At 41.6% G+C, this 102,842-nt stretch overlaps 1 protein-coding gene across 8 annotated transcripts; it reads right to left on the minus strand.

Annotated features, from left to right (window-relative positions):
• Positions 1-598: 598 nt before the first annotated feature.
• Positions 599-77,976, minus strand: trv (trivet). 8 transcript variants are annotated; one of them, XM_089463017.1, is made up of 10 exons: positions 77,832-77,976; positions 71,169-72,189; positions 54,436-54,589; positions 18,129-18,216; positions 15,639-15,714; positions 15,423-15,519; positions 9,618-9,807; positions 9,112-9,513; positions 8,482-8,635; positions 599-5,206 (listed from the first exon to the last, which is right to left on the minus strand). In XM_089463017.1, exons 2-10 carry the CDS (start codon positions 72,102-72,104, stop codon positions 5,165-5,167), a joined length of 2,139 nt encoding a protein of 712 aa, XP_089319143.1. In that variant the 5' UTR covers positions 72,105-72,189; positions 77,832-77,976; the 3' UTR covers positions 599-5,164. The 8 variants fall into 8 exon arrangements, with proteins under 8 accessions (XP_089319143.1, XP_089319146.1, XP_089319145.1 ...); XM_089463020.1 differs by having other exon boundaries at positions 599-6,969; XM_089463019.1 differs by having other exon boundaries at positions 599-6,990.
• Between the last annotated feature and the right edge of the window lie 24,866 nt (positions 77,977-102,842).

A 102,842-nucleotide genomic window follows, 5' to 3' on the forward strand; every position in this document is an offset into this window, starting at 1 on the left:
ATATTGCAAATTGTTCACGCTGTTGCATAAAGTAATGAATGATGAAATGAATAATGAAATGCAGACTGAATTACGCGATGACCTTTAAAAAGAAAATGCAATGGGCGTTGTTATTTTTACAAAATTTTTTTGCTTGTTTTTATTTGTTTTCCTTCAATATATTTATGTATACATAATATAAGTTTTTTGTTTTTAGCCGTTTATTTTTAATATTATATTTAAGTGTTATCTCTATTCATCATTTCTATGTTGCAATAGTTGTTCTTTTCATTTTTCATTTTTAATTTTTGCTTTTTTGTTCCTTCTTCGTGTTGTTCTTGTTTGTTGTTTTCTGTTTAAGCTTTGTATATTTTCTTAATGCTTCCTCGCTAACAACTCATTGGCTAGCCCCTAACCGTCCTGCTGGCTCTTTATAATTACAATCGATCCCCGTTTTGAGCAGCCTAGCATTTAAGGTTTCAATTTTATATTTGTTGTTATTTTTACTTTAACTTTTACTTGTTTTTGTCTTGTATATAATTTGTATAATATTTCGCTTGCTTTTAATTTGGTTTACGTTTGGCGCGTTGGTTTACAAAAATCGCGACCAAATTTTGTGTTTGTTTTTTTTTTTTCATTTCATTTTTTTTTTTTTTTTTTACTTTTAACCATAAATATTTGCTTTCTTTCATTTTCTTGGGGCTGCTATGCTTAATTGGATTAACCTTTTAATATTCGTTACATTTTTTCACATGTGATTTCTGATGAAAACGCCATTTTGTATACACGTGAGTGTGTATGTGTGTGTGTGTGTATGACGATAGTTGCGGCCATGTTTGATGCCATATATTTTATTTTATATATATATTATTATATATATCTCATTTCTTTTATTAGAACATAGCTTATGTAATTTATTTCTAATTTTCGCTTTGTTTTTCGCTCTGTTGAATTTTTATTTGTTTTCTTTGTCTTCATAATAATTTGCTTTCATATTTTTCCTGTTTGCTTTTGGGGCTTGTGTTTTCTAGTCCTTGTTCTAAAACACACTCAAACATTCTTAAATTTCTACAAAATATTTGCAATACTGCAGTCGATATCTATATTTTGTTTATATATTATTCGCTATTCACTTAACGTATTTTATGTGTTAATACATACATATACATATATAGATTTTACTTCTCTTATCGCAAAGTGTGTGAGTGTGTGTCTGTGTGTTGGTGTAATTTGTGAAGTTGTGTGCACAGTTAATCTGCGTCTTAGTATGATGCTATTCAATACCTACATATGCATGTTTTTATTTTTATATTTTGTATTTTTATGTATTTTCATTTTTGTATTTGATTTTGTTTAATTTAGCAGCTTTTGGTTATTTGCTCATCGTTTGATTTCTTCTACATTTGCTGTGTATTTTGTTCACAATCTTACTATGATTTTAAATGCATAAAATGCATGCTTATGCCCTCTGGAATATTGCACGAAAATATTATGGATTGCTTCGTTCGATCTTATATAGAGAGTCCGCCTCGCTCCGCTTACATGGCTAATTGATTTAGTTTGCTAGTTTAACGCTTAACTCTTGGTTTGCTCTATTCATTGATATATATGTTTGTATATATATATATATATACTATATAGAATACATCTCATATAGATAGGCAAAAGCTAACATTCGCCTAAACGAGATGAATTCCCTATATTCTATTCGCGGGCTATCTCTCGGCTCTTGTCTTTGCTATCGAATGGAAAACCATAAACATAAGTTGCTCAGATTTGATGCCTTGGCTATTTTTGCAACCCGTCATCTCTCGTCATCTTTGTGTTGGTTTGAGTACGGCTCTATGTAAATATCGTTTATGTAACTATTTTTATATTATTTGATTTTTGTTTTGCTTTGTTTTTTTACTGGTATTGTATTGTTGCTTAAATAATACTTGTCTTTGATTGATTTTCGGTTTTTGCTTTGTTCTTGTTGTTGTTGTTACTGTAATTTGATTTGATTTCGTTCGTTTAATTTATTTATATTTTTGTTTTAACTTAATTTATGCTACGTTACTTAACTACAGCGTGACCCCGGGCCCTACATTCATTCCATGTTTTGTGTATGCATGTATGTGTGTCGCTGTGTGTGTGTGTCTGTGTATATATCGTAAAATTTTGCTAATGTTCCAGTTACAGCTTTCGAATGATTACACACCAAATTGACTAAATTGTAATTGAAGTTTCTAATTTGAAACAACAATTGGTTTCATGCATTTTATATCTGTTTTAGTTGTGTTTCCGTTTCACAGTGTAAAAAACAAGAATTGCCTCAATATTAATTGCAATTTCAATAATAAATGTCTATAAAATCCGTTAGAGCTAAATCCAAACTAAATAATTCAGCTAGAGTCGTCCTCAACTGAAAACTGACCGAACAAAGAAAACAAAGGACCTCATCAACTGAGCGGAGTAGATACTTTCGACTGGAGTAGTGTTAGCTTGTCCAACTTGGCTTACTCAATGCTTATGTAATGCTCCTCTTCTTAGACGCCTATCAATATTTGTTTTTGTTATTTGTGGCTGTTTTACTGTTACTGTTACTGTTACTGTTACTGTTACTGTATATATATAAATATTTTGTTTGTATATGTATATGTTTGTAGACGTATATAAATGTCTTAGCACATTCAATAGTTGCACAACATTAATACTTTTTTTTTGTATTTTTTTATATATATATATAATATACTTTCTTTGAATTGTTATTTAGTTTTTATATATCTTCTTAATGCTTAAGTTTTTTTTTATTTTTTTATTTCTATTTATTTATTTTATTTATTTATTTATTTTTTTTTTTTGTGTGTTTTTTATATTATTTATAGTTTTCAACTCTGGGTAAGCTTCTATGTGGAAACTACTCATTTAACTCTTCACTGATATGTTGCGCAAACATTAACAAACAAACCAATAATATTTGTATATAATTTCTCTTTTGGTTTTTTATCTTTTCCCATATTTTATTTTGTGTTAAATATAAAGTTTGCTTTCGTAAATGTGCTGCTTTTCTTATAGCCAAATGTCTTTTCTTTTTTTTTTTTTAACTTTTTTTTTTATTGGTTTGGTCAACAATGCTTTAAATTTTCATCTGCCTAAGATATCGTTTATTTAACAAAAAGTTTTTTTTTTCCTTTCGTCCTCTTCTCCTCATTTTTCCTCATTCTTGGTTTAAAGAAAATAACAACATAAAAATGCATTCATCGCATCAGCTTCAATCTCTCTTTTTGCTCTGGCTTAAAATCACATCTACATCTAAGTCGCCTCCAGTCATGCTGGAGCATGCACTGTCCCTCGCAAAGTCCGTTAATTCTAGTGCTAAAAACATCTTAATAGACATTACAACTCGCTAGTTTCTTAAGCTATGTCGGCTTCGTAGTTTCTTTCGATTAGGGTACGGTTACGGTTACTGTTACGGTTAAGGTTACGGTTAAGGTTACGGTTACGGTTGCGGTTACGGTTAAGGTTATGGTGAATGCTATACTTAGCGATCCTGCGTAAGAGAGCTCGTTCAGCTATAGACATGCATACACAACACTCAATTATGTATTTGAACTATAGTACTACTAATTGCCATCCATCTCTGTTTGCCTCTATGCGAAAAGCAACATAACATATGCTTATGTCTGTCTGTGTATGTGTGTGTGTGTGTGTGTGTGTGATTTTGTGGCTTGTATACAAAACTATTAATACCCATACACATAAAATAATATAGGCAAGCGCCACGTGCGAATTGACATCCAGCACCTCCTCCTGCTCCTCCTCCTGCTGACCCCCTCTTCAGCTGACCAGTTCAACTAAAACTTTAATTTAATTGCTCGATTCGTTCTCAATGATGATCTATTACATTTATATCGGTTTCTTATCGCTTGAATTGTTTTTTGTTTCGCTTTGAACATATATTTGTAATTAATCATCCAGAAAATGTTCACATATACATAAATGAATGAATAACCGATTGGCACATATATATATATATATATATATGTGCATATTTGTGTGTATGTATATTTATATTAAGTTGCATATGCCACTAAGCTATGTATGTATATATATGCATATTTAAATATGTGTATGTAACCATATACATGTTAAATAAGCATATTTTTTCCACTTATTACATAAGCCGTTGCAAGTGTATGTATGTATGTGTATCTGTCTGTCCGTGTGTGTGTTACGACTAACTATTTTTGACCTTTACTGAACTACGCTTTCTATATATGTATGTATATATTCCTCTCAGGGGCGGCCAGTCGGAGGCGTGGCTGTTTGAACTATAATCATCGAGCAGCACCTAGAGCCCTATGTGTGATGGCTCAGCTAGTCTTATACTATATGGTATATATGTATGTATATGTACTTAATGGGCATACTCATGCTCATGCGAGTATGATTCAGTTATTCAATTATGCCCGAGTTTGTGTCTGAGTGTGTGTGTGCGTGTGTGTGTGTACTGAATGCACCCTTCCTGTCTCGCTGGCTTGAATTAATTGCTTTTGCTGCTGTGCTTGGCGCATGTTCGGACATGCGTAAATGAAACAGGATCTTCGGAATATGCATTATAATATTTTCATTTCAGTTTGGGGTTTGGTTTGGGGTTTGGGGTTTGAGTTTGGGCTTGTTTTCGGTGTAGCGAATTGTTAATGCGCTCATTTAATTGCTATATATACGTATTTATATTGCGAATTTGCATTTATTATGGCTAATATCAATTAATATCATTCGATGGCATATTTTGATTGTATTCATTGAACGTACGTCTATATAAGTATGAGTATATGCATGTGTTTGTGTTTATCGGGCGTCTGCCACAGTGTCAGCTAATCTAACTCCTCCTCCCCCCGTCCGCCCACACATTTCACAAGCCTCTTCCAACTAGCATTCCCCGATTTGGCAAGGCCCCCAAATATTGCAGTACTTGAATCGAACCACAACCAATTGGCGCCTACAGTCGCTGCCTTTGGCATGAGAATCGACTCGAGCTGAGCCTCGGCAAAGGGGGGAAGCGGGCGTGCAGGTAATCTCGTCTAATTGATGTATGGCAAATGTGAAATTGTAAAGACCTGTGGAACACATGGGTGTCATCTGTAATTAGCTTTACATAATTCGTAATTCGGATTTCTGGGCTTTCTTTGTTTCTTTGTTTCTAACACAATAAATTTGCAGCTAACCATTCATCTTCTGGCAACTGAAATAAAAACATATACGTTTTATACGTTTGAGTACCATAAACAAGTTGATATTAAAGTAAGGTAAAACAGATACGTATGATGTTGAATTTTGATATTATGTGGCTTTGTACATGTCGTTTGAGGGATTTTTCAAGATCGAGTGACGTTCATATTGATCAAAGAAATCAAAATCGAAATTATCGCAAACTAGGTGAAATAAAGGAAATTAGTGTTTGTGTTGCTGCTATTAATTACAAAGCCTGTGAGACAGATAAAACGTATGCTTGTGTTTGTGATGGCCATTTCCGATTTTCGGCCAGATATCATCATCGAATATCGAGCGTCGAATTACGAGTTTCAGTTTGAGTTAAGCTTGTGGCTGGATTGCATTGGACTTGCGTTGCGTTTGTCAACGTTTGATAGATAGTAACGATTATTAGTTATTTCAGATACTATTAACTGCGAGTGCTTGGTAAATGTGTGTGTGTGTGTGTGTGTGACTGTGGGTGTGTAGGAACATGTCTTTCAATTACTGAGCAATCACAAAATAAAGGACTACTTAGATAGTTGTATGAGCTTTGTGCTAACAATTCTTTGTAACATTCTGTTGCAGACTATAGGAAAATGATAGCAGGAAAAGTCGAGTTCATCAATTGTTTGGCTTGGCTTGGCTTGGCTTGGCTTGGCTTGGCTTGGCTTGGCTTGGCTTGGCTTGGCAGTTGGCAATGTGGCGATGTTCTCGTCTAGATCTACGATAGTAATAGGCACTAGTGCTGTCTGTGTCTCATCATTGACACATTAAATAGTGAGTGTATGTGTGTGTGTGTGTGTGTGAGGTCATGTATGCGATAAACGCTTTCTGCGCACAAAAGTAGGCAATGCTAAACGCGTTCAGATATCTGTATGTGTGTGTGTGTGTGTCGACCTCAGAATTTTTATAAATAAATAGAGTATGTACGTGTGTGTGTGTGTTTGTTTGTGTATCTGCGCGTAATTAATTACAACGCATTTTTAATTATGTTTATTTTCATCATATAACGCATGTGCGTGTGTGTGTTTCTGTCTGTGTGTATGTATTAATGTGCATCCTAGGCTGCTTTGTGCACAACGCTCAGAAAATAGTATACTTAATTTATGGTCTTCTCTTTTTTCATTACCAAATTTTTTGTTTTACTTATTTACGCAATATATTTGTTTTTAATTGTCTTAATTTCTTCTACATTTACTTAAAATTGGTTTTCTTTTTTTTTTTAATTTTAATTTTATTTTACGCGGCATGCATAACACATTTATATGAAGCATTAATTTATATATATGTATGTGTATGTGTGAGGTTGTGGGATTGTGGAGAACCGTGTGTGTGTGTGTGTGTGTGTGTATGCTATTTTAGAGCAACTTATTTTTTAATTTTTGTATTTTTCGCATTTAAGGCTTATTTAAGGGTCACCTGCAACTGTTTATGAAGCTAATATATCATGAGCAGCTGCAGATGCATGTGTGTGTGTGTGTATATGTGTGTGTGCTGTAGCATATTTTGTTGTGGTTCTACTTTGGTTTTTGGTTTTTGGTTTTCGGTTTTGGCTTTGGCTTTTGGGTGCTGCACTCAACATTCGACGTCAATTAAGCAATTGCTCGGCGCTTCGCATTTATTTACAGCTGATTTTGTTTTTTTTTTCGTTTTGTTCAGAGCTTCTGCTGTACTTAAAAAAAAATTGGATTTTTTTCTTTTTTTTTCTGCTTTAATTTGATATTCTTTTTTTGCTTTTGTTGCTTACTGTGCCTGCAAAAGTAAAGGATAAACCTTAAAAAATAATATGGGTGTTAGTAAAAATTGGAAAAAAATAGTAGTCGGAATAAAATGTACAATGCAGTCAAAATTGTATGCAGCTCTCTTGAAAAATGAATGGCTATTAAAAACTTTGTATGAAGCAGTAAAAAAGTAAATTCATGTCGCATTGAATCAATATGAGAAGCAGTCGAATGCAGTACGTTCAAATGAAAATCATTAAATATTACTCACAAACACATCAAATATGTAAATACTCAAAGCGTATGCTTCGCAACAGGGATTAAGTGTACAAAAGTTCAGCTTTTGCTTTTTTTTTTTTTTTTTATTTGATTTCTATGTGCAGGCATTTAGAAGAGGAATTTCGTTTTATATTAATTGGAATTAGAAGCAAAATTCCTTTGTCGGTCGCAGTCGAAAGGAATTTCAATTGATTATTGACTAATTTAAGAAGTTTTTTTTTTTTTGATTCGTTTGCCGACTGAACTATTGTTATCATAAATGAAGATTTAAATTTATTTTGTGTATATTTAATTTGATGTCAAACCAGGTTTTAATGTCAGGTTGAAGAGAAACGTGAACAGCAGCTGCGCTTACTTAGCTATTCTCAATAGAAAGTGAGATGAAAAGAATATATATTCCATTTATATATATACATAAATAGATCTGAATATCTACAAAAGTATATATGCATGAAGAGCCTGACTATGGTATGATTATATAAGTCTTTCTATGAATTTAGTGCTCTTCCAAGAACTCATTTCAATATACTCTACAAATGAAATATATCTAGTTTATTTAAGCTCATTTGCATATTATATTTCTGCACAATGCATGAAAAACTAATACTTTTGACTATGTGAAAAAGGTTTCAATCAATTATAATTAAATTTTCAATTCTGTTTATTTTAGTCAAATGAACTCGAACAATTCTAATGACATATCAATTCTTGCAACTGGATATTTGCTTGTCGAGCAATAATATTGATGTTTTCGGTCAGATTTATTTCATTTTATAAATTGAATATTCGCTCACACATTTTTCACACTCATATTACATATTTGCTCTCTATTGTTCTGTGCTTGCTTTCTGATGCAAATACCTAAAAACAAAATGCATTAAACAACAACTACAACATGCTTAACTCAAAGCTCACAGTGCAGACAATAAGAGGCAGCCAAAAATTGAAAATATTAAAAAAAAATATATATATATAAAAAAATAAAATCAAATATATATATTTTCCTATATATATATATATATATATATATATATATATATATATATATATATATTTATAAATAAATAATGCATATGGCAGAGCTAACTAATCAATAAACAAATAAGTGAAATTGCAAACAGGCGACTCGAATGGAGAACAAATTCAAAACATCCAGAATATACGACTTTGAATGTATGTACAAATGCGAATATGCTTTATCTCTGTATATATGTGGGTGTGTGTGTGTTTATGTCATTTGGTATTGGTGTTGATTGGCACATACCTGGGGGCTCACTTGGAACTGCTGTATGGGATAGGCCACCACGCCGGCGGCCTGTGGTATTGCAGTGCCCGCAACGCCCGTTGCCAGCTGCTGGGCCGGCGAGATCTGGGCCTGGGTGACGCCTTGCCAAGTGGCTGGTATCTGTACGCCCATTCTGAAAGGGGAGAGGAAGAAGAAGAGTTCGTACATGAGCCAAGAGCCAAGAGTTGTTGACGGCAACAATAATGCACACACACACACACTCAGGCACACACTCAGGCACTCCCAGGAGCCAGCTCTACTACGACAATTACCACCGGCGAGACAGATGAGCTCTGCTCCCTCACATATCCAGCAACTGGCCAGAGTGCAGCATATGGATAAACGTGAGAGCCGTGCACCGTGCACGTGCAGGTAAATATACGCCGCACTCACAAATGAAAACTTTAGCAATTAGCAAATGAATTCACTCATCCGTCATGCTGTCGCTGCCCATCCCCGGTGGCGATTCAATCATGTTGTGTAGAGCGGCACTGGGAATGGGCGAGGGGCGATGGGCGATGGGCAATGGAAAGGTAGCCACAACGCAAGCGCTTCAGCTAATGAAATAATTATCCATAAATCGATGGCAACGGCACCAAGGTTACCTACCCCATGTAGCCCTGCTGATAGCCTCCGTACTGGCTGAAATGGTAGCCCTGGATGCCCTGCAGGAACTGGTTCTGAACGGCCGCAGCGTTGGCCGCCGCTGCAGCTGGTGTTGCAGCGGCTGCGGTCACCGACGAGGCCGGATAGGTAGGCGTCGGCGAGTACCAGCATCCAGTGGCGGCCAGCTGCTGCCCATAGGCGGCGGCGGCGGCAGCAGCGGCGCTCACGCCGTATGGGAAGCCGGCGGCAGCGGCAGCGGCGCTGTTCAATGCCTGGCTGGCCATGGTCTGCGAGTTATTGGGGTCGCCGCTCTCCTTGCCCCAGGAGCACTTCACGGGCTGGGCATTGATCTCGGTGTTGTGCACGCCGACGATGGCATGGGTGGCTGCCTCCTTGGTGGAGAAGCTGCAAGTAGAATTGCAATGGCGTATGACAAATGAGCAGCTAGCCCTGGATATGGGCTCGGGGAGGAGCTAGGGGGAGGGGAGCCAGTGTGAGCCTCAACTTACCGCACAAATGCGTAGCCCTTGTCCTTGAAGACGCGTATTTCCTGTATCGCGCCGTAGGGCGCGAATGTCTTCTGCAGCACCTCCTCGCTGAGTGCGGTAAGGGCGCTATTGACGCCGCCCACATAAACGGTGCAATTGGAGGGACTGCTCTGGTTGTAGACCTCGTCGAAAGTTAACGGCTTGATGTTCTCTGTTGGCGTCGGGTTGAAATATGCAAGCAGAAATTGGCAACGATTGCCATTAGTGGCAATTCATTTCGATATTTCGCAAATGTTGGCCCCAAGCCACAATTAATGACTGCAGTTTTTATGCCTCCCTCTTGCTTTTTTTTATGTAGTGTATAATATTTTATGTCTCTTACAGCTATTGTTGTTGTTGCTGCTGTTGCTGCTGTTGCTGTTGTTGTTTTCAGGGAACTGCATGATTAATATGCAAATTAATTAAGGGTTTTGCCCGCAGCTGAAACGACTACAGCGCCGCTTGCCTACGGTTTTGGTAATTAAAATAACCGCATACACTTAGTCAAAATATTTCCCCACATACGGATATACGGATGTGTGTGTGTGTCGGTGTGTGTGGGTGTATGTATATCTATATATGTATATATGCATATAGATATTCCTGTACGACAGCATTTAACGCTGATGTTGCTGTTGCTTTTGCATTTTTATTGTATTTTTACTTTTTTTTATCCCCATCGTACGTATTTGGTGTGCTTGCAGTTAACGTGTTTCCCATTTTCTCGGTTTTTCGTTTCATATTCAGATGGGAGCCCACATTGTACGCCATATTGTGGCCGACTGTTGGGCACGTAGTATTTCTATGCAAAAGTTACACTAATTACTTCCTTTGAGCTTAAAACAAAATTTGCACTTTTAAAAATAATGTCAAGCTTGCGTGTTTATGTCTTTGTTTAGTTCGGAACAATTTACAGGAGCTCTGCACCAGTCACTGCCAGAATATACGCTTGTTCTCCATTCTCTTTATTTATTGTTGTTGTTGCTGTTGTTTTTGTGGGCCATATGAAAGTTTATGGGATTTAAAAACGATTTTACTACATTTTTTATACTGATTGCTGTGAAGTAAATTCCATTGAATTTACGTTTTTTAATGGACGCAACGCGCAATTTGATTAAAATCATGACAAAAACAGTCATTTATTTATGTGAAAAAAAAAAAAAAACAAAAACAAAAATGAATAAGTACAGCAATTGGTTTAAACGTCAATGAAATTTTTGCAATATAATAAATGTTACAAAAAATATTAAATAAAATATTAATATATTTAAAAATATATATAATAAGATTTTAAATATTTTAATAATTAAAAAAAAAAAATAAGTACAGCAATTGCTTTAAATGTCAACAAAATCCTTGCAATATAATAAATGCTAAACAAAATATTAAATAAAAATTTAATAAATCTTTAAATATATGTATTAAAATTTTAAATATTTTAATAAGTTAAAAAATAAGAAAAAAAAATACAGAAATTGCTTTAAGCGTCAACGAAATTCTTGCATTATAATAAATATTGAAAAAATACAAAATATTAAGTTATTAATCTATGAAAAATATGTATTAAGAAAAATTTTAAATAAATTTTTATTTTTTAAAAATAATATAAATTAAAAAAGGGTTTTAATTCAAAACTAAAGATTGATAGGAACTAATTTGGAAATTAACTAATTGAATAAATAATTATATTAAATAATTTTATTCAATTGTAAACGTACCGCGTCTGCTTGGTTCGTATTAGCCTAACCTTTGCTGGTTTCGTGTAATGCTTTGAGCTCAGCCCTCCATTATAATTCCTTTACATATCGTTAGCTTGCGCTACTCCCTCTCTCTCCCTCTCTCTCCCTCCCCCTCACCATCTTTCTCTCTCTCTCGCTCGCCGGCGTTTCATATATCTGTCTGTCCCGCTCCCGCTGCTTTACAGCAAACCAAACAACACACAAAAATATGGCTCAATAACATGCAACAGGACAATTCTTACACACACACACTCACACACACATACACACATACAGCCGAGGGTGCAACGTATAAGCTAACAAGCTTGCAAATATATTTGAAAGCTTTTGCCACAAATGAATACGCCTTGTCACACACACACACACACACACACACACACACACACACACACGTGAAGACATGCCCTCACGTGCTCTCTCTCAGCGTATGAGAGGGGCTTAGCCCTAGCTGCATTGCATACTTTTGAGCGCAATGTTTCACTAATTTGCACTTTGCTTTGTGCTTGTGCCTTCGTTTCATTTCTTTGCCTTCAGTTCTCCTTACGCTTTTAAATCCGTGTAATTAAATTTGGCTAGGTATGAAGGTAGCACACACACACAAACACACACATACACAGACACGTATACGTGCTTAGCCTTGGGGCGATTTGCAGTCTGCTGCTGTTGTTGCCGTTGCACCCTTTGGCTGAGCTGCGACAGTCCCTTGCCACAATTCATTTCATGACTACACCAAATTAAAGTGCTCAGCTCGGCCTGTACCTTTGACTGCAAGTGTGGACATAATTATCACGTTAAAACTAAAGGCCCTGGCCGGCGGGCAGGCCACACACACATAAAAAAAGATATATATGTATATAATAATAATAATATATATAATAACCAAGCCAAATGCCTGACTGTCTGACCGTCTCCCTCTCACACTCTCACTCCCTCTCTCTCTCTCTCTCTGACTGTCTTTCTGTGCTCTTGGCACTGCAATTTGAATGAGCAATTACTGGCATGTACAACTTAATGATGAATTAATCACCCAGTCATTAGCGTACATAATTCAAGACTTTATACATATGTAAAGGAAAAACCATCCCCAGCAAACAAAAAAGCAATGCGAAGTTGCTGCTCGAGCACATTTTCAACTAATTAATATGCATGAGCTGGGCGTAAGCATATTATTTTAAAGACGCATTAGCCCAGCCAAAAAGCGAATTAATGTATTTGAGCTAGCGACAGAAAAGTTTGAAGCGGACGAGCGAAGGAGAGTGAGCAAGAGACAACCAGATGGGCAGTAAGTGAAAGAGTGAGGGAGAGAGAGAGTCAAGTTCGGTTTACTTCATTGAGTTATAGCAAATCCAACATGGAATCGTTAAATAAATCCTGCAACTTCAAGTATTTTGAGGCCATGCCCATGCATTAGCATAAAATGCGGCTTCACCTGCAAGTTTTCATGCAGACGGCTACGAATACAGTTAGCAGCGCTTGGGCAGCGCTGCGAGGCATTTCAACTTTTACTTAATTGTGCGCAACTCTGCATAAAATGTTGATTTATTGCGGCAACTACAACTGCCAGGTAAGTAGGCGACTCACGCACACAGTCACACTGCCGCCCACACCACGCCCACTCGCCAGTCGACAGTCGGCAGTCGACAGTTTGCTTTTGCAGCACAGTCAAAAGTCAAATAGTTTTGGCACAGAAATTTGTCATACAACATTGTCGACGTCGGCGTCGACGTCGCTGTCGTCAGCGTCGGCGTCGTGGGCTTTGTTTTACCGGCATATTGTTTCAGGTTAATTAAGTTATTACTATAATGAGCTTGTAAGTATTTTGGCCTTTATTTATGGCATGCATTGAATTGGCGCTGGAGCGGGAGCAGGAGCTGGAGCAGGAGCCGGGGGAGGCCTTAACCGGTTAACAAAAGCGAAACTTTGCCAAAACTTTTGCCACGAGCTGCTGTCGACAATAAAAAATGGCAAATGCGTTTATTATAAGCCCAGAGCTTGGCACACAAAGAAAGCAGAGAGTAAAAAAAAAAAAAAAAAATGGAAACCCCAACACGGAAAATAAAACAGAAAGAAGCAGAATATTGCAAAGCGACGCCAAAATTGTCACAACTGTAAAATGCGCAATTGCGTCGGCTCGTAAATCTTAGCTACAAAAGGACACACACACATGCACAATGCTGGCACAAACACACACTCACATATGCTGGTGATTGGCTTACTAAACGTCGCAACTACGGACTGATTGCCACGGCTATAAAATGTGCAGCCTGCTTAAAACATAAAAATGCCAGACCAAGCCTGGCCAAAAGCACTCGCAGCACCAGCAGCAGCAGCAGCAGCAGCAGGAGCAAGAGTAACAGCAGGAGCAGCAGCAGCAGCAGCAGCAGCAAAGTGGCTGCGTAAAATATCAAGTAATGCCAAATCCCAAATGCGAAATGCGAAATGAGTTGAGTGCTACAAATCGTAAATGCTGGCAACCCAAACAACTAGACATGGCCATAAAGTCCACAACCTACTCCAACACACACACACACATGGGAACTATATAGACGCATAGTATAAACCCTTTATGTAGCTACGACTAAACGACAACTCGTAATTGTGTAAAATCTTTGGCGGCGTCTTCGATTTTGGGTCCTGGCCTGCTGAATCAGCAAAGTCTCTCTCCGTCCTCCATTGAAATATCCAAATTATTTCGCTGGCAAATTGCTAATAATAACTTGTATTACAACTACAGCCACCGCCGCTGCTGCACGACGCGGCCCCGCCCGGCCCCTCGACCCCTCGGCGCGGCCCGGCACAGACAAGCCCGTGACAAAGGCAAATAAACAATGAGACCAATAAAAATCCGCTTAGGCTTTCATAGGCGTTTTTTATGACAACAATATAAATGCAAAAGCAAAAATTCATGCACATAGTTGTTGTTGTAGTTGTTGTTGGCCCCCAAAAATGGGAACCCTTCAACATGTCAGACCTTCCTTCGCACGATAAATTCCACCTTGACTCTGTGTCTGTGTGTGCGAGTGTGTGTGTGTGTGTGTGTGTCGAGCAAAGAATGCCAAATGTTTGTTCTATAACCATGAAATTTTTGCTATCCTGTTACCCGCTCACTACAACTGTGTGTGCGTGTGTGTGTGTGTGTGTGTGTGTGTGAGCCTTTTATGATAATAGTTTCGTGTTGGCAAAATTTATTTATCTGATTTGCGTCCTTCTATAGTCGCTCTCAAAGTAAGAACTTCTGTCTGCGTGTGTGTGTGTGTGCTTGTGTGTGTTTGCTTTTGTGTGTGTGTGCATCAAACAAATAAAAATTATGTTAAAACATGCAAATACGCGTTAACTTTTGATTTATGACAGACCAAGACGAATCGAAAGGAGCTGCTCCTCCAGCGCTAACTGTTAATAATGATTGCGCTAGTTAGAGTTAGTTTTGCGGTTACAGTCGCTTAGGGCCTTCGAAGGGGGGGAGTGGAGGCGTGCGCAAATGAAAATAGATTCGCCCTGCCGTGCAATGGAATATGTCGCATTACTTTCCCTCGTTTTACCCTCCCGCTGAACCTTTTGCCATCGACTAATTGAAAAAGTTGAAGCCGAAATTTTGGAGCCTGGCCCATTACGGAAATTAAGCGCGTGCGGTTTTTTTAGACAGCCAAAAAAAAGGGAATGGTAAAAAAACACACCAAAATTAAGAAAACATAATCTGGCAGAAAATTTTGCTGCGACACGTTTATAAATAGCAGACGGGTAAGTGGGTCGGTGGGCTGGTGGGGCGAGCCGCGGCTGGATGCCTTTTTGCGCAACCTTTGGTCCGTGTCATGCTACTGATACCTTTGGCATTCATTGCCATAATTTCCTGTAATAAGACCGATGCGTCGACTCCTGCCAACAACAACAACAACAACAGTTACAGCAGCAACAACATTAGGAAGAGTGAGCCGAGCAAGGGGCTCGCTGACCCAGCTGCTTGGCGGGGTCGCCCTCTATACGCACAGTCGCACGCACAGGCGGGAAGGAAGCCCGGGGCCAGGCCAGGTGACAGTCATGATTTCCTTACCTTTACTTGCCGGCGGTTTCCGTGTGGCCCAATTCGTGCGAATCGAGCGCGAGCCCAGCCACTGCCCATTCATGGCCGTAATGGCGCTCTCAGCTTCCTGCAAGTAAAAACCAAAAAAGCGAAAGTTGAGAAACGCGTGCCGGACTCACATTGAGCTCATAGATATGGGCGACGGCATGAGACTGCATTACAATAGCCGAATCGCGCCTTGCTTACCGATTTCTTGATGAAGGACACAAATCCATAGCCCTTCGACTTCAAGGTTTGTGGATCGCGCACCACGCGGCAGTCGCTGCAAAGAGGGAAAAGCGAAAAATGAACAGTGAATGGGAAAGCAAAATAATAAATAAATTATTTATTAATTTTTAAACATTTTTTTAATAAATATATTTATTTTATTTTCATATTTTGTGGCAATTTATTCCTTTTTAGTATAACAATTTATTAATAAATATTCACTTTATCTTTTATACATATATTTTTCCTTTTCATATATTTTCTCACTTTATTTCTATTTAATGAAATAAATTATTCAATTATTTGTTTTCTCTTCTTTTCATATATTTTCTCACTCTATTTCCATTTAATGTAATAATTTATTCAATTATTCCTTCTAGTCTATTAAATATATTTCTCTTCTTTTCATATTTTTTTTTTCTCACTCTATTTCCATTTAATATTAATTAATTATTCAATTATTCCTTCTAGTCTAGCTCAGCATATCATATCCCGGCAAAAATGGACTACAGCAAGTGTAGGTCTCCTGCCTGGCAGCCCTAGTCAAGCTCTCTTAAGTCTCTCTTCGAGTCGAAGGCAAAGCCATAAATTTATTGAAATAGTTTTACAGCAATTTGAAATTAGTTTCGCCAGCAGCAGAAGAAAGGCGAGGAACATATTTATTTATCTTCTTTGTAGTACAAATTGTTTCATCTCAACACTTCAAGAGCGATTTAGTTGATTGCCCAGCGACCGCGCCTCAAATTGATTTCCCACAGCCATAGCCAGAGTCCGAAAATTCTTGGGGCCGTGGGGCTGTCGGGGCAACGGCTAAGCTAAGCTAAGTTGCCAGCAAAGTTTGGCAATTACCCCCGATCCGGCAGTTTAGTTAACATAGTGCCGGGAATGTTGGCAATGGTGGCCGGCAACTTTTTTTTATGATTATTATAAGTAAACTGGGGGCAGAGGTGGGCCAAGTCGGGCGAGCTGGCAGACGGCTTATTAAATATTCACACGCGCCGCGCATTTAACAAAGCTGAATCAGAAACACGCCAAGGCCCCCAACATAATGCCAAAACCAGGCAACAAACAAAGAAAAAACAAAATACGCCGTAAAGGCTCAGGCAGACACACACACACACACACACACACACACACAGAGGCATAGACATAGACAAAAGCAAAAACAAAAACAAGAACAGGACAAGGAACACCGCACGCATAAAAGTTTTGACAAAGAAGTCGTTGGCCCCGGCCTAAGAATGCGACGGCGGCTGATCCCAGTGCGCCGCACGAACGAGTCCGTATCCGATACGGAATATCTGTATCAAAGTTCGTCCCGGTTGTTTGCATTAAGCGTTTTGACATGGTCGCTGCCATGGCAAGCAGATGACAGCCGCATATGAAAAGAAAGTTATTTAAGTTCGCGCAGCCAGCAGAGCGACGCAGTCTGTTCGAACCTATAATCCGGAGGTGGTGACATGGGCGGTTTCCGGTTGCCTGCGCCCATCCATCCACCTGTGCGACTCATGTGCGTGGCGCAAACATATCAGCGATGATGATATCGAAGATATGCAACGCCCAGATGCCAATCGAGTGCTCAATAAGCCGTCAAGCAGCCGCTGAGGCGCGTAGTTGATTTTACCATTTGAGCCGCTGGGAGCCTGGCAACCGTTGGCAGGAGGCAATCAAAGGACATGCGCCGCTCATTAGCACGACAAAGTCAGCGACTAGCTAAAAGCCTTGCGGCCAAATCAAAGCCCAAATCATTTTAATGAGTTTAAAATTATTAACATTCGCAATTGCTTCCGATAAGGGTGGACTGTTGATGGGTTTCGGGGGTTGCGGGCGATGCGGGGGTGCGCGCATTGATGGAACAAACAAGCGCATAATCCAAAAATCAAATACTTTAGCCAACATTTTGTACAAGTCGCCGGCGGGCAGGACATGCCACAGAGCCTCTGTCAGCCATTTGGGCCGAAACTTTGCGCCTCCAACAGCAGTTAATTAAGTCAAGTTTCTGCTGTTGTTGCTGCTGTTGTTGTTGCTGTTGCTGTTGACCATTAGCTTCAGCCGCTCGAGTCCTTTCATGCCGAAAAACAGCAAGTTAAATATTTAACAATCTTTTGTTATTGTTGTTGCTGCTGTGATTGCTGCAACAATTTAACTCGAGCGACACTTTCTGTTTACTTTCAGCAGCGACTGTCGGGCCGCGTCGCACAGTGGCTGCCAGCAGAGTTCGCTTAAGTGAAATTAACATAATATACTTTTCCGCGGCGTTATGAAATTTTTATGTGTGCCAACGCAAGCGGCTTACTGTGTTGATGCAAGCAACCGCCTCACATGCGTCGGCCCCCGCCCGCTCACCCCGCTCACCACCTGCCAAAATAGGAAATGGCCGCACACCTGCCGAAAAAGATGCGCCCAGGTAGGCAGCCACGAGAGCGGAAAGTAAATCGTGAGAGTGGAAATTTGCATTTTAATACTTACGAGATTTCGCCGAATGGTGTGAATGCTTCGCGCAATTGCTGAGTTTCAATTTCTGAGCTCAAGTCCCCCACAAAGATGTGGAATTGTTCTGCAAAAGATAATGAAAGCAGAGAGAAATAAGTTCAAGTTTATGCACAACTAAAGAGAAGAGACTCTTAATGATGATGCTTCAGTTCATCTTCAGCCATCTTGACTCTGCTCAATTTTTAGTTAATTTTTCCTAAATATCTCTCAGAAATTTCAAGCGCGAGCAGCAGCAGTAATTATTTATTAACATAAAGTCAAGTGCTGCCTCTTAAGCTGAATCGAGTCACTTAACCTTAACAAAATTGAGAGCTTGGCAAACTCTTTGACTTATAAGCTAATTATGTTCAGGCTGTATATATATATATTATATGTGAAAGGGATTTTTGGGAGCATTTATGCAGTCTGAGATGTTGGAAACTCAGGATAAATTGTGAGTACTTGAGAGTGTTACCAGAATGATGTATGGTAATAAAGCAAGAACTGTCTTTGATCAGTCCACTGAGTAAAGCATAATCTAGATTATGACAGTCTAGATTAGCTTTGTCATGTGATATATTTATAATTTATATATTTCTAAAGAGATTATGGTTATTCGTGCCGCTTTCACTCTATACCTAATATGCCTATTCGTACTCATTCATACCCATCAACTTGATCATATCAAGGCGGTGCTCGTAGCTCGAGCGTATGACTGAATTACCATACTGAGCAAATTCTTTTAATTGACTAAATTTTATATACATAGTCAAAATCGGAAGCAATGCAACCACAGTTGATTGCTCGGGTTTAGAAAAAATTGTAAGAAATTTCCAGAGGAGCAAGAAAATAGAATTTAAGTGATTTACATTATCGCGACTATCGCAACATTTTTTTAGTAAATGTCACTAAATAAATTATTCCTGAATAAATTATTTCGCCTAGCCACAAAAAAAGTTCGAATTCAGTTCGTGCTGCCAACAGCAGCCAGAATCAAACATAACTCAATTTTGGATGATTTATTTTAGTAATGTATTTAATTAAATTTTTATGTTTTTTATTAATTTCTACAATCTAATTTTGAGGTTAACTATGTACTGTAACTCATCGAGCGCATTGCAATTAACAATTTTACTAATTAAAGACACCGAATCAGAAGTGAAATACTTGATGCAGTCGTCCACATTTCAAAAGATGTTGCGAGAGACTCAATGTGAGTAAGGCATTACAGACACAGATGGAGGGCGTATTCCCACACACACAAACACAAACACACACACAGTCACACATATTTAGACATAAACGAGCTGTGTATACGAAAATCAGCGAGTGCACAAATTCAAAGGCTTGCGCTGTCATGCGAACTGCACACACACAAACGCAAAGAGCAAGATGCACAATGCACGCACACACACACACACATAAGCACATGGGAATACACACACACACATACAGCGAGTCAAAACGCAATAATTTATTATTATTTTTGTGTGCTTTGTCTCTTTGGCACAGAAAAAGTCGCAACGTTTCAGTTGCTGTCGCGGTTGCTGCTGCCGTCGCTGCCTGCGTCGACGTTGCCGTCGCCGTCGCCGTTGTGCCGTTGTCCTTCGCATGCTTTTGTGTCAGCTAAGCTAAGGCTGAGTAAAACTGAGGGTTGGCAATAGGCTAAGGGCCAGCGTAGTGGGATTTTGGGGGTCGTCACACACACACACACACACACACACACACACACACACACACACACACACACACACACACACACACACACACACACACACACTCACACAGAATGAGAAACACACACACACATACACTTACAGAGCCAGAAGTCTTACCCTAAATAATTAGCACTATTCAACTGGGGCATGACGACGGCGACGGCAACGGCAGCGGCGACGCCGACTGCGACGTTGGCGACGTTGACGGGCGCGGCTGTGACTGCCGGCTCGACTGCGGCATGTCCTACGTCCTGTGTCCTTGTCATCATAGTCGTCGCTGTCGTCGTCGTCGCCGTCATCGTCGTCGTCTGCTGCACGTGCAGAAATTAACATTTCCGGTAATTTTGCGAAAATGAAAAGCAAAGCGAAAAATTAACGGCAGCAGAAACGTAATGCGGAAAGCTTTTGTGTTAAATAAATATTAAAAGCAATTCGCCAGGCCAAGCCACAGTCACATGACGATGATGAGTAGTGACTGGGACAGTGAGTGAGTGGGAGAGGGAGAGAGGGGGGTAAAGAGAGACTGGCAGCTGGCAGCTGTGCGAGTGAGCCGTTAAAGCTGGGATGTTGGCTTTTAAAACACAAACCGAAACGAGTAAATCGCTGCTGCTCCTGCTCTATGTGTGTGTGTGCGTGCACAATTTTTATTTAATTGTAAATTGCGTATACGCCACCATTAATGAGCCCATTGTAAAATCAGACGGCGGCAAGGCTTAGCTGACACTGACTCAAATTGCGATACACGCAGCTCCACCAATTGTCATTATTGTGAGCCAATTGTGCTTTGTTGTTGTCGCTCCACCTTGATGTGGTTGCTGCTGCTGTTGCTGCTGCTGCTCCTGCTGCTCCTGCTGCTGTTGTCAGCTCAAAGGCAATGCGACGTTTGAGGCATGCATGCAACCTGCAAATGGCTGCCCGGTTGACTGGCTGGCTGGCTGGCAGACATACTTTTGGCTTATTGGAGCTGGAGAAGGCGAATGTAATATTCATGAGCCGAAACGAAAAGCAAAGTTCTTATTGCTGACATCGAGAGGGCGACAGAGAGAGAGAGAGAGAGATAGAGAGAGAGATAGAAGGAGAGAGAAACGTGTACGCTAATTGCAGTCAAAGGCTGCTTTAAATTTGCCTGAAATGGGCAGCGGGTACGGCCTGGTTCTGTATCGGCAGCCACTTTGTTGCCTTGGGGCTGTCGGAGGGGGTGGGTGGGTGTGGTATCTGTGGTGTCAAGGGGCTGCCAGCATTTCTTTCGGCTGGCTCGTCAACTCGTTGCCTGATTAAAGCTGTGCGTATGTAATGAGTTAATTAAGTTTTTGGCATCGCTGAAGTAATCTCGCCACTCTCTCTCTCTCCCTCTCTATATCCCTTGGAATCGTCATGTAGACCAGCACACGTGCACATAAATTAATTATAAATCCTCGGCAGGCACACGGCTTTTACAAGTGTTTTGTATATTTGCAGAGGACGCGTCTGCCCCGACTCGAAAGCGCTAACGACCTGTGCGCCGGGCAGGACATCGGATACGGCATGGAAGTAGTTGTAGTGGTGGCAGCATGGCCAAGTGTGTCAGTAGTGTGCCACGCCTACTTCTCTACCTTTTCATCACTGCGAGCGGAAGCCCGGCCTGAGTGTCTTAGTGTGTGTGCGTGTGTGTGTGTGTTTTACAGCTTTACTTAGCTTGAGCTGCCAGAGTTGTTGTAAATTTTATGTTATCCGTTTCCATTGTTTGTGTTGCCTTTATTTATGTGTCGAGTCGTTGCCTGACAGAGTGCGAGAGAGGGGGGAGAGTGTGTGTGCGTGTGTGTGTGTGTGTGCGCTGATTTGCCATTGTTATTTATGCGCTTGTGCTACACCTTATTTCCTGTTTGTCTTACATAAGCTGCAACGCTTAATTACACGCAATCGCATAAAGTCGACTCGAGAGTCCTCAAGGGCCCACTGCGAATGTGGCCAATTTATCGATTGGCAACGCTGTCTATCGATAGCAAATGTGTGTCACCGCCTGGGCCATTTGCTGGAATGAAATAGATTACGCTTTTGGCATATACATATTTGCGCATTTCTGCATAGAAATCATTTTCAAATTCCATCCGGTCGCTGACCACACGGCGTATGCGTAATCGCAATGGCAATTATGTACTCAATGGCCAAACGGGCACTGCATCAAAGCTAAAAGCGTTTAGCGGCTGGTCACTAAAACCAACAGCTGACCGACTGCTGCGACTGCGGCGACTGCCCGCTGTCATACGAAAGCCCAAAATAAGCAAACAATTTGACGCTAACAACCGCAAAACGTGCACGACCCACAATTTGGGCGCTGCTCTGTGGGCGTGGGCCCGCCCACAGTTTAACCCAAAAAATTGATGAATATGTAAGCAAATACGAAGGACTAACACGCAGCGGGTGCTGCCACACATACTAATACATTGGATAAGTATATGCACACACACATACACACACATACGGACAGACACATGTATGTAAAAAAAAGGATCAAAGTCCTGAGGCGCGTTAATTTTGCCAGACGTCAGCAGAAAAGTAAATCGGTGCCCAGTTGGGTGCGATGCTGCCCTGGACATTGGCTTCAAATATGAGCAGGAGCAGGAGCAGGAGCAGGAGCAGGAGCTGGGAGCAGCCCGCATGACCACAAATTATATTGAAATGTTAATAATCCAGTTGCTTAGACGTGCTGCGTGCAGCGTTCGGGGCTCGCCCCAGAAAAGGACAACTCAACTGCAAAAGGATATTTACATGGACATGGCCAGTGTCCAGGCCGCCCGCCTGGGCTGACTTATGACTTTGATCAATGCCGGGCGGGGCACCCAATCAATTTGGTCCATTCCACATTTGCCGCATTTAGGTGCCTTCGAGAGTCACTTATGCCCGCAATTTGGCACTGCGGTCATCCTGGCAATAGGATACTTGGGCAGGGAGACAGCAACAGGACTGCTGCGCCTGCTTGCTGCTGCTCAAGTTGTTATCCCAGCCTGCCGTTCGCCTGTGATATATGAGAGACAATTTGTAAGTATTTGGGGCGTGCGTGGCTCAGCAAATCTTTAAATTAAATTTGCCCGACTCGAATCAGTGTGCATTATAAAGTATAATGTGCTTTTAATTTCATTAATTTGCTGGCAGCAGGGGCAGCAGGAGGCGGGAGGCGGGCTTGGAATACTGAATGAAACTAAAAGATCTAATTAGCGTTTAGCAAACGAGTACAGCAGCAGCAGAGACAGCAGCAGAGGCAGAAGCAGAGGCAGAGGCAGAGGGCAGAGCGACTTTTGCCAACTTAAAGCAAACTTTGCGCTTTAATTTCAACTTAATTACGCGCACAGCTAAGCAAATGCCCCGGCCTGCCGTGCAGCCGTTGCAAATGCAGGCACACTGCAGTTGGCTAAACTAAAAGCCAATCAACTTATTTAGCCACCCCACTGCTCCTGCAGCTCCAGCTCCTGCTCCTGCTCCTGCTCCAGCTATCTGTTTAATGAAACTGCCGACACTTTAAGGGCGCGAAGCAGTCAACAGTCGTGGACATTAGCGGGGCATTAGATGCAGCTAATGCCATTGGCTTCTAGGCAGCTGAAATAACTGAATAAATAGAGGTGAGCTCCTTTAAAACTAGACTTGTTCACTTCAGCTTATTGTTCATTATCTGTATTGCTTCCCTGCACTGCTTAGAGCATAGCTCGCAAATAACTGTTGACCGTTGCCAGATGTCTGCATATAAGTGGACTTTGCTCACAATTGAGAGATAGTTCTTTAACAGAAACTCTGAGCAGAAATTCCGAGAGCAATCGACTGCATCGGTTCTTTAACGAGCTCATTCCCGATGGAAGTCGTATATGTTAAATTAGCTTATGTATGTGTGTGAGAATTTATATTAACTTCATGGGTGATTCGCACTCTTACTGCATTGACCGATTGTCAATCGTATCGCTCCCTAAACGATGTTCGTGTAAAGGAAAAAAGGAAAAGAATCCCAGTCTCTTATGATATGATATATGTATAAGAGTAAAGACCGCGTAAATATTGAAACAATTAACTCTTGTTTTCAAGCTATGCTTAAAAGCCGCTTGAAGTTATGCAAAATGTAGTTTCATGTAATGTTAACTAACATTGCTAATGTGACTTTGATCTCTGTTATGACACCAAAAGCTGAGCGGCATTTAAACCGATGTCCTGCAAGTGCTTCAAAGCAATCAAAATAAATTGTATAATTATTATTTAAGGATTGTTGGTAAATGATAAATACTGCTTAGAAATGCAAAGCCTTGAAAGTTTAGTTAAACACTTATGTTGTCCAATATACGAATATGCTATATAAGCGGGTACCTAGCCGCACTTTACGTATTTGTTTAATCTATTGATGTCCCACTATTGACTCAACAGACTTTCCTCTTCTTGATTCTCTCGTCTCTACGCTTTCACCATTAGCCATGATAATGTGCTTAGTTCTTACTCAACATGGCTCACCATCGAGTGTGCTCAAGTAACTATCGTAACTATCGCTGGTTCTTCAGCTCTAAGTGCGATAGGGCTGCTAAAGATTAGATTTTCATTTATCATACAATTGCTAAGCTATATAAATGGGAAATTCGAGCATTGTTGTTCGTTCAAAGCTGTTGTTGCTGTCGCTGTTGGCAACAACTTCCTTGACATTGTCTATGTGTGAGTGTGAAAATCATTGCGTTCTGGTTGGGCTCCCAATTTCGCAACCGGGAAAACGACTGGAGCATTCTCATCAAATTGTCGCGCAGATCAAATGAAATTTTCATTTTCATTTTCATTGTGGTGCGCATCGCGTCGCTATGCGTTCAGTGTCTTATATATATATACATATTTATGTAATATACTGTGTGTGTGTGTGTGTTGACTGTGCTCTGCCATGCTGGGGGTTGCTGACACCGAGGTTGAGCTACCTTTTCGTGCCGTTGCCGCAGAAACTTTTTGGGTTATTCAGTTGCACTATTCTTAGCTACTCGTGTGTGTGTGTGTGTGTGTGTGTGTGTGTGCTGTCGTTGTCCTTGTTGTTGTTGTTATGGTTGCTGCTGTTGTTGCTGCCATCGCCGTCGTCATCATCCCATTCCTCGTCCGCACCGCGACCGTCTAACGTGTAAAACAATGACTCATTAAGACTCATCTAAATTCTAATGAGATTCAGTAACTATTAAAAACAAAACATGCCAGAGCCAACAACAACAACAGCAACAACAACAACAACAACAACAAGAGCAACAGCAACTGTAGCAAAGGGTTGCTGCCCCAGAGGCAACGACTGCTCTACACCAGCACCCCCACTCACACACACACACACACACACACACACGCGCAAACACCCAAGTCTCTTATCAGAGCACCCTTATGCCGCCGGCTTGCGTCCATTTTGTGCTGATTTCGGCTGCTGTCTTAAAGTGCTCGCACCCCAAGAAAGAAATTTAACTCATTTGTATGCGAGTCACTTGCTCTGCCTTTAAACAAATGTCAATAATTTGATTTAAATTTGGCACACAAATAAGAAAGAGACAGCGAGAGGAAGAGAGAGAGAGAGAGACAGGGCGAGGGATATGTACTCGTTGGGGAAACGCAACAACAACAACAACAACAAAAACATGAGGTGTATTGTATCGGCTGTGCTTATAAAGCAATCAGACCGATGCCAGCCAAATTGAGAGAAAGATGTCTGGGAGTCAGTTCTATTCTGGTTTTCCGCTCGCGTGCAAATTTCGCATTTAAATGCCAGTCATAGGCGCTTGTTTGCCTTTACACTTGGCGGCATTTGCATTTTGTGTGTGTGTGTGTGTGTGTGTGTGTGTGTGTGTTGACAATTGTGTAGAAAGCGTCGCAGGACTGCAGTGCACAACTAGAGGAGACGATGATGGAAGGCAAAAGAAATGGCAAATTTTTGCGTATGAGAAATCGAAAAAGGGGCAGGCAAAGAGGGCAAAGAGGGCAAAGAGCGCAAAGAGGCCAACGTGGCCAACGTGGTCAATGTGGCTTTAGCGAATGCATTTAACTGTTCCCAAGCGGGAAAACAAACATTTTACCTTATAAATTTGAGAGCACAGTCGCTCACTCACACACACACACACGCACTTGACTGTTGGCTGCATATAAAGCGAAATAGAAATTGCGTCTGTCTGCTTTTTGGGAGCGACAACAATGCAAACACCTAACTGGGAGCCGCAGCAGCGACAGCAACAACAACAACTACAACTGCAGCAAATGCTGGGAAGCTGAATAAGCAAAAGCATTTGGCTTGGCAAAAAAGGGTACAATGATTCTATATATACGGCTTGGCCATGGCCCTGTGTTTGGATTGGGTTTTGGGTAGTTTAACGCAGTCAGACAAGAACAGAGCCCACACAGACACACACACACACACTCAGCCAATACCCCATCCGCTAGCAACAACGAACATTAAGCGGCGTTTGTTGTAGCATTTGGCTAGGTGAGGTCGGGCGGGGGCAGGCGACTGTGGTGGGCAGCTAATGCTGTTGTTGTTGTTGCTGCTGCTGCCGCCGGTCGCAGCACATGTTAAAGGTAAACGCGACGCAGGTGAACTCCACTCCCACTCCCACTTCCACTCCCAGTCCCAGCCCCAGCGATTCATGCAATCTGCATATTTGTCGGGCGCCACGAAAGCTAAAGCAAGTAAAACCTGGGTCAAATTGCGGTTACCGCTTTACTTTCCTCTACTCTTTTTTTTTCCAGCCATTTCCCTTTCTCTTTGCTCCATTTCTTTTATTTCTATTTTTTGTTGCTGTCATGTCACTAGTTTTTAGTGTGTGTAAGCGTAGGTGTTGATGTAGCCGCACTCAGCTCGACACACGCACAGACACGGGGCCCTTATTGGCCCAGTCCCAGTCACAGGGCAGACCTTAGCCTGGAAGACGGCTACGATCGGGCTCCTGCCTGACATGACTGCCACATATGCGTCGCTCCACACACACTTACACACACACATACACAGAGCCTCGGGCTGGAAAGTAGTACGACGCCTCGCGCCGGCTTAATTGTAAAGAGTTTGGCATTTGTGTGTGTGTGTGTGTGTATGGGTGCGGTTAGAGCCAACTCTAACTGAAAGTGGCTTCATTTAGTTTCGCACATTCGCAGTTAATTAATTTTGTTGCCGAGCCAAAAGAACAAAACAACAACAGCCCAACGCAGTGCTGGTGCGTTTCATCTAAATCCCCAAAGAAAAATGTTAGCAGTGACTGAGCCAGGACTGAGCCAGGCCTGAGCAGGGGGTGAACTACAACTGAGGTGTGCGCAGCTGGCGCATAAAAAATTGAGGCAAATTAGCCAAGCCCTTTGCATGTAATTAAAGAAGTATTATGCGACAGCAACAGCAGCAGCTGGCCCTTCCCATCAGAGATCAAGCGAGCCATGAAAATGAGGCAACATATCACATCACATCAATTTGTGAGGTCGAGAAAAAGAGTTTGGCTTAACGGGGATATCTTTGTTGTAGAGATGGTAAAATTCAGTTCCCAGCAGAGCGAGAGGGACGGAGAGAGAGAGAGAGAGAGAGAGAGAGAGAGAGAGAGAGAGAGGAAACTGCGACAACCGTGATAATATTGCTTTTCTCTTTTTCTCAGACTTAAAAGATCAATTTTTGATGGAGTGACTGTTCAAATGGGCTAAGTAATATCCTAGAGCATGCCTAAATAAAAAAAATGAAATCTTTTAATTTTAAAAGGTTTATACAAGCTAAATTTCTCTATTGCACTGCAAGAAAAATTATTTAAAAATAGTTTATGTTTTAGTGTCTTTAGAAAAATATGCATATTTAGAAAAAAAATCCAGATTTTCCATATAATATTTTGTAGTAAAATTCAATATTTAAACGGTTTTTCCCATGCTAGTTGACTATAATTTGCTTGGATTAAATTGGATTACTCGGAGATTATATAAGAATGTGTTTTCTGCCAGGTATATGCGACCATTTGTTTTGTTTCCCTTTTTCATTAAATCGGACATAACGGACTGTGAAGCATCCTGTTACGGAATAAACTGCATCCATTCCCCACTTTTGTAGTAGACCTAAGGCTAAAGAGATAAGTTATTATTGAGAAAAGGAATGTTTATTAAGAACAATCGAATATATTATTAAGAATTAAGAAATCATTGTTAACTGTCGATAATTAACCCACTATTAGATAGGAATTGCAAATTGATTGCATCACTTCGCGATAATCAGTTCGATAGAGATTGCTTGGACTCAATCGTCCATCTGCTGCCTACATCACTGCAGCTCCATCAGAGATTTTCCCCATAGCTATAGCTAGCTAGAGTCCTACAAGCTACTAATTACAGTTAGCAATCCAGTTAACTCAACTCAGCTCATTTACTCTCCTAAACAACAGCCAATGGCAATAGCCGTGAGCAGCTCGTGGCAGTGATCCGAGCTCGTTTGCTGCGCAGGAGGTCACACTTTTTGCACATGCTTAAATGGCCAATGCTCCTTGCTCTGGCGCACCCATTCTTGTTAGCGAACAATACGGACAATGCAAGTGCCAACAATCACCCAGAGGGAGGATTGGCAACAAAAAATAGAAACAGAGCACAGTCTGAAAAAAATCAAAAATCAAATTCAAAACTCGCTTCGCGGCTGCCGAATGAATTGTTGATATTACTGCATCTGCAGCTCCATCTCCATCTCCATCTCCATCCGAATCTCCATCTGCATCTGCATCCATAGCCGCATTTGTCAGAGCTGGGCGCAGCTGCTACACTTTATTTCAGTCAGTTTCTGCTTTTTTCTCCCCCTTTTTTGTAAGTGGCTTGTTTTTGCCATGTTCCATGCCTGTGTGTGTGTGCCAGTGTATGTGTGTGTAAATTACGCTCTTGTGTGCAAGTGCGGTCATTTAATTTCGATTTGTGTTTTAGATTGTTTTGCGTTGCATTTGTTGATTTTTGCCATTTAAATAGAAATTTTTATTTTCTACACGTTGCTGGACACGGTCTGGCCGGTCTCTCCGGTCGCTCCGGTCTGGCCTGGACCACGGTGGGTGTCCGTGGCTTGGCCGCACAGCCGTCGCCAGTTTTTTTTTTTTTTTTTTTTTTTTTTGCTGCTGCTGCTGGTTTTTTTCTAGCCAGTTTTTATACTCATTCACGAAAGTGAATCAGTATATTGGTTTTGTGCAATGTCCGTCTTGCTGTCCGTCCGTCTGTCCGTCTGTCCGTCTGTCCGTCCGTCCGTCTGTCCGTCTGTCCGTCTGTCCGTATGAACGCAATCTATTTCGGCGCTATTGAAGCTAGAGACTTGAAATTTGGAACACATACTCGTGTATATCTCCGATTTATAAAGTGTTAAAATTTTCCCGATCCGCCCACTAGGGGCGTGGCAAATCGGAAAATGCATTTTCCGATATACCAGAAATCATGTTTGTTGAAGAGCTAGAAAGCTGAAACTTGGTATGTAGGTCCGCGTTGACCACCCAAGATCACGAGCTATGGCGGATATATCTACGCCCATTGGGGGCGTGGCAAATCGGATAAAACTGTATCTCCTAAAGTTGTAAACCTAGAATGCTGAAATTTTGCACGTCAGCTAATGGTATGATTCTATAAAGTCTGAAGATAAATTATAAGTCTACGCCCGTTGGGGGCGTGGCAAATCGGACCTGAAGATATAGTGATTTTTTAAATTCTCCTATATTTTGGACACTATTGATGGCAGAGACCTCAAATTTTGTATATATACTCGGACTGATCACCCAAGACCAAAAAGTTTTGTCGGATATATGTCCGCCCACAGGGGGCGTGGCAAACCGCAAAAGTTTATATCTCCTAAAGTATAATAGCTAGAAGCTTCAAATTTGGATAGTTGAGTTACTGGTAGCCTCCTCTATCGATTCCCCAAAAATAATTTTTACGCCTCTTTAGGGGCGTGGCATATCGAAAAATACCCTGTAATTTTCACATTTTTTTAGGGTAAGCATTCAAACTTTGCAGTTAGGGTAACGTTATCTCTTTCTAAAAACTGACCAAAAATGAGGTGTCTACGCCCAGTTGGGGCGTGGCAAATCGGAAAAACCTGTATATTCTACAGTATTAGAATGAAACTTAACTACTAAATTGTTGATGGGATGTGAATGAGTATTCCGCAGTCGGTAACGCCCGACTGCAACGTTCTTACTTGTTTTTTTATGAACGCATGTCCTCGGGGCGTTGCCAACGCGCGCGCCTGGCAAATTGGATTTCTTTTTTCGGACATTTGAAACTGACGAACGCCGGTCTGGGATCAACCGACAATGGCAAGCTGCGACCAGACCTAACACCAGCACAAACACACACACACACACACCTAGACACGCGCATGCAAACACATGGATACATATACATATATGCGTATGTATGTGTGCACTCACAGTCGACGCTTCTATTAGCCGCACGCATTCATAAGAGCGGAAATTTAATCTGCGCCACAGCCGCGCTCCGTTTTAGTCAATTTAAAGCTGACGGCAAATGTTATCAGCTCAAAAATACTCGTTAAATATTTAAATTGACGCAAAGCTAATGAAATAAAACCAATCCGCATGCGACTTCGGCTGCGACTGCGACGCAGGCCGCAATCCATAGAGATTTGTGCGGCGCGTTCATTTCGGCTGACTGCCTTTTGTGGGCCGGAAGACGGCCCTAAGAACTGCTGCTTATACCTTTTACCACTTTCCCCTCTGCTCTCATTCATATTTGACTGCTGGCAGTCGCATCAGTCAAAGTCAATTCAACTGGAACAGTGGCAGCGGCTCTGATTCAATCCACACAGCGCTAAGCAGTGCGTCAGTAAGGCACTGCGCGTTTTGGTGACATGCTCAACGCATTCGGCCCACTGTGCAGGATGCGTCTTAGCATGCGGCACACGTAGCATCTTGCTTTAAATGTTTAAATAGAAGCGAATACGCTAAAAATCAGCAGTGACAACAGCACAACCGGATAAGAGGCAGCACATACGCAAGCGAGAGGGAGAGTGTGCGAGAGAGAGAGAGAGAGAGAGAGAGAGAGAGAGAGGGTGATTGGCATAAATAAGTAAGAGCAACGATGGCCTCAGTCTCTCTTCGCCATATTGTCAGCGTAGCGTTTGTATCTGCACAAGTGCTTGTGCTTGTGCGTGAGCGTTCGTCAACACACACACACACACGCACACATTTATATATGTATGTAATGCATATATATATATTTACTCAAATGCTGTGCCCAAAGCGCACTTGAGTGTGTATCATCATCAACATCAGCTGCTCTTCAGCCAGGACAAGTCAGAGTCCCAGAGTTCCCTATGCCAACAAAATGTTGGCCCCGTCCCGGATCCCTCAACCCACAGCAGTTGGCTGAGCGCCGCTCCTGGCCATAGATATATAGATACAAAGCTACAGATATAAGCAGCAAAGCTGTAGAGCTGTGGAGCCGTGGAGCTGTGGAGCTGAGTGAGTGTGCACCCACTACAGTGACAGTATCTTTGCCCGCTTAACAGTATTACAAGCAGACTAATGAAACGAGCCGGGGTCGGGCTACGGCTCCGACTTCAACTCCGTGTCCGTCTCTGTCTCCATCTCCGTCTCCGTCTCCGTCTCAGTCGAACTGGGTACTCATCCATTCCATGCCCCCATCTTTCCGTCTCCGGCTGCAATTTGACTTGACTTTTACGTATCGTCAAGTACTTTTCTGGTTTTGCCCACTCGGGGGACATTTGTCAGTCAAGAGACAAATTTAATTTTTGCAACCAGACAGAGACAGAGACAGAGACAGAGAGAGAGAGAGAGAGATAGATGAAATGGACTGCGATTAGATATGAATGGCAATGAAAGTCATAGCAGCCGTATATGACGATCATGGGCTTAACTATTCCGGCTATTCAACTGTTTGTTATTGTATTAGGGGCCACTCGTTAGTCCGGCTCTGCACTCGCTCCGCATTTGGCCGGCCCCATTCGTATTTCATATGCAGCCCGGCAAGTGGGTGCCCACTTTGCGTATACGTAATTTTATTACAGCTGCCCAAGCAGAACAAACTGCCCTTTTGTCCAATGGCCGATGCTGTTGCAGTGCGAGTGGCGTTGCCGTTGCCGTTGCCATTGCCGGTGCTGCTGGCCAAAATGAATGGGCCGCAACTATTTTTTGGGGGGAATAACGTAGCCGTTGTGCTCCACTTTGTGTGCGGCAGCCGGGCCAGGCGATGCACAGAATTCATTTCGCATTGAAATGGCTGTTCAGAGAGCAATTAGCTGAAATTATTGTTGCTACGTGTGCGTCGTCACTTGCAGGGGTAACTGGTCGGCAGGGGCCGGTGCAGCAGGCGGGGCGTATGCTTAATGCGTGCGAGTATGGTCATTATTCAGAGCTTGTTCTGGGCCAAGCTGAACAAAAAAAAAAAAAACAACAACAAAAAATGCTGATTTGCGGCTTGGCAATGCCAGCCACAAGGCCATACACACACACACACACACACACACTTACACATGCGCGGGCTATATAGAATTTACCATAATTTAGTGAAGCATCCCCCACAGAATGTGACGAGACGAGGCAAAGTCAAGTCGAGGCGAAATTATGCCAAAACAAATCAAGCAAATGAAAATATCACAGCCTCAAAATCAAGGCAAAACACACGCAAAGCCAGGCCTCAAAAAGGGACCGTTCGACTTGAGAAGGGGCGCGGCTGGCGGTGGGGCTGTGGGTGCCACAAATGCTGTGCTTAATAGGCATCAGCTGGGTATTAAGTTGTTGTTTTTTGCCATCGACTTTGGCATCGTCTTCCTCAGTTCTGTTGCCTCGTCTTGGCAGCGTGACAACCTTTTCCTATATTTTTTTCTTCTTTTGCCTTTGGCTTGCCAGTTAGCAATACAGAACGTAGCCAACGTAGAACCAGAGCTCGGGGCCAGAACTTGACTTGGGCATTAGAACAAGCTCTCGCCCAGCTGTGGACCTTCTTCTGGTGCTGGTGCTGCTGCTGCTGCTTCTCCTTCCTCATCATCGTCGTCTTCGCCTGCCAATCCAACCTCACTTTCATCCAACAAACAATTTGCGGAATGCCATTAGGTGACGCCTACTGAGAAAATTATCTGTGCCACCCACATTTTTTTATTTTTATATTCGGCATCTGCTTCGCCGAGGACGCGAGCCGGGGAAGTGGACGGTGCAAATTCAATCACATCATCTTTTGTTGAACTCACGACGGCTCTTAACAGCAGCAACAGCCACCAATAAAGACGATTCAAAAAACTGCTGGCAAAATAAGTGTTGAGGTCTGTTGAATGCTGTCTGTCGTATACATGTATATATGTATGTCTATGGGAAGTCTATACAATTATCTAATCAATTTTTAAGACATATTTACTTTTTCTTATAATTTAAGACTGAGAACTGTGGCTAATAATTGTCGGCGATGTCTTCTTATTCTTTTAAACGTATAGATTGAATATTGACTTCAGTTAAAATAGTGTGTAGTAGATGATTTTATTTTGAATTCAAGTCTATAAATGAATATTTTATGTGGACTCTAACATCATTGAAATCTAATCTTAGATTCCGTTGCACAATATTTGCTATGATATTCTGTTAATAATCTAATCAATATAAGCTTTGAGCTTTTAGCCTTAATTTTCTCGTCCTTCACTCTTCGTACCAATATTGGATGGATGGATTTGGATTTTGGCTTAAAATTCGGAGAAGAATGGCCCACACTCTGTAGGCCAGCTTTTCGATCGTATTATCCGAAGAATGAGCATTTAACAAAACTTTTTTTTTTTCTTACACTCTCTAAACAAATCTTTTGGAAAATAATATTAATCATATTAAATATGACTGAATTATTTTACATCTACCATATACTATCAATGTTTATGTAGATCTATTTAGTTTCTTTAATACTCATGGGAAAAGATTGTTTTCCAGCTTTTAAAGCATTTAATATTATATAAATAATGGAAAATAAAATCTATATATAAATTCCCATATACTTTTAAATTTTAGATTTAGCTTAAAGAGTTCTTAGCTAAAAATAAATAGATCAATAAATTCATGTCACAATATTAGAGTTCAGCTATAAAATTTCATTTCGCAGATAATGTGATGGTGAGCTATGAAAGGCGAAGACTCAATAGACTTTATCCTCTGAATCGTCGAGGATCGAACGTATCTTTAAATAGGATTAGGTTTAAATAAATAAGAGCGACATTCATGCCGACTAATTGATTAAGGCTTAGAGCAAAATAAGCTATAGAGGATTAGGCAATAAGCTGCAAAAAAGTTAATAAATAAAATGATAACAATATTAATAATGACTACTAAAATACAGAGTAGCTATATAAAACAAATTTCATTTTCATATACGAATTTCAAGCATATGTTCATAGGATATGAGACCTATGCCTTGAATACATTCTCTAATATCTAGAATAAACATATCTAATATTAACTTCTAGTATAGTAGGGCTTGTGTTTACTCACAGAGATTTGATCTGATAAATGAGACGATATATCGAAATCCAACCGGATCAATTGATTCATCGAATGACTTATTAACTAATTTTATCGATGGCGCTTTATGAGCTCTTCTGCTGGAATTTAGCTATTTGTATAATATAATAATTAATAGTTCATCAGTTAGCTGACTCTGACATATGTATGTTTCTATATGTGGACTTCATCTTTGATCGTGGGGCGGCGTGGGGGCATGGAGTGGTTGGCATCCAGTGTATGCTGCTTATACAGCAATCAACGCTAGTTAGTTTCCCGTATCCGTTTACTAACTTTGTCACTTTGCGAACCTGTGCATCTACGTTTACACTTCTCAACCACATCAAGAGCAAAGCCTTTAACGACCTGTCAAATTTCATTACAAACTTTAAAGTGCTCTTAACTTGAACAACAACCGCAAAATGCATCACACGACGGCAACTAAAACAAAATGCAACTACAACAAAAATTATAGACGAAGCTTCAAAAAAACAAAAAAGAAGAAGAAAATAGAGGAGGAAGCAGAGTTCTGGCTGGAGGTGGAGTAAAGCGGGAAAAAAATTAATAGTAGCAACTAGTGAGTGTCAATGGAAACCACAACAACAACAACAACAAAAACAACAACAACTGCTGCTAGTGCTGCTGATGCTGCAAACATAAAACTAACCAACTAACAAAGTATAAAACAAAAACTAAAAAACAACTATTGAGTGCTGCTCATTGCCCCAACTCCCACCCTCCATACGCAGCCGAACCACCGACTGTCAGGCTCCACGAACAAAAATTTCTAATTTAAAAGTTTTGCGACCAACCGACGATAAGTGAGGCAGCCGAAACGGCAAATAGAACACAACAAAAGCAACAAAAACAAGCGGCAAATAAAAACGCAACAGCGTCACACAAAGAAACACACACACAGACACACACAAACACACACGCACACATACAATTGCAGATAATGCAACCCCCACCCACTGGCGAATAAAAAAATAGCAGCTAGGTGGCTGAAGCAAGTTTGGCCAAGTGCAGCTGCAATTTTGTTGCTGCGGCAGCGATGTCGGCGTCGGCGTCGGCATCGTAGGCGTTGCGTTGCTTTGCGTTGCGTTGCGTTGTTTTTGCCCACATCGTTAGCAAGGCACATCGGCAACATTTCGTCAGCTTCCGCCTCCGCCTCCGCCTCTGCCTCCGCCTGGCCCGGCCCGGCCTGCTTGTCTCCAGCTGCTGTCGGGCCCCAGTGGGGCAGCCCAATGTGCCAGCCAGTGGCAGAGGCAGTGGCGGTGGCAGTGGCGGCCAGTTGTGTCGGTTGGAGCAGCCGCGTCATGCGCGTTGCTGCTGCCCTGTTTGCTTTTGCTTTTGCGATTGCAGCCGTAGTTGCAGGTCGCCAGCCCACCCCCACCCCCCAATCCCAACCCCTGGCACAGTCCAGCCTGCAGCTGTGAAACGTTCGTCTTTAGTCGCTGCTCCTCGGCAATCGTTGGCAGCAACTATTTTTATACACCGCTCACACTGAGTCCATGTATGAGAAACTGTGTGTGTGTGTGTGCGTGTGTGCCCTTAGGGGTTGGGGCGCGTTTGTCATTGTGCATTACATTTAGCATGCATCGTGGTTGCCATTCAGTGTGGCAACAATGTTGCCGTATTGTTGTAATTTGCTTGTTGTTTCGCTTGCCTGGCTCGTTGCCTTTCATTGGTCTTGAGGCGCATTTTCCAGCATTTCATGCAATGATATTCATATTCGAATCGTGTGCATGTGGCCTGCTGGCAAATCGAATTATATTTGCTGCATGCCACAAAGCAGACAGTGTACATGGCCGCAGTGCAAATACAGCTGCTGCTGTTGCAGCTGTTGCTGCCCCAATCGAGTGGCCCCACTATGCACTCTCGCCCTCTGACCTGACCAACAGATTCTAGAAAATTCGATTAGCTCGTTGTTGAGCTAGACAATTATGACTGCCTTCAACGGGTTTTTCTCTTTGTGTGTGTGTGTGTGTGTGTGTCTAAGCTCATTTTATGCCACACTTCATAATTTATTTTGCCTCTTTCTTTTCTAGATTTTCTTTTAATATGTATTTTGTCATGCATAATGGTGACATTTTGACGCGCTAATAAACATAATTTGCTCGTAAAATATTTTTATTGCCGTCGTCTTTATCGGGCTCATATCTGGCTCACTTCTGCCAGGTATGCTTAAGTAGCTATATATGTATGTGTGTGTGTGTGTGTGTGTACTCACACCTATACACACATTATAAATTTTTGCTTGTGCAGCCAGAGATGAACAGAGTTCATTTGCAGATAGGCAAGTGAAACATAAAACTTAAAATTAAACAGATAACAAAGGCAAATGATATATTAACAGCGAACAGTGTCTGCATTAGTCGAAGAATGAGGCTAACAAACAGAATTTAAAAAGGTGGTACAGACTCTAAAGTCGTAAATTGTTAAGTGTCTATCCTCAGCTATAATAATCAGGGCTCATATTTCGAAGGTTTCACACCTAATTATAATACATATATATATATGATTTTTTAGATTTAAATCTTTACTAATATTTAAATTAATAATCTTTTATGATATATTCATAACTAGATTAGAATATAGATGCAGATATTTAAGTCTAATGAATATATTATTTATTTATAAGATTAAATAACACTCAAGCACTATCTACTGGGCCTTCGGCTTGTCCTGCATATATTATTTCCTATTATTAGAAATGACTGAAAGCTCAAATTGAATATGTAAATGATCTGTCTTTAGAAATGTTTCTTCTTTCTGCTTATATTATTTTATACTATCTTATTTTAATTTAAAAGATTTCAGTTCATTTCATGTATATATTTATGATTTAATGTTCATAAAATAATAATACATTAGGTTCGAGCCAGTAATAATATATTTAAAATATTTAAATCTGTGATAAAAAAATTTAATATTTAATAAACCTACATTTTTTAATATTTTAAATGTGCAATAATTTATTTGTTTATATATTTTATATGTAATAATTAATAATTTATTAAATTTGAGGTATAATATTTAATATTGATGATTAAAAATTTTATAATTATTATTTTATAAATTATTAAATATTTTCTAACTTATAAGCAATTTTTCTTTTTATTAAATATGGGAAAAATATTATTTAATAATATTTATGAAGCAATTGCTTTAAAATTTATAGAAAAAAAAGGAAAAAAATAAACATCAACATATATTTATGCATCAAATTATTGTTTAACAATAGAAAATAAAGACTAAAATAAAAATTCAAATTCAAATTTCACAGCAGCTTAAGCATCATTTGGACTAGCTGCGAAATTAGTTATTAGCTAAATCGTGATCAATTTTTAACAAGTTTCTTTATCCAATTTAAAATCATTTGAAATTTATCTATGCTTGATTGATAGCAGCCAGATAATAAATAATATCAGATCATATATTATCGGTGACGACAGTCAGTTCTCGTTTTACTTTCGTTTTCTATTTATTCTCTTATTACTTAATTAATCGCTTGCTTTGCACCACAGTTGCTCATTATCTGCGACGTCGTGTTGATGCGCTCAGGTCTCTGATTTCCGCTCCACAGTGCAAAGGCAATCAAGGAGCTGGCGAACGGCAACAAATCACATTTTCCCATTCTCCACACACACATACACACACACACACATACATACTCAGCTAGAAAGACAGCGTGTTACCACTTGTTTTGTTTCTCTGCACATGGAATGAGCAGAACGAAAAACATTTTTAAATATTTATTAGCAACAGCTTACAAGCATCATCTTATTTTGTTGTTGTTGTTGTTGCTGTTGCTGCCTTTTGGTCTCGCCTCGTGCGATAAGTAATTTCGTTATTTGCCAAACTCTGCGACCAACGCCTCCCAAAACAAGGCAGCGCCTACGCCCACGCCCACGCCCCCAACGTGGCCCCCACTAACAGCAGAGGGTCTACGCCTTTTTGGGCGTTCGCGCCATTTGTCTGCTCATCCTGCCAGCTTGCTTGTTGATGCCATTATCTTATTCAGCATCCTTGTCATCTCATAAAGGATGCCTATTATAAATTAATTTTTACCATCCACGACTGCCGCCTGCTGCTGCTGGCTGACTCCTGCTGCTGCTGCTGTTGCTGTTGCTGCTGGTTGCCACTTTTTGGGGGCGCTCTCTTTGCTTTTATCACTAGCCGCTCACGTTGCCCGAGCCCTGCCAACTCGCATGCCAAACATGTTGCTCCTCTTTGTGTGCGTGTGTGTATATGTGTTTGTTTGTCTGCCTATATGACAATATCATTTTTTGATTTAAGGCTGCTGCTGCTGCTGTCGCAATTTTTCAAATACAACAACAACAACAACACATCCCTCATATTTTTCAGGTTGCCACAAGCAAAAAGTTGCTGGCATCCACACATACACACCCCACACCCCACCCACACACACACACATGCATAGCCTACTCTTGACATTGATGCCGTATGCTGTGCTCTCTATTTTATTGTTATCATTAAACTGTAACACCTCCCACCCCAAGCACGTCGCATCCTGCTCCTGCGTGATGTCTGTCTGACATGTTGGCTTGTTTGCCTGTCTCGCTCCGGGGCGGCTTTGATGCGGGCTCTCGAGCCGCCCTCAACAAGTTTTTGGGCTGCCATTGATCCCAATATGATTAAAAACTGTACGCTTGGCTTATCAATGCGGCCGGATAATATAGTGGCTGGCCGTCTTTGGATGGATTTCTTGGGCTCTTGTTCAATCATGTTCGGATGGGCCACCGTTGCCGTTGCCGTTGCCATTGCGACTCCTGCTGGCCATGATTAATTGGCAACCACAACTGGCGGCGCGGCGTGGCAGGGATGGGTAGCAAAATCAAAAGCAAAGCCCAGCGCGGCGACGCTTTTTGAGTGTTAAATGCACTTCATTCATCAACGCTTCGTAACCGCAACGAGCTGCTGGTCTGAGGCCAAAGAACAATAACAACACAGCAGCAACGGCCGCAGCTGGGGGGCAGGGCTGGGTGGCAGTGTGGCAGCTGCATTGGAAATTCAAATAAAATTTACCACAGTTTCGTAACTTTGTCAACGATGCGCAACGTGCGCTGTGCGAAAGGGGCCAGAATGAGTGAGAGAGTGAGTGAGAGAGAGAGAGAGAGCTGGGGCAGGAGGCGAGCAGCATCTTGCTGCTGCTGGGGGCAGGGAAGGGCGATGCCACAGCAGTGTCAGCCAACGAGTCATGGCGACGAATTGCAATTTGCAATTTTATGGCAGAGCAGCTAGAAGCAGAGACAGCTAAACGAACAGAAACTGAAGCAGCAGGAGCAGCAGCAGGAGCAGCAGTAGCAGCAGGAGCCACAGAAGCAGCCGCAATACAAAACAAACCAATTTAAATTTTTAGCGCTGCCAGCGAGCAGGAAAGAGTCCAGAGCTGGCAAGGCTGAGCTGGGCGGTCGGTGGGCATGGCACTTGCAGAAATATAGTTAACAGCAAGCAAAAGCTGGCGAAAAGCGCAGCAAAGCGTAGCTGACAAAATCAAACCAAATGCAGAGCAGAGAGGAAACAAGAAAAAGGGCTGTCGGAGAAGGAGAAAGCCCAGAGAGAGAGAGAGAGAGAGAGAGAGAGAGAGAGGGAGACAGAGCGAGTGACAATGGAAAATTGGGGTTGAGCGCGATTCGGGTTGGGGATCGTTGGTTGTTGGGAGGGGCGAGGAGAAGAGCGACGCTTGACTGGCCAAACACTCAATCAATAAATTATGCTGCCACCAAATATACAAATCGGCGACCGGCGAGCGAGCCACAGCGGTTGAGTGTGGTTGTGCCTGGGTCGTCTGTGGTAGTCTGCGGTGGGCTGTGGAGCTCAGTGGCGCTCTGCGGAGCTGTGTGCTGTCCGTTTGGCTTGTTTGGCTGGTCACGCGGCAGCCAAACGAGCTGTGAGCGCCAGCTGCAAAACAAAGGGCATGCCCCAAGCTGCAAGCGGCAAGCGGCAAGCGGCAAGCGGCAAGCTGCGCCGCACAGACGAATGTGGCTTTGTGGACTTTCGTGTGCTGCGACCACTGCCAGGCTACCAGGCAACCCGGCTGCCCCGCTGCCCCGCTGCCCCGCGGTCACGCTGCCACCAATGCCGTTAGTCATTTTAAAAAGTGCTGCGCTGACGTCGGCCGCGGCCAGGCGTCAGACAGCAATGACAATGTCATGTGCGCGGCGCATTGTGCAAATGTGGCCAGCAGCAGCAGGAGTAGCAGGAGGCATAACCACTGGACCGGTCGCTGTTGCTATGTCAACGCCAAAGACAAAGGCGCACTGCGACCAAATGTCAAAATGGCTGCAAGGCGTCTCGGCAACGGCTGCGGCGGTTGTGGCTACGGCTACGGCTACGGCTAGGGATACGGCCATGGCTACGACTCTTGCGGCCGCTTTCAGCTGCCGCCTGCTGCTCAGCGTGACCCCAAGTTGACCTCGAGCACACGAGCCGCTCTGAAGCGCGGCAAGCTGAATCGATTATTTTCATTCGGCCCACGCAGACAAGCAAACAAACGTCGCCGAATGATTTGCATGCAGGTGCCGCTTCGCCCGCTGCTCCTGCACCATGCCTCCTGCTCCTGCTGCTTGTCCACGCCATCAACATTAAAAATTTGTATATCAAATATTGATCAGTATTGACGATTGCAAAAGTGGCGGGTCCGCGAGCCGGCAGGAAAGCCAGACACAATGTCAACTGCCTGGCACACATGCGTGTGTGTGTGTGTGTGTGTGTTAATTGTGCAGCAGCAAACAAAAGTTTTTATTTTATCGCTAACCGCAACGCTTAAAAGTATGAAATGCTTTTATTATTGGCATTTACAATGTGCAGCGAAAGGAGTCCAGGATTGCAGGAGCTCTCCAGCTGGAGCTGTGGAGCATCATTAATAACCGGAACATGAAACTTTCGCCCAGCCGCTTGATCGATATTCGTAATCTCACTTAACATTTGCGCACAAGTACGCACATGAACGCACCTGCCACCCACACACTCACGCACACACCCATGCACACCCACGCACACCCACACACACTCTTAAAAGTCTTGTCGAGCTTCATTGTCTCTGCTGTGCGACGTCCGTGTCCATGCGGTCCAACTAAGCGGAAGCTGTTGGAATTTACCAACGCTTAAACTTTAATGCTGTGTACAAGAGTACTTTTTATTGTTGTCCTGCTTTGCTGTGTGTGTGTGTCTGCTCTTGTCTCTTCTTCTTTTTTCTCTTTCACTTTTTTGTTGTCATTCGCTTTACCTAGCCACCTACGTCCCTCGGCCGTTGGGCTTTCAATTTTTTTCTTTTTTGTACTGCATGTCCTTTGCCTGGCTGCCCGCTCCAATTGAACCTAATCCGGCTGCTAAAGTATTAGCTACGTAGTTGTATGCTCATCCCGGCTGTCCAAACTGCCTTATGCTGCTTTTGTTGTTTGCTGGCATTTAAAAAACAAAAAGCATCGACTCACTCCAGCCCCAGCCGGAGGTGGCCAACGGTGCACCAACTATGGCCAGCTGGAGGTCTGTAAAAACTTTTGCCTCTGTCTGAGCATCTGCAGTCATAGCTATAGCTGGAGCTGGAGCTGGAGCTGGAGCTCTAGCTGTCCCCTCACTTAATAACAAGGCGACAGTCGCTCTATGTGTATGTGTGTGTGTGTGTGTGTGTATGTCACCCTGTCGGTTGCAGAAAATGAACGACAGTTACTTGGCCCTTGCAAACGACGAGCATACTAATCTGTCTCCTCCTTTATCTCCGCCTTCGCCTCCGCCTCCTCCTTCTGCTGCTTCTGCTCTACCCTCCCGTCGTCATGTTTTCCGTACAGCACGTAAATGAAGTAAATGAGCGAGAACTCCGATCATTGTGTTTGGCAATGAGGCGCTTATAGGAGCTCTCGGATTTTGCTTTGTTTCACCAGTACATAGCGAAATCTATATATCATCCATCTATATTTTATATATGTATGTGTGGAGCCATCAGCTCATCTGTAAAGCAGGTAGCGCACTGGCAGCTCCACAAAGACACGCCTGACAGTCGATATCAATGAATGCCACTCAGTTGCTGCTAAAAAATTAAAACACTATGCGACAGATCCGATCTGACACGATGTGATGGCAAGTGTCAGGTGAGCGCGCTTAGGTTTACACAGCCGTCAACATGCCGTATGATTGATTTTCTAGTCATAAACCAAGCAGGTCAGCAGCGGCAGGAGCAGCAGCAACAGTAGGAGCAGCGGCAGCTCCACATGAAACTGTAAACTGAACGTGACCAGATAAATGCGGCAAATATTAAACGGAGAGCGTAAGCTTCAATAATAATAAAAGTTATAAATCTTAGCATTGGCTGTCGCCGCTCCGGATGAGAATCAGCTGAGGCATGAGAGGATGTGGCCATTCAGAAAGGGCACAGAAGGCGACGACGAGGACATGCTGCAGCGTGGCGATAATAACAATTTATTGCACGCACACAAACAACCCCAAACATAAGTACACACACACACACACACACAGACAGACACACTCATGTGTAGCGCTGCCAAGTGCCGGAAAATGCCGCGAGACACAATTGCAACAAGAACAACAACCACAGAAACAGACACAGCCACAGCAGGAGTAGCAGGAGTAGCAGGAGTAGCAGGAGTAGCATCAGCAGACAGCGCAAAGCAAAGCAGTGGGAGCTGGGTAGCCAGACGGGCATAAAAACCACACAATAATAAAAATGAACAATGACAGGTTAATAGCAAATAAATGAAAGCCCATAAGAAAAAGCGCAACAACAGCAAAATACTAAAGAGAGAGCGAGAGAGAGAGAGAGAGAGTGACAGAGAGCTGCGATAATGGCCAAGAGCTGAGCTGAGCAAAGAGTGCATCAAGTTGCTTGAGAACAAACTTATTCGCTCAGTGTAGGCCATTGATATATGGTTTTCAATTTTCAAAACCATTGACCACTTACAGCAGCAACAGCAACAACAACAACAGCCACAGCAACAACAGCAACAACTACAACAATAGCGCCAAGCTAAATGGTGGAAAAATGTCTGAGGAAAATGGCAACGAGGCGCCACAAGTGGATGCTGGCATATTTAAAGCATAACCACGCACGTAAGCGACTCGTTAGAGCCGAGCCAGGGCAGCCAAGGCAGGCGGCGCAGGCAGAGCCGATTGTCTGGCTAATGGCCGCAATCGTACTTAACAGCTTCACATAACGGCAATAATGGCCAACGACGGCTTGGCAGCGACCCGCACTGGACTGACTCAACTGGCTCAACGGCAAACAGGTTGACAAAATGCAATGGCGAATGCACCGAGTGCCCTGAATAATTATCATCAACATTACAGTTACACCATTACAGGTAACAGGAATCAATAGTCAATTTCGAGTCATCTGACTGAGCGAATGCTCATGAGAATATATAGATTATATACATAATGAAATATTAAAATGTAAACTTTTTTTTAAATATGTGAACTCTGTAATGAGTTTATTAATTTATTTCCTTGAGACTAGGACTAATAAAAAATAATTTATAATAATTTTAAAATCAAAACTAATTTAAGAATAAAGCAAACTGAGGCCTTTAGTTTGGCTGAAAAAAATAACGAGCTGAAATATTTTGACCTAAATTACAAATTTGATCCATGTCAATTAAATTAATCAAAATTTATAATATAAATAACATTTATGCTTTAATTCAATTAAATTAATTGTATATTTTTCGCATTTGATCAAAATTTATATAGTTTGAAATTTAATGTCACATAAATGAATATAAAAAATAACACAATAGATATTCATTTGCATACGCAATAAATTCAAATTTATGCACACTTTTTGCTGCAAGCAGAAAAAAAAAAAAAATAAAAAGTACAAAATAAATAGAAAATATTTATTATATTTATGGGAAAATATATTTCATAAATCTATTTTATTTTCCCAATTTTATGTTGCACAAATGCTGTTAGCTGTTTAAATTTTAAATTTCGGCAAATGGCTTTAAGGAGAAAGAGGTTGAGAGAGAGGGGGTGGGAGTAGAAAATCGATCACCTGCTTAAAGTTGAGACGCCCACGAGACGCAGCAACAGCAGCAACAGCAGCAACAATGGCGGCTACTTGGCAGCTGTGCCAACGCCTGGGCGAACGCATCTGTCAACGTCCTTAGAGTTTAACAAAGAAGGACACTGCGAGTGCACATAGGGAGAGCCAGACACCGGGCCACTTTATAAGCCAAATTTAACGCTTGCTCGTTGTTGCTGTTGCTGTTGCTGTTGTTGCTGCTGTTGCTGTTGTCGTTTGCAATGCGCTTTGTCTGTTTGCTTTGTGGAAGGACAAGCATGACGACAACTGCTCCTGCTGCTGCTGCTGCTTTTAGTCGCCCCTTTTCGTCTCACTCGCTTTTTGGCAATTCGCCTGTGGATCTTACAACGAATTCAATTGAAAATTTCAGCAGACACTCGACGGGGAACGAGCATTGCAAATTTCAAAACAAATTTGCCGCAACGCAACAGCAGCAAAGTTTTTGCAGAGAAGTTGAAACTTTGATTCGCTTCGATTCGATTCCCTTCGATTTTCAATTCTCAATACTTTGTCCCCTAGTCCCCTGCCACCCCTCGCCGCCCTGCGCCACGTCTGGTCAAGTGCGGACGTGCGTTTAAGTGTTACGTATGCGTCACGTTGTCCAATGCACTTCAACTGGGCTCAATTGGCAGCGTCTCGTCTCCTGCTCCGTCTGGCTGGTTGTCTGAGGAGCTCAGTGTTCGGCTGTTTGCTTAGTGCAGTTTTCACTTTGTGGGCGTTACACAAAAAAAAAAAAAAAAAAAATAACAAACAGCCGCGCCCACCGCCCCCCGCCCACACACTGAACCAGAGTCCTGTTCAGGCAGACTTTCTTATGCTATTTACTTTTGCCTTCCACACAGCCAGACTTGACGTTAGTTTTGTTTGCTTCCCTGTGTGTGTGTGTGTGCTTGTGTGTGTTTACCTTTCGTTTAGCAATGGCTATGACAAAATCAAAAGCAAATCGCTGAGCCAATGCCAAAGTGGAAATTGTCAATAATTTCAAATTGATTTCTATTTGATTGAACACAACAACACCAAAGACAATTGAATGAAAGTAAACACCTAGCAATGGGCACTATAATTGCACCAACACCAATATCAAAATACCTATTTCCGTTTAGTTTAGCTCGACTTCAGTCTCTTTGAAACCGAAAGTGAAGAAGTGAAAGTTTGACGGCCCAAATAGCATTAGACAGTTGGCCATTACGGGCTTGGCCAGCTTTTACGAGGCATCATAAAAAGCGTTACTCGAACTGCGCCCGTCTCGTAAAACTCGTGAAATTCCTGGGCTGGCAGCCATAAAGGCAAATCGATAAGTGGGCCCAAAGTGTTGGCATCGCTCGTAAAGTAATCGAAATGGAGCGCAGGGCAATCAAGTCGCTGGACTTAATGTACTTGGGAATTATACGCTAATTATATTTGTAATTCTTATTCTATTCATGGCATAAAGTGATTCTTACCCTGCTTGGGCGATACGCTAAGCACCTGCTGCGGCGACTGTTGCTGCGAGTGAATTTGGTATTGCTGCTGTTGCTGCTGCTGTTGTTGTTGCTGCTGTTGCTGCTGCTGTTGTTGTTGCTGCTGCTGCTGCTGTTGCACGGCCACCGCCTGCTGCTGGGCGGCACAGACGGCAGCGGCCACGGCTGCTTGCTGCTGCTGCTGATGATGAGCGGCTGCGGCGGCAGCTGCTGCTGCTGCTGCGACTGCCTGCTGCTGCGACTGCTGCTGATGCGGCGACTGGGACTGCGGATGCTGCTGCTGCTGAGTCGTAACAATGGACATTTGCTGAGACGATTGCTGCTGCTTAACATTGACCTGGTGCTGGGCCTGCTGCTGCTGCTGCTGCTGCTGTGCCGTAGCCTGCTGCTGCTGCTGCTGCAGATGCGTCTGGTGTATGGCCAGCAGCTTCGTCTCGTACGGCTTGGCCCCGACCGACAGCGGCTGACTGCTGAGCGTCATCTGTGCTGTTGCTGGCATCATTAGTGTGGGCATTGCCAACATTTTTTCGATTGCTGCTGTAGCTGTTGCTGCTGCCGCTGCTGCTGCTGCTGCTGCTGTTATTTGTGGTGCTGTCGCTGTGGTGTTGCTGTTGCACGTTTTGCGGTTTAACGCAACTCGCTTTGATGTTTAATGAAGTGCCGCCTCACAGTTGATGTGTATCATCAAATCGTGTTAAAATAATTTTCGGAGCATACGTTTGTCTTTTATTTTAAATATATTTATTTTGATTTTGTTGTTGTCGTTTATATTTATATATTTTTGTGTGTTGTGTGAAACCGCACTTTTAATTGCTGTTGTTGCAGGTTGTTGGTTTTGCGTGTTCCTTTTTTAATATTTTACGGAAATCATTTGGTGCGTTAAATGATTTCTACAATTTTACTAATTTCAAAAGTTTTTTTTGCGGTTTGTGCTCGCATTTATTTGCCGCCTGCCGTTTTGCGTTTGCAGTTTTTGATTCAATTTTTACTATTTAATTTTGCCTTCCCTTCACTTATCACAGACCAATAAGATATTAACTTTTTTCTACAAGTTCTGGCGCTTTCCAATTTTTACTGGTTAAAAAAAGGAATTTTTGTTTTAATGCATATAAGTATATAATTGAATATATATATAAATACACGTACAAATTAAGTTATTTAAATGTAAATCATATGTCATGAAAATATATAACAAAAAATTAATAATTAAATATTATTATTATTGTTAATGCTTGAAATTAAATATTCATCAAATTAAAAATTAAATTATATTTAATAGTTGTGTTTGCATTTTTTTTAGTATATTAAAAAGGTAATTAACAAATATGAAACGTGCTTTTGGACTGAACCTCATTTAATAAATTTCAAATTTATTTTTTCATATTTATTTAACTAATCTGATTATTTGGGGCAACACTACGAAATAACCCTTCTCCAAGGCCCCATCAGCTGCGTGCTGCGTGCTTCAGAGTGCTAAGCCATCATCTTTTTTTTCCCTCTCTCTTTTTGGGTAATTGCAGTTTTTATGATTCGGTTTTATGATGTTCCTTAAGCACAAACATAACGTTCTGGGGCGCGGGCATTATCGTATATCAAGCCTAAGCCATTCACACATCATTTGAAAAATTAAATTTAATATTTTACGATTTTCGGGTGAGCGTGTATTTGTGTGTATACAAAGCAAAGCTTGAGCCAACAAAAAATAAAAATTATGCGCGTAACGCAATGCGAAACAGCAGCAGCAGCAGCAGCAGCAGCAAGAACAACACGAACAAAATTATAACAATAATAATAAAAGGCAGCTGAATGTAAGCGCTGCTTTTTATGCGAGCGACGCGCGCCCAAGAGACAAAACAACAGAAGCCAAAAGCGAGAAACGAGAAACGAGAAACAAGAAACGAGAAACCAGAAAACCCAAAACTCTTCAAACTCCAAAAATCGCACGCCCCAAGTGTTGGCAAGTGTCAGGATCAGGCGCTGCGACAGCCACAGCTACTGAGCCAGAGCCAGCGCCTCAGTCGGCGTTAACGTCAGTCTAACGCTTCCGGTTTTTATAGCGCAACGCGCACAAAAGCCCCAGACAGCGGCACAGAGCCGGAGGAGACGGACAAATGTTATGTATAAATATAAACTTATATTTTTATTTTTGAAAGCCAAAAACACATACAACACACACACACACACATACAGAGTAGACGCAGTAAAAAGCAACGAGTGTATAACAAATGCCAAAAAAAAAACAGTGTACAATACACAGCATTCGTTGTCATCTAACTGAAATTTGTGTGTGTAAGTGTGTGTATGTGTGTATGATTCATACACACAAATGCACTGGCCTTTTTATATGGCCACGCTGTGTCGGCGGCTTTCGGCGTTGGCTGGCTGGCTGAAAGCATTTATTGGCTGCTCGTTGTCGGTTTATGTGCCACATAAGCCGAAGTGGCAGAATGTGTGCATGTATCTGTGCATGCATGTGTATGTGTGTGCATATTGTTGTTGTACATAGTGTGTCCAAAAAAATTAAGAAGAAGAAAACGAAAGGCAAACACCGCAACACCAGCACCGACACCAACACCAACACCAAAAGCAGCAGCAGACAAAAAGTCATTGTGTTCCTTGTAAATAGAACTAAAATCGATGCGTACAACAATTTTTATGTTCAGACTCTTCAGCAAATCGCACATAAAACATCAAGTGCATGTGTAAAATTGCACGTTAAAATAGAAATACATAAACTTAAACTATGCCCATTCACAATCAGACACTATCAGAGTCTCACAGCACGTTGCCCCAAAAAGTATGCTACGAAAAATTCAATTGGAATTTCACTTTTAAATCGACTTAAATCAACGCAAAATAACTTGAAATGAAAATGAAACTTAGATGAAACTCAGCTCGAAAATAATATAAAACTAAATTTTTATTTTTTTAACAGATAAAAGCAGTATTATCAAATTCTACAAACAATTAAACTTATTTACTTTGTCTAAAATTTTTTTTCAGTTTTATTTTTATGTTTTTTAATTTATTTTAGATTTTCGACTATTTGTCGCGTCGTGAACTGCGTTTTGAGTTTATATTTTGATGTTTGGGTTTTATTTTGTTGTTTTTACTTTGCGTTTGAATTTCCGTGTTGCAGTTGTTGCGTTAATAGATGGGTGTTGTTATTTTGTTTTGCTTAGATTTTTTGTTTTTGTTTTTGTTTTTGATTTTTGTTTTCTTTTTGTTTGTTTGTTTTTTTTTTTTTTTTTTTGGTTTTGGTTTTGGATGTTTTTTGTTGGTTTGTTTGGAAATTATAATAACAACTTAACAACAATGTAACGAATATCCTTTCTTTACGAGGACACAATTCAAACTGATTGCGAAGCGCGCTCGTCGTCCTCCCAAATAGTCAAAGACATTGTCCGCTGAGGCATACCGTTATTCTGCCGGCGTCGCTGCCGCGCTGCCTTCGCTCCGAGTCCGGCACGCACACGAATCGCCTTCCAATCGTCCTGGCCAACTTCGTGTCGCGGCTCGCTCAGGCCTGCGCAATCTCACAGTTCGAAATGGTTCGTGTCTCTGCTAAGCGTGCTGAATCGAATGCTTTATAGCACACTGAGCTGCTAAATTTCCCAGTGTAAGGTAGGTTTATGGCACGGCCAGCTGTTATACTCTGCTCTCTGATGCTGCTTAAGAGGATGTCGCACAAAGTACTTGTGTTTCCCATGTAACGGCGGCTACATTGTGACGCGGATAGGCGCACCTTGACTCTGGCATGAGCGGCTTTGCGAACAGCAGCAGCAGCAACAGCAGAATAATGTCAAATGTTAAGCATATTATAGACAAACAAACAGCACGCACACACACACAAGCAGTAACTCTCACGCATTTACAGACAACCCCGCACATAGTACACACTATTGTTTATGCGCTAAAGAGCCAATAATCCACTTTTGTTTTGTTATCATTTGCGCGCCCTTAAACCACCCGAGCAGCCGAAGAAGGGAGCTCCGATCACCCAACCCCACGGCCAAGAGGACATCAAGCCACCCCAAACAGGCTAAGCGCCTTTGCCGCTGCTTTCACCCGTCTCCACTTAATTTCTACTTGATTTGTCGCTTAAGAAAACTAATTGTCTGCCTTTTGTTGAGCGTGAAAACAATAGAAAACATTTTAGCAACTGTTACTTTAGCCGAAAGCGTATTAGAAACATGGCCAAGGCGGCGGCGGGCGGCAGGCGGCGGAGCTAAGCACGCAGCTATGTTGCGGCTAAGGCGAGGCAAAGTGGCTGACGAAGTGGCTGGCGGCTTTAATGGTTTCGGTCTCTTTGGCCATGGCTAGCAGCTGCTGGCGTTTGTTTTCTGCCTCACAGTTGGCCTACGACGCCTTCAAGGTCGTTTGCTTTAAGCGGAAATGCAAATGTAATTTTAGTGCCAAAATAGTTGCAAAAGAAAGAAACAAAATTCAAGCCCTTGAAGCTAATTGGCGCGCTCCACAAAATTACTTTGATCTTTCGATTCTCGCCTAGACTCGATGCTCGTTCTACATGCATCGGGGGCATGGCTAGAAATGCATTCTAATTCATTTTTCATTTAACAATTAGAGCAGCGCTGCAGCTGCGAGCGCAACTCACACGGAAACTCAACTCGCTCTGCATATTCATGCTCAAGCAACGCAAACAAACCGAATGCTGCTCAAGTTTGCGAGCCATGTTGATTTCGCAGCCAACAATCACAAACTAGCAATTGCAATGCCAGTTGCAGTTGCAGTTGCAGTTGCAGTTGCAATTGAGTTTTGAATGCGAAAATACACGTGAATATCAAATATCTACGCAAAAAACTATTCACACTCTGCACTCAAGTCAAACAACAAAGTTATTTCGAATATTTGCATGCATTAAATATAAATAATATTAAAGAAATTGTAAATTCTATATAGAGCACATATCACACAGCAGAAGTATTTGAAATTTGAAGATAATATATATATATATATATATATATATAATATATATATATATATAATATTTGATAAGATAATATATCTGCTGCAATTAAATTCAATTGTCAATTGACAATTATATTTACTCCCTTTGCTTATTATATTATATATTACTTAAAGTATTCAATTACTCTTGTTGAGCGAGTAATTAGTTAATTATAAATAAATCATATGCTAAGCGTAAATATTTCAGGGCATTTAGGTATGTTTCGTGTTTCTGCCTCGGATATTTTATTGTTATTTTCTTAATAGTGCAGAATTAATCTAAGCTTAAGAATAGCCTAAGCTTTAAGTAATAGCAACTGGGGCCTTTAGCTTACGGCCCAAGGCTGAGTCAGAGTGGCCGCGATAAGCGATGCGATGCTATAAGCGATAATTATTGCAGCCATCTGCAAAGCGATGACATGACAGAGTGAAAGCTATCCGCAAAGAGAAAAACATTGCGAGTGTTCAAATTTTAGTCTCAGTCTTTTTATCATGATACTATCAATACTTTTGATTATTGACAATTCAAAAATAATTGAGAGCAAAACATATATAAAAATATTTAATATATATAAATATATATCATGCTATAATGCGAGAAAACGATTCAGGAATGCTTTCTTGAAACTCGCTTTACTTGTCGCTTTGGCTCTCTTCTCGCTTCGCTTTCACTCTGACATGTTTTAAGCGATTACATGTAAATCTGCATGTAGAGCTTTCTCGCATATTGTCGCTCCATATCGCTTCGCTTATCAAGGCCACTCTGACATCAGTCTGAAATATATTTTGATATTTTAAAACTCTCACACAAAAAAATAAAATAAATATTATTTACTAATAATAATTTCAGTATAAGAATTTGACGAAGGTGGTCATATTTAGAATCTACTTTGTGAAAATAAATGTATATAATACGCTCAGTGCTTGCCTGTGCGGCTTTCATTACCCAGTTAACTGCTGCTGAGATAAGGATGTTATCGAGTTGCATTCGCTTTTGATATTAAGCGTGCCCCAGCGAACCCAGTGCGCCTTTATATTTAAATGCAAATGTCCTCGAAGTCCGACAATAACGATATCAACAGAGCGATATACATATTACCTACTTGGCCCAGCACACCAAAACATACAAACTAACTGCCAAGCACACGCACACATACACACACACACACACACACATGCACACGTACTGCTGTGTGAGTGTTAGCCTTAAGGCAAAGGACTCACGTGAGCGATTAAAATCTGAAGGAAAGTATTTGTGTTTTATTTTACTTTTATTTTATTTTTTCGCTACTTCTGCTGCTGCTCCTGCTGCAACTGAACGAGGGTTGATGCCGCCAGCTGAGGTGTAAATGAGCAGAGCAGAGCTGAGCTGAGCTGAGCTGTGCGACGCGATGCGACGCTGAAAGTGTTGCCCAGCTGCGACGCGGGCAGAGGCAGTGGCAGTGGCAGCGGCAACGGCAGCGGCAGCGGCAGCGGCGTGTAATTGGAGGCGAGTGTCGTGTAAAATGTAAAACTTGCGCCGTAAATAAATCAAAACTTTCTGACTGAACAAACATTCAGGTGAGCGAAAAATGCAGCATGCGACGGCAACAGCCGCCAGCGTCAGCTTCAGAGCTTCAGCTACAGCTCCAATCCAAATGCGGGCCTCAGCTAGGGCAGGTGGGTCGGTAGGGGTAGGGCGGTGCAGCGCACAGTTACATATTGACAAGTACGCCCAATGGGCGGCTGTGCTGTGTGTGTGTGTGGGAAGGTGTGCAGCTGAAAGCCGTTACACGAACGAGGCCGCTGCTAAAAATTGGAACAGCTGCTGCCGTTGGGCCTGAGAGGTAAGGCTCTTCACCTGCAGCCGGCTGAGCAGTTGACGGCGCAGTTGACAGCGTTTTTAATTTTTTATATTTTTTTTTTGCGAAACATCAAGCTTAAATGCTGAGTAAATTAACGCTATATCTACACACACACACACACACAGACAGAGAGAGAGAGCGAGAGAGAGAGAGAGGGAGAGAGCAGCGAAATAGACCTCTTGAAATCACAAATGAGCTGCATTGTCTTGAGACTTTGTTGCCTGCCAGCCCCAGCAAAGTTTATTTGTGGCCACACACTAAACGAAATGTAAATGTATCATTAATACTGCCCAGAGCACAACTACATTCATATATACATATATATCTATAGAGAGCTCGAAAGTTGCGTGCAAAAGTTTTGCGGATATCTTGGCAAAATGTGGGCAGCAGCAAGTCGCATTTGTTGTGGCAGCAATAATAAAATCATAAAAATATTATTATGTATAAACAGTTGCATAAAAGAGATCTTAAAACCATTTGCACGCTTCCGCTGCTCTGCCTCTGTTTCAAGCTCAACTTTCTCATATCTGCAGCCAGCATTGAGGTAAAAAGAACAACCAAAAAGAAAAAACTTTTGAATAAGTTGTCAGGTTTCTGGCATACCCAGCCTTAGCTATAGCGAAAGGCATATTGCATATCCTTAGCTAATATTAAAATATTAGTTAGAATAAATTCAAATTGATTAACAAACATTATTGACTGACATGGAAATATAGTAATAAAGTCTCGAAAAAGCTAAAAGAACAAGTTCGTTCATAAAGCTGAATAAAAATTGTTAAATATTATTCGTAATATATATTTCAGTATCTATTTTAGTTTTCAATTTTTTATTTTTATTTATCGATTTATTATTTTTTTATTGATTCATTGGATCACTCAATTAAATTTATATTATTATTATTATATTTATATATATATTTTTTTATTTTATATTTTTAATATTTTTCTAATTGATTTTATATTTATTATTATTTATTTTTATTGTTTATTTATTTACTTTATTTTATTTTATTTTTTTAATAATTCTTCAAAAATATTTTTTTAGCAATTTATTGGGGCACTCCATTTATTTTTTATTTTTATTTATTAATTTATTTTTTTATTTTTTTTTTTAAATATAAATATATATATTTTTTTAACGATTCATTGGGGCATTAATTTATTTTACCAAGCCAAATCAGAGAGTATCTCAAAGTCACGCAGCTGAAATATGCATTAAAACTTGTTCATATTTTTTCGCTACGGCCTCGGCCATAAATATATTAAGCCGGAAAACTTTGCCCATTGCTAGTGGCTGCTCAGCTGGCTAGAGCCGCTTAGAGCGGCAGAATTGATGAGCGGAGTTTAACTTAATTGTATGTGGGCATCGCAGTGCGGCTCGGTGGCATGCTGATTGCGTCAAGATAGCGTTTCAATTTGCGCCGCGATAAGGCAACGAGACATAAAAGTAAATTGAAATACCTGTCGTTCGCATCAACGTCAACTGGCCAGCTGAATATCGCAGGCTGAATGCCTCGAACTGAGCCTCAGCCTGAACCTGAAAGTGAACCTGAACCTGAATCGGATGCTGATGCTGACAGGGGGCGTGGGGGTGGCCTGGCTTGGGCATGGGCATGGGCATGGGCATGGGCATGGGCATGGCCTCTGTTGTTGCATTGCCCGTGGACCTTGTCACGCACGTGCAGATGGCAGAGTTTCAAAAATTTTTAATTGAATTTGCCACTGGGCAATGGCTATTGTCTGAGCATGAAATCTCGTCTAAGGGCTGGGGGTGGGGATGCTGGCTGCTGCTACTCACTGTGCAACGGTATCATGTACTCCATTTCCGAATCACTGCTGCTGTCGGCCTCCTCCATGGACTGTGCACCGCCTCCTGTTGGGGCCGACGAGTTCGTGCGCTGCGCCATCTCCATGGCACGCAATGCGGGCAGGCTGCGCGGCAATCGGCCATTCTGCAAGAGGCGACAAGTGTTGGCATATTAAAATTAGACACAAATGAATAGAAACACGTCCAGGACACTTTCATTTGCAGCAGGTAATTATTACTGGGGCACCCCAGCTGCACGACCATAAAAGGAAAATGGAAAAAAATTGGACTGGCTACCGGCCGGACAGCTGAAGCGAGACAAATGGCGTGTGCACTGCTATACAAATCATGAAAAAGGATAACACGTTGTAATCTGAGCAATGGATATAAATGCGTTCGCCTGCGCTCACCTTTCTCGAGCTGTGCCTTTTTTTGTTTGCACGAAACTAAACTAAAAAGCAACAACGTGACAACTACAGCAGGACTAGCAGGAGCAGCAGGAGCAGCCGAAGCAGCTGTAACTAGATGCTGCCAGAAATCCAATTTCAGCAAGTAGCAAGACATAAATTTGTTTGTGCCACACAGAGAGACGCATTAAAGCCTCGCACCGGTTGTCTTTCCAGGGAATTGGGTAACTGGGCCGAAGAATGACAGAGAGAAAGTGAGAAAGAGAGAGGGAGATAGTGAGAGAGACATCCGGTCTGGCCATGTCCAGCAAATGAATTCTGTTAATGCAGACATTACTCGAGCATATTAAAAGTCCAAATGGTCATTTCGTACAGAATTTTATAGCAACTAGCCACAGATACACACACACACACACACACATACACACACAGGCAGACAGACAGACGGACGATGGCAGTGGGACAACAAATAGGCACATTTTTTCCGCCTCCCACTGCCCAACCCCTTGGCCAACAACCCTCAGGACTGCAGTCAATGGGGCGATGTGGTTAGCAGCCCCAACCTTTACGCAGTTTTGTTTACCTTGCCACGACAATTGTGGCTGACAAAAACGACAACAACAACTACAGCAACAACAACAACAATAACAATAGCAACTGAGCTTGTAGTTTGCCAATATATACATAGGCACACATAAGTGCATATATACACACACACACACACACACACACATACATATTTACTTGTATAGTTTTTTTTTTGCACACCCCAACTGGTCAGGCGAGCGAATGCTGTACAGCCACACCCCCACCGCCGCCCCTTAGGACATTTAGTTTATTTGATGTTGCGAAATGAAAATTGTGACATAAAAGGGACTAACAACATAATTAAGTAGTGTCCAAATGTGCAAATCCAAAAGCATAAAAAGCGTTTGAAAAAAAATACAGCCAAATAAGCAAGAGAGAAAGAGTGAGAGAGAGAGAGAGAGAGAGAGAGAGTGAGAAAAAATAGATAGCTTGCGAGCGAATGCGTTTATGTGCGGTTGCTGCTCGCCAAATGGCACTTAAAGGATTTGAGTCCAAAGTCCAGCTTGAAGTAGGCTCCGAGTTATGGGGCAGCAAGCATATTAACTGAATGACTGGGGCAGCAGCAGGCAGCTGGAGGCAGCAGGAGGCCGATCGCCAGGCGCACATTAGATGCCATTTGCTCGTTTGTGGCCATAATTTTTAGTTTTTTCTAGCCACGTGTCGCCCACAAAAGGCTCATGATTAGTTTCTCGAAAGAAAAAAATAGGGAAAAAAAAACCTTGGGGCGCACAGAGCCCAAAAACAAATAAACAAAGTTGGATCTGAATCGAATGCCGGCCAAGACATTGCCATAACTATTTTCAAGTCTTACTCATGGCTAAATATTTTTGTTGACACATTTCGGCTTATCCGCCGCCCGAAGGCAGCCAGAACTTATTTCATATTTACGAATCAAACAACAGCTGGCTTCATTTCTTTTAAATAAGTCTTAGCGATACGAGCAAGGCGCTTTACGGCAGCTTATTTAACAGAATTGTAAACACATTTCATCAACAACAACAACAACAACAACAGCAACAACAAACGCTGGCAGATGGACTTTCTAACTAAGCTTTCTGCTGGCACTTGTAAGCGTGGCGGAATTATTCCTTATGCGCTGCCAACAAAATTAACAAATTGGCTTACTGTGACTCTCTGCAATTTGTTGGCCTTTTACTTAGCGTAAACAGAAATACGTTTGCCCGCCTGCCTGGGCATAATAACTGCTCTGAGGCGTTGGCATTGCTTGACGCGGCTCAATATACCCTGTAGCCAGGCAAAGATCAAAAACTGTTGCTGCAGTGAATGAAGGGCCTTTGGATACAGTTTCCCTGTATTTGTATGTATAGAGAATAGTTAGACTAAATAATGAAACATTGCCTTACCCTGCTGTGTCTCTTTCTAAGGCTTGCAATTATTATTACCGACTGTGGATACCGAGAAATGTTTCCTTTAGTAGATGACAAAGAAAAAGTCAACATTATAAAGCTTTTTGTTGATTAAAGCAAAATCAGAAGCGAATATTTTGATAATAGTGCATTGGACTGATAACAGGAGCATTTAGAGGCCCATAGCTCGTGGGGTTTCATTGGCTTACTTTTCCCATCTAATGGATAGAATTTCATCAGGAAAACTCTTGCAAACTAAATTTTTATAAACATAGTTTGCCATATAAATAAGTAAATAAATAAATTAAACATAATTCGCTTCTGTTTCAGTACGTCACAATCAGTCTTCACTGCGTCTAATTCAAGATGCTAGTATTCCATGAAACGAATATGAATGTCATTTGTTGGAGTGAAGGCGTCGATAATGAATGATTGAATGAAAATATTTGGAGTCGTAGTTTCCTTCTCTTTATTATATATGGGAAGCTGTAATCTTTGTTTTTAATGTAAGTAGTAGGTGAGATATGTATATACAATGTCAAGGTAAGAAGTTCAGCAAAAGCCACGAGAGCAAGTACTCAGCGGACCGTTTACCACCGAGATCCAGTGGGAGAATCAGTATCGGAGATATGCTATTAACATAATGCTATTAATAGCATAACAAGGTAATGTTGGGAAGGAACAATTAGTGTTAATAGTATTTAGCATTAACAGTATCTGTTATCAAAAGATCTAAATGGGTTCTCATAAAGTGAACAATGCTTTATTAGTGATAAATATAATTAGTAATAAATATATTAGTGACAAATATTAAATTTCTAAATACATACAAGGTATCTGCTGGTCAATCAGCTGTGCTGCAGCACATCAGACTTCTTTTATTTTGTTCATGTTTTGAGTATTTGATTTGATTTTCCAACAGTTCCCATCTGCAGCTTGTGTGCCTGTTTGTGTGTGTGTGTGTGTGTGCGCGCTTTCTACATTTTTTATTTAATAAAACAAATTCAGCGGACAGCCTGCGGCGAACATGGCAAGCGAAATTAAATTATTTCTTTTTCGGGCCAAGCCGCGAACACGCTTTGCCGTTTCTTGTGCCGCTGATGAAGGGACGGCAGGCGGGGGCAGCTGAGGCTGGCATTTGACAGGCCTGTCAACAAAATGAGGCAGCGAGCGAGCGAGTGGCAGAGACGTCCGTCCGTCCGCCCAGCCGCCGACTTCTTTGTATTTGTATATTTTAATGACCAACAGACATCAAATATGCATGTCGAGTGGAGTGCGGAAAGCATCTTGATGCGGCCCCGTTAACTCACTCATTCCGAGGCCCAGATGGGATTTGCTTAAAACCGAAACCCGTTTCAATACGGCAAATGCATTTGCGGCCGTTCTTTGCATACATTTAGGCGTCGTTTTTCAGCTCGTTATATGCAAATGGGGCTTTTCATTGTTGAGCTTTAATGACGCCGCATCGCATCGACCTTCACGCAAATATTGCAAATTGCCTGTCAATAATATGGAAATCACGCAGAAATGCCGACCATCAAAGGCTTAAAGTTTTTTCACTCTGCTCTCTTCATTATTTTTTTTTTTTTTTTTTCTTTAATAAAAACATGCGTATGCAGCAGATTTCAAGCACATACACACGCACATGCAATGGCATGCAAATATATGTGTATTTGTATTTATTTTTTGTGTGCATGTGTGCATGCGTGCATGCGTGCATGTGTATGCAGGCAAGTTTGTCCAACTGTCAAGGCGTCTGCCCTGGTCGGGGCCTGACATGTGACGTGATTTCCACGCTGCGTGTTGTTGTTATTGCATATTGCGCCGCACTTCCGTTTCCGGGCGGCGCGCCGCTGCATTTCTTTTGCATAATAGACGTTGATTAATGACGCGCCAAAGCACAGGTAAGAGTGTATGCAATACATTATTTATGAACGGCCGCTGCATAATTAGCGACGCACTAAAATTGCCAGCAACAGCAAAAATTATTAATAGCAGCCTCAGGCCCAGGTCCAACTGCATGCCACCCAAAGGTGACCAGTTCGGTTGACAATGCATTGCCATGAAGATGGCTATTGTTGTTGTTGTTGTTGTTGCTGGCAGTCGGCTTGCTTTGACAGTTGCCATTTGCCAATTGGTATGCAGCGCAAGCTCACAGCTCCAGCCCCAGCTCCAGCCCCATAAATTAGACCCTCTCTCCCATATCACTCAAAGCGATGTGGAACCGCAGCGGTGTGGCGGTGCGGCGGTGCGACAATGAAGCGGTGCCAAAACGGATAGACACGCTAACGGCATCAATCGGCAAAAGTGCAGAGCACGGAGCATGGCGTACGGAAATGACATAACAGTCAGGGGCCCAAAGACACGCAACATTGCATATTGGGAGCACACGGCGTATGAGCAATGCAAAATGCTGCCAACACGCCCGGGCCCAACTGCTCAAACCCATCCTGCCAACTGGCAACGATATCGCTCATAATTTCCAATTCGCATATTGCGGCTAGCATTCGAGCGGACAAACAAAGGCTATACCAAATCCAAGCCCAAGCCTGAATCGAAACCCGAAGCCGAACCCGAACCCAAACCCCAACTCAATCCCAACTGCATTGTCTCTGCTAAACTCTGCACATCCTGCAATTGCCTGCCACACAATGTTTTGGCCTGTTTGCTCAGCTGCAGTTAAGTATGCGTTGCATGCTCCTCTGCTCTGCTCTGCTCCGATGCTGCTGCCGCCTCCTGCTGCAGCCTCATTCTGTTTTATGAGAGCATAAAAACTTCACATGCACTTTACCTAGATCAATTTTAAGGCCCAGCTCTGATGTCGGAGATGGCGTAGAAATCGACGTGAAATTGATTTTGATTTAAATTCGAATTGGCAAAAAAGGTTTGGCATATTTTCACAGTCTATTTGAGTTCTGTTTTAAGCTTATTTATGGAATTCTCTGCGAGTCAGACGAGCTGTGTCTGAGCAGAGATTAGTATCGGGAGTCTGCCTTTGCTCTGCTCGGATCAAGCTTATCTCGGCTCAGACATCTGCTACACAGCAGGACATTTCGAAACACATTGAGGGCAAAATGTGCGACTTCAATGAAATCCTTAATAGCCAAAGCCCATGCAAATCCTTTGTAACCATGTATTCATTCGCATCCAACTAATTGTGCAATAATTGACAGTTTGACGGCTTTGCTAATTTGTTGTTACATGCGGCGCTGTCAAAAACTTTCGCTGCCCGCCTTTTACGCCCTTCACTTTGGTTAGACGGCAAAGCGGGCAAAGTTGTTGCCGTTGGTGCGGATGCGCCATGGCCACTCACAAACAGCTACAGAAATACTCATAACACACAGCTGACACTAACACAAGCATGGGACAAGCAAAAGTTTGTTTGACAATTAGTTAAAGCCTTTTTTGCATATATTCCACGATCAATTCGTGTCTGTTCAGAGTAAGTTCTATTAATATTGTGACCTTCAGCTGTAATAATTATATGAGAAGATGACTTAACTCAATGTCTGTATATAATTGGCGCATAGACTGACAAATAAAATAACCCCATCGGGTTGGTGATATTATTGTTATAATTTGCTGTACTTTTTGTAGGCTATTTTAATTTTAGTTGACTTTAATTTAGTTGTCAATATCCTTTTAAATAAATAAATAAATAAAATAATTGCAAGAGATGGCTTACTCTTTTTATTTATTTAATTATTTATTTTTATTTCTTTATTTATTTTATTTTTTTTTTGCACGTCACTTCTTATGCGCTTACTCTCCCTCTGTATGCGTATGATCATAGTGAGCTAGAGAGAGTAAGAGAGAGAGAGAGAGACAGAGTAATGAAAAATAGCTCACATGAAGGTGATCACGTCTGTTTGAGCCGAGTCGAGCCGAGCAAATACGAAGTAGAGAATGCATGTAGCGACTCCAGTGACTCGATGCCTTAAGGCTTTGGCGTCTCTCTCTTTCCGTCTTAAGGCTTCATATACTATCGCTCATTTTAACAAAGTTTGCGCACTCCAAATCAAAGTCACTCAATACATTGTATGCCTCTCGCTCACTCCATCGACTTCATATCGAGTGGCTCCTACTTGACGTATGTTGTGAGTGAAGTGATGCAGCGCTCCAGTATATCTGCATATGTATGTGCATTTATTAGAGCTGAGAAATCAAGATGATATTTAAACAGCTTCAGCTGCAGCTACTGAGCTCTGTATATATTGAGATCAAGAGAAGTGAAACTAGCTCTAAGTGCAGACAATATCGCTGAGCTGAAGGTCGAGAATTTGGCTGACCACTTACTTACTTTAAATTCCTCTATATTTAATACAGCTGTATATCATAGACCAAGTTACCTATTGCACAGGAAATCTTTGGAAAGCTCATCAGATTCAACCAGCTCTTGCTTCTTCTTCCTCTTCTCAAACATTATCAAATACCCATCTGTGAAATGTAGTACTCTGTGAGTCGAAATAAACTTCATTTTCTCGCTTTATTCTTTATTATACTAATTGGCGTAGGAGTACGCTTATCTGACTGGCTGCCGAATACAGTTGGTGTAACCAAATATCTGATGGCAGCTCCTAATTTATGTGAGAGGCAAATAAATCAATTAATGTCAAACAACCTGTAGACAACACGGCGGGCAAAACGGCATGGATACGAGCTCAGCTGTGGCTGTGGGTGCTGACTGGGGGCGGATGGGCGCGGCAGGCGTTTTTGCTTCGTTAGACTAATAATAATTAGAAGCCCACTGACATTTTGAGTCGAAGGCAAATACAATTAATTACCACAAAATACAAGTAAACACAATACAAATTTATAAACGCACACACACACACACACACACACAGTGAACGTGAGCTGAAGTATAGTGGCAAGGGCATGTGGTGTAGAGGGGCAGAGCTCGTAGATATCAAGAAGTAAAGCGGGCGATGCTAAATCAATAGACGCCGCACACAAAACTTGGCCATTTCTATGAAGAAATTATTTTCAAATGCTGCTGCGAAACACACTCAAAATAATGAGTTAGTGGCCAAGGAGCATGCTGAAAGAGGCGAGTGAAGCGCGTTCGAAAAAGCAACAAAAAGCAACCAAAGTAACAATAACAACAACAGCCACAACAACAACAACAACCACAACATGAAATGCCCCAATCAATTATACGCCCAATTAAATGCTGAAAAAGCAGCGAAAAATACCGACAAATATAATGGAGTCGAGAACCAAGTCGAGAGTCGATCAGGAGGCGAATCGCACCGACAATTCACTAGACGAGGACCCCAAGTCGCAGTCGCACAGCATTTTTACTTGTTATTGAAAATAGAGACGTGCACGTGGGCAAAAGACAAATAAAACTGTTTCAGACATTGCAAACAGTTGAGGCATGAGGACTGAATCGTGACGCACGCACGAGACACGCTCTGCCCTTGCTGGCCAGGTGAATATCAATTATTGGCAATAGCAGCTGTTGAGCGATCCCAAAGAATGCTGTGGGTAACAGCTGAGAAGCCTTTTATGTAGAAGAGATCTCTACACTGCTGTCACTCTCTCTCTCTCCCTCTCATTTGTTTGCATCTCACATCTCTCACTAATTTCGTGCTGTATATTGCGCATTATTCACTTTTATTTATGTGAGCTCTGCACTGGCAGAGAAGTAGAGAAGAGCGAGAGAGTGAGATGAGCTTGCCGCTGACTGGCCAAGTTATGTGAGCTGCTCTCCATTGTATAAACTTGCAAATAAGCCCCAAAAGAATTTGCACAAATATTTCCGTGCAGACGGCAACATGAAAATAAACAACTAAAGCGAGCCAAAGTTATTTCATGTATCGAATGGCATTCGATGTTGCTCAACTGAACACTGAATGAATGCTTGAATAACTCACCGTACGGTAAAGCTCACTTACGTCGGCTCAGAATGCGACCTCCGGCTCAGGCCAGACCGGGCCAGTCCAGGCCGGGCAACAACAAATGCAAATTGTTATTGCAGCACCAACAACAACAACAACAACTGGCAGACAACTTCACATTAGTTGCAATTTGCGGGCTCTTGGTGTTTTTTGGGCGTGGCACATAAATTGCAAATCCTTAATAGACACTGGTCAACGGTTAAGTTTGTGGCTGAAGCTGGTAAACTTTAATTTGCTAAATGCAAAAGGCAATTTAATTACGAAGCACACGCACACAATCACCTGGTTATCTTGGAATTTACTCATTTATTTATATCACTAAGTGCGAGCGTATTTAGCCCACATGCAAGCTCATCTATTTGCATAAATTTATTTTATGGTTTATTAAATTATTTTAATTGGATGAACAATTAAATCAGCAATGCACAAAGGTATTTGCCCAGTTCGATATAGATTCTGTGGCTACGCTTAGCCCGGCCAGCAATATGTGATCGAATCGACTGCGACAATTTTAGTAAGTGCTGGAAAATTCCATAAATAAGAGTTTTTCATTTGAAAAACCAAATGAAATAATTTGCCATTATATGTAAATTTTCATTTTAATTATATTTCCATGGCCTTGTTGAGGTAATTATGCTGCTTAGTCAATGACGAGAGAGGAATTCCTCTCCCAGCCTCTCCGACACACTCCACTTTCTCTCTCTCCTTCTCTCTCTAATGGCATATTAATAGAGAAATCCTTTAAAAGTGTAATTTAAATACAAATGTTTTGAATTTGAAGCCATGGAGCCAGAAATTTGCATTGCAGTAAATTTATTTATCTGCCTATTTATCTAGCTATATAAAAACGAAAAACCCTACAAAACGAAGAGTAGAAAACATGGATAAGATCTTCTCTATAGCCAATGTCGTTTCTATAAGTCACTTTTATTTTCATACTATCCCTAATTGTAATACAATTTATAATAAATTGTAATATATTTAATAATATATTTAAAAAGAGTGAAATAAATGAAATGAAATAATGAAAATAAATAAATACAATATTTTCATATTTTGCAGTGTATCATTTCAGGCTGTATTAGTATAGAATTATTCATAAATAGTAATAAATAATATATTTAGGAATTATAATATAATTCAACTTAAGAGCAGCAAGTTCATGGCTTATGCTCGCTCTTTCTATGTTTGTTTATAAATGCTTTGCTCACTTTCAAACCAAGCCAATCGGACGGACATTGCTGCAATATTTATGAAGAAGAAAGAAAGCTGCAAGTTGTACAAAAAGTATTATAGAGTCAGTAATGATCGACTGCAATATTCATACGCGAGTAGATCAGGATTTCTGCCAGACTTCCAAATTCGCACTTAAGACTCAGTTATATTAGTATATAAAGACAACTGCTTCCCTGTAATAGTTAGATATACCGTTTTCAGCTTAACTAACTTTTGTTAGCAGATAGCTTCATCCACATAGCATAGCTGCTGAGCATTGGCGCTGCATTGATGTCAATCAGCGTGCTTAGATCTTAGCCAACTTCTTGACACCTGCACTTGTTCCGCAAGTGGCGGGCAGGAGTCGCAGGATTCGCATTACTCGCTGTTCTTGTTGTTGTTGGGCTTGTCGTATTTTTTGTTTAGGGCCAAGAATGTTGCACGCGTTCACAACTCCGGTTGCCTCCGCTGTTAGCTGCCTGCTTGACTGCCTGCCTTTAATTTGACAGCCGTGGCTTGGCATTGTCGTTTCGTTTACGTGTTGTCTATCTCTGCCAGCGACACGCCCCGTGGCTGCAGCGCGCCGCCCCCTTTCCATCACCCCGCACGAGCGATTTCTTGTTCCACATTAGGAAACATTTTCTTTGTCAGTTGAGGTTGCATTTTATTGTGTTACAGCACAGTTTGGCTAAGCTGCCGCTGTTTCAGTTGTTGTTGCTCTTGCTGTTGCTGTGCATTTTGTTGTTTTTGTTGTTTGCTTTTCTTTCTAGTTTTCGCCCTTCAGCTGCTGCCCTGCTGCCCCCGGCCCATGCCTTTGCGCTGAGCGGCAGTTTGGGATTTGGCCTGACAGCTCGCTTGAAATTGCGACTGTCAATTGCATTTAATTCGCGTTCTTACTGCTGCCCTGACCTCAGCCGCAGAGAACACAACGCAAAAAGAGACAGAGAGAGAGAGAGAGAGAGAGAGAGAGAGAGAGAGAAGACTTAAATTCGACAAGAGACAGCCGCAAATTGTTTGAAGAGTTGATAGTTGCAAGTCTCGCATAAGCTGCCTATGAAAGAAATTTATGATGTGTATGTCCTTAACGCCTTTCGGATTGTAAAGCATCCGGCGTGTCGTGTGCTCTGCGTGCTGAAGGAGGTGAGGCGGCTGTTGGCAACGTTTACAGTTTCAAACGCAAGCCTGCTTACAGCTCTTCGAGTGTCAGGTAAAATAAACCGTTAAAAATAAAGAGCTTTCACAGCGACTTGCTTTTGAAATTTGGCGCCACACACAGACACATACAAATACACACACACACACACACACCGACAGAGAAGAGATTCACACGGACACATCATCCGTGAGCGCAAGCAGTTTCAACAAAGAAGCACTTGACAGGCTCACACACACACACGCACACACACACACAAAGAGAGACACACATACAGCAGCATTGTGGTAAAAGCTTTCAAGTGGCAGCAACAAAAATAGCGAAAACGAAGTCGCCTCGGCAGCGGCTGCTGTTGCTGCTGCGACGTTCGCAGTTCGCAGTTCGCATCGTCCTTTTTATTTGGGCAACGGCAATTCAGAGATTCTTGGCAACCCAATGCGTACCACACTCACACACACACACACACACACACACACACGATTGCTGGTGCATATGTATTTGTAGATGCGGTGAATTACACGCTATTCAACACCATCGAATTTCAGCAACGCCACCTCGCGGCCGCTGCACAGATTAAATTAACAGCGCACTGTGAACCATGGAAACCCATGGTGGGATCAGGCCGCACAGGACATTGGGGCGAACTTGAGTGGAATGAAGCACTTGCTGCAACTGATTAGCACAGCCAGCCAGCTGTATGAAAGGCGAGAAAGTCACCACAGCAGCAACAGCAGCGGCAGCAGCAACAGCAGCAGCGGCAGCAACAGCAGCTGTTCATGTAGTCCTGTCACAGTTGTATTACAGCACAATGCGAGCTCTTTTTTTAGTGGCTCAGGGCCCAAGTCAAGGTTTTGATTTGCGCTGTTGGCATCGCTTTTCACGTTTGGTCGCATCGCCGTTTTTACTGTTAACTTGTCCAATTTGCCATTTCAACTGTCATTTCAGCATCGCACAAAGCTTTCAGCTGTTGGCGCTGGCCACAAAGCGTTGCTTTGATATTGCATCCCCTGACATAAATATCGGATTTCTTTTGGCTAAAGTATCAAGAGCCATCGCCTGCACTGCGCCTTGCCTCAGCGTGTCCTTCATCTGTATTTCTGTATCTCTTTGCTCTGTACTTCTCTATTTCCGTATTTCTATGTGTCAAAGTAATGACAACATCAGTTAACGATTCGTTTGGTTTTTCTTTTTGCCTCTCGCTGCTCTCGCTGCCTCCCCACAAACACAGAGTATCCTTTGTCCTGTGTTGCTTTTTGTTGGTATGTTAACGGTATATAAAATATGAATTCACTTACGACCATGCATCACACATCAGCCCGAGGCCATTAGGCCACTTCCACTCGCATTCAAAGGATACGCGTACTGCCTTCCGCTTCTCGCTTCCTTCCCGCTGCCCGCTGCCCCATTGCATTGGCCTCTGCACTTTATTTGGCGCCACCTCAACGTGACTGTTTGTTTCTGCCGACCCAACATCCATTGTCTTTGCTTTTAGTCTCTGGGAGCCGCTTAATTTCATTCTGCTTTTGCCTTTTTACGTTCTGTCTTTCGCAATGCCTTTCGATCGCCACAAAGAACAGATAGCAATGTCGTCTTTTGGCATCCACAATCGGATAAATGGATTCTGCTGGCTGGACACGAGCTGTCCAGAAAAATGCCATAAAGTGCTAAAAAGCCGTTCCAGAATGATTCGAGCTTCAAAAATGAATCATTTTAAGCAGCTCCAAATAAAAAGAAGACCATGTTTAACTAGGAAATCCCTCTGAGTTCCGACTGAATCGCGCTTTTAAATATATTCCGTATCATATATAATACTGAAATGTTTTACAATTTCATAAAATTATTATGCATTGAATTCACATTTTCAATGAGTTCAGGGTATAAAATATCTATTTAAATGGGTTTTTCGAAAATGTGAAGCGTTAACATTATTTGCTGTTGCCATTTGATATTTAATTATTTAAAAATAATCAGAATATAAATGGCTTGAAAAATGAATAGCAAGCTTAAAATGCTTATTGTTTACTAGGAAAAAATTAAAAATGATTTGAATAATACTATCGAAGAAGAAGAAGAAGTCTGAACAGTTCATATATGAAATATGTATTAAATCATTAAATATATGTAAAGTATTTACTTTAATTAAATTCCTGTCCTCATTTGTCTATGCAATATCTTAGAATTACTCCTAGCTGATGGTGCTCACATTAAAATATTTTTTTCACATATTTGTTTATACATATGATATATGATATTAACGAAAAGAAACTAAAAATTAAATCGAAATTTCAATTCGTAAATTTAAATTTGATGCAGCTTTGGTAGGCTGAAAAAGCTACAATTCAGAGGTGCTCGATGTGCTCTATAAAATCGTAATATTACATTCAGTATGTAGAAAAAAATTCTCAGTTTCTAACTAAATAATAAAACAAGTAAGAAAACTCTAGTCGAGAGTGCTCGACTAGATATAAATAAAAATGCTCATTTAGTATGGCTGAAATTTCAATTTCGATGTATTTAAAAATATAAATAAAATACCAAACTCATTTAATAAAATATAAAAATATTTTGAAATAATTAAAAAAAAATTAACATCAGGTTGCATCGACCGGGATTCGAACCGCGACCCCTCGGTCGAGCGTCATGCTGCTAACACACTAGGCCACCTCACTCCTGCTAGTGGCGCTGGCAAAACTCAAATAGATTTACTGCTGCAGCGCCATCTACCAAAACTAAATGAAACTAACTGCTGATGTGATTCTAAGAATCTGCTAGAATAACCAAACTATTAAAAACGCACATAAAGTATAGTTAAAATTTCAATTTCGGTGTATTTAAAAATATAAATTAAATAGAAAACGTATTTATGAAAATATAAAAATATTTTGAAACAATTAAAAAAAAAAAAACATCAGTGTTGCACCGATCGGGATTCGAACCGCGACTTCTTGATCGAGCGTCATGCACCTAACACACTAGGCCACCCCACTCCCGCTGGTGGCGCTGGCAAAACTCAAATAGATTCACTGTTGCAGCGCCATCTACCAAAACTAAACGAAACTAACAGCTGATGTGATTCAACGAATGTTTTTGTTGTAGCTGCTGCACGTGCGTTTGTTAATTGCCAAATATTTGATTATTTTTTATTAATTTTTGACTGAACGGAATTTAATGAAACTTTCAGCATATGATCTACATATTATATTGAATATTTGAGAAATTTGAAAAAAGAAAAATCATTCACAATTAGCTATAGAGGCACCTGATTTGAACTTGAATGTTTTTACTCGATAAAAACATAACGGGATGATTTATCGAATTTTAAAAGCAAACTCGACGTCCGCGCTGTATATACGGTCATTTAAAAAAAAATTCAAGTCTCTAGCTCTTATATCTTCGGAAATCGACGCGTTCAAACATACGGACAGACGGACAGACGGACAGACGGACAGACGGACAGACAGACAGACGGACAGGGCTAAATCGACTCAGCTCGTCGCCCTGATCAAGAATATATATACTTTGTGGGGTCTGCCACGCCTCCTTCTGCCTGTTACATACATTTCAACAAAACCATTATACCCTGATTTCCCATTTTCAATGGGTTCAGGGTATAAAAAATAATAATAAAAAGAAATAAATAAATCTTTTCTATGCACGCAACATAATCAGCCAGATTCAAGATTTCTCTTTGGGGTTAAAATTGTTCAAAATCTTATGGCACTCAGATGCAACAAGAAGCTGCAACACCTGAATTTGCAAACAGAGCCAAATGCAGCACATATGAAGCTGCTTAAATATGCAAATGCTAAAACCAAAGGCTGCCAGCCACACCTCCCGCCCCTCGACAGCCATTAGATCGCCATGCTCGCCGGCAGGAGCTCTAACACCGAAATCCGCTTTAAAAAGCTCGGCAATGGCACATGGAATATGAACGGAGCAATTATTATTTTCCGACCGAGTGTTATTTTAGCATAATGCTGTGGGTGGGTCAATTGGGGTCTGCTGCCCGGATGAGAGTGATATAAAAAGAGAAAAGCTTCATGGGTTCTCGAGTGCAGTATTTTGACAAAACAACAGCTGAACAGAGGAGCCTCAGAGCCAAAAAGCTTGCCAGGAGGAGGCTAACTGAGCTCACATAAGCGAAGTACACAAACAAACACCTAGAGTCATGTGGAGCTGCAGTGGGAGTACATTATAACAATGACCAAGTGCAAACATTAAAGTGAGTGCATAAATGGTTTCTTTGTGCTGCAGACTCGGCTTTTGAAGAGGAAGAAGAAGAGCCGGAGAGGCAAAAAAAAAAAAGAAAAAAGTAAACTATAAATGGACGAACGTCGAGCAGGAAAAACAAACGAATTTTGGTTGGACTGTTTGAAAGATGAAGGCAAGGCATTGTTAAGTTGTAGTTGAAAACCAGACCGCAAGACACACACACACACACATGCACGCAATACACTTACAGATATGTGAATGTGTCTCAGAACGGACAGTTATGGATATGTTACAAAGGCACTCACACACACACACATGGCCACTCACACTCGTGCAGTCGAAAAAGGGCATTTCATGGAAGATTTAACATTCAAATGTGCAGAAGACGCAAAAAAGAAACTGAATGAGGAGGTGCGGATGGGGGGGGGTGGGGTTTGGCAAATGCTTTGTAGCATACATTTCGAGAGCTAAATAAAACTACTTAGGCGAATGAATGAGCACAAGTAAGAAACATGCTGTGAAGCGAGCCAAGAGGAAAGAGGTCCTTCGCCTAATATGCATTTTGCTTATGTTTATTTAAAATGCTGTAGATGATGTGTCTACGGGAAGCACGCTCAAAGTAAGTGCGAGTGAAGGCGAAATTTGACAAACTGCAAGTTGTCAGCAAAGGAGCAAAGTGAAGCTGAAGCTGAAGCTGAAACTGGAACTGAAACTGAAACTTCAAATTGCTAGCTGTGAGCTTATGAATTTTCATACTTGCTTTAGCAGTTGCAGGTGGGTGCTAAGCGAAACTCTGCGTGTATATATATGTATATATATTTATTTTAAACCTGTAAGTTAGTATGTGTGTCTGCTCAACTACAGTTGCTGCTGCTGCTGATTCTTAATCAGAATATACTGATCTGCTATGCACAAGCAGACAAAGCGCTGCCCGAACTAAAAAGAAATGCGGAATATACAAGGCACACGCTATCTGTGCAGTTGTATCCGAGTCCTTGCCTTTGGCCAAAAACAAAAACAAGCACAGAAACCAAAACGAAAACGAAAGAAAAAGGGAAAAAGGGAAACACAACTGACAAGCAAGAACGTAATTTACAAGGCGCGTTTGCATGTCGCTGGACAGCACTCAGGACTCTCAGGCTGAGCTCAGCTCAGCCAACCCCAAAAGCTGAGCACAGGTTTCAGTAGTTTGTTGCCATTTTTTAGTTGCTGTTGCTGTTGCTGTTGTTGTTGTTCTGCTCGCTGCTTTACTCATATTAAATGCAAAAGTCATTGAGCGCAGAACAGCAATAGGAGGAGCAGGAGGAGCAGCAGTCGGAATGGCAGGGGCTGCTGCAAAACAACAAGTTTATTTCCACATCCTTGGACATGAGTTTGCTGTAAAATTTCGTGTTGATGATCTTACTAGGTTATGCATTAGATTTTCGTGAGCCATGCCACCAACCCTGCCTTCCACCCCGCCCCTTCTCTCTATCGTCCTATCTCTCTCAGTCTATCTCTCTTTTGCTTTCAATATCAGCGCAGCCTGTCCTTTCACTTCCGCTCGCTGCTGCTGTATTTCCTGTCCATGTAACTTTGATTTTTTGTGTGCTGCCTCTGCGTTAAATCTCGCCAGCAACATGCACCGAAATTGTATTGCTAAGCTTTCGACTTAGCTGCAGTTGTTGTTGTTGTTGCTGCTGCCGCTGCTGCTGTTGTCTTTTATGTTTATGCAAATTGAAGTTTTGTGCAGCTCTTGTTAACTAATAAATATTAAGTATACGCGCCGAGGTACAGGCACACACATTGCAGCATTTCGAAAGTCTTTACTGACTCAATCCGATGCACCCAGCGATTTGCCAGTGCACCTGAGTAGCACCTGAATGGACACTGCACTCACCTGCTGATGCGCTCTGATGGCCGCCGCAGCGACGACTTTCAGCGGCAGCACTTGCCGCGCGGGCGGTGTTGGCGGTGCTCGGGCGGGCAGCGGTCCGGCTCTGGGTAGCGTCGTCTGGTAGTGGCACTGAAACGCTAGCGGCAGCAGCAGCGATGGCGGTGGCGGTGGTGGCAGCGGCGGCGGTGGTGCGGGCGTTTGACCGAATGGCTTCGCCGACTCCTTGGCAGCATGTGAGAACGGATTAGGCACCGTCTGAGGCGGCACAGGCATACTGAAGGGCACAAATATCATGGGCGGTGCCGTGTTGCTGCTGTTGATGTTGCTGTTCGTGTTGCTGTTGTTGTTGTTGTAGTTCAAAGCAAAGTCATAGTTGTTGTGGCAGCTGGCAGAGCTGAGGCCAATGCTGTTGCTGTTGTGTGTATTATTGCAGTGGGCGTGGCAGGGAGTACTCGCTTGTTGACAACTGCCAGCGGCTGGCTGCTGCGCAGGCGTTCCAGCTGCTTCCAGGCAGGCAAACGGCGGCAGCTGCTGCGTTGTTGTCGTCTGCTGCAGCGTTGTGATGCAGCTGATCTGATGAGGAGGCGGTTGATGTTGATGCTGGTGCGGATGCGGATGCGGATGCGAATGTTGCTGATGTTGTGCTGTCGCCTGCGGCGGCGGTGGCGGCGGCGGCTGTTGCAGCCTTGGCATGGGCAGGTGCTCATAGCTCTGCCGGCAGCAGCGGCACTCCTGACAGCAGCTGGCAGCTGGCGGTGGCGGCTGACCGCTGTTGTTGCAGCAGTTACTGCTGCCAGGCAGCGGATATGGATTGCTGTTGGCACGTGCCGTTGTGCTGGAGTAGCTCAGCTTGGGCGCCTTGCCGCCAGCTGCTGATGCCGGCGTCGGCGTTGGCGTTGGCGTTGGCTGCCACTGCAGCGAGCAAGGCAGAATGCCCATTAGGCGCAGTCCCACAGCAGGACTGTCCGACTGTCCAGCTCCTAGGTTATCCAACTTGAAAGCGTGCTACCAGAATTTTATTTAACTGCAAAGAGAACACAATTGAGGTAAAATTACTGACTAATAAATGCTTAGAGTATATTAAGGCCAAACTAAACAGTTCACAAATTTAAGCAACTGCAACTACACATTCTTCTTCTTCTTCTTCTTCTGTGATATATATTTGCACAACTTGATAATATATATCGTAAAATATGCCTCAGTCTCAGCTTTGGCTACATTCATTTTTGATTAGTAAGAGAGCGGGCCATGTCGCTTCGTCCCTGCGTCCTGTCGCCCCTCTTCGGCTCGGGTCTCTGGTAATTTATGAATAATTTTTGTTGTGCGCGGGAGCAAAACCTTCGACACGCTTGATTACAATTTCTTAAAATAATTTCGAAAAAAAAAAACAATGCGTAATTTCAGGTGCTTTGAAATTTTGTGGGCATAACAAAAACATTCATTTGCCTTTGCTTAGGCTCTGCTGTTTCTTCCTCCTGCTGCCTCCTGCCTGCTGTACGGCAGCTGGTTGTTGCTTACATATCCAGCCGAGGGCCCCCGGCTCCCGGTCCACTCACTCTCTCTCTCTCTCTCCCTCACTCTCTCTCTCTCTCTCTCACTCACTCTCTCTCTGCTTGGCCGCTGGGCTGGCACTCGTTAGAGACTCTCAGAAATCACTCAAAGTTTTTCAGAAACGAGAAAACCAATTTTTCAGCTGAGTGCATTTTAATTTGGTATACGCCCCGTGTGCGCCTGTTGAGTTTGCAGTCCGCAGCTCCACAACTCCACAGCTCCACAACCGCAGCCCCCTGTCCTGGCATGAAGGAGTGTGAAAACCGAAAATACTATAGGTATAGAGCATATGGTCGGTGCGGCGGCTATTGCTTCTGCTGCTGCTGCTGCTGCTGTTAAAAAGGTTTGCTTTTCATTTCAGCACGCCTGAAATGGCAACTTTGACAAACAGCAATAGCAATAGCAATGGCAGCAAGCAGCAAGCAGCAGCAAGACAAAATGCTGCTTGCCCTGGCTCACTTTGCCTGCGCCTCCTGCTTATGCCTTTAAAATTGGCAGCCGAGTAGGTCTCCTGCTCGACTCCTGCTCGCACCTGCTCTGCCTCTGCTGCAACTGCTGGCTGGCCGCCTCGTCTCATGCTGCTGCATTCCGCCTGCTTTTACGCACTTTGTCAAAACGAAGCCAAACAATGGAATTTTAAATGTGAAAAACTCGTAAACATGTCCAGCATCGGTTGCTATTACAGTTGCACCTGCTGCTACCCAGCTAACTCGACCCCCGTACCCCGCCCCTCGCCTCCTGCCAGCTCATTGTTTCGAGCAGTTTTCAATAAATTGCTGCAATTGTTTTTACAGTCTACCTTCGGCAGCTGCCAACAGCTCAGTGTATGGTGTTTAGCATTCGGAATCTAGCCAAGCTATAAGAAGAAGCAGAGCTTTCAATCATCTATTGAGGTGTGCACAAAAGGTTTGTAAACTAATTAAATGTGCTGAAACTTGTTTTACTTATATTTCTATTATTTGAGCAGAAATAAACTTAAATTGAAACTAAAGTCTTAATTAATTCTAGTCATGTTATCAGCTGAGAAATCAATGCAAATGCATTTGCTTTATTTATTATATGGAACCAATGTCTTCTTAAAAGCGTAAATCTAGTTGGAGGGCCAGCAGAATGACAGCAAATAATTTATCTTTCAACTTGACAACTCACAAGGGATTTGCTTATTAATGTTCGTAAGTCAAGTTAGCAACTCTTTAATTAAATATTTGATATTTTCCCGAATTTCATAAATTCCCTTTTAGTCGTAAAGACTTTAATACTTTGCGCTTGTTAAGTTTGCCTAATCTCCAAAAACTTGAACTTGTGCACTTTTCTAATTTGTGGAAGCCAAACGAGCACCGGCTTAAGCCATGCACATATTTCGGCTAGGTTGCCACAATATTCGAGGCACCTTGCCGGGACGCACGAACATTGTTTGGGACCATTTCAAATATTTGCTAATAATTCCAAAAATATTTCAAACGCACAATGAAAAATATTTGCACAAAATTAAAAGCCAACACAAAACATACACACACACACACACACACAAACACACATACCTATAAAATAAAATAAAAATAAAACTCTCAGCTCAAGATCAAAAGTTTTCAAGTGCTGCAAGCCCACGAACATATCAAATAGTTTAAGATACAAGACGGCAACAGAAAGAGCAACAACAACAACAACAACAACAACAACAACTAGCAAAAATATATGTAAGCATAATAAGTTTTGGCGATTGAGCTGGCGGCATGAGAAACTTTTGCTTTCGCAACAATTTGGCAGCGTGTTCAATTTAAATTTGGTAGAAATATGTTTGCCAAAGAACTTATCTAATAGCAGGAAGCAGCTGCCTGAGAGAGTTTTGGCCACTGTTCAGCTTAATTACAAAGCGAATAGTGAGTGAGTGAGCTGGTGTGCTGGCTGATATAAACATTGCCAGATGGAAAGTGGTTAAGCTCAGTTTGCCACAAAAAATATGTGCAAGATGTGACTGTTGTTGCCGTAGTTGTTGTTGCCGTAGTTGTTGTTGCTGTTGTTGTTGTTGTTGCCGTGGGAGATTCATGCGCCACTTGCACAAAAGCCAAAAGTACATAAAAACTTTGAAAAAGAATTTGGTAACATCAAAGCAAAAATTTTTAATGAATTTCTTGGCCAATCCCGAAAGCCTCCAAAACGCACCACCCGCAAATGTACGGGTGGCAGCAGAAAAACAGATGGAGTGTGGGAGAGGGGAGAGAGGGCACGGCATGCTGAAACTGGAGTGGGGCTCTTGACTCCTCTTGGCTTGGCCGGCATGGACAACACCCGGCTTTGACCATGGCACGGAAATCGTGTTGCTCGTTGGTGGCCTTAATTAAATTTAAATATTTTATCACCGAAAAATTGCCAGGCGGCAGCAACTGCACAGCGACAACAACAACGACAACAACAGCAACAACAGCAGCAACAACAACAGCATCAGCATCTCTGGCATGAAAAGGGTGCGGAAATGTTGGCAGTGTTTCCATGTGTGTGTGTGTGTTGCTGTTTGTGTTTGTCTTTGTAGGTGTATGTGTGTGTGTGTGTGCCAGTGCAGACAGCCAAAAAATACTGATGTGGGTGTATTTTTCATTATTTGCCAAGCGCTGCAACTTTTTTGCTTCCCGCCCGTCGGCCTGGTCCGCTGTCTTTGCCACACTTCATATTCAATTGTGTTGAATAATTGCCATACGGTTTTTTGACCAACGGTTTTTGACACTTGCCTAAAAGGGACACACACGCGCGCTCAAGTGACGCACCCCCCACCTCCCCCTCAGCCTGCCCACTCCCCCCTACCCCGTCCAGTAGCCCTTGGCAAACGTTGCCCTTATGCCGCATTTGAAGTTGAACTTCCCCCTTCATGGGCGCCCGACCAAAAAGTGAGCAAAAAACATTCGACACAAGCTGAACGACTGCAGAACTGTGGACCTCTGACCACGCCGGCAACGGCAACGGCAACAAAACATGCCAAAAGCGTTTTTTGAAATATCTTTGTAAATATTTAAAATGTTCCGCACATGCGGGTACTTCAATCATGCACCAAACTGAATTGAGCCGGCGAGAGGGGCGGGCAGGGTGATATACTGGTCGGTCGGTCGGTCTGTCTGTTGATGTCTGTTAGCTGAAGCCGAAGCTTGTGGGGGATTGGGCCACGAACCCTTGTCGCAGGCGTAAGTTTTAAATAGTTTTTGCTGGGCAATGTCAGCATACAATTTGGTATTCATAAATTAATGAAGCATCGGGTAAAAAATCTCTCTTTGGGTTCGAAAGTTTTTCCATAAATTATATACCAGGGGCCAACTGAGCAGATGAGATTTAAATATGGCATTAAAATATGTAATCTGCTTTGTATTTTCAAATCTATCGCATTCTGTTTGGTTCGTAAATTACCAGCAGAGATTAGAGTAATTCCAGCTCAAAATGTTTTCAATTTTACATTAAAAACTCATTCGACCTTCTTTTATTCGGCTTAAACTAACTGTTGTTAGTAAACTAACTGAGCAGCTATTTAGTAAACTGTTCAGATTTTGTTACGTAGATAGCGATTCTGTTTAACATTAAGACATAACTTTGAGTGAGACTTGAACAAAACTGAGTCAGATAAAATCCAGATAGTAGAATATTTATCTGAATATGTATCCTTATTCCATCTGATTCACTTTCACGGAAGTACCAAATCAAACAAAACTTGAATTATTAACAAAGAGCTGAATATGATTTGATTGCTAAAAACAATAACATTTTTTTAATGAAAAATTCATTGAAATTATATATAAATGACTCACTTGAAAGATATATTGAATATTTCAAATAAATTTCTTTATAACATGAAAGTATACTGATGCTGGTCTGACCATCTGCAGATCATATTTAAAATCTTCATACCCATTTATATTGTATTTTCAAAAGGTTCCTTATCTTTACAAATTTTATTTGTGGAAATAACCATTGATAATAGAAACTATCGATGGGAGAAAGCAACGTGTGGAGTAAATAATACGTTTAGGATTTTTATACCTTAACTTAACTTATTTATGTTATCAATTACAGTTTTGATAAAAAATTGTATTGGGTTTTGCAACTACAACTTCAATACCTTTTCAATAATATCTCTAATTAATAAATTTGAATAAAAGTAAAGCAAATTAAACAAGAAGCAGATTAAAAAACTTGCGTGACAAGACGAAAAATAAAATGCATATTCCACATTTAATTTGTACATGACAAAATCTCACACAGATAGACGATCAAGTCTTGTGGTCGGAAACATTTTTAATGGGATCAATTTAAGTAGATTGAACCATTGATAGGTATTATGAAGTCGGCCAGGTATTCATATTATAAATAAAAATTTTGTTTATGCAAAATAAAATGAATAAATTGGTTACATTGGAAACTAATAATAATTAAAAGTAATTGCTCATTTGTTTTGTTAATCTTTTCTAGGATTTCTATAATTAACACGTCAGTTTCTCTATTTAGACTATTTATAGTAGTTTGACTTTAAGATAACAAGAGTTAAAAACATAAATAGTAATTCAATTCTTTTTTTTACATTATTAAGTTTAGTATTTTTTATTTAGTTTAAGCATTAATTGATAATAATCTAAAGCTTGTTAGCCAAAAATAATTCAACAGAAATCAAAAATATGAATTTATATTGCATATGGAAGCTAAGAATAACGGACACCGATCGACGTCGTCAGACAGTCAGTTGAGTCTCTTAGCTGTTTGTTTGTGTTTGAGAGCGAGGCCACAAGAAACAAATGAACACCAAGCCGAACGGTGGCACGTGTGTAAATGAATAAAAAAAAAGAAAAACAGATACAAGCAGAGGAGCCTCATAGAGAGCGCCGGCACTCACACTTATTCGCAGGCGCAACGCAATTGCATGGGCCGACGCGCCTCTCGTTTCCCTACACCAACACAACGGTAGCAATATCACACTCACGTTCACACACACTCACACACACACACAGGCACAGAGAGGCAGCAAGTCGGCTGAGAAATGACACAGTTAGTGTTGTATCGAGCTCTTTTTGCAAAAGCACAACAAAACGCGCGACGTTGGCGGCAACAAACAACAACAGCGCAGCACAAGGATATACGCACTTTTACCGTGGGCTCGGCCGCTCGGCTCAGGACAATTACAGCAGACGTTGACGTTGACGTTGACTTTGTAGCGGAGCACAGCGTCTCGTGTCGACGAATTAACACTGAAGAGCCAACTGGGCGGTCGGCGCTAGGTAGTTCAGTTGGCCCTGGCAGCGCCGCAGCTGCACAAGCACGCAAAGCGTGGACACATATACACACACAGACAGAGACACACACACACACACATACACTGGCCAACCCAAGCAGCGAACAAAAAATTCAGCTAGGCTATAGCTATAAAAGGCTGTGGTTGACATTATCATGTGCAACTAAATCACACGCATACACACAAGCGCATGCAACTCTCTGTGTGCGAGTGTGTATAAGAGCGTGTATGTGTGTGTGTGTGCTTGTTTAAAAACGAAAGCTGCGTCAATTGTACCAACTCATACTATGCACGCTTTGTCGCACCGCCCCTTTATGCGCTCATTCGTTCGTGAAATGCGGCGTATGAGTAATAAAAACACGCACACACACACTCACACACTGCAAAATATCCGCCCCCCGCTCAGCGTACATTTGTGCCATTCATGGCATTTGATATGCTAATTTGCACGATTCCCTTGAAGATGCGATGCCAGAGAGTCGCCAAAAGACGAAGCCACCACCAGCTGCTGCCAAGCCAAGCTGCCAAGCTGTAGCCATCGCTCAGCTCAGCTGCAGCACAAGCATTATACGAGAGCAACTCTTTGCCTTTGAAACACGTTGCGCTCTGTTCAAGGCTAAGGGTGCGCTACACCATGGCTACACTATCTGATAGATAGGTAAATAGATAGGTAGATAGGTAGATAGGTAGATGGTAGATAGGTAGATAGGTAGATAGGTAGATAGATAGATAGATAAATAGATAAATATATAGATAGTTAGATAGATAGGTAGATAGGTAGATATATAGATATATAGACAGATAGATAGATAGATAGATATATAGATAGATAGATAGGTAGATAGGTAGATAGAGATGGGTGGACAGGTATACAGATACAATCAGGTACCTAAATAGATAGATATTCAGTTAGGGAGATTGATAGATGGATAAATATATGTATATTGAGATAGATATAAATATAGATAAATAGATGGATAGATTGATAGATAGATATATGGATAGATAGAAGGATAGATTGATAGATATAGATGAATAGATGAATATATGTAGATAAACAAATATTTAGATAAGTAGATATCTAGATGATAGGGAGATAGATAGATAGAGAGATAGGCAGATGGGAGAATATATAGACAGATAGATAGGTAGATAAATAGAAACACAGATAGATATAGAGCTATAGATCTTATTTATTCATTTATTTATTAGAGATTACAGTTAATATAAAATTAAAACTAACATTAAAACTATGCGACCTTCGAGTTGATATAGATCTTATAGATTGCCAATTTTAATAAAATTTCAATTTAAATATAAAAATCCTTAAAAAGAAAACTTAAATGATATTCCAGTTGAATAAAATTTACTTCACATTCAAGAAAAATATTTAGCTATTGCAACTGTAGCGCATTCCACATGTCATGCAGATCCTATTCAACAAAACCTGCATGTGTGTGTGTGTGTGTGTGTCTGAGCGAAGAATCCACCACCGAAGCGCACGAATTCAGAGCATGCTTTTGTGCGCTCTCAGCTCTCAGCATGCTGCAACACGACTCACTAATACCAAGAGAAGCGCCAGTAAAACGTCAGCAGGCAGCGCAATGTGCTGCATATACAGCACAGAGGCGGAGTCTCATCTCGGGGCTATGTAAAGGCGACGGCTGCTTATATACCCAACTGGGAGGTGGCTAAGTATTCGATATGTACGGGACAATCATTTCGATAGTTGGACAAAATGGCGGCACTCAACATTCATCTGGATTGATTGACAAGTAGTTGGGCTATAAGACCCTGGCGATAACGACGCCACTGCGCTTTGTTTACCACTTGTTTAGACGGGGGCGACGGCGGGGCACAATACAAGAACGGAACGTAAACATAAACACGATACAGAATAAAACACGACGTGGACGTGGCGTTCGAGAGCGAAAGTTGTGTTGGTGTCTTGTATCGCAGTTAGAGCCGACGAGGCCGACGAGCTCGACGAGCACGAAACAAACTCTCTCGGCTGCTAAAAGTGCGATACAATGCAACAACAACGACAACAACAACAAGAGCAACAACAGCAGCAGCAACAGCCACAACAATCCATGGCAACTGTGGCGTGCACAGCCGGCATATCCTTTTCATCCTGTTGAGCGCGGGACTCCTCGCATGCAACCGGCGTCCACTTTGACAGCGAACGGACACTATCGTCGACTCTTTGGCAGGCATATGTGACATTATCGGCGCTCTGCGCCCACGCGCGCCCAGCACAATGGCCAAAGGGACGAAGCGAAAAAAAAAAAAAAAAAAAAAAAAAACAAAAAAAAAAGGTGGCCAGCCAAAAAGCCATGAATAATATTTGCAACTTATCTACGCAGACAGCCGAGCTCCCGCACATTGACAAATTATGCAAATTTTCCGCTTTCAGATTTTTCTGTGTAAACATTTACTTTACTTTTCCGTGCAGACTCTGCCAGCAGCCATCTGGCGCATCTTCCCTTTCGCAAGGACCAGGCCCCAGTCGCCCATTTGACATTCGTTAAAATTTCTTATCGGGCGCTTTCATTAACGGTCGTCTGGTCCTGGTCCAGCGACCTTCTAATTGTCGTGCAAATTAGTCGCACAAAAATGCGACCGCGAGCATCAAGACGAAACGTTAAGAAAGGAAAAAATGTTTATGTATGTCTATTCTCATTCTCAGCGATTGCCCAAGTTGCTTCTGTTTATTTATCAACTGCTGCCGGCTGCTGGAGATCCCCAGCTTCCATTGATATAGACGGGACAACGACCGTATGGCAGCTGTTCAAGGAAATGAAAAGCAAACAACGCCGCCACCGCCACCGCCACCGCCGCTGCCGCTGCCGCATGTGAGCCTGTGAGCCTTTGCGTTGCCCCTGCTGCAATTTTTAAGCGGCACACGAAAACGTGCCTGTCGAGGATTAGCCCCAGACACGCAGCAGACGCCATCAGGCAGCTGTTTGGGTGTCACAAGTGCCGCCGGAAACGCACAACAGGCCGGTCCACATGGATGCTTATAGAGCTTGCCACTTAATTCCCGTGGAGCAGCCAGCCGAACGAAGACCAATCGATTAGCCATGCGGAATGTGCTTAAAGCCAATGTTAAAGTCTTTAAACTGGCCCCAAATGTCGACTCTAGCGATTGATGAGCCACTGCTATGAGTTGCCTTCAAATTCAACTCAATTGCCGCACTCATAAAATTCATGTATTTCTTTCGTCTAACTATCTTTAATATATTAACTAAAAATAATTCAAATCTGAATTCCATTAATTGCAAAGAGAATGTAATCAAAAAGCTAAAGCGCACAATTTCTTATTAAACTGCCTAGAGGAGCTCATCAAATATTTTCAGTACTTAAAATGTCTTCTCAAAATTGAAACTAAAGTGGAAAACTAGTTTATCGATTCATTTGTATAAGCATTCAAAATAAGTTTTCTTTGCATTCATTAATTATTAAAAATTATTTTCTGCGAATCTTCGCCGCAATCCCAGCTGAAAGATTAATTTTATTTTTGTGACATTCATCAAGTCTTAAAGCAAATTAGTTTAGTCACAGAACGTAATTTGCGTAATTGACAATTTAATCATTTATCGACTTTTTCGATGGCTAAGTAGTTCCATGATTAAATGTTAAATTATACTGTAGAAAAAAATTAAATAAATATATAAAATATAAGATATACAAAACAAATCTATTAATATCAAAGTATACACTACTTCATAATCATTTCAATGTCTTTACTAATGAGTTTACTAAAATTAAGTTTTTAATGAATTTCACTTTATCTGAAAGTATTTATATAAATAATTCTATTTATTTTTATAGATGACATGGGACAGTATGTTTGTATAAGTAACGATTATTGTAATTTATCTCGTGAATGTCACATAAATAAAGAAAAATAGATGTACTTGTATTAATATATGCCTTCCTATCTCATTTTATAAATATTTCTAGTTCGCTCTCTTTCAGAATGCTAAATTATAATCGCCTTCTCTTTGTCCCCCACGATCATATCCGAATAGGCCTCACAGTCCTTTCCACTCAGCAACAACCGATGCTACTTTCGGCAACAGTTACCTCAATCACTCTCCCTCGCTCTCCCTCTATCACTCGAGTGATGACGAGTGCACTCGTACAAGTAGAACACAATCATGAGTAAAGTGAACAGAGTAGAGTTGTTTAGGAAAGAGTCATCGATAGTAATAGTGCAGTATCAAGCCATTATACATACATACCGGAGAACAATACTTACTTTTCACTCAATCAATACAATCCTTATTTTGTACATATTCATTCTCTATATTAATATATTATATATGAAAATTACTTTTACTATTTTCTGCGCTCCCCCAACGAATACTGATTTAGTTTATCTAAACACCCTGTTGGAGTGAAATGGAATTAATAGCTGGGCAAGGTCTTATTTTTGCCAGGTTTTTGCCAGCTGAGCTGAGCTGTGTTTAACTCTTCAACCTAACTGCTAAATTCTCCTCGTTCCCAGCCCCTCACGGCCGGCATCTTCAGCCTCGACTATGGCCATAATAAAGTCAATGTGCTGTCATTAACATAATTTACAAATACTTGCAGTCAGCGGGTCCACCACTCGCACCGCTCCACCGTCTGGCACTAAATGTCTGTTAATTTGGAGCACAGTGAAGACTGCGCTGTGGAGGCCAATGCAGCATTTCATTTATTGCGCGGCAGCAGCAGAAGACAGAATGGCTGCTGCTCTAATTGAAAAATTATTGGGCCATAAAAAATGTAGAACGCATAAAAAATATGTTTGTTGCCTTTCAACAGCGACGACGCAACTTTTGCCAACTGAACGCGACTTAAACGCGAGTTTAATTAACTGCAGAGTTTTAAGTACTTTTAGCCCCCTCCCAGCCTTCCAGCCTCGCCCACAATGTGCCAGTCAACCTATCGCACCGTGAATTTAATTCATATTTTGAATAGTTGTCTGAATACGCGTGTTTCGCCAATGCACATAAAACACGCGACATTTAATGGCGCTTTGCCTCCTTTGGTAGTTGAGCCATGGCGCATCTTAAGCAGCTTAAGCACTCGTCTCGTCTTGCATTTTTTCTTCTCCATATCTTTTGTGTTTTTCGGTGAAATAGGAAAACTTTTTGTATATTTATTTTATAATGAAATTCCCCAAAGTCTACAGAGATGAAATAAAGAGACAAATAGCGAGGGGCACGAGAGGAAAGTGAAAGGGAGTGAGCAGAGGGAGCACAGATAGCGAGAGAGGGAGAGAGGGGGAGATGGCTGCAGCAGCAGCAACAGCGGAAAAAGCATTTTGCAAAATTACCCTTAAAACAAAAATACATTATTGTCATCTAAAATGCAAGCATGCATTATCCTGTCACAGGTCCTTTGAGAGTTGGCTTTTTGTGTCGCCGTCGTCGGTTCCTTCTTGAAGTTGGTAGCCGTTGTTTTCTTCCTCTTTCTATTTTTTTTTATATATATATTTTGTGCAAAATGCAGCAACGTTTATTATATGCCACACTGGCCCGTTATGCCACACCCACAATGAGTGTTGCAGTTGAGTTTGTGTCCTTCATAAGCCAGGGACTTGGGATCAATTTGCCTGCAGCAAGAAACCTTTTTACTTGCGCATGCAAATATGGCAAACGCATTGCCAACTAAACGCGATGCGACACTCCGCCGCTCGACTGCTCCTCTCTCCCCTCTCCCCCTCCCCTCTCATCTGCTTTCATCTTTTCATATTGCCACCCTTCAACTCTCTGAGCACTCAGCTCCAGAACTGGCCATCGGCCAACTGCGTCTCGTGTTAATGCTCTGCTCTTAGGGGAAATTATCGCAGCCAAAGCCACACTCACACAGTCACAGTCACAGTCACAGTCACAGCCAAGTCACACATACTCAAACTGCCGTCCCATGCTCATGTTGAGTTGGGCCAAAGTAGAATTTGCCAAATTACATATTGAAATATTATTGCAGTGTGCCGAAAATTGTATTATGTGTCCCTGTTCCGGTTACCATTGTCACTCGCACCACCATTGTCACTCGCACCCCTCCGCACCCCTCTGGCCCAACTGCAGCTCTCCAAAGTGCGAATTTGACAATTTTTACAATGGCAGACACTGACTGGGGACATTTGGCGCTTGAAATTGCTTTCAAATTATTGTGTCAGCTGCGGCAACGTGGAGGCTTGCAAATCTCCAAGCTGGCCTGGTGCTGGACTTGGCCAGCCTGGCGCTGGCTTCCGGTCCCGGCTGTGCCTTGCGTGCAATTTGCGGCATGGAAATTGAAAAGAAATTATTGGTTATTTTTGCATGCGTTGCGCCTTCTGAGACCGCAAGGATAACCATCGGAAAACTAAGGCCAAGCCAAATTACACAGCTACACAGCAAATGGCAGCCCGCGCGATGACTAGGTAAGCCGCAATAAATGCAGCCCCTAAGACACATTAGCTCGAGCAACTAATTGACTTTGTATACGAATACGAATCAAATTATTCCTTGAGATTTCATGCTTGAACTCAACTATAGAAAAAATACTCAATTAGCTGAGGATATTCATAGAATATGAACAGCTTTCAGTTAGCATACTCTGTGAATGCCAGAGACACCCAACTATAGATACACACACACATATGCAGATAGTTGAAGAGAGAAGAAAATAGAGCGAACAGCAGGGCAGCGGGGTGGACGGGCCATAGCCGCAAATTGAAAGACAATAAATGTGCGCAGTCATATGGAAAATTGTGATATTCACACAATTTAATTAACATGAATAAATATTGTTACAAGCGGGCGGGCCAGACTGGTACAACAATAATAACAACAACAACAACAGCAGCAGCAGCAGGAGCAGTAACAACAACAATGGCAACTAGCAAACCGGCTAACCAGCTAACGAGCTGGGCAACGTGGCGTATGAGTGACGGCGAACATTTGATTGTCTGTATGCAACGACAAACAAAGCGCAAACAAATCGAGAGAATTGTCGAGTTTTGAAATCTGACAATACAAAAGACCTCCAACAGACAGCCAACGCCGAGCAGGAACCCCAAATACCTAACCCGCTTCGCCCAACACTCGACGCATTCCTCGCTGCCAGCGACATCATAAATCCCTAAAATCTCGTTTGTTATTGTTTGAAACTCGACCTCATCAGCAGGCACTGCTTGAAGCGACTGCGGCCCACGCCCATTGACAACCACTTCAATGCCGCGCCAAGCAAGAATTCTGGCTAATCAGAGCATGTGGCGGGAGTTAAGCGCGACTGTCACGACTCTGTCCCCCAAGCCATGCCACATCCCACAGCCCACAGCCCACAGCCCACAGCCCACAGCCCATGCCAGCTGCGAATCTCACGGGCTCTTCATTTCATTGCCGAGATTTGTCAGACTGCTTGACATGTGTGTGTGTGTATGTATGTGGGAGCCGACTCCTCCTACAGCTGGCAGCCCTTTACACAGCCTTAGTCGAGCTTTGCTTTTGTATGCATGACAGTTGTTTCTGTGCCTGGGTTACAGGTAGATTTCGTTGATTTGCTAGTTTATCTAGTAATAAAGCATATAAATATGTTGTTTTTGTCGGATGAGATGGTTGGTAATTATAAATATATGTGGGATTTCCAAAAACCTCCAACATCCCTGGCAGATTCGTCATTCAGTCATTCGGAGTAAACGTAAGCTTAGAGCTAGATAGGCCGTTGATAGACATAAGTAAGGAGAGTCGGGATGAAGCCGTCGTACAGAGCAGTTGTGTGGCTCAGAGAAGCCGATAATGTTGAAGAATAAGAATATTAAAATGAAGACAGTTGATCGCATAAAAGAAGTCATGAAATAGAAGTCAAATAGAGGTCCCAAGAGCTGCAAAAAAAGACGAACGGTCGATCGCCTGAAAAGATCACTCTTCGCGTTCAATTAATTCAATAAGAGAAAATCGTCCATTACGAATGCATTTTTTCCCTACATATGTATCTTTTAATTATAATTAATTATAATTTTAAGTCTTTAGCAAGCCGAAGGCGTATGGTATACACGAGTATGCTTGCAAACTTTCATCTCTCTAGCTCGTATATTTTCCAAGATCAACACACTCATACGGACGGACGAACATACGGAAAGGGCTATATCGACTCAGCTCATCGCCCTGATCAAGAATATATAGCACTTGAGGGCGCAATGACCTTGAGGGGTCAATGACCTTGAGGGCCCAATAACCTTGACGGCCCAATGACCCTGAGGGCCCATTGACCAATGACCTTGAGGGGTCAATGACCTTGAGGGGTCAATGACCTTGACGGCCCAATAACCTTGACGGCCCAATGACCCTGAGGGCCCATTGACCAATGACCTTGAGGGGTCAATGACCTTGAGGGGTCAATGACCTTGAGGGGTCAATGACCTTGCGGGGTCAATGACCTTGAGGGGTCAATGACCTTGCGGGGTCAATGACCTTGAGGGGTCAATGACCTTGAGGGGTCAATGACCTTAAGGGGTCAATGACCTTGAGGGGTCAATGACCTTGAGGGCCCAATGACCTTGAGGGGTCAATGACCTTGAGGGCCCAATAACCTTGACGGCCCAATGACCCTGAGGGCCCATTGACCAATGACCTTGAGGGGTCAATGACCTTGAGGGGCCAATGACCTTGAGGAGCCAATGACCTTGAGGGGCCAATGACCTTGAGGGGTCAATGACCTTGAGGGGTCAATGACCTTGAGGGGTCAATGACCTTGAGGAGCCAATGACCTTGAGGAGCCAATGACCTTGAGGAGCCAATACCCTTGAGGGGCCAATGACCTTGAGGGTCAATGACCTTAAGGAGTGAATAACCTTGAGGGGTCAATGACCTTTAGGGGTCAATGACCTTGAGGGGTCACTAATTTCCAATTGAATATGGGTCCAGGGTATAAAAATGTTTCTCTCCGATCGCGGACGAACTTGTTAAAGGGTCGATCCAATCGCTTGCTCTCAGAGTTTTTCTCTGTGTATGCGTAAAGACCTAATAATTGAGTGCTGCGATGGCTCAATCCAAAGCCTGAGCATTGTAACCCTTCACTCATTTCCAGAGTCTGGCAGATTCTTGATTTTGAATATCATATATCATAACAGATTATGATGGTAATAACAGCTTGAGTATGATATCTTATTAATATATTAATTTACAATTGGATTTATACTTTCTTAATTTATATATATTTTAATGTATTTATTTCTCACAGAAAGCAAACAATTTAAAGTAAATTACTCATTAGGTTTTCTACGATGTCCTTGTCCATAATAATAATTCTCTATGTCAACAAGTTACAGAAATTTAAAAAGTCAAGTCCTTCCAAGAATTCGTCTGAAAAGAAAATGAAAATAGAAATAAATAAAAGAATTAATTTGTATTTTCCCAACAATTTCATTAGCAAATTTCAATTAGTTGCACGATTGAATCGGCAAGATATTTACAACTTTTTGCCACTTAAACATTCCCAAATTTCTTTCTGCGTCCCTTCTTTCAGGTTTCTCTCGCTGCTTGTGCTATCTCTTTGTGCTTGTCGGCATCTATATTAAAATCAATTGTAAAATCAGTAGAAATAAACTCGGAGCAGCAGCGTAAACTTTCACGATTCACGATTGAAATCTTTTACAGCCAAATTATGAGCATTTTCAATTTTCCCTTCGGTTTCCTTGCCATCATCAGCCCGCTGCAGCCTGCTGGCAGGAGGCGAGGGCAGGCAGCTGAGCGTGACACAAAAGTAAAGCAAACTTTTGCGCTTACAGTTTCATGAGCAGCAATCGTATCTCTCTCCCCCTCTCTCTCTCTCTCTCTCGCTCTCTCACTGTCTCTGTCTTTTTCTTTGGTGTTGAAGACGTCGATTTGCTACAACAACAACCAACAACGCCAACACCAACAACAATAGCAACAAGACCCATAACAATAACAATAACTTGACTGCAAACCTTTCAATACCAAGAAACGCTGCCATGTTTCAATTGTGCTAAGATGTAGATATATATATATAAAAATTGTTGAAGCAGTTGGAACCGCTTGCCTTTAGCCGCAAGTCAAGTGGGTGCGGGTGTGGGTGCGGGTGTGGCCGCGGGCATAGGACAACCAGCAACAGCAATCATTGGGATCACAGAAAAAAAAGTCAATTGTTCAAGTTAAAGTGAAACTTTTTGAAGAACTTTTCCCAGACACTTGGCTAGCCCCAACAATTTGCTTTCAATTCGTGGCCTTTATCGCTGGCTCTGTGAGACTCTGTGTATTCAGCTGTTGGCCGCTCTGCCCCGCCCCTCTGCCTATTGGCCGCCATGAAATTGCCATTGACACGTTAAGTTCGCAATTGTAGACCTGCCCGACGATTGTCCCACTCCCACTCTCTCTCTCTCTCTCTCTCTCTCTCCGCCCTGGGTCCGCTTTGCATGTCTGGCCGCGCCGCTAAACGTAGTTTTTCCGCACACTTTGTCCAGCTGTGCGTCCTGTGCAGACAGATCCTGTCGTTTTGGCTCTTATCTACAAATTCGTGCGTCTAACAACTTTGCTCTCTGCCAGACAGACTTTAAGATTGAAGTCCACTCCACGCTCGCTATCGCACCTCATGAAATATATGCGCATGGCTCATATTTCAAATCGAAAGTTCATGTTTATATTTTGGCTAAGGGTTTTGCTAGTTGCATCCACAAAAAAAATAATACAAATAAAATAACGAAAATATATAAAGCAAGCCACTTTTGAATTTGACACCAGCTGCTGCCGCCTGCGGTCACCCAGTTCCCATGCCGCCTCCTGCTTGCTGCCTCCTGCCGGCTGCCTGAAGTGGCCGTAAAAGCTTTCAGCATTAATAGCTTGAGTGAGTTTCAATACATATTGACAATATGGCCATTGGCAAAACGCCACACACACACACACACGCACTCTCACACACATACAAGCCAAATTGATGACAGTTTGCCAGTTGCAAAGCCGCAGCAGCATTCGGGGGTCCTTGGGATCGCCGGGCATGCATATGTGAACCGACCATCGACCATGGATAAATACATGGAAATAGCTTTGGCTATTTGTTTTTGGCATTGTCAAGCCAAGGGGTATGTGGGCATGAGTTGGCGGGGAGCGGCGGCGGCCAGCAGGCAGCAATCGTCGCTGTTATGGCTTGTGCCATTTTGGCACTTTGTAATTGCCTTGTTTGCCCCCATGTTTCCTTTTTTTTTTTTTTTTTTTTTTTTTTTTGTTGTAGCGCTTTATGTTGTTATTGCATTGTTGGCAACGCATTTGGGTTACTTTTTTAAACATATATACACATATATATATATATATATATGTATATATATATATATGTATGTGCATGTGTATTGGTTTAGGGCTTTTCCTAAATCTGTGCCCATGAGCCATGCTTTTATATATCAATATTTGCGCGCTGTCTAAAGCCAAATAGAGGAATTATCAAATCATCCTTGGGAATAGATTCTATGCGGTGTGAGTTTTCTGAATGTGAGTGGGGATCTTTAATATATATATCTTAAAACTATTAAAACAATATTTAACACATATAACATTATATTATATAGCATATGAGCTTAGGATTAATTAAATTTCATGATTTACCACATCTTGAATTTCTTCCACAATTTTTTTTAGTTTTGATATAAGATAATCCCATTTAAATAGAATATATTGTGGGTATATTGGTTTTCTGAAAATAGTAAAACTTAAGACGCCACAAAATACAAATATATTTCATATTTTTTATGAATATATATATATATATATATATATATATATATATATATATATATATATATATATATATATATATATATATATATATATATATATATATATATATATATTAAATTGAATGTAAAAACTCTAAGATATTTCGAAGGCTGCATAAGCATTAAATTCTAAAAATTCTGTATGCCCTTTCTCATTTTTTTCTTTACTCCCAAAATGTTTTATTTCTTTGTTGTTTTCATTTCCATTTCGTTAATAAATGTTATTTTATGCTCTTCATTCAAGATTTATGATTACTTAGAACTGACTCTCTCTGCTTGATTCAACCTTCTTCGCAGTTTCGATTGTCAGCCAAGTGCCTTGTGCCCTGAATAAGTTTATTCCAATTCCTTAAAGTTCAGCTTGACTGACGATAATTCTGGGTGGCAACAGAGCAGCAACAGTTCAGGTCGGCAGCAGCAGTGCCTGCTAAACCGTATTAGGTGCTTGTCAGCTTCAACCAATTGGTCTGCATTCTTTCAGCTGCAAATGTAAGTGCAATTTTAATAACAACTCCATTGATTTATCGTATGCAAACCGCAAATTATTTTATTTGAATTCCAGAAGAGAAATGTCGCAATTGTTTCCCAGCAGCAGCATTTTTGCAATTGAAATGCCACCAAAGGCGCGCTCAAAACCAACGGGTGGGTCTTAAGCCACAATATAGATATAGTCAAATGCATGTGTGTGTGTGTGTGTGTAATACACATGCATATGTGGAAGGCCGGCATGCCGGGCAGCCCGGAAAATGCATTTAGAATTTATGTGGCACTTGTCGTCGAAAAGCGTCGCGAATTTATTTCTTGTATGCGGTGTACGTTGACCACTGGCCATGGCCACCGGGCCGGGCCAATGGTTGCCCGGTCAGTTGCTCTCGCTGCTATTATTATTGTTGCTGCTGTTGTTGTTGTTGTTAGTGTGGTGATAGCCTCCGGTCAGCCGAAAAGGGGCTCAAGAATATTTTGTTGCGGCGCGCGTCGTTTGTTTTATTGTTATTGTGCAGCCATGACTTAAAAATTTGTCGCGCGCTTTTCACAGGCCCAGGTCCCAATGCTGTAAGCAGAGCAACAATAAGAATTACAACTGCAACAACAACAACAACAACAGCAGCAGCAGCAGCAGCAGAAGCTGGCGAAGCAAAGCTTTTATTTGGCTATTTGTTTGGCTGGCAGCCGAGTCCTCCCCACAGGAGTAGCAGCAGCAGCAGCACCGTTAAAATGAGTTTGTCAGCATTGCTCGGGCCTGGATGGGGCTCGAGCTGCTGCTTGATGCATACGGATTTGTCTATGGCCGTGTCTGCTGCTGCTGCTGCACTCCTCACATGTGCAGTGCAAATTTATCGTTTTTAATTTGCCGCAAAAAGAAAAAGAAGAAGAAGCGAATGAACAACAGGAAAAAACAGCTAAAGGCAAAACGTAGCTGATGGAGGGGGCAGCCGTGAGACGCGGCTCAAGAAAAATGGCAGCCGCGTAATGCCTTTAATGGGCTTTGCGTGCCCCAGTCTCAGACTCATGCCTCATGCCCCATGCCCCATGCTCCACGCTCAATCTGCGCGGCTATGCCAGCCGTTTTGCGTCAACTTATTGAAAGCGATAAATAAAGATTCCGCTTGATAAGTTGCAAGTGCGACGGTTGCAACAAATACACGCTCACGCACGCACACACACACACACACACACACACACTCGTTGAGCACACGTGGCGTATGAGCGATTCGCCAATTGCCTGTGAACCTGACGCTGCTGCAGCTAGCGCAATGATTATGTGGTTAACATAAATTTGTTTGCGCAATTTGAAGAACTTGCGCTGGCTGCCCCCCGCAACCGGTGCACCCCTCTCCTTTTCCACTCTCTTTTTCCACAACGCCCATAATTCGTGGCCCAGCACAGCCCCTTAAACTTTCGACGCGCAAATCTATGGCCCAACGCCGGCAATCAAGTGGCCCTGAATGACTGCAGTTGCTGTTGCAGTTTAGTTTAGCTACAGTGGTGCAGTGGTGCGGTGGTGCAGCTGCAGAGGCAAGGTAAATGCAATTTATAAACACCAACAGCCACTGTGCAAATAAATATACAGGCAAAGCTGCTCAAGTCGAGCTGCTAAAAGCTGCGCAAGGAGAGCTGTCAAATATGCTGTGAGCTGACTCTTGAATCCAGATTGCAATATTGAATGTAATTATGCGATTTATGTATGCACATTGCTAGCTTTGTTAGCTGAGCATAGCAAGGGTCGAACTAATATATAAAATGTAAAGTATTTAGTATAGTTTTACAAATAATTCTTCATATGAACTTGGAAGAACTCTTTATTTTCTTCCATTTCTTGGCAATATTTTCAATCATCAATAAGGTCAAATATTTTATTCAATACAAAGCTTATTCATCAGGAGGCATACCCTCGGTCATGCACAGTATAACAAAGAAGCCCTTGCAGCTGTGCACTAAAATTTGAATTTATGTTATGGCCAAAACTTTGCACAACTCAATTAATTAACTTTTGTTGAAATAAAAACAACAGCAACAACAACAACAGAAAGAACAAGCAACACAATAAAAATAGAAATGAAAACAACAATTAACCCGCTGCGCAACAAGAACAATAAGTAATATAAATATTTTGTTTGCTCGCAAATACAAAAATGTAAAATTGCAAAAATTTTCATGAAATTGAAAAAAAAAAGAAAAGAAAAATAGGAGAACGAAATGAAATATGAAAATAGCCAACGATGTTTGCAGTGTGTGTGTGTGTGTGTGTGTGTGTGTGTGTGTGGTAAAAGCAATTCACCAAACTAAACTATTTCAGCTAAAGGACCGCAGGAAATCAGCGTATGATATGGAGCCCATTAAATGTGATTTCATATATTTTATTTAACTTTTTTTCCGTTTTTGTTTTTTGCCACAATTTTTTATATGTATATTCCAATATTTTATACAGCTCCAATCGCGCATACGAACCGTGGAACCACAATAATGACCAGACGCCCAAAGGCGCGTGTCGTCGTTCATCATTTGGTCGCCTCTTTGTTAAATTGATGTGGATGCTTGTTGCATCATTTGCGGCTGTCCGTGTTGTTGTTGTTGTTGCATGTTGCACGAACATTGCAGTGTGCTGAAAGTTTTGATTACCAGCGACTAGCAAAATTTTAGAAAAATTTTAAATTTATTCCAGGCATCAATTTCCATCCAGAGTAGTATGTTTGGATTGTAATATCCTAAGAAATAGGATTGCGAGCTGTAGTGGGTTTGTATTTTAAAGAGGTAGCGATATGACTGACGTCATAAAATAAATATGATCCAATTTATCCGTCCGCCTGTCTGTCCGTCTGTATGTGCAAAAGCACAGATCGTGATGCTCATAAGCTAGAGACTTACAGTTTCAAATGCTATAAATATATTGTTATAAATATATTGTTATACTCAGTAACAATTTTCCATTTCCGATAGCTTCTACGATTTCTTTAATATCGACCATTTAGTTTCGGGCTTGAATACCATAAAGGCATGGACATCGTGTTTACAATGCTCCTTGCACTTGACATCACAAATTTTGCAAAATAAGAATTTTCACCTTTTTTTAGATCACTCATCCCAATTTGCTATAATCGATAACTAGAATCGATATCATTTCGATTTATTTTTTCGGCTGGAGCACAGCAAAGGATGGAAACATTTCATGTGTGGGCTTAGGCATCAGCTCGTTGCACAGCGCAGGGTATTTCCTAGTTCTGCAACTGTTTCGAATTCAATGGGGAACCGTATGCAAACCTGATAAAGTAATACAACTCAAAGTAGGTTATTTTCTCTATTATGATATTCCTGATTGCAAACTAGCATCTGCTACAATAGCTATATTTCATATTCACATCGTATTAGACTTTTTATTTATCTTTAATTTACATTTTCATGTGAAAACTGAGAAATTTGCAAATACAGGAGTTTTGGATGCTCCGATGCCCACTTGCACCTCATCATTGGCCTCGCATTTATCCAGTATTTGCTGGAGAGTTCGGGATATATAAGAAAATCTAATTTCGCCTCATGTTTTGATAAGGCCATTTAATAAAGGGCCGTCGAGAACGCAATGTGCTGCAAACTTCTGCAACGATTCCTGATTTGTTTTGCAATCTTTAACCTTTCAGCTTGCTGCAGTTGCCAACATAAAGGGGCGTGAGGCTGGGGGCGGTGTGTGTCTGGATGTGTGTGTGTGTGTGTGGCGCATGCAGCAAAATACCCAACAATTTTCACACGCACACAAACGCAATTGTTTGTGTTTGCCCCAGCGTGTATTTGTGCATGTGAGGAAGTATATGGGTGTGTGTGTGTGTGTGGGAGCGTTAATTTTCACAATATGTTGTATCCTGCAGCCAAAAGTTAATTAAAAACCAACAAAACTCGACGCAGCTCACACACACACACACACACACACACATATATATACATATATGGATGTGTGTATGTGCTGTGCACATGGCCAGAGCTTCACGAGAGACCTGAGCATCCACTTGGCAAAAATTGTTGGCAACAACAACAATGCCAGCCATTTTTCTGACCCGACTGTGCGTTTCTTGGAGCCAACAAATTTTCGCATATGAAGGAGTCCCGAGGCGCATGCAACTGTTAAGAGCAGCGAAAGTGCTACAGAAGACATGTGGCATGCGGCATGCGGCATGTGGCATGTAAAAATCATTCACATTCGAGTCCCATGTGGTGCTCCACTCGCTCCACTCACTCCAGCCGGTTTGCTTTTCTGCATGCTAAAAACGCAATTTGCACAGTTTTGATTAGCCCGCATAGCCAATTTTTGCAGCTCGATATTTGATTTGAATGCGATGCTGGGCAAGGCCGAGCACGTAGCCGGGCTATTTGGCGGCGCTGCCGCCCCAGGATATGAAATGAGCGGCCAATTCGGCAAACGGCAAGTGGCAAACGGCAACCCGTTTGACGCATTTGGCCCAAACAAACAGCGACTCGTATATGTGCTTTTGTAAGAAAATGGAATTTTTAATCCAATTTAATTGGCAAACAGCAGCGTGGCCAAGGCAAGCAGCTCCATTGTGGCGCCAAATCGGAACGCGCTTTGGCTGCATAAAAAACCAACAGCAGCAAAACAAAAACAAAAGCAAAGCGCAAAATTAATAAATAAATTGGCGTACAACAAATATGTTTGCACAATATTCGCTTCGGCTGCGAGCACGCTGTACCGCATTCAAGAAGGGGCACGCGGGCGACACATATTTTAAGCTTCCTTGCCACAATAAGCAGTGCAACAACAGCAACAACAACAACAGCCACAAAATTGAGCAGAGCTCACAAAAAAAGCGCTGCTGCACTTTGTTGATTAAATTTCATGCTCGACTCCATGCAGTCGAAGCAGCTTCTATCTTCTATCTATGGCTCGAGGGACTGGCAGGGGTTCGCTCCACAATGACAAAATTGCTTTTGTATTAAATCTAAATTTTCGGCAAAATCAGGGACATAGCATAAAGCCAGCAGCAAAGATAGCGCACAATTGAAGCGATCAATTCATTTAATATTGAAATATTGAAAAATATTGAATAATATTTAATACGGAAATGATAATTTCCCAAGCAACTGTTGAAGTATTCTATAAATATTTATTGAAAGGTAGCTCCATTGCTATGCCAAGCTCTAGCTCTAGCTCGAGCTTCAACAGTAGCTCTAGACCAAGCTCGAACCCTTTTCTTAGTCTTAGCTCTTACCTTCCCCAAGTCCTTCCTCTAGCCCTACTCCTAGCCCTACTCCTAGCTCTACTCCTAGCCCTACTTATAGTCCTTGCTCTAACTTTAGCTCTACCTTTAACCCTTTAACCTTTAATATGAAAGAAATGATCTTCTCAGATATAGATATCGATATATTGTCATTCAATCGACTATATACGACATACAAGTCTACAGGTTCGCATTGGTATATCACATAAAGAACTTACCACACCGACTACATAAAAAGGCGAAAAAGACTCATGTACCCACAGTATTTAACTTATTGCTTCATTGTATTTTAATTTATGTTACCTCAGCTAAAATTCTTATATAGACGAACAGCGCCGTTTAGCTTTACATTCAACCATCTAACTACAAAAGCATATACAAATGCAAAATAGAAATAAATCCATGAAGGATGTTTCATACTCAGATGTTAATTGTTGCTGAACTACTCCTCTCTTCGAAGAGAATAACTTCTGTCTACTGTCACAGCGTTCAACTCAATCGACTATACTCATCGAGTATATGCCATTTGCATATGCATAAATACCCACTGCGCTCTCTCGCTCTGCTGCCTTCAGCGGCAGAGATATATAATAAGAAATATATGTACTTTTAGCTTAAGACTTAATTTGATTCTTCTGATACAATTATTCAATAGAGAGCTCTTGACAAACCAACTTCAACATCTCTATATGAGAGCACGATATTTTAAATTTGCTCAGCAAGAGGTTTAGCTTTCCTTCTGAGAGAAGGTTTGCCAGGCTCATGAAAAATTCAAATATTTTCCTGATAATTATCATTACTGAAACCGAATAATAAATGCACTTTCATTATTCATTATTTCTAGCATATTAAATCCTTAAGAGTATTTCAAATATCCCACTTACACTTGCAATAAAATTCTTAGCCAGCCAGACACATATCTTGGCCGTTAATTTCAAGTGCCTTTGATGGGCATAAGCTGTGCAACACTTTCGCAACTTCTGCAAGTTCGTTGAACGATCCGCCGTTCGCTCTTTGGTCCCGGCCAAGGTACGTACTACGTATCCCTTGCGATTACCATATGCAAAAATGAATCTCGTAAATCAGTGCAAATATATCCCAGCTCAGGCTTATTGCAGCAGCTTATCTGCTTATGACAGCTTTCCGCCTGGCAAAGAGTACAAAAAAACCAAAAAAAAAAGTCAAAGGGGAAAAAAAAAAATAAAATAGCTGCGGTTAGTAGAGGTTGCCGAGGGCGACAGCAACTAACCAAAATGAAGCAGCCCACGGACACACGGACACACGGACACAGAGACACCGACATAGACACAGACACAGACAACATAAAACACGCGTCCAGAGTGAGCATAAGTGGAGCGTTCGCGACAAACCCAAAAGGACAAAGCCCAAGTAACCACAAAATAATAAAAAACCCAAAAAATGAAAAAAAGGAGCAGCCAAAAAAAAAAAAAAAAAAAAAGAAGAAAGCAAAGCTGCAGACTCGTTCAATGTTTGCAAGCGTTAGAAAAGGCCAAGAAAAAAAGAATGCGAAAAGTTTGAACATGCTGGCGGTTGCCTTCGTCACTTTAAACAACAGCCAGGACAACAAGTGCCAAGAGAGAGAGCGAGAGAGAGAGAGTGGTAGAGAGAGAGGGAGAGCGAGAGGGATTTCATTGTCAGGCCACGTGCATGGGTTAACTGTCAACGACATCTTATTATGAATTAGTGTTAAATGCCGCGCTGATAGCGTTGATGGCACTTTACAGCAATTTCACATTAAATTCCTTGGCCCAGCGCGAACTTCATAAATAATTGACTTAAATTCCGATGGGCTGCCCTCAAATTTGTTCGCTGGCCAGTGGATTTATTTTTATGGCGGGCGCAGCAGACGGAAATCAGAAATCAGAGCCAGTTCACAAACTTGTTAATAATGTAGCAGCGGCTGGATGGCTCGAGGGCACAGCAGCAGCAACACCAGTAGCAGCAGCAGCAGCGGCACCAACACCAACACCAGCAGCAGGAGCAGTTTTGACTCCTGCTTCGCAGTTAGTGTGCCGCATTTTCCGGCACTTTCCAAAACAGTCACGTAACCACGTTAGTAATAATCACTAAAGTTTCAGCTACCTACAATCTACCCAGCCCCAGCCCCAGCCTGTTGCCGGCTGTTGTGTCGGCTCATAAATATTTGTGATGCGCCCGCCCAAGGTGTGCTCAGGGTCTCGTGGCTCATGGCTCTTGGCTCTTGGCTCTTGGCTCTTGGCTCGTGGCTCGTGGGTGCTGCAGTTGCTCTCTAAATTATTGAGCGCTGCTCATCATCATCATCAGCAAACATTGTGTGATCATCCTGGAGCTGTTCCAGCTGCGCCTCTTTCTGCTCCTGCTGCTGCTCCTGCTCCAGCTGCTCCTGGCTTATTTACATTTCGTGCGCATCGCGTGCTGTGATTTACTTTTGCGGCTTAATTTCATCTCCAGACATTATTTGTGCCCCATGCGCCGTTTATCTTGGCCGTTAAGCACTCGACGCCCCTTATCTGGCTCCCTGACTTCTTTCGGCCTCTCCTCCTGCTCCTCTTTGTATTGTTGATAAACTTATGCAATTGCACGTGCCGCCTAACCGGGCCGTGAGGTGGCTGCTTTATGGCCCTCACTTGTCTGGCCCTAAGCCATGTTTGGCGGTAAATTAACATGAATTTATAGTTAATGTGTCTACGAGTGTCTCGACTCTAGGACAAAGGCCAGCGGCACTCGTGAAGCCGGCGTTTGCTAATTGATTATGGCTCTGCTTGGCGCTCCATTGAGGCGTCATCAACTGGCGCATAAATCAGGCAAATGTCCGTCTCTCTCACTCTCTGCTTCTCTTTCTTTTTTTTTTTTTTTGGCTGCCATAAGGCAAAGCCATGTATAAATTTACATTTTTAAACAACAAAAGCAGCAAACGTAATAAAAAACAAAAGGAAATCATAATGCAGACTGTCAAAAGCAAAAAGGAAAAAAAATGAAAGCGAGACGAGAGGAAAAGGCGCAAGCAGCATCGCTCTGCTGCTTTTATGATTGCTGCATGGCAATAAAATTGATTAAATGCGACAGCTCCTCGACCATTTTTTAATGCATAAATTTTAAGTAATTTACAGACGTCGCGACGTCCCATCCTCGACGTGGACAGCAGGTACTCTCCTAGCTGCAGCTTGCATTACAGCTTCACCTGAATAAGCAAACAAACAGCTAGACAAAGTGAAACAAACAGGCTTAACACACTGCTTAATACTCATTCAGAAGCCATTAAAAGCTACGAGGCAAACACACCTGCCTAACGTGTATTAAATATGTGATATACAAAACATATGCAAAAATTCTTAGAACTTAATTAATAAGTAATGTGGCTTATGTACTGTAGAGCCTTTACACTGTCAGCTAATCTTACTTTCTCTGGATTTGCGGCGTTGCTGAATGAGCCGTACGTAAGCTATACCCAAGGAAAAACTCCGTAAAACATCTCCTTAGACGGGAGTGAATTAATAACATATCTGTGAGTGGCTTTATTGTTATTAATTTATGTAAAAAGTTTTTGTTTGTTCTGTCTTATTAATATTAGAAGAAAACTATAGGTATTGCAATTGGCCTGCTACAATATCAAACTGCAAACTCTATTCGAAGTCCACTTGCCAGAAGAGTAAAGAGGTACTTACTAGTACTTACTAGAGAGCTGCATGAATGCCAGAAAAAAATGGTGTTCGAATTAACAATGCTCATAAAGTGTTGAGTGACATTGAAGCCAAGTCTAAGTAGAGTAAAATAGTGAACTCGTATATGTTTCTAAGGGAGAATATGCAGCCAAGCAAAAAGAATTGAAGAAGTGGCAGTTAATGAGTTGAGTAAATGAGTTAATAAGTTCGCACACAGACATTCACACAGGCATTCTTGACTCGAAATACGCATCAACGGTTTCATACCCATCTCACAAATAATCATGAAAACGCAGACACTTTGCATGAACATGGCAAACTCTTCACTTAGAAGGGGAAAGAAATGATCGTCGAGGATCACGTATACAGAGACAGAGCGCATAGGAAGATAGAGAGAGAGAGAGAGTGAGAGAGAGAGAGAGAGAGAGAGAGAGAGAGAGAGGAATAGTAAGAGTGAGGGAGAGAGAGTAACGAAACTTTTTACCGAAACGCTTCAGCCTCGTAGCAAAAAAAAGCAAAAGCATATGAATTATAATAATAAATAAAAATAGCAAAAATAATAATAAAAAAAAAAAAAAATATTATAATAAAAAAAACCTAATTAAATAAAAAAATTATTTAAAAAAAATAAATAAATTTATGGGCAAACCTAATAACATATTTAAACAGATAAAAAATAGCCTGAAATGAAAAGCAAGATATTTGGTGGAGTTGAAAAAGCATTATATAAAGCTGTTGGTATAGCTAATCCCACACTTTGCTAGAGGCCAGGCCAAATATGAACTGCTGCTGTGTGGCGCTTCCCATTGGCCACTTGAGACAGTTGGACCTTTAAGTGTCCAACTGCAATGCATGCTGTGACAGTTTGGAAATGCCAGCCAACCGGCAAAGTTCAAAAACCAAACTTTCATGAAAGCAACAACAACAACAACATCAGCAACAACAACAGCAAAAACATCGACAACTACAAAAGAAAAGCAATAATAAAAGCCGAATGTAACTACAAAAGGAAGCGAAGATCAAAAGGAAGCCCATCGCTGCCCACCATGGTGATGGCCCTCGGTCATCTGCGCTTAATTGTAACACTGATGGACAGAGCTGCACATGCAGTTTGCAAAACAAAGCCGGGCGCCAGTGTTTCAGGCGGCGCAAATGGGAAAAGCTTGAAATACTCTTATTGTCTGTGCTGAGTGCGGCTACTTTGACCTCAACTCTATGGCCATGCCCACGCCCATGCCCAGGCCCAAGTCCATGTCCATGTCCAAGTGCAGGCACACCGCCTGGCAGCCTTGGACAATAGCTGGAAAAAGAACAAAACTCGGATGCCAATGTGCAAAAGTTGGAAAAATCTGAAAGGCCGTCAACGCCACACAACAAGTCAAGCTGCAACAGCAGCAACTACTCAAAAACAAAAACCAAAAAAAAAGAAAAAATGAAACAACAAAAAATTGGACAAAAAATGAAAACGGATATGCGCGCAGTTACTGCAGAAAACAAAGATTCGCGGCGCTAAGCAGTCGTGCGTGAAGTGCGTGTGTGCGGATTTATGTGTGTGCGTGTGTGTGAGAGTGTATGTGTGTGTGTGTGAGTGCGCCGGAAGCCATTAGACAAAAACGTGCAGCTGCAGCAGCAGCAGCAGCGGCAGCGAGCAGCGAGCACAGGATATGCGCATTGTTGCCACTGCCCAAAAGTGGACACAATGTGGGCAGTCCTTGTTTCGTGTTTTGATTTCTATACACTAAACTCTGGAAAGATACAGCTCCTAAGACAGCGACTATAAGTGCGAAGGTATCGAGTGGTATTGGGGGGCTTTAGTTGTTGAATAAATTAAAAGTAATAATTTTAATAAACAATAAATTTCGAATATCTTAAAATACAATTAGCCATACCTATAGACAATAAAACTGAAATATATTGTATTGTAGCATGCACATATAGTCCTTATAAATACTTACCACATTTAATGGTATGGATTTAAGGAACTCCAATTTTCAGCTTCCTCATCTTACCTTAGATATAATGTATATACTCTTAAAGCAGGGAATATAAGAGACAGATTGAAAGCAGATATTCTTTAAATATTGTTAACTAAAAACCAATGGAGGTAAAATATTCTTTACAAAAAAATTGCATATTTACTATCTTAACTAATTAAAAATATTTGTATATTTATATAAATATAGTAACAACACTGATAAATTACCTTTCCTAAGTTATATTCTATATTTGCTTGAATAGTGCAAGCCCCTTTATAGATATATATAATGCTTTACAAGCTTCAACATCAAGGCCATCCCATCATAAAGGTACACAGAAAAGGAAAACAGAATTGATATTATTTGTCTCGACTTAAATGTCTTTTAAATTCGTATTGTTGAGCTACTGAGTTGTTTCTGTTACTTTAAACAATTGTTCTGCTGATTACTATTCATAATTATTTAGTCAATTACGGGAATTGGCAGATATAACGGTGAGCGATAGAAATCGACTCATATGATCGAGCTACGAGCGTAGGCAAAGCCTCATCAAGCCGATGCGCTCTGAGAAGGAACACACATGCAAAGAACAGAGTGAAACTAGAAGGAATAGCCGTAATCTCTTACATAAATAATCGATTGATCATAAAATTAAAGCAGCGTCAGTTTCTATGAGCTCAGGAATAATCTAAGTATATATTGTACATCCTATTGGAAAATGTAATAACTTTTGAAAATGGCAATTCGCTCTCCATATTTGTTTAAAAAATCAGCACTACAAATGGAAAAGCTGTGAATTGGTATACTTTACAAGCTTTTGTTGAATTTGTACGTGAATCAACTTAACCTAAAGAAACAATTGATATTCAGTATAATATATTCATTCAAAAAATATATAAATAAATAAATAATAAAATCTAATTATATTTTTATAGAGCTCTCATCAAATTAATATCGTTGAAAAGCACTATTACTAACAATAATATTTTATAAATACTATTTAAGGTATACAAATAACTTCTTTTCTTTTTTTTTCCCCCTTTAATCTCACTCATCTAAGTCTTATATAAATTTTGTTTAGCAGTTGGGATTACTATAGAGTATTTCTGTAGAGAGTTTTTCCTGTGGCTTTCGGCCACAAAAAATACTTGAACAGCTGCATTTCTGCGCTTCCGCCGTTTGCTACGGCTGCTGCTCCTGCCCCTGCTGCTGCTACTCCTGCAGCTGCTGTTGATGTTGCTTGTCTGTTAAATTCGGCGCAAATTGCTGCAGTCGCGGCAGGCCTTGCACCTGCAGCTGGCCGAGTGAGTCAACTGACTGAAACGCAGGGAATTTAACGCGGCGCAGCTCGTTAATGCGGCACAGGCCGCTAATGAGTCCGTCGCGCCTTTTGCGTGTACTCGGCCGTAAATTAATGGGCGATTCGCCAAGGATATTCGATTTATGGGAGTTGCGCGATTTTATGACCGCAGCAAAGGCCGCTTTTATCAAGTTTATCAATTAGAAACGAGCGTTTGGTAATTAAAATATTATTGCCGTTTTTTCTGTTGGAGTTATTCATTTAATTGTTGCATTTTTAATCAGCGCCTAATGAGCTAATCAATGTGCCGAAAATTGTAATTTCCGCCAATAGTGAAAAAAAAAATATATACACAGACATACACACACACACACACGTGGAGGATTTTAATTAAAATTTGTATTCGCTCGCTGATAATTGAACAACAAATGTTTCATTAATAAT

This window comes from Drosophila arizonae, chromosome 2 (genome assembly GCF_054131065.1).
Source record: "Drosophila arizonae isolate 15081-1271.41 chromosome 2, UAZ_ARI_1.0, whole genome shotgun sequence".
Taxonomy (NCBI): domain Eukaryota; kingdom Metazoa; phylum Arthropoda; class Insecta; order Diptera; family Drosophilidae; genus Drosophila; species Drosophila arizonae.

Bases quoted from the DNA above. Each gene is read 5' to 3' on its own strand.
- trv (XM_089463017.1), bottom strand. From the start codon at position 72,104: ATGGGCATTCTGCCTTGCTCGCTGCAGTGGCAGCCAACGCCAACGCCA. The intron at 9,514-9,617 runs GTAAGTTGAGGC...TTCTACTTGCAG, and splicing joins AAGGGCTACGCATTTGTGCG to CTTCTCCACCAAGGAGGCAG. The intron at 5,207-8,481 runs GTATGTGCCAAT...TTTTTATTTCAG, and splicing joins AGTTCCAAGTGAGCCCCCAG to TTGCCAGAAGATGAATGGTT.